Raw genomic sequence first — 144,179 nt, forward strand, 5'->3', positions numbered from 1 at the left:
ATGTGCGATGGGGACAGAGTGCACCGAGTGCTGATAGCTTCGTGTGCGCTGTGTTTTCGCCACTTCGCGTTGGATCGGGAGGCAGCACGAAGGTCAATTCGCTCGCTGCTGCTGCCGCCCTTCCTCAATACAGCGTCTCGACAGCGAGTTCATGTTTGTTCGAGCGCGCGCGACACCATGCTTGTTAATTTAGTTAGTAAGCGAATGTTTACAAGTTTGTACCGCCGATAAAACATCTTTTTTCGTATGGGCAGCCAGCGCTGAATCTTCGCGTGCCATCATCGGTGCGTAACACACAGACTAGCGAGCGGTGGACAGTCTCCAGTAGCACATGCAGCGATTTCGTGTCAGCAAATTCACCGATCATCTCGAGACACTTTTCAGTGCTTCTAACACGTCAGGGAGCCAACGCGCTAGGACGTAGCAGCGCATGCGCTTAACGCAACGCGCATGGCCACGGACAGAACTTGGGCCGGGCGCATCGGGCTATGCAAACGTTGACACAGGCACGCGTCTCTTATCGTTAAAAGTGTCGCGTCATCTTCGTAGCCTGCCTACCGGACGGTGTCAGCATATTTTAGTTACACACGAAAACTGTCGCAGCGCCTCCTGGCCAACGCTGGTTCCCCATAGTTGTCTACCGAATTATCGCCATCGACGCTTCACCTTTCGGGAGACACTGCGGCGTTTTTTGCGCAGTTCTCCGTGCGGCATTGCGCCTATTAAGGCCCGAGTAATGGCCGCTCAAGTGACGCTTTCTGCAGTTGCTGCCGACACTCAGGTGGCCCCGGGTCGGCTGGAAAACAACACGCCTCGCTGCCCCTCAAAATTGCAGAGCCGGTGGTTACTACGCCGTTGTCGGAACGGTTTGCCGACGCGTCCTTTCCAAGTCGTTGCCGACAACGGATCGCAATGGTTTTCCAATACATTTCGAACTTCCTACTTTTCCGACATGACCGACTTAGAAAACGTAACTTCGCAGCTCCCGGTGCGTGTGTGGTGGCCGTGTACCGCCGTTACAAGATCTTTGCAAAAATGTCGGCATGTCGCTGTAGTCCTCGCTTCCACCAAACTAGAACGCTTCGCTACCATATGTGGAATTCGCTCATGTCTCGCCGATAGTAAATTACATCGCAAGCTATCGTAGTTCCAAAACGGCAGATGGGAACCGGCTACGGCGAGGCATTTCGTTCTGCAAACGCTTGAATGTAAACTTGCAGCATGCGGGAAAGTGTTGGGAACAAAAAAATGAAAGAACTCCAAACACGATTTGCGGACCAAAGTGGCGCTGAACCGTAACTGCCGGCGGCCAGCTTCAGTATCGTTAATTCTTGCGTGTTTTGAAGGGAGAGTTCACTTATAAGGAATTGATACGACCACCTTTTCGCAGAACTATGGAGTTCGTTATAAACAGGTTCAACTGTACATCCACCATGCCATGCCCTCTTCGGAAAACTTCTCTAATGGTCATAAATCCATGTGATAACTCGCCTGTCAATATGACGGCACCAGGCCAAGGCCCTTGTTCATTCTTTCCAAAAGAGATTTTCGGGAAAAGCACCGATATCCCAGTTTTATTTTGTAACTAGACATATTCAAAACTGTACAAAGAAATGACTTTGTGCTGTCGAATTATACAGCGAGGACAGCCATGAAAAGTGCACATACACTAAGGCCATCCCGGTAAGCACTAGGGATGCCTTATTCATGGGTAAAAAAAATAAGGAGAAAGAAAATACCCAAAAGCCTCAAGGCCTGTATCACAAATTCTGAATGTGCACTACGCACAAGGGAAAACAGAGGGTCCCAATGTTACAGCCAGCAACGCTGGCACCATTTCGAAGTGAACTCTAGGCTGCCAAGCAAAAGGCTTGCCGAAAATTTTATAGTCAAACCTCCACGTAAACAGCAATGATATAATGAATTATCCAACATAGTGAAGTAAACCCAAAATACTTCTATTCAATATTAGCGTGTAACGAACACACTTGCAACAAATTTCAGATACAATGACGGTATTTCCACGACAGACGCAATTTCATTCACAACAGTATTCCACTGTTAATGGCCTTCAGCAACACAAGCACAAAATAACACAGCATCACCTGTAGAGACAATACGACCATGACTAACACGTTAACATCTGCCCTCCCGGTGTATATCATCACAAAATAAAAAGGAACCAGTGTGAAGACTATGATGCAGCAGCTGGGCTTTGTAAAACACAGGAGGTGCACCCACTGCCGCACTTCCAAGATCATGTGCACTGGATTTTGCAGCAGAAAAACTCGGTAACCTGCAATGCAAAAATGTGTGCAGCCAAAATAAACAGTAGCAGTCAACTGCGAGTGTCAGCTTGGCCTGCACACTTCAAAACAGCTTGTACAAAACTCGCTTCTCTTAAAGGGGCCCTGAAACACCTTTCGAACGTAGTAAGAAAATGTTGCCAATATGTTAAAGAAGCTCCTGTGAACATGCGAGCCAAATACTATTATTGCAAGCAGAGAATTTACAATCTTGGGTAAAAAAATTCACCGACGATTACAATACTACCTAACGCAAAATTTGAGTGCAGCTGTACACGAGTTTTCATTATGCGATATATTGGCTGGTGCATACAATGTCTCGTGCAGCGCATCGCAAACGGAGTGAAGTGTGGTGAGACTGCCTCACTAATCGTGATGTGAGGGCACGATTCACAGCAGCTGGGGCAAACAAGAGCTTCGCTCGTGCAGCGCTTTGTTTCCATACAAACGACGCGTGCTAACCTGGCGCCATCTCGTAGCCATCGTCACTGCAAAGCCCGTCGTGCGTGGCACGCTTTTCTTCTTACACTTTTGCCATAACTCCCTCCTCCACTTTCCCCCTCATGGTTCTGCTGTACCCTCCTCCTCTGCTTTGCTCTTCTTGCTCTCTTCACAACCTTCCATTTCTTTCAACTTTTCTTTCATTCGTGCTCCGCATTCGCTTTTTAATATTTTTCCTGTGCTCGTTCGCTCAATTACAAGGATACCGAGGGACGACCACGACGCTTGCCACAGGACCGGGTGCCTGTGAGCTGCCCTCTAAAGAAAAATTAATTCAATTCTGGGGTTTTACGTTCCAGAACCACGACTTGATTGTGAGGTACGCTGTTGAGGGACTCCGGATTAAGTTGGCCACCTGGGGTTCCTTAACGTGCGCCCAATTCACGGCACAAAGGTGTTCTTGCATTTCACCCCTACCAAAATGCAGCTGCTACAGCCAAGGTTCGATGACGCGCCCTCAGGCTGAGTAGTGCTACGCCATAGCTACTATGCCACCACGGTGCGCTTCATAATCTTGCTTCAAAAGCAGTGGAAAATCGCTTGCTCCCCCTTTCACAATGTCGTTACACAGCATCACGGCAAGAAGCGTAGCCCAGAACAGCTATTAGTTGATTTTGATATTGCGAGAAAAACTCAGTAGTTATTGCTCATTTGAGCTAAATAAATTTTTTAAAAATAATCTATGCAATCTCAAAAAGACAGAAAAAAAATTTATCTTTGCACTGCACGCAGCCTTCGAGACGAAAAGCATAGCACAGATGCTGCGGCTACCACGGAGTGCCACCACAAGCCGTCTCGCCACCAAGACGTTCAACCTTTGCTCAGGGCCTGAGGGTAATTACTCCTTTGCACTCCCTTGCCCGCTTCCTTGTGTAACTTCCAGCGCTTGTGGCAATGAGAGAGAATGCTGCTCATCGGTGCCATAACTATGTTTAACTTCACTTGCGCTTGAAGGATTTGAAAAATTGTTTTCTGGCGGGAGATTTGCAAGGCAACGTAATTTCATGGTGATGCTACTCTATATATTAGAGACGTTTTTCAGGGCCCCTTTTAACATGCATGTTGAACACACAATGAGAGACATGGGTGGCATCGCATAAAACAAGAAAAAGGCACACACGTAGCAACGGCTGTGCATTACCACAGCCCATCGTAATAGCATTGCCCTGCTCTCTTATATGCCGTGCTAAAATCCACGATACTCTACATGAAAACATTGCGTGAAGAGTTCCACAGCAGTCAGAATGCGCGACGTTCCAAGCAACGCTTAGACGCATAAATTGTCAAGTACAGTATTAAATCCATAATGCAAAATATAAAAACACCCACACAAGCTAGAATTGTCCAACTGTATACACGATTGTGAACTGTGCACTGACTACGTTATTACCGTATTTACTCGCATAATGATCGCGCTCGCGTAATGATGGCACCCCTGAATTTTGTCATCAAAATTTGATTTTTTTTATTTCCCGTGTGATGATCGCACCCCGAACTTGCCGCAGCGATTTGTCGTGTGCCAAGTCTAGGTAATAATGATCGCGCTTACCATCTGTCGAATGCTACGCGAACGACTCTTCAAGACAAACCAAGCGGTCTGCACACACCAAACATTCTTAAGCAGATGCCCCCATTTTATTCCTTTCATCACTTTCCGCACTTCCAGGACAAAAAAAAAAAAACTACAACCACACTTGCCTTTATTATGTGTAGGCTTTATACTGGTTGTGGTCAACAACAACAACAAATAATGCGCCTTTCGATTCTTCTCGTCTGCACTCGTGGGCACGCAACAAACCGCGAGCAGCAACGATAGCAAGCACGTTTACACTGATGGGTTAGAAGTGTACCCTATTCATACGCCGACGCTTGTAACACAGCTAAGATATTAGCCCACCCTTAGCGGAAACGTGCCGTATTAGGATAGTAGTGAAGACAAATTCCGCAGTTCCCGCAGCATGCCCGCCATGTGTTTCTACGTCACTGGCAGCTAAGCGCGCCTATCTGTTTCTGTCCCCTCAAATTGGACATGGCTGTTATTGCTGCAAACTTGCCGATATTAACGATATTATTCATTACAGATATGGAAGAAACTGTTTCAATGCACGTAATGTACTCACGAGAAGAAAAAAAGCGCATTCGGCGTGTTCGGCTTGCTCTGCCGGCCGCCATTTTCTTTTTTTTTTTTGGTGTCCTGCACTACATACAGCGACAGCCGCCTATTAACGCGACAGCGTTAAGGAGCTCGTGTCGCAGAAAAGCCGGTGCCGTCGGTGGCGTTGGCCGTGAGCGATAAATCCTAGCAGGCACTTCATGAATAAAAACAACTTGCAAGATTTGCTGGGTGGGAATCGAACCAGGGTCTCCAGAGTGTGAGATGGAGACGCTACCACTGAGCCACGAGTTCGATGCTTCAAAGCGGTACAAAAGCGCCTCTAGTGAATGCGGTGTTGCCTTAGAAACGAGCTGTTTCTAAGGCTCAGGTGTGCGTCGCTTGCTCAGGCGCACATTTCGTTGCCGCGCCAAACGCTGCGTTGCTCGACGCTCACCGCATCCGATGCGGGGCGCGTAGTCGCTGCGCCATAGCCCATTGTCTCACACCCCTTGGCGGGTCGACGGGAACGCTGTCGCGTTCCACTCTTGAAGGCGAAGCTTAAGCGTCCTCCAATTTTTTGTTGACCTGTTGTCATCCCGCAGCAAACGCAACATGGAAAAAAATATATCTACATTTTTTTTGTGAAAAATTTAACCCACGTAATGATCACACCCCTGAATTAGCGTCATATTTTTTTTTTACAGAAAAGCGTGATCATCATGCGAGTAAAATACGGTATCTATGGTTAATGTAACACATCACACACGATTCATCATCGAAACAATGGCCTGGTATATCAAGCATAAGACACGCATGCCTCTCTGGACATGCAAATGACGGGTGCCTTTTATCTGTGAGGAACTTACTTCAAGTAAATACCAACATCAAAACATGTCATGTTCCCTTAATCACAAAGAAGTAATTATCATAAGGGCAAAGCCAAATGGGGAAATTCATATTAGGCCAAAATAGAGGGACACATTAACAAAACAATAAATGCATGCCTTCACTCACAATTCTGCTTTGCCCATGACAGTAAGCTCAAGAATGGCAGTACAGTTCGGCAGCTAGCAAATGCTGGACATTTGGCATGTTGCGACGAGAAAGATTTTTCTGGTCCGTTATATTATTTCGCACTGTGACTTGTCAAATGAAGAACTGCACCATATGCGCGTCCATTTACGTATACATAGATTAAAATACCATCAGACTGCATTTACAAACTTCTCTGGCCTTGAATAGGCTCTCACAGGCCTAGCGAAACCAGACAGTCTCCCTTTCCAGAGGCTTTCACAGTGAAAAAACCACGTCACTGAGCTCTGATATAAGTTAGTAGAAGCCAGGAGCTTCACATATTGCAGGACAAAAAAAATGTTAGGTTGCCTCCATCAAGCAGACTGATTATATCTCAAGTTTCAAACAAGGCAAAGTAGGCTAAAAGTCCAAAAAAGGTCTTCCTCAGCTTGGCTGCAAGGAACTAATGTTGTATAGAACAAAATTTGATGTAAATGTGAATTTCATAACATTACAGCCTTGCTGCATATCCATACAGAAAGAGAAAAAGAGACATACAAAGAAAAACTAACAAATGCATGACTGTTGCCCAAATTACCCTGGAAAAATAACACAACTCGAAAGCCAGAAACAGTCACGGTGACGCCAAAGCAATAATTCAAGAAGAATGACCACAAGCTCAAGCAACATGCACCGAGAACCAACACTTTGAACTATGGCTCCTGGCGCAATATCCTGAGAAGTTCAATGAATGGATTCTCTTGCATAACAACATTAAGGCAAGCATCAATGGGTCATCCTTTCCGAGATATGAAAAAAAAAACTAGGCGCTGCCTCTTGTCAATGATTTGTCGCAGAGAAGGCGAGATTCGACGTCAGCATCACAGACCGTTCGTCGCACATTATAAGCCTCGTGCAACGCTGTATCACTGCACAGTGTACGCCAGGGGGCAGACCATGGCACTGAGCTTTCCCGAGCAGTGCACAGGCTAGCCGGTCCCACCACTGGACTGTTCCTTTCGTCACAAGTACTCCAACGCTTCGGTGCCAAAGTACCGATCGCCGAAATTGCCTGAAGAGAAAATAAATGGACAAAATTAAGTTGTTCGCAAGTTTTGTTCAGGGCAATAAAGAACCTGACACCTTTCCACTGCCCAATTAACCACTTCTGCCTACATATACAAATAAAAAAAAGTAAGAAAGTGGAAAACAACTTCCCACCTACAGTAATCGTACATACCAATCCAAATTTTTTTTTTTTAACTTGATCACTAACTTTGCAACTACGTGTTTAGAAAGCCGTTTTCACTGCATAGAAAACCACCTTGGACGTCGCACAGGCTCAGATGTGCAGTGCAAACCACTAAACGCAGCTTCGCCAGTGAGCAATGCGCTATAGCGTGGTGCATATAGAGACATATACGTAGGTCTCCTCGTTTGCTTCGATAGCAATGTCCAATTAAGACGTTGATGCCAAGAAATCGCCTATTGACAATCTTTCAGTTTTTTGTTTTTTTTTTCCACGAGTACTATTGGGAGCACCTTCTTCTAGACTATGCAACAATGAAGTGCTGTGTTTCACAGAGGACCCAGAGGCAATCATCACAGCACTGAGTAACCGCTATCTCATGCTCAAGGTATTCATACATTACAACACTACCGTTCCCTCCAGTGTGCCCACTGAGCAAGCTTTCAATGTGTCTGCTTTCCACCTTCACAAGAAAACGAGGGAAGACGAGAGAGGAAGGCAAGTGTTAGGGAAGCTAAACAACATATGAAGGGCTGCAGAGGAGAGACTGAAAGAGCCAGGCCAGCTTGTTTTATTTACTATATTTGTGCAATGTTAATAAGGCTTACGAGGAAAGTAACGTAAAAGTAATAATAAGAAGTAATGTAATCGGTTACTTTTTTTTTGTGAAGCTTACAAGTCTGCAGTGCACTGAGCCTGATGCGAGAAAAATGAAGTAAAACTTTCCCTCACATTTACAGCTTACCTGGCATGCTAGATAGTAGAGTTAAGGCAGCAGTGCTGCTTTTGCCAGAATACCGTAACTGCTCTACATTGAATTCCAGTTCCTCCTACACACACAGTGACTGCCTGCAGGAAGCTATGACATGGCCACACTGCATACCCTGTTCATGCCCCATAAAGTCGCTCATCCAACCAGTTATCCCGCCTGGGTCATTCCAATCATCATAACGTTAGCATACATATCCGCAATGAATTACACAGCAGGGCTTTTCAAATCCATCTTGTTGCTAGCTAACTTATTTTATAACCTATCTGTAGCATCGAAGTGCTCGCTGCTTACACCTACAACACCTGGTATCCCAACGCTACTCACATGTTACCCATGCTTCACTTCCTACCATTAGCTCCGTCACACACCGACTACAAGGTAACAAAATAAAAGAAGATGAACTCAAGACTCCTAGGCTGATATGCAACAAACAAAAGCCTGAACAAAAAGAGCACGAACTCACCGATGCCTGGCTCAATGTAGAACTTCTCGCTGACCACAGGGTCAACGGCTGTGGTGATGATGCGCACCTTGGGAAACGCATAGGCCACCGAGTGGACTCCGGACTCAGCCATAAGCAGAGACACGAGCATGATGTTTTCTTCGGGCACGTCATGATCGAGCAGCACCCGCACGGCCATGATGGATGCTGCACCGGTTGCCACTGTGGCATCCATCAGCAGGATTGTGTAGTCCTGCATGCAACAACTGAATCAACTAAAGCCCTGCACCCTTTAACCGCTTAATCGCTTTAATCGCTTTAACCGCAGCGTGCCCACCATGGGTTTCTATGTCACTGGCAGCTAGGCGCGCCCATCTCTGTTTCTGTCCCCTCAAAGTGATCATGGCTACGTTATTGCTGCAAACTTGCCGATAGCAATGATATTATTCATTACTGATACGGAAGAAACTGTTTCAATGCGCGTAATGTACTCACGAGAAGAAAAAAGATCATGTCCGGTGCATTCCACTTGCTCCGCCGGTTGCCATTTTTGTTTTGGCTGCCTATTTGTTGACCTGTTGTCATCCCGCAGCACACGTGTGATGAAAAAGTTTTCTTTTTGCGGGAAATTTAATCCACGTGATGATCGCACCCCTGAATTTGCATTGATTTTTTTTAGAAAAAAGTGCGATCGTTATGCGAGTAAATATGGTAGTAGCGCAATGCCAAAGCAACTATACCACCACAGCTTCCACATACACTTGTGGCACTCAAACATCCAGATCTCATGCATTAGGAAGTAGGAATGTGACGACGCACTTGCACATTCAGGTTACAGTCTGGTTAACTTTGGTTAGCAGCAGCAGCCCCTGGAATGATTAGGCAAGGGGTAGGCCTTTAGTCAAGAAAAACTTTGTTATCTTTGGCACGATAAGATGATGTGATAAGATCGCATTGTACTATTACACACAGCTGCTATTGTTGAGACAGGCTATGCAACATGACATCACCGCATCACTGCCACTGTATACAGAAGACAACCTCTCAAGAAAGCCAAGGCCATCTTGAACAATATACAGGGTGTCCCAGAAGTCTTTCCCCAATTTACAAACATGCAGAAGGCAGAAAATATGACACATAGACATATATCTTTTATGTTGAATTGCATGTGACATATCCAAGATTTGGTGTGTACATACATACAGCATTATGCAGCATTACAGCGCAGAATTACCAACACTTACCGAAATTACCGAAATGTTGACCAGCACATTGGTGGAATTGGAATATCGCCTGGATATCCTCCAGACAACTAAAGCAGCACACATCAAAATTTATTAATTGTGCATGTGTACACAAAAACTTGAATAAGTTACCTGCACTTCAACATAACAGATGCATGTCTATGTGTCATATTTTATGCCTTCTGCATGTTTGTAATTGGGGAAAGGCTTCTGGGACACCCTGAACATCCACTTACCAGAACAGCAGCCAAACTTTCTGCACAATTTCAATGTGACTCAATGTCACTCCTGCTGCACGCATTCTCGGGAACCGAAAAACCTGCCAGCTTACTACAATGGGAAGCAGTGCGACTGCTTACCTTTATGTCTTTGGGCAAGCGTAGATAGTAGAGCTCAGGCTCTCCCGTGCTCTGATTGGTCTGGATGAGAATCTTTCCCAGCCGGACATCCTTGAGGACGTCGCATAGAGCCTGCTCCATGGTCTCGCCTGCACGAAGAATGGACACACCGCAGATCTTGCCAGCTGCGCTGCGCTTTCCATTGTAGCTGATTCCCTGCAACGACGAGAAAATGAAAATGCCACCGGTGAAGAGAACGAAAATAGTGAAAGCTCTTTACTGCAAACACAGCATTAACAAACTTTTCAGGTATTCCCTGCTGACTTCTTCTGGTTTCAATGTAAAAATATTTCAGTACCACGAGCTTCGGAACACCCAACTTTTCAGAATAACAATCGTTATTCAGTTTCCGTGTCATGTTAGCAATACCTCAGTACTGTGAAGTAACATTCAGAAATCTGGGGTTTCTTAAATTTCCGAGCATCTTTCACGGCAGCCGAAACTGTAGGCTAGCAGATGACAAGGCGCAGAAAGTGGACGCCGAGCGCACGGGTTCGGAAAAGCTGAGACAGTGCTCAATAAAAAAAAACGACCAAGAATTTTTGTTTTATCTATTGTGGATGCAACGACGCACTGGCTTTTGTGAGCGCATGCTCTGCCCAGGCAAGTGTTGCCCAGCAACGGAGGCATGTCTCTTCCTTCTCTTGCCGTTCTTGCTGCACACGCCTGTTCCTTTCGTGCTTCTTTCTGCGGCTGTACTAGATACATGCGCGGAGAAATGTAACCACCTTACTGGCGGGGATGCCACACGGTCGCACTTTGCACTTTCCAGGTGGTGTCGTTTACACACGGGCGCACTTTGGAAAAGTTCAGGCGTCTGCCTCAAGTGAGACAGTTGCGGTTTCCATGGCAAGGTATGTGAAAAACAAACAAAAAAAACATTGCACTTTGGAGGCAACATGAAACTTCCTTTCTTCCGTAGTTTTCTCAGCGTCAGCGTCTGCTTTGTGCACGTCCCTCTTAATACTATATGGGGAAAAGGCGGGGAATATGGGAGATGGAAATTCAAGACGGTGAGCAAAACGTGAACAAGGTGAATGCAGTAGCCAACGTTTCGACAAGTGGACTTGTCTTCTTCAAGGCGACGTACGCTTTCCTCGCCACAGTATATATAGGTGGGGTTCTTCTAATGGGGAGAGGGTGCGAGGCGGGGGGTGCAGAAACGAGGGAAAGTGTTAGCGTGTCGAATTCAGAGTAAAGGAACGCTGTGCACAAAGTCAAGGCCAGGGCCACTCCCCCCCACCCCCACCCCCCCACCCCTGTCTGTCAACGCACGCGTGTTAGCCGGCGTGTCAAGGGCGTCTGACACGCCGGCGGAAAAAAAAGAAAGAAAAAAAGGAGGAATGGAAAGGGGGAAGGGGGGGGGAACGCCGAGAAATCAAACTAAGTGTTGTTGCCTACAGATTAAAGTTTAGCATAGCGAATAGATTCTAACGCTCCCTTTGAAACGTTTATGCCTATTAGTTGCAATGTCTTGAACTTATGGATAAGGTATGATTCTCTATATTTTCTTTCTCGTTCAGAACGGAAATTTGACTGTAAGATATAGAGTTTAAGTTCATCAAAGTTATGACCTGGTTGGTTGAAATGCTCGGCGACGGCTTTGGGAAGCTTTTTAGCTGTGTCCGCGCGATGTCCGTTTAATCTGACATTCATTGATTGTCCTGTTTCACCGATATATTGTTTCTTACAGAAGGAACATTCAAGCATATAAATCACATCCGAACTTGTACAAGTGAAGCTAGATTTGACTTCATGTGTATATAACTATTTGTGGTGCTTTTATTTTTATAGTCACTTTGAAGGTGCCTGCAGGTTTTGCACCTAGGTCGACAACATGCTTTTATACGGGGGAATGCTGTTGGCTGACTTTTGCGTGCACTAACATGTCTTTAAAGTTCCTGTTTCGGCGATAGGTAACCCTAGGTACATCCGGGAACACTTTTCGCAGACGCTCGTTACTTGATAATATTGGGTGGTATTTTCTTAGGATGTTTATGTTCGGGAGTGCATTAGAATATTTCGTTATAAAGGCCGGCGGTCTGTCAGATTCTAGTGTGGGCTGTCTCTTCAGCAATTCCGACTGTCTCTCCAATCTTGACACGGCATCATAGGCTCTATCGAGAGCAACTTGGGGATAGTTCCTTTCTGCTAGCGTTGTTTTAAGGTAATTTAAAATGGTGGTGGATATAATCGTGGTCTTCGCTGCAGATTCTTCTTATACGTTTCACTTGTCCAACAAAAATTCCTTGCTTGCAATGTCGCGGGTGATGATGAATACTATATGGTGCTTCGGTGGTGCGTGGCAACGGAATCTACGGAAAATAGCAAAAGTGCAGGCCGAAAGCCAATAGCGGCATTTTTATGGATAGCTCAAATGGTCAACTTATTAACTGATGGGTTCATGGGTGGAATGGTTAAATTTTGGCCTTTCACTATAGCCTTTCAGAATAACGAACAATTTTCAGCGGTCCCGCGTGATTCGAAATTTGACTGTATTCTTGCGATACATCAAAACAGCTCAGGGAGATGGTTTCCTTTCAAGACTGTTGTTATTACCAAACGGTATGTTGCAAACATGAAAAACATTTGCAGTTCAACACCTTCTGTGCCAGCATTATTCTCTATGTCCAGCCACTTCCTCGTGGGTGAGCCCTTCTCGCCCTCCTTTGTGCAAATCTAAAATTATGTGTGCTGGAACCCTGGATATGTGCCAATGAGTTTTAGATTGCTTCCATTCATATATCTTGTCATTACAATCATTCTGCCTCTCTTATTACAAATGTAAACACCTAGACTTATAATCTCTACATACCTGCTCAGTACACAACAGTTGCATTATTCGTACAAGCATTCTTTAGAAATCATGAATGCTTTGTATTACGTAGACGTCAAATACAGCTCAATCTGCCAAATTTTTTCACCAGGAAATTATAGAACTTTCCTTAATTTTTTCACACTGATTCATTGTGAACAGCTTTCCTTATTGCAACATCAGCAGTTCATTTGTTAATTTTCATGGTCAATTATTTTTTCATGTTGCCGGTAGACAAGGTCACAGGAACGGTCTATATGAAGCACAATATTTCTTGGAACAGAAGTCAAGCATACTTTTGTTACCCTCTGTGTGACGCTTCATTGCTGGCAGGACGCGGAAAGTAAATCACAGATGTGCCAGCGGCAAAGCATTTTTGTCGAGCTCCGTCCGCACAAAATAGTTCAATTGAGGCTCTAAATCTTTCCGACAATCGTCAGTATACTAAATGGAACCTCCGAACATGACTCGCTGGAGGTTTCCAAGTCTAATTATTTACTTGAGGTTGAAGAAACACTTAAAAACAGTACGAAGACACTATACCAGCAATGAAAATGCGGCCGCCATTGCTGCAGCTATCCCCTTCCATGCCACCACTTTTAAAACCCAGGGCAGGCAGACTATCCGCTTAGTTTCCGCTAAATGTGCGCTAAAAAAATTTCCTTTCTGGGAAGTTGGTGCAATTTAATAGTGCAGAAATTATACCAAGATGATGAAATGACTGTCCCTCATCTGTGCTACTCGGCAGATAAAACGAAATCCCTGGACAAGCGAGACTCATCACTGGCGCGGAGAGGGTTAAATGCAACCTTCAGATTCCGAAAGCAGCATCTCCATGTACAAAGTAACGATCCCCTCACGTTTTTTCCTGTAAAAACTGCTTTTCTTTGCCTTTTATTTTTCCTTCTAGCATCGGATGAGTCCGGTGCTAGTTAAGCGAAATGTCGCGAAAATGAAGGTATACTTTGAAAGCGATCGTTCAGGAATATGGCCCAAGTTTGTCAGCACAGGTTGCTGCGCTCGCATACACTTGACCTTGGTCGAGACATTTCATGGCTGTGATTTTCTAGCAGTGTCTTTTATGCTATTTTTCATACTTTTCATGCTTCATCAGTGGTCAGAGCAACACTCCGCACGCGTTATCAACAGGATCAGCCGGCCACGAGCAGTGGATGACAAGAGCACGAAAAAATTGAGCTGAAGGAGTCTCCACACAATCGCAGCTTGTATCCCAACTATTGTCATGGTGTCGCTACAGGTGGACGGAAGTACAGTCAATGCGCCCACCGAATTCTCATCAGCAACAACTAGACCGACAAGGCTTCGCTAGTTTTGGTTTCGCAGAACGCCAACGACATGGCTGACGGCCACGCCGGCTACGTCTCAAAACGAAAATATCGCTATTTCTGCTTGACTCAGTGGCCACATTAGCACGTGGTCGTGCAGTCGGAATCCAAATTATCGCAATGTGCACTGCAAGGTTTCCGACTTTTTGGCCATCCTTATACATCAGCTCTATGGGGCTAGTGACAATGCCGCGGTGGTGTCCGAATAATCAAGCATGTCCAAATTATCAGAGTCCAAATAATCGATCAGTCATTCACTAACTCCATAGAGAACAGAACCAGCCACCAGCACATCTGCACGGGTGGTACAGATGCGGCTACATATAGGACAATTCTAATGATGATAATGATGTCTCATGTGTATGCTATTCAGCATGACGGCAGCAGCAGCACCCAGCAAAAGCAGCCATGGTCAGCCAAGTCCAGGAGAGTTTCACCTAAGAAACTTCTGTTTAAATGTCAAAGGTGCCCTACACAGCATGAGCACAGCCCCATACCTGCCAACCTGTGAACATCAAAATTCGTAAGAATTCCGCAGTTTTTTCATCTTTTTTTATGAAGTTGAGCTGCGCACACACCTTTTCGTGGGATGCACGCGCACTTTATGAACAATAATCTACTTTTAGGCACAGCACATAAGCAGCAGCAAATACGGAAGAGGAAGTACTTACAAGGAACACATTGTTTTTAGATCACAATAACTGAGCAAACGTGCTGGAACAAACATCCCTTTGGTGTATGGAGTCTTGCACTAGCAAATTGTATAGGCAAGCCAAATTCGTAAGCTTTGCGAAAGGGTCGGGAGGGTCGCCAGCTATGCAGTTCACCTGGGGAGTCTCCACAGCAACGTCCTGGAAGGGAAGCTGTGCCACAGTGTACTCCATCAGGAGGCGCATGAGCCGCTTCGAGTAGAAGATGAACTCGTCACGCTGCGTGGCCCGGTTGCGGATGAAGGTGTGGATGCCCCGTAGCTGAGGCGTCTGAGGCAACAGGTGCAGCGAGGCAGGGAGAGGCTGACCAGTGTGCGATTCGGCCATCTTGGAGCGCAGCTTCAGGCCCCGCTGCGGTACCAAAACGAAGGCCCACAGGGAAGACACCACCGTTAGTTACCTGTCTCCAAACCAAGAAGCAGGATAGAATGCACCATTCGGACAACAGGTTCAAGCTGCACCTTTACCTGCGCGGCGAAGAAAACAGACAGGACACAAAGGAAGGACAGGAAGGACTCGAGACTTGTGTCACAAGTCAGCACTCCTATGGTTTTGTCCTTCCTTCTGTTCATGCTGTGGATAAAGATGAAATTGTGCTGACTCCCCCAACTAGCTATGGTCCTTAAGTTAAGAAACAAGATGATCCAAAGTAAAACACACCCAACCAAACCAAATGATCGGAAACTGTGCCAACGAGAAAAAAATGGGCAAGTTGGTTCAAATTCATTATTTATAGATAATGCACAGTTTAGCCATGCATTTGGTTAGATGATGACCCATGCTCGCTTGGTCTAAGAAGCGTGGTAAAGAGGAGAAACGTGGCAAGTAACATAACGTAAGTGTTGACCTTCAGATAAAGGTTTATTCCTGAAATGTTGAAAAATGTGTGCACTTACAGACGTACATTTACATAATAAATGTTTAGTTAAGAGCCCTCGTTTATGCTACTTACCGTAAAAACCCGCATATAATACGAACCCGAATATAATACGAGGTGAAATTTCTGGGACGAGAAATGAAAAAAAAAGTTTTACCCGCGTATAATACGAGTGAGAGAAACTCGGGGCAAACATTTATTTAAATCGGACTCAGCACTTCATTCACTGTCGTCCTCCGCTGCGCTTTCATCGGACAATTCCTTGTCTGACATATCCTCCCAGAGGTACTCGTCCTCGGTGCCATCGAGTGCGTTCGAGATCCCGCACTTCTTGAAAGCGCGACGCACAAGGTCTTCTGGAATGCTCGCCCATGTGTCCACGATCCACTTGCACAGCGTCGCTGGCGATGCCCGCTTCAGCCGCCCAGTCGGCGTCACTGCAGGCTCACCTGACCGCATCCACTCTGCATAGCACCGCTTCACTGCGTCATTGAAAGGCTTGTTGACGCAAACATCTAGAGGCTGCAGCAGAGACGTCATGCCACCCGGGATAATGACGAGTTCAGTAGTATAATCACGCAACAGCTTCTTCACCGAGTCAGCCAAATGGCCACGAAACGCGTCCAGCACGAGGATGGACGGGAACGACAACAGTGCACCGCGCCGCCTACACCAAACGAACTTTATCCAGTCGGGCACAAGACTCTCATTCATCCACCCTTTCTCATGGCATTTAACGATGACATTTTTCGGCAGCTCACCTTTCGGCATTGTCTTGCGCTTGAAGACGACATAGGGCGGGAGCTTGCAGCCGTCTGCTGTGCATGACAACATGACGGTAACACGCGTCTTCTCGTTCCCAGTGGACCGGACACAAACTTGTTTCGAGCCCTTTTCATGGCATGTCCAGATAAACTGGTGTTTGGTCAGCATTGCCGATTTGCCCTAGCTTAAAGTTCTTCAACTTGCGCAACGAAATAACGTGGCGCTGGAAAGCCACCAGTAACTCTTCAAACGATTCCGGCAGCTTTTGCGAATTTGAAGTTCTCCGGCGCAATGAAAATCCTGCACGGCACATATACCGATAAATCCAATGCTTGCTTGCTTTGAAGGTGGAGCTCATTAGGCCTTTTTCTCTCGCAAGCTCCCTAGCTTTTGCCTGCATGAGCTCCACGCTCACAGCAAGATGCGCGGCTTGCTGTTCTCGGACGAATTCCGTCAGTTTGAGTTCTATTTCCGGGAATGTCCCATTCTTCGGGCCGCGAAAGCTTCTTCGCGTCCCGCTGCACTCGAAAATTGCTTCTTTTTGCCGTCGCCATCCACGGATGCTTCCCTCGGTGCACGGTGTAAGAATAGGATAGGTGTGCGAACGGCGGCCGCTAAACATGGAGCGGCAGTGCCCAACACTGGTGCATGTTTTGTTCACTCTCCGACAGGTGGCGCGACATTGTTAGGGGCCTACATTGGTTATGTTAGCGCCGCTCGCTCCTATCCCAACGCGGCTCGGCATTTCTTTTTCTGGTGTCAGGCGTGCACATGTGAGTGTGATGGGCAAGAAATGTTTTGTTCCCCGCTGCAGAACGGGTTACAAAGGCTGTACGGAGAAACTGTCTCTCTTTTCTCCACCGAAAGACGAAGAACGCTTGAACCTTTGGCGTCGAGCTATCCCAAGGAAGGATCGAGTCCTTCAGCCGAATGATCACGTCTGCGAAAAGCACTTCGAGCCTCACCTTGTGTCCAAGACCTGGACAGCGCACTACAAAGGACACGTCTTGGTGAGTGCTCCGCGAAAGGCATCGCTGGCGAGCGATGCTGTTCCCACAAGATTTCCCGACTGCCCGGCTTACCTATCTAAAACAGTGAAAACAAGGAAGCGCCCGGCGGAAAGACAACCGTGGTCGCAGTCGAAAAGAAAATGCGCTTCATCAAAAGATTGTAACGAGCAAGAAGCCTCGTGTAGCAGTGACAGTGGTGGCGTTAATGGGAGCTCGTTTCAAGCGTTGCCGAGTGCACTGGAGCACGACATGGATGCGTTTGAAGAGCAGACATGTGATAATATGCCTCAATCTGCTGGACCTAGCTCATCCCTGGAATCTGCGTTCGCAAGCTTGTTCGGCGATTTACCACGGTCGTTTCTTCCGTCAAAATCATGGGGATACCACCTGCTCGACTTTGGAGAAGTAAAAAGCGTCGTCTTCTCCCAACTGGAGCGCACCAAAGTACCTGTAAGCCGTTTACTGTCAGATGCAGGCCTATCGCCAGTGAGCACCGCATCTTCGTTCGTAACCACTAAAATTGTTGAAATTCATGAAGATATGCTGGCAAACATAACCGTGATGGGCAGGTCAGTTTCAATGGCAGATGTGCACTTTGAAGGTACTTTAACAACTATGGATGACGTTAAGGCTTTCTTAGAGCACGTTGATAAGACAAAACTGTGCAGTGGTGGACCGAGCACTCTGGAGTACCCGCACGCTGAAACAAAATGCGCATATCTGGACAACAACCAGAGATGGCGGCACAAGAGATGCTCTATTGTTCTTGACCCTAGTGACTCGAACTTATTAGTATGTCACAAATGTTCTGGCCTTTCAAACGTCCTGCGAATGCACCAGAAAAGAACAGAAGAAAGAAAGCGCAGGCTTAGGCCTTCAGGTACGCGTCCGTTGACTTCATACCAGAGCAAGGACAAAGTTGCAGCACTGCGTCGGGCAAATTATGCTCTGAAAAGGTCGAAAAATCGTCTGCTCAACCGCTTTAAAAAAATGTCGGCGGAGCTTGCAGAAGCTCGTATCCACATGCAAAAAATGTCAGAAGAAGAACTGGGTGAGAAACTACGCAGAATAGATCTCCCTAGTGCTCAGCTGACTGTGGTAAAGGAGTGCGTAGCAGCAGCGAGGTTCACGAACAAAAAAAGCAGACGGTACACAGAGGATTGGCTTCTGATGTGCTTGCTGTTGCACATACGCAGCCCATCTGCATACTCGTTCCTGCGAGATAATGAGGTGCTCCCCCTTCCTTGCGTTACGACGGTGCGCAAGTACCTGAGCATGATAAGAGTCAGGTGTGGCTTTGACAAGAGGTTTTTCACGGCCTTTAAGAAGAAGATGACCACTAAAGACGATTTTCAACGCCACGGGATACTTGTTTTCGACGAAATGCGCGTCCGAAAGGAAATTCGAGTTCATTCGAAGACGATGACATACAGTGGCTTCACTGATTATGGAGACTCTTCAGAGGCCCCCGACGACCTTGCTGACCACGGGCTTGTATTTACCTTTCGGTCATTTGGCGACAAGTACTCTCAGCCGATAGCTGTGTTTGCAAGCAAGGGCCCCACAAAGGGAGCTGTACTCGCTCAGCTCGTCTTAAAAGCAATATTTTTGCTTGAAGATGCGGGAGCCTTAGTCGACGCAGTCGTCTGTGATGGCGCAAGTACGAACCGTGCGATGTGGAAGGAATTCGGCGTCACTGGAGCATTGCAACATACCCGGAACTACTTCATCCACCCCGTTGATGAAAAACGCAACGTATATGTGTTTTCTGACGCACCCCATCTTTTGAAATGCGTTCGGAACCGTTTGCTTTCACAGAAAGTGTTGTGCGTAAATGGCGATCGTGTTCACTGGGCACATTTTGACAGGCTGTTTATGGAGGATTCTAAACAGCCGGGAAATTTGCGTGTTTGCCCCAAATTGACTCTGTCCCACATCAACCCTTCAACGACCGAAAAAATGCGGGTGAAGTTGGCCACTCAATTGTTCAGCTTGAGTGTATCGAAAGGCTTGGAATTCTACTCGAAGAGAGGCACAAAAGGGCTCGAAAATGTCAAGGCAACAGTAGAATTCACACTAAGGTTTAATGATCTTTTTGATGCTCTTAACCGAAACCATCCAAAGGAAAGCATCACTGTTGGCAGCCGAGATTTGAGGGTCCTGGCCTCATCGTTGCATTGGTTAAATAAATGGGAAAAAGAAGTCGTATCAGGAAAAATCTCAAGAGCAAGTTTCCTAACCGAGCAAACCGCTGAGGGCCTTCGTGTGACTATTTTGTCCGCACTGGAACTATCAAGATACCTGCTAAAGGAGTGCGGTTTCAGATATGTTTTAACAGGAAAACTTAACCAAGACGTGTTGGAACGCTTTTTTGGCATTATCCGACAGGCTGGTGGCCAAAATGACCACCCATCTATGCCCACATTTCTGCAGCTTTACAACATGTTATCAGTTTACAGTTTGATTAAACCCCCTAAATTCGGAAACTGTCAAGTTGAAAATGAATCTCGGCAAGGTGCACCTGTACTCACGCTCAAAGATTTGAAACTTGCTTTTGACGACAGTGTCAAGTCAGAAGGACACCTTAAGCAACTCAAAGAGAAGCTAGATGGCCTAGTTGCTGCTGAAGAGGACGTTGACCATGTGTTCGACAACTTGCATGAAGCACCGGCAGCTGCAGATTGCATAATTTATTATTTAGCTGGTTTTATATGCCGCAAGTACTTGAAAAGCACAACGTGTGCAAAATGCCGTGAAGGGTTATTGGAAGAAAGCGCACTTCATCATCAGCCGGAAAGCAGCCTTGTTCTGTGTAAAACCAGGGGAGGTCTTTTGCACCCAAAGCGAAGTCTTTTTCAGTTGCTTCATGCAACGGAGATGGAATTCCACAAGCATGCGGCTCTCAGAAATGCCTATGAATTAACATTGGAAAACATGCTTGATAAGTACAAGTTTCAGTTCTCCTGTGCCGACCATAAAGAAGAAGTTATGGCTGGCGTGCTACACAGTTATGTAGCCATGAGAATGAGGCAGTTCTGCAAACAACAGAAATCTGAGGCAAAAAATAAGTCGAAGGAGCTGCGAAAGCTGTCGAAGCTTCAGTAGGTGAAAACTCTACGTTTAATGTGCTGAATTAAATGATGGGCGTCATGAACTTACCCGTGTGCGCGACATGTGTGCCAGTGTCCGGTTTGTTTATGGAACATTAACGCTTGTACGAATAATTCAGTTTATGGCATGTTCTCTGTACATGTCAAATAAATGTCAATCTGCTCAAAACTTTACTGCTTTTGCGTCCGTGGTTTTTAGATGACAGTCGTCCATATGATTGACTCACGCGGAGGAAATGCCGTCAAACCAAGGCTAGGCCATCCTGCACACTAACATCACAACAACCTCTACCAGAACATTCAACTTCAGTTATTAAAAAATGCGGCCTTCGAATAGCCACATTGGAAAGTTGTTTTGCAGTCCATTACAATTTAACTGCGAGCTTATATAGGTTACAGTACACGTAAAACTAGTTTTCGTGCGGACGTTTTGGCATTTCATCATGGTAAGGTCTGTGGTTGGGTCATGTATCGTAGCCACTAATATTTCACAAAGTTCGCTGCAGCGTCAAGGAGCCTGATCAGTATTGCCAACTACCGTTGCGCTGGACTCATTGTGCCATGCTCCTATACCGGCATGGATGAGCGCGTGCACTACATAGCTCCCGGAGAACGCTTAATGTCGTGAAACGTATGCTTCGTTCATCGCAAACAAGTTTCCGTCTCAAGCTCGAATAACATACGCATCTAGTTTACCGTAAGAAGCGAATTCGAACGTTTTATTGACGCTTTTCACATCCGCAATGACTCTCGTCCTGCTTCTCTGGTTCAAAACCAAGGCCCTTGTGTCTGTGGCGCCATCTGCCGAGGGCAAAGCGATACATGCACGACTTTTTTCCGCCGGGACGGCCTTCGTTCAGCCACCTATCCTATTCTTACACCGTGCCTCGGTGACGCCAAACTGCCTCCCCGCCCGCACTGTTGCCGATTTCCTCTTCCGCTAAAATCACATTTTGCTTGAAAGCTGCCGAGTACTGCTTCCGTGCTCCCGACATTGTGCTCCTTCACTAAAACGATGCACTTCGCGAAGCGCGGTTAACACGTGAACTGCCAAGGTCCGCACTCAACAAAGAAAGAAACGATGCCGTAGCCACGCTGCAATAGCGAAGGCAAGCCATAGCCAGGCAGCAATAACAAAGCCAGGTCGTAGCCATGCAGATATCACGAAGCCAAGCCGTAGCCACAGAGCAATAACGAAACCAAAACTTCGAGCCGAACTTTGCAATTTTTGTCCGGATCCGCATATAGTACGAGGCGGAAATTTGGGACGCTAATAACAGGAAAAAACCTCGTACTATATGCGAGTTTTTACGGTACCTCCGCCCTCCTCCTTACCACACTGTTTGTTACATTATCGTGAACTTGCTACTTCTATACCAGGCACTGCAGGCAATCAATTCAGACAATGCAAAGCAACGTGAAACAAACAAATATACTTCTCATGGACAAATCAGCGATTAGTAATATAATATTTCACACAAAGTTGACTTTTAACAAGGAAGCCTAATTATTTCAACATTTCGCTTACTTAAAGAAAAGGCGTGCTTGTTGAGTACAGCCTTTCATGATGAGCGGGCAAACTATGATTATCAAAGGGGACCTGAATCACTTTTTATCAAAGTGGAGAAAGGCACTTAAAGTGAAAATAGGCTACTTCAGAAATACTTCGTCACAAAAAAGTAGTTGCATGCATTCAGCAGAAGCAGAGTTATTGGCAATCAAACACGGCATCTGCTGTGCTTCTGTTCCTTCTTCAAATCCTTGCACTGCGAAGGCTATGGCAGAGTGGGGCATGCCCACAACTAAATGCCACTGAGACGCGCAGTTCAAATTTCACTTTGGATGTTAACGTGGATGCTACGACTTCCGATTTTGGTGCCTACAACGTGCTAAACTTAAGACAAATGTGGTCGTCCTCAGTGAGCCACAGTGCACTTAGCCAGTGGACTCATGGCGGCACTCCGTGGTGGGTGCAGTACCTACGCTACATAGCCAAACGCAGCTGTGAATAACAGCCGCATATGGGAATCTGCTTTATCACGGAATCAAGTGTCCAGAAGAGAATGAGGAGCAGGCTTCTGTTTGAAAAGAGAAATTTCTAGAGAAAGGTAACTTCGCACTCTACTTGCGAGCTCCACATGCCACGTACGACAACAAAACCTGGCCGAGATGTTCACAGCAGTGAATGCTGCCCACGGACTATGTTATATGTTACTATGTTATTGCACCATGCCCGAGGGGTGGTTCAGGGCCCCTTAGGCACCCATATCTCATTTTGGAGCGACTATAATTGCAGTGTCATGCCAGTCGCATGGAACTTTCATGGTACTATAGTGTAGGCACACTGGTACTTTCATTTTGCAGCAAAGGGTGAAGCATAATATAAATACAGGGGCTGGACCAAGTGCAAGGATATCCAAACATTGTAGCTGAATCCAGAGGTGCAATCAATGAAATTTGCCTTCCGCTATACATAGCGTGCAAGCAGTATTGAGAACAAACCATGACAAAATTAGCTTAGTAGTTCTTGGCACTTTGTTTACTGACCATACCAACAATGCTCGGCAGAAAAGATGGCCCAATAAATACACCTTCATGAGCACAACCGCAGCATTTTCTCCAGCATGCAGAGGAACAAATAACTTCAACTAAGTTCACAAAGCTACACATGCCTGCTCTGTGACTTGAGCACACATGCTAATGAAAAAAAAAGTTATAGACTCAGCTGATACATAATCTTGACAAGCTCACAAGTAAAAGGCTTGTCATTTTCACATTCTATAACTACTAACATGCACGCCCTCCTCCCCAAATCTATGTTTTTCTCTGGTGATTCATAACAAGACATAATAATATGCTCCAACTCTAAAGAAGACTGAAGTTTGTGAACATTACAAATTTATGTGAGACGAGTTGTACCTATCTTACTTTAGCCCTTGTCCCAACAGTCCAGCATCCCAGGAGCTCAGATCCAAGTGAATATTCTTTCTTACATTTAGCAAACTAAAATATGTTGTGAAAATTATGTCCTCATAAGAAGAGCAATGAAAAAAAGACATGCAACGCAATTGACCAAGCGAGGCATTCTAATACCAATCCTGAGGCAGCTACTTGCGAATAAGCTTGGTTAAAAAGCATGCAGCCATCAACACTGCAAATTAAACAGTCATGCCTCATGCCAAGCTACACTACAGTGCCAAGCAAAAAAAAGAACAAGAGGGAAAAAAAAAGAGACAGGAAATAATCACACCAGCGTTGGAAGTGCAAGAAAATTAATGGCAGCAGTCTCGTAACGCTGTGAATCTGATGACAGCCTCACCGAGACTAGCTGCGTGTGGACATGCTGAACGATCAGGTTGATGGCAATGTGGTTGTCGCCACCTACAAGACAAAATTTTAAGACGTTACTCCAAGGCTGTGTGAACAGCCAGAAAAAAAAAAAATACCTGCACAGAGGGAGGAATAAACGAAAACTTCCAGAATTCAAGTGGTCTCGACAACATGACTTCGGCAGTTGGCCTACAGTACATAAACGGCAGTACAACTGCACCGTTAAACCAGCAGCAACAAGTTTATTTTGAACACAAAGATAAAAGCCATTGCAGAGCCAATAATTTTGTGCATAACTTTGCCGATGAACACTGTCATCCATGACAAGCTATTCCTGCTAAATTATGCTCTTTAACCAAAAAGTTCAGTGAAAATCTAAAAAGTGGAGATTCACAAAAAAAAAACTAAGAAACTGCATCAGCCTAAATGTATTGTGTTGCTTTGTCCAGCACTCAAATGACATGAACTCATCCTTCTTTGAATCAACTGCAACCTTGAAAATGTTTGCAGAACACATTTGGTTAATCAACGTTCCAGTGCCATAAGGCTATATTAAGTTCCACAGCACTTTTTGTTGACCAACAGTTATGCTGTTACCTTCAAGCCTCCAGGTTAGCTCAGCTGGTGGAACGACTCCACTGAAATGACGGTGGTATTTGGTTTAACCCCGCAAGATGACATTTTTGGTGAACTGCAAACCCTTTCCTGTAAATCATAACTATTTGCACAACATTCAGACGGATGACATCTTACAACTTTCCTGTCCAAGAGTAGTACTCTTTCTGCACAAGATACCCGGTCTTGCGAATGCACCCATGAATTGAGCACAACCAAGGAGTTATGAGTTAGTATTACGTGTTCTCACAAAGTCAAGGCACAAGACAGCAGCAGAGAAGCAATAACACAGCACAGTTCAACCACGATATAAAGAACTTCAATATAACAAAATTCTCAATATAACAAAGTATTTACCTTTCTATAACGTCTTGTCAACAGAACACCATGTATTTAGAACCTCAATATAACGAAGTGCGTTTATTAGGGTTGTGCAAATAGTGTATTTTGAGTTCGAAGCGACCAGTGATTCTGGCTGAATATTTTCAAATCGAATAGCGAATAGTTGCCGTTCAAAAATCTTGAGCCACAAAGTTGGCCACAAAGCGACATGCAAGATAATTATTGGATACATGCAATTAATCACCCCACAAAGCCCAACGTATCATTTTTGATATGCTGAATTTGATGCCCAAAAAATCTTATTTAGTGCTGTAGACACAACGTGCAGCCCCTACTAGCCTTTCTGGTGTTCTGGAGGGAGTGTTCAGCTGTAAATAGTTCAGCGAATGTGTTACTAATTAAGTAATTGACGTACTAATTGATTTTCACTCAATTATAATTGCACTGTTTTCTTCATACCAACATACTCTCCATAACCAAAATACGTGTGAGCACGTTTTAATTTTCTTTGATGTGGAATGGTATTCAAGCTTTGTGGGAAGGTTAAGTGGATTAGTTTGTGCAAATGAGACCACAATTATTTCAAGTACAACTTATTTATTGAAACACCGGGCGTTTTTTTTTAGAAGGAAGCTTGAGAAATACTTTCAAATTGGATTTTTCAAGCTGTCGTTAAGAGTAAATTTTGCAGACCAACCAAGCTTCCGTTATTTTGACAATGGTGATGTCATTCACTTATCTTATGGCTTTCTTTAGGAATATTATAGTTTAGATGTTTTGAAACGACGTTGAGTTTTCTCGCAAATAAGAGTTTAAGAAATTCTGAAGTATTTGAGAAATCTTTAAAGAGCCCCTGAAACGGTTCGAACAAATTTTGTAGACGCGTAGGGTACAGCTTAAGTAGAACATTCGCACCGCAATTTAAGTGAAGCGTTACGTATTAATGAAGCTACAAGCGATTAGAAGTTACCCTCCTCCCCAGCCATGCTTTTCCTCCTCAACTCGTTCGCCGAGCGAGCGGGGCTAAGCTCCGCCTTCACTGGTCCTGCGTCACGATGCGACGTCACATCCTCCACTTCCGGTTGTTTTGGAGCCCGCCCCCGCCCGCGCGAAACCTCTCCGCTAGCCGCTTGGCTATCGACCCCAAGCGAGAGCTATCGAAGCAGCGTGCGTTGCGAGCATTCTGTCGTAGCACCGAACATGTTTGGTATTCCGTTAACCACAGGCAAGCTGGTCATTTCGGCAAATGACTGGAGGCATAAACTCAAGCTGATGAAGGAACTTTGGCGTAGACGTACGTGAGCGGCCTCATCGGTCTGCACGGTCCAGACACTTGTTGGCGCAGCGCTTAACCAGCCAAACAAAGCGCTAATATTGCTCTAACCAAGTGTAAAACATTTTAAACATTTATAAAAACAACTTGTTGATTACACTCCTGCGAAAAATACGCACCAGCAGCAAAGAAGAATACGCTTTGTTGCTGCTACTGTGTATGGTTGAACTCTATGCCACCAGGTGGCTGCACCATGCAGACAATTCACATTTGCCCTTCTGCTCATCTCGGCTCGTCCCGTTACGGCACAGTCAAGCGGCCAGACCCTGTCCCCTTGCGCTTACGTTTGCCCTAATACGGGACTCGCGAAACGCTATTGCGTTAGTAATCTTCCGGTGTAAAGTGACGGCCACAAACGCGCAAATCCTGGCGCCAATCGGATAGCGGCAGTTTGATGCGCAGCAGACAGTTCGCTCATACGCTGCCTTGCAGAGGGACACGATGTCGCAGCTTGACATATTGCCAGTCGCTACGTTTGCAGTCCACAAGGCAATAAAGTCGAATCATAGTGCTCGCGAAAAGACTGAGACAAACTCTGACCACGGAGCTCTCGTCAAAATGGAGTACGTTGTAACACAAGCAGACGACATTTGCTGTGTGCCGGAAGTGCTTAAGTGTACTGAAAAATTGTTCTTGTGCATTCTCTTTATGCTACTTTCTTTTTATAAAAACAAATTAACTAACATTCCAACTATTACGCAGATCATTTGTTTACCATAAAGCTGGAAAAATTATCGATCACGCGCCCTGGTCAGCCAATCGGATAGCTCGCCCCACTGACGTCATATGGGTGATTGCGGTCATATGGGTAGGGGCGGCTTTAAATTCCGCCGAGCAGTGCGCTGCGATCGGCAGCGATGTGCATTTTTAAAACCTTATAATAAATTCCACGCTTTACGCAGAGCACTTAGATGTGTCAATTAGTGATCAGAAGGACCTACTCTAACGACTCAGTACGTTTGTAGAAAATCGTCAAAAGCGTTTCAGGGTCCCTTTAAAGGTATTTATTTTTATCCGAAACTTGCTTTCTCTAACTTAGTGCCTGGACGCAGCAGTGGCGAGAAAATAGTCTGGGCAACCTGGGCGCAAAGAATGGCACAGATTACGCCGGCACATACCGGCATATAGAGAGCTCATTGCTCGGTTTCTTTTGCCCATTGTTTAACAAAATTGATGAAATGACTGCAATTAATGTATTCGCAAGCTCCCACCATAATATCTATACAGTTCTGCCGAACGTGTGAGTTTCTTAATTTAGAAATCGTGCCTTATTGATTACAGTCAACATCAGATTTTTTGGACTCCCTAGTGGCCGCGAAAACGTCGGAAAAATCTGGCAGTTCGAAAAAACAAATGCATGCCTTTTACTGCCCCCAAGGGCGCAAATCGTCACAGGCACGTCCTAAATAGCTCTGAAGGCCTGCCTGTACATTTATTAGGTGTATTGGTGCTCTTACTGTGACAGGAGACGGCTGGTGCACACACGAATTGAGGAATACATACTGTGTTCGCGACAACCGCCTCTTCCCACGCTTGGTATGCTTCACGGCAATACTCTGCACATGCTTCACTGCGTAACACTATTGAGGCGAAGCTGACTTTCGGGAACTGGCATTTGCTATGCATTGTGCTTCCCGAGTTGTGAACCGCTGGCGAGGATTATAAAGGCGTATTCAGCGCCATTGATAAGTGCGGCGAATTATTTTAATGAAGAACACGACCCTGAACAGCAAGAAGCTTGGTAGTGAACTTTGAAGTAGCTAGGCTGTGGTGGCTACGGCTGCCAGCGGATCTGCATGCGAGAGCACCCGTTCGAAGCGGCGAGATACTCAAAATAGCGGCGTTGGTGGCGGCTTTGGTTAATGCCGTTTCGGACCTGTGGTCACAGCAAGATGTCTGGAAAATCTGACGGCGAAGGGTTCTTGCGTTCGAAATTTCAGATGTTCTTATACATTGACTCTATGGGGTAGGTGGTGGTGACATGAAGACATTCGAATTATCAGGCATGTCCCAAAGATCGGAAAATCGGTCGTTCACTGTACACTGGTGATGCCTCCAGCCGACGACAAGGCATTAAAGACTATTCGTTACGATTCCTCTGTTACTCGAGCCAGCATTAACGCGACTGTTGTTCCCTTTCAGTGAAATCGCAGCAAATTTTCCGTGATAGAAGCACAAATTCCCTGAATTTTCCCTGAGTATTTCCAGAATATTCAAAATCGCTGAGAATTCCTGATTTTTGTAGTTGGTAGTTACCCTGTGACATCGAACTTTGGTATTTCAGCACAGCAGCCCAATGCTCGAACTGTTAAGGCCACAATCCCAAACATGCTTCCCTCGTGCACTCTTCCAAACTCGAGTCACTCTTTCAAATGCCTGGCGCATAAGTTGTGCACGAGCTTCTCACATTCTTCCCTCGTGACAGCTAGTACTTTGAGACACTGTGTTAGACTGTACTGCCTACCCAATCAGCCCATATTTTTTTTCAGAGGAACGTGGCACTTTGAATGCGGGTGAAGTCCACATATAATTAAAAAGAAAAACAAAAAACAAAATGACACTGCCAAAAAAGGGTAGCAAAGTAAGGTTGTTCATGCTTTTCTCTGTCTTTACCTTCTCTGTATGGTGAATCATAAATCTGTCTAAACTCCCCTAGTACTCAGTTCTTCTACAGTAATATAACGAAGTAGCAGACGAATTTCGCAGTTTCAAAACAAGATGTCCAGAGAGGTTTGCCCTCTTCCTGAAAATGCGACAACTCTTCCTAAAACGGTTACTCTCTGCAGCAGCCGCCAAAAGGCAAAACAAGTTCATGCTAATGCTGCTGCAGCAGCAGCTTGCATCCTCATAAACGAAAGCAACTTCACTTTTTTTTTTTCTTAAAGACCAGCCAATCAACTGAGCTAAGTGTTACATTGAACAACGTAAACTCCAAAAATGCAATCTCAGTGAAATTCGAGTAAGGGCAAAATCTTTTTTCGAACATCTTAAGTGAGATGTGCACGGTCCCTGCACGATATCTCTTGTGGCGCCTTCTATGTAGGAGAAGGCTGGGAACCCCCAGTCTAAGACAAGCAAACTCTACTGAGCAAAGATCCTCTTTGAAGACAGCTGCAGTTGCATGCTTATTTGAACAGCAAACATAAGTAAGCACTGCGATGAACAAATACAAACCTCTGGGCACGATGAGGTCAGCGTGAACCATGGACGGGGCTATGTAATGGTCAAAGGCTGGCTTCACAAAACGCTCGTACTGGGCCAGACAGCCCTCGAGGTCGCGGCCACGGTCAGTGATGTCACGTTGTAACCGTCGCGCGAGCCGGATGTCACTGTCCGTGTCTATAAATATTTTCATGTCCATCATCTGGAATGGCAAAAAGAAAAGAGAAAAAGGTCTCAAACAGATAAGAGTGGTCACACCACCCTTCCCATTGCTGCAAATCAAGTAGCAGTAAAACAGCATCACTTTGTGAAGCCCCTTTGTAAAATGGGAGATATTATTATCCGAGAGTTAAAATTGGCTGCCAAATTGCTCACAATTTATCCAATAGGTGGTGTACAAGACACAGAAGCCATGATGTCGCTTCCAGCGCCTGTAGCACACAAAAACATGGTCTTCGAGATCAGTTTCTGGTACAGTGAGGGAGCTGTCACTGGGGTGTGTGATGGGAGCATCACCTATGCTAACAAGCTTTTTCTTGAATTAGCCACACATGGCAATACAGTTGACTTTTGTTCATTCGACCCTTACGGGACCAACAAAACTGACCCAACTATCTGGCGGGTCTAATTAAACAAGACGCAGAAAAAAATGCCAAGACCATTGCCCCCGATTCATTTGGCAGTACATATGTGCCCAATTCTAACTTGCACCCGAATCAAACGCGTGCATGATTTTTGTGTGTCCAAAGTAGAAAGCCAACATAGAAATTACATAAACACTCCTTTGAGCACAAAAAAAAATGGGCAAGGATCTACAAGTGCTCCATGATGGCGGCCGCTGAAGTCAGATTCATCACACAATTTTTAAAAAGCTTTGCCACTATACAGCCATGTTACGCGGTAAAGCATATTGAAGCCGCAAATGTGCTTTTGGTTTCGTATTCGATTGCACTGCACAGGCAATTTTCAATAAAACAATTTGGAGCAAAAATAATTTTCATCCCCGTGGACATAACATACACATAAAACTATGGAACTTCCGTAGTGCGACAGGCTACATTAAAGGAACCATTTGCACTCCCTTAAAAGTTCTGCATAATACAAACAAACAGCCTAATTGTTTCTAATGATCCATTCACGCTTGATAATGCACGAGGAGATGACAGATAGTTGCTAAGCTTGTGAATGCCATGTAACATCAATTCTGAAAACGGCTGCTCATTACTTGAAAACTATTAGATATTCGGTTTGCTGCTGGCAATACACATTCGATTCGGTCTCAAGAATGTTTATTTGCGTACCCCTAACAAGAACAACAACAACAGGAGTGCTATGTGAATGTTTCATTTTTCTGCACTTGTGTACAGTATCCGCAGTGATCTCAGTTGCAGAAGTCATCGAACAAGCAACAGCGGCCATTTCCACCATCACTGCTACGGCGCAGCTTTAAACTTCAGCTGGTTGCTGTGAGCCTCACTAGTCGCCACCGTGTGGATATTCAGGATGCCAAAATGCAACTATAGCCGTCATCGTATAGTGATTTATGAACAGCGAGCATCACTGCACTTTCATGAATCAACGAAGCCATGACAGCAGGCTTTTGCACCCTTGGGTATTCATCCGGACGGCATTCTCAAGAGGCATACCAGTTTGAAAACAAAACCTACACCAAGCCTCTTTTCGCGGTGACCTGCACTTCGTGCCTGGGCCGAGTGCCTAGAAAACTGCTCGTTCACTCTCGATTTTTTGCATGAAGCCTCTAAAACAACTTTCCATCGCGATACAACGCCCCAGATTCATTGTACCTTCAAGAAAACGCATTGTATGTGACAAATCAAAACTGCGGTACTACCGCTGTTCGTCGATGCTTACAAAGCTCCATGCATGCGACTAACGAGAACTGTGGTTGCTATATTTGCACTGGATTCTCACTTTGACCATGCGAACTGAAATTGTGCAAGTCGGGACACAGATGTAATGTCCTATGAAAATGAAGGACAAACATGACCAACAACTTGAAGGTCAGGAGTTCATTTGTTTCGTGTACTGTTTTCTACCCATTCACCTCGGCACACAATAAGCTTTCATTCGATAGGGCATTGTGCATGTTTTCCCTCGCTCGAGTTCTGTGCATCGCTTGACTCTCGCACTGCTTCGATGAACTTCGGTGAGCTGTCTTCCCTTTTAACTGAATAAACGGCAATGAAGAATGATCCATCTAGACGCTTATATTAACCTCTCAAAACACATTTTCTTTTTGTTCAGTACAAATCTTCAAATACAATTTCCATGAACATAGCACTGTATTCTCTAAAGCTTTTAGTTTTTACTCAGTCTGAACGAAAACTTAGGAGGCAAATGTTTCACACACCAATGCTAGCAAGATGCTTTTTAATCTATACGCAAAAGACATTTTACATCTGAAATCCCTAAAGTGCGAGAAAAATCTAAGTGTCTTCCCATAATAGAGCAGTATCTTCACATAAAAAAAATAGACAAGTATAGTCATATGCTAAAACAGGAATTTTTTTATTATTATTATTTTTTGTCAAAGATAGCATTGCCCACATGTAATTTCAAAGGGACTTACATGCTAAAGAATAACACCATGCTTTAGGGGGAAGGGGCCTTGAACTAGCTATAGTAAAGACATGAGAGAGAGATGTAAGAAATGCTCCTGCTGCGTACTAACAGTAGCACTCGGTCTGCAATGTCGTCGCCTAATGTTTGCCACTGTTTAGCATATGCATTCAATCCTTTGTTCATTTTGTTGAGCTCACGGTTGAAGAACCTTAGGTTTTTGCCGGTGTTACCATGGATTCGTGGCTTCACCTACAGCAGTGAAAAGCAATGGGAGGGCACCACAGAACAAAGGTGACCACAGCAGCTATGCATGTACATAGCTATGCTACAGAGAGAGCAGTTTCATTCTGTCATGCTGTAGCCAAGATGGCGGATGGCCCTTTGCGGCAACTCGGTAGGATGGTGCTTGACATTTCTGATGACTTCAGGTTTGTCTATCACTATAATTGACAAGCGCTGGACAATAACCAATGTGCACTACCATCTATTGCCAAGAACTGCAATAGAAGCAAGTTGACCGATATACTCGTCATCAATTAGCAGTGCAAAGTTTGCTTTTTTTTCCGACAACTACACTAGCCATTGGCAATAAGGGTACAAATTCCAATGATGACTATACCAGACAGCGGTAGAGAAAAAGCTCAATATGGTAGCCACAAGTTCACTTACATTGAGCAGTTCCTTGTTGGTAAAGCAGAGGATACCCTCGAAGATGATGACGTTTGCACCATACATAAACTTGAAGCGCTTCTCACGTGCATGCGCCACAAAGTTGTAGATGGGGACCTCAACGCGTTTGCCTTCCTTGAGCTTCTTGAGCGTCTCAATGAGCAGGTCAAAATCAAATGCATCTGGGTGGTCAAAGTTGAACTGGTTTTCATCGGCTTGCCGGTGCTGCTCTGCATCCAGCACCTGTGAACGCATGGGAAAGCAACTCCGCTAAGTTTAGTGCGACGAGTTAGTAAACCACAGTGCAGTAAACTTCGCTGATGCCTACACACTAAGCATAAAAAAATTCTGGCAGAACCCACTACATGATGAATGTTCACGTTAAAGCGATTAGCATCGAAACAAAGTAACAATGTAATGTAAAAAATGTAATGTAACACAATGTATTGCCACTGCAGAGACATGTTGTGCATGAGGCATGTATGGAGCAGGGTTATGCTCTCACGCTTCCCTCTGGACAAGCTGCACCATTCAGTAGCAGCACCGCTACAAAGTGCATGTGTCGGCTGTGTGAATATATATTCGGGCAACATTTTTTTGTCATTGAACAGACAATGACAAGATGTTTTGTCATTGTAGAGCTGCACACATCCAGCAGCACGAGCCCAGTGGCCCAACTTAGCAGGGAAACTGTTAGAGACAGACCGACAGACAAACAGATACACGCCGGAAAGAAAGCATGTGAAGCACCTTCAGAATCTAGTCACATTGAAACGGGAACAGTGAAAGGGGCTAAACAGATATTGAAGAAGAAAATAATTTGAGCTGCATTAGTAATGTACCCTTCTACAATACGAGGAAAGGCACTGTAACGTGAAAAGAGGCTGAGTAGGCCAGAAAAGAAAAAAATGCGCATGGAGACACCACCTTGAAGTTACCACACCAGCTTGTGACATGAATTTTAAGTGTCTGGTGGGGCCTTGGTGGGGCCTAACCTTTTGATCAATAAGGATTGACTACATTGTATGCTAATGGGAACAAAAAACTGATCTTAGAAACTTTTGGGAATTTTACTTATCTGCAATGCCCCAAATACGAGATGCTTTGAAATCTATGACATCGCACTGATAAAATGGCACTGGGGTTTCCGCACAAAACTTAAACGGACACAAATTCAGCCTTATTTATACTTTCTACAGGGACTGACAAATGTATTTTTAGATACCCAGTTTTTATGCCGCAATGAGAAGCTTATCTCTGGAAGTGTTTACACCTGCAACGGTTATTCCCAAACACACATGAAAATTTTGTGAGCAGAATGGGACCAAATTACTTAGGAATAATTGGCTTCAAATAATTAAGCTTTGGGGTTTTACATGCCAAAATCAGGATGTGATTATGAGGCACACTGTAGTGGGGGAACTCTAGATTAATTCTTGCCATTTTGGGTGCCTTAAAGTGCACCCCAATGAAAGGTACACAGGCGATCTTGCATCTTGCCTCCACCGAAATGTGGCTGCTGCAGCGAGGATGTGATCCTGCAGCCTCACGCTTAGCACAGCAATGCCATAGCAACTAAGCCACCAGGGCAGGCAGCACTGGTTTCAGTAAGAAGGTTCATAAAGTCATATCACAATGCTGCGACGTGTAGAATGAATCATACCTTGTAGAATGAATCCATGCTGAGCAATGTGACCCAAGGCACGTTGAGCGCCTCGATTATCTTCTTGGCCACCGTCGTCTTGCCCGAAGCGCTTCCACCGCAGATGCCAATGACGAAAGGCTCTATGAGCTGGCCCTGAACATTGTACCAGGGGGGTCGTCCTGCTGTGTAGATGGTACGCTGGCGGGTGAGCAGCAGGGAGTCGTCCTTCGCAGACCCAGACCATAGCCTCTCCCGACGCATGCGACGGGGAGACATGCATGGTGTCTGGGTTTCGGACAGGAGGTCGCTGGCACTTCCCACATCGTCGAAGCTACCACTGTGCGAAAAAAATGGGAAAAACAAAAACTGTATATATAACGCGGTTTTCCTGACAACAATAGCATGGTACTGTAAGGAGCCTGCGCCAAAAGCTGACCTAGTTACCTGGCTTCACTCCAAGAGATGTGATCAAATGTTTTCCTGCGGAAAGTTGTGTCACATACAAGAAGTTAGCAGAAGCTGATATTCGCTAGGCAATCTCATTTTCGAGGAAGGTCAGAGTGCGATGTCAAAAAGAGACTTCCTCTGGCTACAGTTTGCGTTGAAAAGAATGTTTGGAATCATTTATATACACATATTTTATCACTGATCACACACAGTTTTGACAAGGAAGAAAGTAAACCCAGCCGAAGAAAAGCTGGGCAGATTGCGTTCAAATAATGTCAAGCTTGAAAGCGTCTGTGCTGCCTACAGCAACATTCTTGCTACATTGAGAACTAATCAACTAATATCCATACCAAACAGGGCAGATGCCATGTAGTGCAACGTAATGGTACTACTAGACCGTTTTTTTTTTTTACATGGACATAAAAGAGAAACATAGGAGTAATACAGCTCACTTATTTCATGAGAAACACTACTCACCAACCCTCCAAATGCTGAAATGAAAGAATTAGCATACTTACTGCAGAAAGCTGCAAACAAAGAAGCAACAGTAAACGTCTAGCAAAAACCAAACTTCCACGACCGCTAACGACACCGAAGACGCACGAAATGTAGTGATGCCGGAATCTAAAGAACCTCACTCTCACCTCTCAACATCAACCGGTAGTTCGGCCCTGCGCGAGCAAAGATAATTTGAATAAAATCAACTATAATCACTACAGCACTTGGATGAGAATCGTTGGCAGTTATCACACAAGAACAAGCTCCCCTGGATCTACGGCCCGCCCTTATCGGTACCGAGGGCACCATAAAGACGGTATGTAGGCAAGACCGCCTCTCACGCGACATGATGACAGCAATACATCGAACATGACGCGTGCCCCTAAGTGCAAAGCCAGGCAACAGGCTTCAGCTGACCCGGAAGGAGGCCACGATTGCACCAGTGAACGTGGCCACGAAGCCAAGGCCGATCGCATCGCTGCCCTGTGTATCTGTTTCGATAGCGCGTTCCCGTGCGAGCAAAGGGCTGGCGCGGCACGCAACCTCGCTTACAGAGCGACTTCCTTTGACGCAACACCACGCTCTCTGCGCTGACAGTGACAATGGAACACGCGTACAGTGCGCCTGAAAAAAAGCCAGCCATCCGCGCCGACGCCTGCGAGCATCCACTCACCTGTCCGAACTGGCTGAGCTCGGTGGGTTGCGCTCGCTCGTCATGGCAAGGTCACAGCCGCCAAAACATACGCTTACCGTTCAGACGCACGCGGTTGCCGAACAGGAAAAAAAAAGCTTTCGCAGCTCGTTGTGCGCCCCTTTTCCGGGGCTACTGTGCGTGAGTTGCGCGAAGCTGCCGCTACGCCGGCCCCGTATGTGACTGGCTGCTGCTGTTGTGATCTGCACGTTTCGCGACTGCAGTCGCGGCTAAAAATACGCGCCCGGTGCGCCGCCAGCCCTTCTCTAGAAAGCCCACGTGCAACAGCGGAGAGAAAAAGGCGACGAACTCGCACAAACTGTTTAGCAGTGCCGTAACAGCTAAACGCTATGCTCTCGTAGGGAAGGCATTCAACGCCACACCAGCGATTCGCAAGACGGCTGAGCGCCAGCCCTTTACAACAGCGGGAGAAATCGATAACTTGCTCCCCCACGAACCGAAGTTGCACTTGTGCGCGGCAGGCCAGAAATGCCAGCGGTCTTTGACCGCTCACCGCAACGCGTACGCGTCCGTGAAGTACGAGCGTACCGCTTGCTTATAGCAGCGAAATCCAGCATAATAATGCCGCGCAGAACACCACAACTCACTCTAAACAAGTCCGAATGCACGCCTTCACCAAACGCCGGGAAACATAACCACATGTTGGGCGTCAAATCACTGGTCAAAATATGGAAGTTTCAAAACCGCTCCCGAACTTACTTCTCTTTAGGGCCGGCAGGTTTTTCCAGCGGTTTGAGGGTGTCCGCGGGGACAATCTTTTCCGGTGGGCCGCGAGGCAGCGTTTTGTTGTGGTCGCCGCCGTTCACTAGCCGCTGTTCCTCTTCGGCTTTGTTTTCGAGTTCTATCGGGGCCATTGCCTTCGCCGAGGCTTGACCTCGCTATGCAGCCGCTGTCCGGTCTCTAAGTGCTCTCGACATCTACAACGCGCGCCCCCAAAAACGCGCACTGCAGCAAAAAACTGGAAACCCCACGTGCTCAGTACCGGCTCGGCGCCTCCGTCACCGCTCAGGCACAGTCGCTCTCCGATGGCAGCGCGCCAGCCCGCGCGCGAAAACAAAAACAAAACCGGACCCGACAATAGAGGCCGGTGTCGCGTTGGTTGACCCGTACCCGCGATATTACGAATCGCGTATCAGCGCGGCGCACGTCCAAATGTAACGAAGTGTTTTGATCACAGCGCGAACTCAACGTCAGTGAAACAAGAGCACACGCTCAGCCACAGAACGCTAATTACACAACGGAAAGACCCGAAGCAGCACGTCATATCGCACGTGACGAAGCGATGGTGCTGCGCACGAGCGGGAGCGATCTGCTCCGTGCGTTCATGCGTTTCATTTGTGGCTTTGTGAAGTGTTGCGCGTTTCCATCGAATCCCCGTTCTCCTTCTGGCAGCAAGCGAGGGAACTACTTGAAGAAAGTGTTCATATCAGCGACTATGCCGCGCGAATATTAGTCAATAAATGAACTCATCACATACAATTCGGCTTAGAATTCGAAATGTCTTTATTATTTTCGAACGCGCGTGTGTGTGTGTTCCCTGAACAGGTCAATATGTTTCGTCTATGGTTCAGATATTTATTTTGCTCGTACATAGGACTCGAGGTGAACGATTTGTAGTCATTTTGCACTGCTTTCGTTGCCTCAAATTTCGCCGGTTTTTGAGGTTGGTTGACGGTCGGACTCGGCAAGGAAAACGTTTGTTCGTTCGCTCGTTCCTTCGATCGGGCTACTAATTTACATAGAGGATCATCGTGTACGGTTTCTACATAATTATTTTAAGCAAAGTGTTCGGGTGTTTATTTATTTATTTAACCAATTAATGCACACGTGCATTGCACTGGCCATACGAAGTTTTGACAAGACGAAGAAAAACTGCAGATTGCCAGTTTAAATCAATGTTCTTAGATTTTTTTTATTATTATTATTTGTAATCTAAAGACGTTGGTTTAAACGATACCAAGCTTGGAAGCATCTCTGTGCTGGCTAGGCAACATATATTAATTATTACTCCACTGAGAACCAATCAATAATTATACACACCGAATTTTCAAAAGCCATTTTCCTTATGTGGAAATAACGATAATACAGCTCATTTATTTAAAAAATTCTAAGCGAAATTTTTTAAAGGCCCTTTTGCCTGTTTAACGTGGTTGGCGGTCGGACTTGCTGATTCATTGCTGTACAAAGACATAACAAAGGCGCCGAGGGAAAGGGCGTATGGGAGGGGCAGGGAGGGAGGAAGTACTGGCACGCATGCGCTGTCGCGCAAGGGTTGCGGATGGAGGGGGGAGGGTCTGCATGCTCAAGAGGCACCCATTAAATTACTTGACATTCTCATTCAAATACGTTGCTCCTTCTTACTTGTTTTCTCTCACTAAAGGTCGTGGGTTCGAGTGTCCTAATTAAAGCTACCTTAACTGTGCCTTAATCGACTTTGCCCTAATTAGCACCAAAGGTTGTGGTTTCAAGTGCCAACTTGGCATGTGGAAGAGGATGACGACGAACGGGCGAGCAGTGTCGCGAGCACTCCCGATTTTCTGTACTTCACTTTGCGAGCTTGAAACATAGAGATCTAAGGCTTTCGCCTTAATATGTACTGAATTCAAGAGAACCGCTCCAATGTAGGCCTAGTGTGGCATATTTGCTGAAAGGCATAACTGCCGCAAGGACGACAGACACAAAAGGAAAACGCATCGACTACGACACAAGCAACACTTCTGCTCCGGTGGTGGCTGCATAGGGCACGGCTCAGCGTGACTGCGCAGACCCTATCTTGAAAGCGATCTGCGATGGGTACATAGTCTAAGTGCACCGAGGGCTGATAGCTTCGTGTGCGCTGTGTTCTCACCGCTTATTGCATTGAAGCAACAGGCAGCACAGTCAAGTCACTCGCTGCTGCTGCCGCTATTCCTCGCGCCAGCATTTTGACAGCGAGTATACGCGGTCATCAAGTGATGTGTTTATGTTTGCTTGTGCGCATGTGACACCATGCTTGTCAATTTAGTTAGTAATTAGTGAATATTTACATGTCTATATGGTCGATAAAGCTTACTAACCTTACTTTGTATAGCTGCCTAATAATTTGCTATCACAATCGATGCTTTGCTTTTCGAGCACAACTGCGACATTTTTTATTATAAATGGTATTTTAGATATGAATATCTGAAATACTCTTGGCACTAATGCACAATTACCTATTTGGTGGGACCATCAGTCAGGAGCCATTTCGTGCATTTAGACGCCGTGCAGAAAAAGCGCTCGGGTAAAGGAACACAGTAATTTTTTTGTTTATTCAGAGAATTTACTCACTCCTGCAGCTCTCAACTGTACTTGAGCACTCTGCGGTAATGTTCGGTGCATTCTCCTGAGCATCCATGGAGAACAGGATTAGCGCTACAGATATAGGGTCCTCATAGTCGCTAAATGTTTTCTAAAGTGCTCTCATTCGAGGACAGTTGCTGACCGTCTGAAGGCGAATTATATTCATCCACAGCACTAAAATAACCTTCTGATTCACTGACGTTACGTGAATTTCGTCCATAAAATGCACATACAGGAAATGCCACCATTCTATTGACACCTCAGGCCAGAAATCATGCGAAAGTCCCTTAAAGCATGAATAAATGGAGGAGAGAAACATGCTGCCCTCGTCTGAACATATTGAAATGTGCAATCATTAATTTAAAAAAATTTCTCAATAGCTGCCACTACTAGCATAAATAACCAAAACATAACGGGAAACGCAAGTACACGCGCTAATCAGACGCCAGCCGCATTTCGCATGGAACATTTTGCATGGAACATGGAGCATTTTAATTGTCAATGGACCTTTCCAGAAATGTGCGTGCACCGTCAGCAGCGACCGTCACTCCGACTTCCCATACTGTGTTGCGGTCACTGCCGACAATGAGTGCGCATTTCTGGAAAGGTCCATTGCAGTGCATTATAATTAGTCAAGGTCAATAATACAATTTCATTTGAAGTGCAAGTCTTCAAACGAGCACAAAATGAAATTAATACTTTCACGACCTCCTTTTATGTGGTTCTTCCTCTCTTTTTCTTGGGGGGTATGGATGGGGCCCTGATGAAACCCTCAGAATCAGGGTTTAAAGTCTCCCTCCAGTGGAGGAAGGGCCCTCATAGGGTGGTGACCAGTATAGCGCACTCACACACACTCATATATCAGTGAAGAATTGAATCCGGATTTGAAACAGATCAAAAGATTGAAGCACGCAGGAAAAATACTGTATAAGGATTTGCCTGAAGTTTCGGATGGGAACATTTCACAGGCCACAGTAGTTGCGTTTGGGACGTTCGCTTTTTGGTTACTTTATTAGTGCTGAAAAAGCAGTGTAGTGAAGCCAACTTTCTCTAGAATTAAGGAAATTTTAAATGCGCAAGTATTTTTGTGCCTACCCAACGAAAAATTTGTCCGTAATTTAAGACAATGAATGGCTCATGCCCTGTAAGCAATGGCTCATACCCCCGTAAGCAAGCAAAAAATGCAGTGAATCATGCCCACATAAGGCAGAGGCTACAAGCGCTCAGCAAAGGGAAGCAAGCATTGCATACATTCATTTAAATTGCCCATGCAACACACAGAACAGCACATGTTTCAGTAAAGAACAAGCTCAGAACAAACATCTGAACCATCACTAAAGCATTACATAGCCCCCTTAGCAAACATAGTGGTGGTTTTGTAACAGCTTTGCTAAATTAACATTATACCTTAACCCTTTAAGGTGCTGTGTACGCAATTGTGTATGCCAAGAAAGTGCGTCAACAGCAAAATAATTCATGGAAGCAATGATAATTAAAATGTGTCACATGCATCTTGAAACTGTTCTAATTGGAATCATATAGAAAGTTTGAATAACGGGCCCAAATGTTTTAGTAAAACGAGTAATAAGATAGACGGTAGTGTGTAGTTGCTCGGTGCAAGTATGTCGTTGTATGTAGTTTGTTCACTCCTTTCATGGTTTCTCACATTGTGTTGCGCCAGGCATAAATTTAAGCACCAATCCAAGCAGCATAGGTGCTTTTCAAGCCTACTAGACATGAATGGTTGACGTTCTCATATGTAATGTTCCTGCAGTGAGTTTTTGCATGGAGTTCTTATTCTGTAAACTCCATGAAATTTACTAAAGAATTGAAAATTGCTAATCTATTCTGCAGCTGTATGCTATTTATGATTTTGAATATACAAGAAATGCAAATATAATAAGTTTTCAATCAGCAAAACTCATTGACACCTGAAAGGGTTAATTACACCAACGGTCCTGGGTTCGACTCCCACCAAAGGTTGAAGGTTCAAGTGCCTTAACTCTATCTTAATTAAATGTGGTTAACTTCAACTCATTAATACCGACAGTAGCGAGTTTGAGTGCCATAATCTATCTCTCTGTCCTAATTAAACCTGCCTAAAAGCGAATGATCGATGAGGGTTGATAAGAGTTTATACTGGTTGGATCTAGTTCCATAACATTAATAATGGCACAAGGCAGCATGGAGATGAGCAAGTGGTACAATGCTTGAATCACGTGAATTTTTTAGTGGATGTTCTGTAAATAAGTACATTATTCTTATGGCGTTTCAGGCATTTAGTTAATGTGTCGATTCAATGAAGTACTTTAAAAAAATTGGCAATTTGCAAACACTTTTTTCAAAAATAACTTGGGAGGTAAAGGGTTAAAGATATATGAACCCAAAGCAAGCAAGTCTAGCTGCAACATAGAACAGTTACCTTGCTTCGTTGACAACCTCAAGCACTATGTCATTATATTTTATGGCTTCACACCTACTTACATAATGCATAACTACATGAATAATGCACAACTACATGAATGAAAATTAACTGGTAACCTAAAGAAATCAAGGTGAACATACACTAATTCACGACCAGGTAGATTTAGGCTCATGTATGAAACATTATGCGGTGTCAAGGATCTTGGGTGTACTGTCATGTGCAGAGCCTCGGGGAAATGGATGCAGTTATGCAACAATACCTGCCTTCCTGTTTTTGCGCATGCTACATCAACTGATCAATCACGATTACATCATTAGTAAAAAAATCAGAACGTTAGAATTGCCTCGCACAAGGCATGGCTAGTAATAAAATCACCTCCAATGCCTGTTGAATGGTTGCGGCAACACTACAATTGACCTGCCTCGCCCCCCTCTCCCTCCGCTTGAAATATGGAGGAGGTGTTGGGCCACTCCTGCCCCCCCCCCCCCCCCCCCGACTTTAAGTACTGCCCAATATGTAGGAAAACATGTCAATATGCATTTGCACACCGAAGCTGTTGTGGTCGAAGTGCTCTGGGGAACGAAAGCAGTGCGTCTGAAACTGTTTTGCTTGCCTTTAATTCTGTGGCAAATTAACATATGCAGGCCTCTCCCATAAGGCCAAAACAATGCACATTAATACGGTGCAATCTAAGTGTATTTGTGTGCAGCAGTATGTGTGCATGTACACATGCATGAACATAGATACAAGATGACTCCTTCAACACATCTTCGGGTGTCTTAAGTGAGCCCCCTGAAATTCAACAAAAATATTGCACTCAGATGATCTCAAATATACAACTAGCATGTAAACTTATGAAGTATTACTAAAGGCTTGGCTCAAGTAATGCCCCTGTGTCCTTCATAAGGGCAAGTCGACTCATAGGACAGCATGCAAAAAGTATTTCTTGTCCGTCCCGTACCAGAAAAGTCTTACCCCAACAGACAAACCTCGAAAACACATTCATGATATCCAAAATTCGTTATAAACATTAAGTGGTGATATAAATTTAAGAAAGAAATCATGATCTCGTCTATGCGAAAGAAACGCAAGCGTGATGTTTTAGACAGGCCAGCGAGGGACATCTCGCAAATACTAATAACCCGTAGGGGGCTTATTGTGCCAATATGTAGCACGGGTGCAACAAGAAATAACACATGTGCTCTTTACACCATTGCTAACATACAACCGTGCAATTAGTGTGAGCATTATCACGTGGGACTGGAACATTGGCTTACTGGCTGTGATCCAAAGAAGCCAAACAGCTTGTCAAAATGTGCATGAGCGTCCAGAATACATGCCATTTCAAATTGCTCCTACATAGTACAGTTGCCAACCAATTCATCTTTTGGACACGTGGCACCAAACTCGCCACTATATATATATATATATATATATATATATATATAAACAATCATCAGTCTATCCCATACGTGTTCTGGCTGTGGTGGCCGCATTTCGATGGGGGCAAAATGCAAGAACCCCATGATTCGTTGATTCATTAATTCCTCTACGTGTGATCTTGTACTCGAGCGCCGATAAAGTCTACTGGTATCGACATACTGACAGCGTGAGCTCCCGGCGACGGCTTGTCGCCAGTCACTCCGCCTGCTATCAGCGAATTTTCCTCACAGCCCGTGCGTAGGTCGCTAGGCTTAACCTGCATCAATCTGTTGGAAGTCGGCAACCAAGGTTGTGGTTCAGTGCCGAGTCGACATGCATGGCGGCCAATTTGTCCATGGCCGCCATAATGTCCGAAAAATGGAACAGCGTCCAAAAATTCGCACGGCTATGAAGTTCGGATAAGCATGCAGGTCCAAATTATCAGGCATCTGAAAACCTTTTGGAAACATTTTTGCTGCCAGAAACATATCTTGGCCCATATGCAACAAAAGAAGTTGCAGGATGATACTCCGCAGAAATAAAGCATGACAAGCAAAAGTTTAGATTAGCTTCGCTGTAGTCAATAATTAATTACCTGTGTGTTCATTAAATCAAGGTTAAACTGCTAAGGATTGTTGGATATAATGAAACAAGAAACTTGGCTGGCCATGCTTTATTTTAACAAGTCTTTAAATGCTAAACGAAGCCAAAGTTGCAACATTCCAGTGGCAGTGAAGCAAACATTTGTTTGATGGAAGCTTGAAATATTTATTCCCGTAATAAACATATCAAATACTAAGTAAGAGCAACTTGAAACATTCTCGACATTCTGGACACACGTATGCGTCTTGGCCAATGGCTTGGCTGGCACATGGCCGGCAAGCCAAGTTGTCAATCCCACAGTTGCAAATTAACCTTCTCAGTGCAGCAGGAAATTTTCCAGAAACTTTCCAGAAATGCGGTCTGCAGGCAATTATGTTTTGAATGCAAGCGTTAAGGCAGCCCGTAAGAACTACGCACAATGCCACTACCATTGACAAACGACACCATCTAGTTTAAAAAATTGCAACTAGAAGCAAGCAGATGGGTATGCGATGCCACTGGTTCACACTGCAAGGTATGTTTCCTCAAGCACTGTACTCGCCATCCGGCTATACTTTCGGTACAAATTTCAATGACTAGTGCACTTGTCGGCAGTAGAGAAAGGGTTAACAACGGTTCCAAGTGCATGCTTTTGCCATTTGGTGTTGTTCACATGCCACGTATTGGCATGGCAAACTGCCATTAGGCCATCAAAATCAACATGAGACCCTTTACTGACCCGTCAAAGACATCATCCGTATGTTTCTTTCACATGAACCCGATCACAATTCTGTTTTTCTTTTTTTTTTGACAATATCAGCATATTGTCATGTTGTTGTGAAGCTTGTGTGGGCGTACTTTTGCCCAGAAAAATAAGTAACACACAAAGCACAGCGATAGCAGCAAGCACGGTTATCAGTCGTCAAACTCTGGTCTGTAGGTTACATGCGTTGACTGTTTACACATGACGCACCATACATTCCAGTGCACTTCACTGGTGCTCACATACATTGCAGAGAGTGCACCACTGTTCACGTCCTGCACGCAATCCAATTGTGGTTAGCTGGTGAAAAAGATAGTTTCACTGTAGATGTCCGGATTGTGGCGCATCGTACTGCTCGCTAGCGCATACGCTCTGGCAATGCTCCGCGTTAAGCGGCACCGTGTTCACTAAAGAAGACTGGGTGGACGCCCTGCGAAGCGACGACCACCAGATCCAGCTCCGGGCCGTCCAGAGGGCTCACGAAAGGGCGGAGGCTGACGAGCTTCCCGTCCCAACGTGGGTGCGGCCCGCGACCCCTGCCGACCAATAAACCAAGAATGGGTGGGGAGGGGTTCCTCAGGACCCAATAAAGTTATTTCCTCCTCCTCACTGTAGAATCAGCAACAACATTCACAAATGTTCCCGATATGTGTAGTCATATCTTGCATCAAGCGATAACCTTGTAACAGTGCCGAGCTGGTGAAAAATGGTCACCGGGATACGATAAACAAGGTACACCCGTCAATACATGCTCACGATGAATGTCAGGAGTATAATGAAGGTACAGTAAACTTCCGTCATCTCAAAGCTGTAAAAAAGGGAAAAAATTTTGAGATAAGCGGAGTTTCAAGACAACCGAAATCGTGAAAATAGAAGCCTGCGATTAATACGCTGTGGCCACATTGATGGCATGACTGACATCACCCTAAATGAGAGGGAAAGAAAAGAAAGACCTCGGCTCCCCGCTGCTGTGCGAGGCCACAACAAAGTGGGAGTGAGCAGAGGAGCAAGGAAGCGCGAGTAGTGATGGACAAAACGGGGCGAATGAAAACCAGGGAGTGCGGCCTCAGCTAGCAAGCTGCCAACGGGTGAAAAGTGAGGGCAAGGAATGCTGCCATGCCGCACTGCTGCCTTTTCTCCATCATTTTTGAAGACAAGGTTTTGAGATGTGCCGATCTGATACAATCAAGAGGTGAAAAACGCGAGGGTCGACACCACGGCCAGAAAAAAAAAATTCGCTTAACTGATATTTCGAGATATTATCACAGTTTGAGTTAATGAGGGTTTCCTGTGTTTTTTGTTTCAGTTGGAAAAGGTTCGCTTATACTTTTATTCTGTACCCACATGGAGCACAAATAGAAAAACACAAAACGCAGGATAAAGCCTGAATCTATTTCATTTATTTTTCCTCTATGGCCACAGCCTGCTTTTTATACAAGCTCTTGTGCAGACAAAAAGAAGCAACAATGTTTCTCACCGCATCAAGCACGCACACACACAACAAACACACTCACACACGCTGGAATGTCTCTGCTTTCTCTGGGCAAAAAATAAATTAATGACTCCGAGAAAAATACACTATGGTACGACAGTCAGCACGGCTAGAAATATGGTGTGGCCATGATTCTTTCGATGTCCTGTCCCCCGCCCAAACTGCTTCAGGACGGCATAGATTCACAAAGAAAAATGACAAAATAAAAAAAAAGGTAGCCACAACAATAAGTCCTAACATATGTTCCTTGCGTTGCATAGAGAACATCATTCCTTTTCAGCGCTGACCCCAACGGTGACATTTCAAAAGGCTCATCCGTTTCTTTTTTTTTTTTTTCATTTTCATTGTTGCCGCATTGCTTGATTCGGTCGCCAGCTCGTCACCCCTGTGCACTAAAGCACATTAACATGTAAAAGTGAGGTGAGAGGCTAAATCACTATAAAAGAGCTTTCGGGCATGCCTAAAATGCAAAAGGAAGAAGATGAAACAAACAAGATCTGTATGTCTTTTAGAAAACATCGCCATCTTCTCATCATGCACAAATTGCCTTTTGGACATTATATAACCGACCATCACCGGAGGAAGGTGTGGTGAAGAAAGGGCCTCTTTCTTTATTCTTCTCTAAGGACCAACACTGCTTCCCACCTATTGCACACTCACGCTTTCACTGAAAGCTCAACTCAACTACCAGTCCAACATCTTGAGCACATGCATGCTGTGGACTGCCGGGACGTGAGGTTTCCAACGTAATATAAACTGCTTTATGCACTACTGCCAGTCTGGCATCCTTGAACATTCTCACCAGTAGCACATTAATTTCACCAGTTCACTCCTTCGAGTGGGTCTTCTGTGCATCGACAGTGACCAAAAAGAAAGAACAACAGCACAGAGGGCATTGAAAAAAGAAAACATGTCTGTGTAAGCAACAACGGCGACTAGTGGTGCGAGATGTTGAAGGCGGTTCCGACACGTAGGAAGAACTTCCGTAGCACTGCCCGTATTGCGGGCTTCACCTCCATGCAGGTCAGCTCGCACAGGTACGGATAGTAGACCGAGGCGTGGGCTCGAAACTGCAAACAAATAAAGAGAAGGGATGCGAACGATTAGGTGAGTCGAATTACCGGAAGTCTACGGCAGTGTTCCCACTTAATAGCTGTGTGAAAGCTTCTTATCGTGCGCTAGTCCTGGCGAAGCAGACGGTAAATGCTCCGCTAAAACTGTCTCTTTATCGAGACTGTGGCCCCAGCAGACACTTCTAGGATGCCATTCTAATAGTTGCTATGCAAAACTCTCGGTGCCACGATCGTGCGGCTCGGAATGAACGCTCCGCGAGCTAGTGGGCTCACCCGCTCGTCGTCGAGCCGCTGGACACGCGTGAGGAAGAGCAGGAGCAGGGAGTCCCAGGACTCCCGGTGGCTCTCGGTGGCCAGCGCCAGGTAATACTCGAGCGCCTCTCGGCAGACGCCGATGAGACGGTCCTGCACTGTGTGCCACGCCTCCTGGCGACCCTCGTCTCGGTACATGCGAAAGAGGATGCGCAGCACGCAGGCCAGGCTCTGTGCCTCCTGCACGCGCGACGTTGTGAGAGCACCAAACAGTGTGAAAAAAATGCAGTAGATACAATGCACACGTTTGAATCTATGTAAGCGAAGCTTTCAAGCAGCAGCAAATAAATTCTATAAAGCTGTTCCATCTTCTGCAATGCGTTTTGCAGCATAGCAATTACGTGCGTGCCCGGAGGAAGCAAAACCGCCCACCAAGCGACCCAGTGTGATCCTTGCAACCACGGATTACACTGTCTCTGGGATAGGCCCGGTTAACTATTGCACTACCTCTAAGACTGCCCCACCTTACTCAGCAAGAAGCTGAACGAGCAGATGTGCCAAAACTAAACAAAAAGGTGGAGAAAGCTTTGCTTTATACGCCATTTCTATGCTTATGATTAGACATATGACACACACAGGGTTCAGATAAAGAGACACAAACTGGTGCAGACGGCAAGTATGAGCTGCTAACGCAATTATGCACGCTTACGCATTTCGGAAGCACACAAAACACAAAATAGGCTTTAGACAAACTTCAGAGACAAGTGCAAACACTAAGTACAACTTGATGTCACAATTAAATGTTGCAAACACAGCCACCATTACTGGACAACCAGACCTACGTCACGTCAAGCAAAACATGTAGTAGAGTTACCACAATTGGCAGGTAGCAGGTAGTGACATGCAAGCCAGTTACGACGTCATACAAACATGAACAGGGAACTCATAGGTTGTTGTCTTTTCAAGCCACAAGACAACAGCAGCTTGTAGACTGTAAAATGCAGAGTTGTTGGTGACACTACCAGACTGTGTTTGTGACACAGATGTGCACACACGCACACGCACGCACGCGCGCACACACACACACACACACACACACACACACATGCACAAAGAGATCTCGCACCCCCACAATAAAAGAAGCTGTTGTGACCTACCTGAGTGAGCAGGTTGGGCTTGACGTTGCCCCGGAAGCCCGCACGCCACAGCAGGTTGCGCTGTTCGCTATCAGAGTTGAAGGCCTTGGCGAATCGGTGCGACTCAAGCAGGCAGTCCACCAGCTGGAGCAGTTGACCTGATGTCAGAAAGCTGTACATGCCTTGCTCCTCCTGCTGTTGCTGCTGATCGAGCGAAAGGGAGCGGGAAAACCGCTCAGTCAGATAGCCCATGCCACCTGGTGCCGATGGCTGCTGCTGCTGCTGCTGTTGCTGCGATGGCACCACTTCTGCCTGCAAGGTCCACAAATTCCCTGTACAATGTCTGAAGCTGCAAGAGTCTACGGACACCAACATTCATCCTCCTCAAACTGTACCCGTGAACTTTTCCTTCCTGTGCAGGCAAAGCTGCAGGGGTGGGGCTACTGCAGATTTATTACTGCACCGATTAGAACCGGGAAAGCTGTCACACTTTTTCGCTCCTGCAACCTCACACAGGCGCGTTTACTTTCACAGAAGCCGCCCCAAATAAATGGGCATAAACTTCGCAGGTATTGTTTTTTTCGTAAATTTCGACAACTTTAGTTGCTGTTGCAATAAGTCTCTGATGTGAGCCGAGTGGTGGGTAAGCAGGTGACAAATTGTCACATATGCGGAATTTTATGAATAATCTATTCCTATACAGATGTTCACTCAGAGAGGATTCCTTCTTTCCTTTCACAATTTTTCAAGGCACCGTGAGCTTCTTGGACAGTACTAGGCTACTATACGACTGAACGACTGCAACTGCGAGAGGGAACAGCTCAATAGGCAGGTCCTGTTATGCCATGCTGCTGCTTTCAGTCTGTTGAGCCCCGCCCAATGCTTGTTAATGAAATGTAATTTTGAATGCCTGAACTGTAAGCCCCAAGGGCAATGCAGGGTTATTCCTGAATAAAGAAAGGAAGGAAGCAAGATCACGCATGGCACCAGAAAAGAAGTCGAAACCCTGAACCAGCACATTTCATGGAACCTTTCCTGCGCTGAATGGTCCCAAAAATGCGTAAAATCCATGATAGTACTATGACATCCCCGCTTTGTGGATTGGGAGTGAGATTAGACATGGAAAGTTCTGGTCTAATTTTATTAGCCGAAAAGCAATCCTTTCCTTAAAAAAAAAAAAGAACATGCAGAGAGAGCTCTGAAAGGGTAACTTATGAGACTCGCTGTCATATGCTAACTTTTTTTTTTTTTGCATTTAGTACAAGTTGCAACATGTGAGCCCTGATCAAAGTGGTCTCCACACCCAGCTTATGGTAGTAATTTGCGACACACTCAAGAAAAAGCTGTGGAGAGGGTCTTGCTGTTCCAGCAGCGCACGCTAACCCTTTTGTTTTGTCTTGTGCTTTCTTTGGATGTCGGTGGGCTTATATCGCGAAGTGATAATGCCCGATCCCGACGAGAGCCCATGCCGTGCCGTGATGAAGCACGCCATGCTAAGCATGGGAAGTTGGGCTACCTTGCAAGGCGAGTGAATGGGCTACTTGGAAGGCTACGGGCGCACCGCACAGAACTAAAGGTGATGGATAACGCAGGAGTTGACGTGCGTCGTGGGAATGGCAAAAGCTTCCCTGGATTTTTCTTGGCCATTTTGCCCGTTTGCACCACTAGCTAAGCCCAAAGAGCGTTCTGGCCCCTGCTTTTGCATTGCAACTCATAATGAACATGATACTGTATTACATTTAATGATGCTTGCACCCCTTCCCCTCTTGGCCATCAAAGATTATATCTTTTTTTTTTTTCCCCTTGCGTAATTAATCATTGCACCCTCTAAAATTGTAGCAGCGACTGCCGTCCACTTGTACTGGCCGGTGATGACGGTGACTCCACATTCACCTAGCATCTGCAAATAAAGCGCCTTTGCAGTTTCTCCAGAAGGAATAATTGTTGGGCTAGTTGGTCTGACATCTTGACTGGAAAACCAAGCATGAATAATTTACACAAGGACACACAGAACAGGTGAGGACAAACGCTTGCAGCTCCTGCTTCTGTAAAACCTGTGCTCTCATTACAAAGGTAAGTGCCGTTTGCAAATAGTATTTTGTTTGAGGTTACAGTGGATGGCATTAGAACCCTGATTTACAGCTACTCCGTTTTTCATGTGCACCTAGACCGTTCTCTTAGAAAATTTTCTCCGTGTAATTATCGCACCCCCGAACTTCGTATCAATTTTCTGTGAAAAAAAGACAGTGTGAGCATTATGTAAGTAAACAAGGTAGTACCTTTAACTCTTTTTGCACGCTGGATGTTGCTGATATCTATAGAAGACGGCAAGACAGAAATGAGTAGTTACCTGTGCGGCTGCGAGGTTCTCTGCGTCCTCTTTCCGACTCGTAGCCGGGAAGAACACAATGTTGTCGATTGTCTGAATGAGCTCCAGCTGAACCACGCACTTGATCTTCAGGGAGTTGAACAGCACCTCGTCCTCTGCACATGGACGCATAAGGGTTTTAGTTGTTCACAGAATCTGTCAAACTAATGACGCTCATTACTAGCGACCCGATGTTTCAGCACTAAAAAACACGGTTTCAGGCACCCATAACAGACGCTATATCTGTAATTTAAGCATACATTGCCACCTAATATTCTCCTTTAGGCGTGTACAGGCTCAATTATTAAGGAGTTCTGCTGTACATCCGATTTTATGAACACAGCCCACTGAATCCCTGTTTTATGAAAGTCATTTTATTTTCTCGATAAAACGGAAGGAGGCAAGTTGCATGGTTTACAAATGATTTCGCTGAACTCAAGAGTGACTAGACATTATAAGAGAAGTTATGAAAGCAGTGACTAACAAGCACCATCTCAAGATGTTTTGGTTTTATGTTATGCTTTTTTCCCTAGTTTGTATACAGTAAAGGAAACACTCAACATGAACCAAAGTCAGCAGCACACAGTTTTACTTTGGAATGTTTAATGATCAATGCCCTCTGGAATTGGAGAATGTTACATGGTGAGAACGCTTTACAGCTCTTTCAAAACCAAAAGCCCAAATTTTTGTTCAGAACAGATTGAAGTTTCGAACTATTCAATCACTAACAAATCCACTGAGGATAGTGGGGACCCACATTCCCGGTCACAGTTACGACCGAGCATTCAAGATTCTCAATAATGTCGGATACAAATGTGAAGCCAGCACACAAGTATACAGTAAGTCGCTTTCAAATGTATCACTGCGTAGAGAATTATGAGCCCGTCTTACAGTGAAGCTTTCATCCACTGCAAAACTGTCAATAACCGTCTTTAGACTGAGAATGTAATTCCGGTACTAATCAGCTGCCTTCAGCCAAGTTCTCCAGCAGGTTTAACATTATAAACAAAATAAGACTACAGTACAAAACACGCAACAAGGTCCTGAAATTCCAATACACGTATAGGCATCAACATCGAAACAGGCTTTTACAGGCACAATTAAAGGTGCCAGTAAAATGTTTAAACACCCATAATTCATGCTTATACATCAAATAGGCATAATAAGGATGCAAGGAAAGAAAGTAGGTATTTTAATTAAAGCTAGGATCTCTAATTGTTACCACCAGTGCGAAGTGCAACTTCACACTTATGCAAGACTAAAGATTTAGATTTCTCAAAACTATGCAGATTTGAGAAGGCACTCCTTCTATATTGAATGAGGTCTTGTATATGTGTGCAATCCCTGCATACATACATACAATCTATGCACACATATACAATCCATAAATATGCAAGCAATCTATGCAACATTGTTGTTCTCCTGAGTAAAAATGTCATGCAGCTCCAACGCAAATGTTGGAATCTATTTGATGCTGCTAATTAAGTGCTGTGAAACTAAGTGCAATGCGCACAATTGTGTTTATTTTCATTCCACGCAATGTGTAATCTCATGCAATGTTTGCTTATGTACTGCACAGTTCACAACTTTTAATTTTATGCAGTGTTGATATTCTCTTTAGCACAACAAAAACCTTGCCACCTGCAAACATATTTCCTGCCTATGTGCCGTAATGTCATTCTAACACTGGGATGCCTGTGTAACCGATCTGAGAAGCCTGTCAACAAGCTCTAATTTTAAGCAGTAAAAGCCAGCCAACAGAAAGTGACAACAACGATAATGACACCTAGATTCCAACAAGACAGACGTTCACAGGAAGGGATGAAGTGATCAACACTGGTCACACAAAGAAAGCCTTGGGTCGAAGACAGATTTTAGACAAGGTTAGGTTCGACTTCTCTTCATGAGAGCAACGACTTCTGTACCCACATGGAAATGACAGCTTCAAGTAATTACAGAGTAATACACAGCAAGCAGCTGCCATTTCCACCACAAAAATCCTCTGCGATCATGCCCAATCAAGGCCAATCATCTGAGATTACGCGGCGTCATGCGCAACCACGTGCAATAATGGGCAGAGTGCTAAAAGCGCGGCGCTCGTGTATGCTTCAATGTAAACTTGCTGCTGGCGCTCTGCCTTCCTGTATGCTTTCGCTAAAACTAAAGGCAAAAAGCTGGGCTACTAGCTGGATTGAGGAGTATAACATATTTAAAGCAACAACAAAAAGGGGAAAGCATGTAACATGAAACGCCCACCCAGTCTTCAAGCTGTGTGCTTTCCTTCTTTCAGTGCTGTAAATATGTCGATCTTTCGCTAAATCTTTTCCTTTTTCTGCATTTCCATGCTTACAAGGAGCCTAAAGGAACAAAAGATGCCTGTAAAAATATTTTACTAGCACCACATGCCTGTAGCCTACTGTCTTCCCGGCCTGTGAACTCTAGGCAGCTTTGGCTTGTTACAAAGGTAGTGCGACATTGATTACTCTCACACAGAGGACTTATAAACCTTTTGATGAACCCCTAACAGTTATTTGCTGTAAAGTTCAAAAGTTCTGAGTTGAGCAAAATATAGTAACTACAATACACTAGTGTAGGGACCAGACTTTTTTTTTTATGTTGATAAGGGGGCTGGCCATATTGGCACAACTATTCTAGTGTGCATAAACACCCTGGTCTTTTTGCACCATAAGAAGGGGTACTATTGTTTTCACAATGTATTTATTTCTTCACGCCTGCACACTATAGACCTAATGTTAATCTATTCCTTGACACAGTCACTTTCTCCACTGCTCAGGCTTGGTTCGGCAGCACACTTGCGCAGACAGTCGTCCTCCGTGACGTGTCTGGTGAGAGATATCCTAGCAACTTTAAAGCCTTTCGCAACAATCATCGAAAACACTGAATGCCACGGGCTCATGTCAAAGAGTAGATAACCATTCCTTCTTTTCGTCTTTCGTTTTTTTAAATTTTGGGCTGACAAGTTGAGCATGCAACTTTTACACGAGCGCGGCCCTTAAACAAGCATATACGGTAATGCAAAGTCAGCACTCTTGGGCAACCAAAACTGTTACACAGCACACAATTATAGCTGCGGGAACCACACCAGAGCGGGCACTTCCCAGCTATGAGGAGGAACAAAAAACTCACTTGATCTTGTGTCCGTATCATCGTGACCACTCACTGCTTCTTGATTTCCACTACCATCCTTGTTGGGCTTCCATGTGAGCAAACTGGGCAAAAGTGAAGAAATGAAGCACATTACTTCACACAACTTCATCACGTGATATGCATAAGGCCCTTCGTTTTCAAATAAAACCCGATAATTCCTGATTTGGGCACCCCGAACAAGCTTTATATTGGGTTAAACTCTATTTTTACCCAAGTTCCGCCCTTTTTGTAAAGGCTAAGAAAAAACTGCAGGCATCCAAAGGGTGCATCTCATACCTGCGGAACCACTCGGCGTTTGAAACAAACGAAGGTATCTTGTTCTACTTGGAGCTGTGTCCTTGGAGCGTACGCATGCACTTTTGAAGCTTGCATAGTTCGCAGCCTCAGTACCTAAGACATTCTCCCGAAAGATGGCCGTGAGTGAAAAACTCTGGACTGAGGCCCTGAACGTGAAGACCCCCAGGTTAACAAGAAAACAGCACAAGGCAAGGAGGCCCTTGTGATGGTGCGCAGGTATTGTACAGGGATGATCACTGACCCAAATAAGAAGACTTATGACAAAATCCACAAGCCATTCGCTTCAGCCCAAAGTAAACAAAGGATTGCCAAGCACGACTCCATATTTGTTGCCTTCGTAGGCTTTCATTAAAAAAAAAGTGCAATTAGAATCTGCCAACAAAGATACGTATACTGAAGTTGACACATGACTTGCAAGCAGCTGTCTTTGTCATTATTTGTTTCTGTGAGTGATTTTGCCTGGGTCGATCGTTCGTGAAAGTTGCCAGGAAAATCCTTCACACCTCTTAAATGAGGCTGTGGGTTGCAAAACTGATACTGCAGCAAAACAGACAGCTTTAGAATGGTGTTCACAGGCAAAGATAAATGCCTTACGTACAAATAGAAATAGTGCTCGCCTCACTGCATGTGCTATGCAGGTTACCGGGTTTCTGTGGCTTATGCACACTGTGTTAACATACTACATCACTTGGCAAATTTAATGGGAGCTAAGAAATAGTGTTCTCAAAATTTGGTGTCACCCAAAGTTTTCATTCCAGCGTGAATTGCTGAGATGGCTGCACACTTGCTATCACAATGGTGAATTAGGCTCATCTTCCTTTCAACACGCCTCAATCGCAAGCTATGAGTGCTTAGAGCACCAAATTTCTACGATTTTCAGTGATTCTGGCATTCACAGATTTGACGAGATGCATCAGCACAGAAATGACACAATGCGTGCTAATGAATTGCATTGTCTTGGATTAGGATTAGGCCCTGACCAACGCAGCATTGTTCCACGAATTGCGGTGTTCGGGCACTGCGCAGACCGACGTTGGGGAGTGCACAGAGACGAAGTACACGACCACGTCAGCCGGGGCAGCCTGTCTGCAGCGCATTCAGTGCTCCTTTTGCACCGAAAACAAAGTGAGCTGTTCTCTACATCGGATAGTAGATATTCGATTCAAAAATCAAATTATTTGAATGTTTACTGTGTGATTCAATGATTGTCGAGCATTTACACGCCTATCAAAACATTTTCCAGACCTTCATATACTAGAACTGACCCGCAATGAGTGCAGGCATACTGATTTGGTGTTCCGTTTAACAAGAGTAGACTGCACTGTATATTCAGACTACTCTGTGCCCGTTACCGATAGCTTGCGACATTCTGATCATGCAATACTACGGACCTCCCGCGCATAAGTAGCCCTTTATTTTCTTGCCCAACATTTGCAAGCATTAAATATTCTGATAAATTTTCTGATATTCAATTCGATATTCGGATTCTTTTTTCTTGCTTCGATTCGATATTCGAATAGAAAGCTACTGGTCAGCATTTGAGCACCATTAGCAGAAATGTATGATCCACACATCTTAGCATGGCAAAGAATCTTGCACTGCGCCGGCAATCTCGGAGGCCATGCCCTCTGCCAAGTCCTACAGCCTGCTCAGAAAATGACACTGCAGGAGCACCTTGCGCTGGAAGAAAAAAACAAGATGCGAAAACGCCGCATGCGAGCATGCTCACGTTGCAGGCAGGGTGGTTCTGAAGATGTCCAGCATGCACTGGCAGGTCTTGTCCCACGTCTCCGTGTTGAACTTCGTTCCATTTGAGATCACCAGGTTCTCCAGACAGTTGGTGCCCGACCGTGCCAGCTGCTTGTTGTCTGCGGTTGAATGAATGTATTTGGAGGCCCTATTTGACAGCACAATGGCTTTAGGGCTTTAAAATTCGAGTATATCAAATTCTCTCACATCACCTCCCCTGCACAACAATTATGCCATGCTGCAGAAGCCAGTTTATTGTAGTTACAGAGTACTCAATGTTAATGTTTGAAAAATACTGCAGTAGAAACCCAAAAGTATTAAACTTTGGTCAGAAATACAAAAATGTTTTTTTTTTCTAGCTTAGGATGTTTATTGTTTTTTAAGTTATTCACAGACACTGCTCTGTATGATCTCTGCCATGAACAAAGCAATTCAAGTGAATTCATGAAATATTAATGTGATGACAGCAGATCTCTGGTCCGCCTGATATTGTTTCTGCAGGTTTTCTATCGTTTCTGCTGTTTTTGTCGTGTGAACAAGAGAATTGCGGCCACAATGCAATAGCAAGGCCCTTGCTGCATCGTTGCGTGCCGGAGCATGCACAGCAAACACAGTGCGCTGTCATTCAAGTTTCCAAACGGCCTACAAAATGTAAGGCACGAACACTCAATGTAAGACAAAAGGACTGGCAGCCTTTGGGCTCTTCAGTGTAGTGCAGCGAACACTTGTGGGGACGCCCAACTCTCTCACTTCCATGATGTTTTTCCCGCATGGCTCTTGTGTCTCCTGGAATACGGCTTATTTGCATAGCATATGGGATAGCGGAAGTCGATGTAGTTGACACTAGTACGAGAGATGGCACGAGTGTTCGGATGCTAGTGCCACTTGACAGTGTCAATAATCGGTTGTAGGAGGAACTAGCTTCTTTCTTTCAGGCTGCTGGTTGCTGCTGCGTGTGGACTGACGAAACACTAGTCGGTTCTTATTGGGTGTCAAATGGTGTGAGTTCAGTTCGTGTTCTTGTGGATGCACTCCGTGTGACCGCCTCGTGGAAGGCTTTTTGATCTCTCGATCCTACCTGATTCTGTACAAATTAATATGTGGCCACCACAGCCCACAGTTGAACTCATTAACTCATCCTCAGCAGCAATATGCCATAGCAACTGCACCATTACGACAGGTCACACGTAGATTAATCCAACCTGTGGCAAATACTGGCAAGTATGGAAAAGGTAATATACAGTTAAACTTCAATATAGCTAACTTCAATAGAATCACTGAATTGCAAGTGGCTGCTTGCGGACACACCTCTCAAATATTGTGACCAAGAGCTACCGCCAAGGAGCTGCGTCAATGTCCTGCATAAAGTCCAAGTGTGATAAGAACCTATCACGCCCTGTGTGCTGTATGCGTTGAGTGCAAGTGAAAGCTGCAAGGGTGAGCTAAGAAGGATGCTAGCTTGATGAGCGCCGTGATTCCGCGCAAGCGAAGGGAAAGATGGGAGAGGAGCGAGCTTGGGTTAATGTGATCAAGAGCACGCAAGGGGGCATGGTGGTGGTGGACGAAGTGGGGGCAGGTTGGCACATGTCTCCTTTCCTAGCACAGGTGAGCACACACGCAGGCTGCGCACCCGGTTTTTGATGTAATCTGCCATGTGTTCAAAGAATGGGCGTGATGAGATGGCATGACATCATGTACGCTGTCTTCCCACGCATATAGTACTGAAGTTTGTGTATGTTTTGGAGATGCTTTGAAGCGAGAGACAGACGAAGCATTCGCTCCCTGCTGCGGGCACTTCCCACGATAGCGTCATCCCACTGCAGGCGACACCACAGCCACAGAGTCACATTGGACGCGAAATTGTGGCTGGCTTCACTTCATACCACTGATGTGAAGATATCGTTGACACGGCATGAAACCATATCTTTTGTCCCCTGCTCAAATTCAACAAAATGAATTTTTTTTTTCATTCAAATTTGCTTTTTCTGATTGCGCGATAATTTGTAAAATCTTGTGGCCCCTTCCGTGCAAAAAAATTTCTCGGCAACTGCACTAATTTGCATAAAAATCAAATTTCAATATAAAGAAATTTCAATATAATGACTCAAATTTTACCGGCTTTGTCATATTCAGGTTTAACTGTACCTTCCAGTTTGTTTCATGCTTGAATTTCATGCTGGCACGGTACCACACGCATCAGACAAATCTGCTAGCAGGATTCAGGGTATGTGAAGAAAAAAAAAAACACGCAGCACCAACTATGATAGGCCAAAAGCAACACATATATAAGTTTTAGACTGCCAAGGACATTGGCACGACTCGTCTTCAACGACAATGTTGAGAGTGCCTTCTAACTCACCTTGCTGAACACACCAGTGCAGCTGAACAAAGAGTTCATCGAGCAGGAGGTTTCCCAGGACGTCGTAGTACTGGGTGAACACGTCCACGATGGCGTACAGGGCGTGGTTGCAGGTGGTGGTCATCCACTCCGCCTTCTGCACACAGAGAAGTGTGCGCACTGCACTTGTGGTGCTTCCGAAAATGAAGTGGGCACGCCTCTTAACAAGCCACAGCTATTTAAGGTTGCATTAAGCTTCTTTAATTATGCAAAAGTCATAGTATTGCTACTTTTAAATATTTTGACTCATTGAAAGACTCCTGTAATCTTATATTTATGCAGAATGTAGATACAATACTGACTTGCTTGCAGTACTTAGTTCATGCTGATGACATTACTCTAAGGACGAGAACTGCAGCCACAAAAATTAATTTTTAGACGAATGACAGATTGCATGTAACTTCGGAACTTTGTTTCCAACAACCCCCAACAATTTGTTTGGAGTTCTTCAACTGAAGAAGCTGTTGCCAACAGCTCAACAGTGCCTGAAGGCTCCTCATGACAGCAATGCAGTCAGTGCGCAGGCAAAGAAACAATACATATTTCCATAAATAGCTGACAGATTACAGATTAAAGATTGCTAATTACACAGTTATAAAGAAACGAAATAAAGAAAGAAAAACGAAAAGAAGAAACTTAAAGAAGCATTATTGCTTTACCAACCGCAGCACAGTCCCTGCGTTCATAACGCAGACCTGTCATTTCTCTTGCATGCTGCCACAGCTGCGTCCCTAGCTCTAAGGCACAACAAAACACTTTGCAACTGTTGTACATAAAACACCGCAAAACCAACACTGCCGAAAAATAAAAGTGTCCTAGTCTAGTGATGTCACCTCATTGTGCCGCTCGGGCAGCTTCATGTTGTCGAAGATGCGGAAGATGATCTGGAACAGGTCCTGCCACCAGTGCGGCCGGAACGACAATCCGTACGTCTTGACCACCTCAAACATGACCGTCAAGGCCCGGGTCCTGATGTCCAGCTTACACCTGCCATCGTGCAGAACAATAATGAAACCCCAATGTACAGTCAGCAACTGTGCACCTACAGTTGTTAGGACAAAGTCACGCCACTGCAGGCCATGGGCCAGCCAAGCCAAGCTGCTGGCTAAAATGCGCATGCATGTCTAGATGTGCTGTTTCAAGTTGCCCTTGCCGAGTACAGCCGAGTGCCTCTGCAACAAAGGCTTCTAAATTGAAATGACCCGTATAACGGTCATAACGGTAAAGGAATAATTCTGTCCCGGTCCTATTGGGAGTGATGCAGTGCACAACCTTTACGACGAAATCACCTGCATAACGAATGATTTCGGAGGCTCCAAGCACTCACTTTAATATATAGGCATTCAATTGTATATAACATTTTCCCTACCAGAATGCATATGTTGAGCTGTGAGCAGACAAACATTCATTTCGCTCCAACAGATATTGCCTCAAATATTGCATGTTTGTCTTCGTTCATGAAAAAGAAGTAATGCAGTAAAATAAAACATTACTGAAAATAAAGCATGGCCAAGCAAATTTTACATTTACATTGTAATATCCAATACACGCGACCACATTTTATTCGACTCTTGCAGGACTGCAAGATTTGGTCGAATATTCGAAAGGTTCAATGAACAAATGTCGGCAAAATGAATGAATTTAAATCTTCATTTTATTGCTTGAAGTAGTCTGTAATGTCTTTCTGCGAGTTGCTCTTGAAGAGCGACTCAACCGCATGCGTCAAAAAGCGACAAAATGTTTAAACGCTGCCTAAGCATTGGACTGGAAAGTAAAGTTCCAAAAGTTCTGAAAAAAAAAGTAGGACTAAAATAAAACAGCTTCATGCCTAGAGAAGGAATAGTGCCATTTGCTGAACTTCTTGCACTTTTCAGCTTTTAGTAACCGCTGTACACATGAGGGGGCGCTGGTGGGGAGTCTAATTAACCGAAGTGGCATGCATTTGCATTCGAACTAGAAGAGTTTCCCATCTGAAGCCAATGCATGATTTCTTGCCAAGACTTTCTGGTGCATTCGAATCAAGTAAAATGTTGAATTAACAGAGGTCAAACAAAAGGACGTCAACTGTGATTTTTCATATCGAGGCTTGACTGTCCGTCAATTTAATGACACAAACTATTCCATCAGCAGGGAAAGTGCACGGTACCTGTTGACAATACAGGAGAGCTCGAACAGGATGGGGAACCAGCCGCGCACCCAGACACGGTCCTCCTCGGGCACCGTCTGGTCCTCCATGTTGTGGTCGCGGAAGGTTCGTGGCTGCTCCGCCACGTACTTGGCACAGTGCCGGATCAGCCGTATAGACTCCATCGATGTGTCCGGGAAGTACGCGTTGCATGCAAACTCGGACAGGCATTTCACTGCATCCTGCGTGGTGTGATAAGGGCAGGTAACTTGCTTTTTTAACCTCCTTCCCTTTAAGCTACCTCTCAAAAGGCCTTCCTTAAGACATGACCTAGCATGGTGTTTCTTGTGCTAAAGAAAACACCACTTAAAGCCAGTTGACTAACAAGTTTGTTGAAGACAGAAACTGGCTTGTTGCAACAAACTGAGTTTTATCATTAGCAAAGTAACTATATCGCCGTGGCTCTGGCAAAAGCAACATTCTACACCAATGGATTCAATTTCAGCCATGCAGGACAGACCAAAGTTAACTTTCATTAGAAAAACAACTGAAAAAGCTGCTACTTCATTGATATGAACATGAGCCCCACATCAATACAATACATTGAAACATCAAATAATTTTTGCATGAAAGTTGAAAAAGGATACCGTACCCAAAGATTTCTTCATTAAGCAAGCTTATTTCTACTACATTGTGAAGTTACATGTGTATGGGGCTTGTCATTTCATATGCATCGCTACTGCAATTTCCTGTCATGTCCTGTCGCAGCGTTAGCTCCTTTTATGAGTAACTCTGCTGAAAGCATGTCTATGCTAAACAGTTTAGACACTCTTGTCTGGTTCGTGCAGATCCAATGCAGTTTTGAAAAGCTGCACTTATGTCACGATGAACTGATTTCTGAGGTTCCTCTACGTCAATCTTGAAAGGGATTTGTCACAATTCATTTCATGGCAGAAAAACCTTAAACAGATGACAAGCAAGCCAAGAGCAGCGCTCACCTGAAAGGAGTCGACGAGAGACTGAAAGTGCTGCTCATATGTCTGTGTGACAATGCGGCCGGTCGTTTGGAAGGCGAGCTCCACAATGCCTTCATCCCTGTCTGAAGCCGCCAAGTGGAACACGCTGAAGATGTTTTTCCAGCCAGACTTGATGTTTGCCGCCTGCAAGGTGAAAAGCCAGCAAGAGTCAGACACAGAAACTACGGAGTCATGTAGCCTGACTCTCAGGGACAAAAAACAACTGATGAAAGATAGCCATGCGCTGTCCAACTTTGCAATCTTGGTACTAAGCTCTTTTCAGTAGATGTACAGTGCAATCGACTTTTAAAAGGCCAACTCCAACTAAAATTTGCGCCATGTAAAAAAAAACTAGTTTCAGGTAGAGTACATGTAAGTGCAGCCTCTGTGCACAAGATTTTATGTTTGAAATACAAGTGGGCGTGTCACAGAAGGATCACAATAGCAGACGTTTTTGATACCAAAACTGGAAAGAAAGAATGAAAAAAAAGAAGCGCTGCCATTAGCATTCGCCAGAGGTGACACATGACTAAGATTGAAGTGCGGTTCTTTGGCATGAGAAAAAATTGGCCGTTGCTCATGCCTGCTCGTAGCACAGTGAAAAATCTGAAAGGTGACACGCTGGGACCTCTGTCATAGCCACCAAGTGCCAGGTACACGTGTCGTCCGCTTAGGTACTGCTTGAAGGCTGCCAGTAAGAAAGTGAGACAACTGCCAGTCCTGCAGCTTTGCCAAGATTGCTTTAGATACACCACTCACTTGTTACAAATTAAGCCAAAGTGAAATTTCGTTGCAGTTGGCCTTTACAAGCAATGTGCACGCAAATATAACTCTGTGGCAAGCCAGCAAGCACTTTGCTATGCAGCGGCTGTTCAGGAGCATGCAATAATGCATGTGCTCTATACGCTGTGCATTTAATTAACACTGACTAGCTCAGCATCTATGGAAGCCGTACCGCCCTATGTGCTGTCTTCACTATAACACGTTTCTTTTACCAATGAATCTCACTGAAGACAGCAAAGCAATCAGCTTTAGCAATGCAACAAAAACAAATTCTAACTAGTTTCCTAAAAGAGACCTTCAACAATCCATATTTCCACGGATATAAGCTAGCTGCTTATAATTTAAGATTATAACCAGCTTAAGATTTTAGTGCTCTATTCTGCAGAAAGAGCCTTGACAGAGCAGCCAAACAAGTGCGCATAGATTAAAAACTACCAGGAACAAACTTTTCACAGTCTGTACGCTCGTTCTCAAAGGTCAATTGTTGGGCCGGCTTTTTGAGCGAAACAGCAGACAACTCGAAGTTTCGAGTTGTCAATGATTGAAGCTTAATGTAGCCCTTTGTAGCTTTGTGATACAGTCAGGTCGATGGCAACTTTGCCCTCCATAACTCTACCATCTGCCCAAGTTTGTGCACAAACTAAAAAGACAAAAGAAACTCACCTGCGAGTTGACCATCTGCGCAACGCACCGGACAACCATGTCGCGGATGGTGGGCGACCGGTTCCGCTTGACAATGTGCTCGAAGGGCCGCAGGAAATCCTTTTGAAAGCGGAAGTTGGGGAACTCGCCCTTCTCAATGAACTTCATCGACAGCTGGCGCAGCGAGTCCAGGGCGAAGAAGGCAACGTCCTCAGATGGCGAGCACCCGACGCGGTTGAAGTGCTCACCCAGAACCTCCCAGATGCGCGACCACTGGAGACGGATGCGGCCCATGTTGTAGTACGAGATCTCGACAATCTTCTGGAGGCTGAACATGCGCGGGTGAGACGGGTTGGCCAGCTCTTCCAGGGAAACCTGTTTTTTTGCAAACAAAAACAGATGACATAATGTGTAGTGAGAACAGGAAAGGTTTGAATCGCCTATATTGCCGGACTCAATTGCGAGGCTAAAACCACCTGCAGCTACAACACACCTCCACCATCATCGTTCACACTGCGGGAGTCTCAATAAAATCCTTACTTGATTGAATGACTTATTGATAGAAAACTAGAAAGACAGAGCGTGACAACAAACTGAGGTCTATGCAAACAAACTGAGGTCTATGCAATGAGAGATGTAAAGAAAATTCCCAGGTGTCCTTAGCTACTGCCTAACAGACGCGAAGCTGAAAGCCTTGTAAATCCTACTGTAATTAACCTTAATATTCCTTAATCCATCATAATTCCCCCTAATCCATCTTAATCCTCCACAATCGACCTTAATCAACCTTAATTCACCCTAATCCTCCTTAATCCCTCTTAACTGACCTTGATCTACCTTAAGCCAATCACTAATCAATCATTAATTAACTTTGCTAATCAGTAATCATCTCTTATACATGGTTGGACATGCTTTGTTCACTTCTGGCCTTCCTTGGGTTATGTGACATTTTCTGTACCTCACAATACGACGTTGAAAAATAGAGATCGAAGGCTTTCGCCTTAAAAATTAGTGGTATATACTGCAGGGATGGAAAGCAAGTGACAGAACAGAGAATGAGCATAGTGTGACGATACTCTGACTGAAATTGGTCAGAATGTCGTGTATGTTCCTTGTATCCTGAGCAGGATACAAGGAAGATATACAATGTATAGAACAAATTACTAGTGGTTCATTTAATGCAATAAGCACGATGCTAAGGGAGATGCTATCAGGATAGCAAAGAAGCAGACAGAATGATGAGGTTAAGAAATCTGCACATATACAGGTCCTTTACAGGAAGCATTGAAGAGTTGGCATCTTGGGCTGTCGGCAAAGGAGTTCGATGAGTGCAATGGCCAATGCACTTATACCTACCAACCTATGAACTTAAGAATTAGAAAAAAAAATGCAGACACGACACCATAACGGGTGGAGGAACAGCATGCATTTTTTCAAACTTCTGCTATACATACGCACATTACTAACAATGATGCAGCTATATACACAGCATACGAGCGGCACAAACTTGGAAGAGCAGAGACGGACAAGCAACACAATTTTTAAATTTAAAGTGGCAGCTGTTATGGGCTCACTCCCATGGTCAAAACGTTTTGATGTCTGCAAATGCAGTCGCTGGAATACCAAAATCATCTGCAAGAAAATTTTGAAGAAGGAAAAAAAATTCTCTTTGTGTTGCTAAGGTTCCTTCAATAAAGGCACCATTTCTTTTTTCGTTGATCTCGCGTAACATTTGTGTTTGTTTGTTTTTTCTTCTTCTTTTTTTTACATGCCTGGAAAGTCAACCCTCACGCTACATTTGAGTAATTACGGTAGGCAGGATTGTGTGAGAACTGTAGATGAAGTCCCTTATGTTCATTTCACACTTAAAGAAAACAAACAGCAGGGCGGTCAAAGGGCCTGACACTCTCACCTGACAAAGCGCGCGGACAAAGTCGACAATGGCATTTCCATCCAGCCGAGTGGAGCCTGTGAAGATGCGGTCGACGGCCACAACCACGCTCTGGGAGCTGGTCTCCCCCATGGATTCCTGAAGCATCGCCATCTGCTTTTGGTCCATGGGCAGTCCGGGACGCGTCACTGTGCAATTTGTGAGGAAGGAGGGTCAATGCATTATAAGAGAAAGGCTCGTAACCCTGTATACCCTGCCCACCAGTTCTACTTATATCGCTGTTTTCCAATGTTATCAATGAAGCCTTTACAACATTTGGGGGGAACCGAGTAGAACACGTACTGCAGGATTGCAAGTTTTCTCTTGTCAGCAAGTAAGAAAATGACCGTCGCATGATAAAATGTGTGCTATTCTAGTGTACCTAGTATCTATAGTTATGTTTAAAAATGACAATGTTTTATCTAGCCAAACACTAGAGCACAAGAGAAAACATCACAATGCATCAGTGACTAGCTGTAGGCCTGGAGACGAGTACTGGTTGCCGCCTCAACTTTGAGAATACCACCAGCGCATATCCTTCCCAAAAAGAGAAAAAGGAGGAAAAAGCTTCCTATTGATAATTAACTTTTTGATTTGCACAACAATGCATGTGCACAGTCTGGCTGATAACACAAGTAACCATGGGAAGAGACTCTTGGATGTTCCACCAGTTCCACCTCGTGCGTTAAATTAAACCCCTACGAACTGTGCAACTAAGTGCAGCCAAAACTTAGCACAGTGGACTGTACATAGGATAAACCGTAGTACAGAAAATGTCATGCATATTTAAAGGCGTGCCTGTGGATCTCTGGAGTGTTCCGAGGACACCCAAGGTTCCACAAATTGCCAGTTCACCTTTACAGATTATGTGTACAAAAAATGCTAACTGTATTCCAGAAATGACAATACTTCTCTAGAGCAGTTATCGCAGACACTTCTGGACTCTTCCCGAGAACCACCAAGGTTCCATCAACGGCACTTAGAGAAAAATTGGCGTAAGGCTACCCACACTCCATAGGGTCGAGCACGCTGTCCTGGAGGGCCCCGTGGGCCCCAGCCGAAGCCTGAGCTGATCCAGAGCCGGAGCCGCCGAGGTAGCGCGGCTTGACACCCGTGCCAATGAGCTGGGCCAGCTCCAGCTGGGAGATGCACCGCAATATGTCCAGCCACGACTTGCCCAGGTAGTTTCCATCCATGTGTGCCACCGTGATGAGCGTCTTGATGGTGTCGATATTCTTGCTCTTCATCTCCGTGATGGGCGAGTTTGCCGTGAGAAGGGTGAAACGGGCCAGCGCTTGCACGTATGCATTGCGCTCCAGCTGCAATGTGGAGTAAAGACAAGCATTCTGCATAATCTACCAATAAGCCTGTGCACTGAAAATGTTGCTACAAAAACGGCCGGTCTAACAGCTCAAGAGGTTAAAGGTTAGCAGCCAGTGAAATAAAAGGCCGGATACAAAGGCAGACACTAGAAACAGAGGAATGTAAAGTGTGCGAAAACGCTCAACTATTTACCTCCCCCCCCCCCCGCCCCCCCACCACCCACGTCTGTATTCTCCACATGACTCTCGCTTCTCTTGAAGTTTGTCTTCCCCACACGAAATGCATGCAATGGTGGTAGTCGGTGTTGCAGAAGTGCAGCAATGACGAGATGGCACGAACCTTCTGATGCTAGCACCACGCAACGGCACGACAAACTCAGCTGCAAGAGGAGCTTGTGGACTCCCCTTTTATGGCTTTAAAACAATAATCGATGAAATCGTCGCACATGCTGCATGTATAACCCCTTTACTCCCTACTCCATAGCAAGATGGCGGCAAAAAAGGTATGCAGTGAGGATGCCAGCTGCCATTTTCTCCAAGATGTGCCCTTGCAGCAAAATTTGTTGTTCGTTTCACACAATTACATAGGATATATGTATCGACAACAGCCACAGCGGGGCCAGAGGTTACTCACAGTCATGTGAAAGATGCAAGCAATACGGATGGCACAGCGGATGCCATCCAAACACAGCGCTGCTATCTCCGGGTCATCGCAGTCCTGCAGGCCAACACTGAATGCAGCCAAAAACGGTGTCCAAGCCAGCTGAAAAAAAAAAAGGAAAAATAAGGACATCTTCAGTTGAGAACCATGACCCAAAGCCGTATGCCAACATTCACTACTGCTGTCACTGTTATTTCTTTTTTCGACACTTTTGTACAAAACATTCTTCACCGCTGAACATGGCTGTTATTAAAGCTCAACTGCAAGAAAACCTCACTTGAGTTCAATTAGTCGAAAACAGATAGCAGATGTCAACAAAGTGGCTGTTCCTTCGCCAAAAGTCGCTGCTATTGCTGTTGACAATGGTCATGGTTGGTTCCACCATAATATGTTAAGTAACGTAGTCGGCAAATAAAATATGTACAAAAGATTAATGAAAGTAATGCACCTCAACTAGTTTTGTACCTGGGACTTTTCTGAATACTGATACTTCAATCAACTGTGTCTCTAGGACACTGATGAAGTGTAAGTGCACAGTGTATCATGAGACCGTCATTATGGCACATGAGACAGACGCAAACCATGAACATGGTACAAGAAGTCAAGCAACCGCCACAGCACAAAGCATAAAAATACATGGCAGGAATGTGCAGGAACCAGAAGACATGGCTTTTCAAAGCAGACTGTTCGCGCCTTAATGCAAGCGTTTTCCACAGTCACTAATTTGAGACACTGCGTGTGCCTTACTGCGTGTAATAGCACACTAAATACAACTGCCACTACTGTGCACTCTGTTCCGCGACTTCTGCAGCTTTCCTCTCAAGCTATTCGAGCAATGAACATCAACTAACACCTGGCCAATTCAATTCAAATGTTTCAATTTCACGCCTTATTTACAGCTTCTGCTATGAACAGCAGTATTTTCTTTCTTATGCTCTCTCAAATGTGTCCTTGCTTCCCTGCTTAGTGAGTGGGAATCAATTCTCAACACTCCACAAAAACTAGTGCGGTATTAGTGCATGACAGCTTTAAAGTTCCAAGTCCCACCAACGAAGTCCAGAACATGCACACGCACAAAACAAGCAATGCATAACTTTCGTTGACCCGTCTGTGACTATCATTTAAATCAGAAAATTGACTTGAGTGATCAAGAAAAAAGGAGCACGACAGTTACACTCCGTCTCAAGATGAACTAGCAGTGGAGTGAAAGCTATGCGAAGGATGCAAAGGCCCCACCACATGGTGCATGTGAAACGAATAGTACATAACAGAATGTATACTCCCTCTCAGAAGTAATTTGCAGCACTGTAGAAGCTGCAGGACTCATAAGCCAATGGGAAAGCCAAATGCCCCTCAAGATATGCTCATATGCACCCTGTCACCTGCTCAGCAGCTGCTGAATCTACAGTATATGATATGCATTCGCAAAGGTCCTAAGATATCACATATCACTGCAACATATCACGTGCCATGCAAAAGCAAAACTCTACAACCCTGCCATTAATCAAACAGTTATGCTTGCAACTATATTATGCTGTGCAAAGATATTGCCAGCGTATGCCTAGTACCTTCGACAGCACTGCACACAACTTGTAAAATAAAGCACAGTTCTGTGCTTCGATGTAGATTATATTGCAGATATACATGGGCTTAGTATTGCTAAGCACTACATAAATGTTTGTATGTTTTCCAATGTGCTAAATAACAGCCTTTAGTATGTTCCATTCTTGTATAAAGTGACAGTGGTTTGGCACCGTAACGGATTCATATGTTGCGGACTGACACCAATTGACACACACATTGGCTCATCTAAGGCTTACATGCCTTGTAGAGGACATGCCCAGTTAGCTAACTATGCTTGGGAAAGGGGAAGAACAGATAAGAAGGGAAGATAAAAGAAAAGAATAAGGAGGCCCATAGCTTTCGCTGCACTGCAAAGTGATCATGAGACAGTGTATAGGCAAGTGATAAGAAACATACCTTGAACATGGGCCGGACATGCTCGAGGTGCTTTGCGCAGGTGAAGGAGGCCTGTACATGGCTCACGCTTTCCATGAGCGCCTTGGCAGTGCGTGCCATCTGCTCCATTTCCATGTTGTACAGCAGACGACGCTTCTTTTCACTTGACACGTCTGTGTCACATAAAAGGAGGCAGCAGAGATTATTACTATCAAGTTTATGTCACATCCCACCCAAGCATCGCTAACATTTCTAGAACCTCAAAACAAAGAGGCAAGCTTAAGTCCACAAACACAAAGACATAAAACAATAAACTCCATAACCATCGAGGCTTTACCCTCCAGTAATTCAAACACCTGCCTTTCTGCTTTCCTAGTTCTACGTTTGGTCATAACTTTTGTTGTTTTTTTTTGTTTATTACTGTGCTCTCTATTCTACATTCTTGGAATAAATTCAATTGCAAAGTAGCAGTGTATGTGTGTGAGAATGTGCCCATATTAATGTGATGTGCATATCCTGTGACAGCAATATAATCTACAGCCTTCCCTATCCTCTTCATGTCCTTGCAACAGCAGTGCAGTGAAGATAACTACAATTCTAAATTTGAACACAAGCAGCTATGAGCTACTGCACAATGCTGTCCTGTTCCCATGAAAACTTTAAAGGGATACTAAACAAAAGCCATAAGACAGTTTAGGCTCATAGATCATTCTTTATTTATTCCATTCAAAATTGTTTACAAGAAAATATTTTATTTTTAATGCAGGAAAAAGAAAGTTAAGCATCTCTTTTTGAACTTTCCTTTTCAAACTGCAGTGATGATCACATTGGTCTGAAATCACTGTTTTCAGATAGCTTTCGCACATCTCGGTCTTTCTGGTACATAACAATTTTACAAATAGAGTCTTTCTTTTTTCTTTTTCTTACTTTTCTGTTATCTTATCAATATCAACATCACAGAGAAATGGTACGTCAATGTCAACATGGCAGTGTCCCTTGTCTTTTGTTCTTGCTTCCTTTGTGGCTCATCGAGCATTCTTCATTGCAAGAATGATTTGTTACCAATGATCCATTAACCTGACAAGGTGAGCTCAACAGAATGTTTCAGCTTGTCTGCATACTTATCACACTTTACGAATTAGAAAAAGCCGAAGACATGGACGGCACCAACAGCACTGGTAGGGACATGTTGTAGCCATTTGTGCAGCTATAAAGTGTGGGAAACATTATTTTATTTAGTGCTGTTTTCATAAAAGTAAAAGAAAGAAAGCCACAGCACATTCATGGCTACGCTGTTGCCAATGGCTTCGTGCCAGTAGTGGAGTAACACATAATAGCCTGCCACTGGAACAATACCCCTGCATGCTCTTGGTGGAGCTTAATGTCCCAAGATGGCATAACCAGCATGGCTGCTAACGTCTACATTTCCAGTAGCCCAGTATTCCACAAGTAATATTATGCATCTGGATCAGCTAAAACTGTAATGCAGTAGAACCTCGTTCATACATTTTGGAAAAGAATGTGAGAAAAAAAAAAAAAACTCGCTACCCGAGAAAATGTACGATCCGAATGAACTAAAAGGATTTGAAAGATTCAACAATTGTTGACATCTACGTAACGCGAAGAATCGTGCAGATCATTGTGGCATGAGAATTTTCACGTGACGGCAAGTGAGAAATTTCCCACGTGCCGAAGTCTGGACGCTTTCTGGAGCTGTAGGCTAAGCTTGTGGTGTACGCTACTGAAATGCGTGATCAGTACCTGCAAGTGAAGTGCGACATGGTCATGAAACAAGCCCGGACCTTCGCCTTTTAAGGCCCTGCTCCGCCGTGAATACAACGAGCGGCCGGCGGCAGAAGACAGCGAAATTACGCCAACCGGACCTGCCAAAAGAGCCTCCCTGACGGCTGCGTGTGGTTGGGTGCATTCGGCATGGGCTGCTGTTCCACAAGATGTCATGGTGCGGTCGTTTGCCAAATGTGAAATTTCGCTGTACGACGACGCGCTGTGACACCGCAGCAACGATGACGATGGCAGCACTAGTGAAGAATAGTCCAGTGACCATGTCAGCTGCTAATAAATTTCCGTTATCGAATGCGCCCTCGAGTATGCTATTTTTATTTTTTTTTCCTGTCACGTGATATGGGGGAGTCTACTTACAATAGCGTAAATACGGTATATACTGTTCTCGATCGCATGCATACTTTTGTTTACGTGAGGTGCAGTGGCTGGAAAACATATCATACGATGGCGGTTTGGCAACGTACTGAACATTGGTGCCGAAAAATAGTGTTTTTAGGGCATGCACGAACCACTAAAAAATGAGCATAACTCTATAAGGTCATTTTTTGTGTTCCCAATTGCGAACATTGGCACTGGGAAATCGTAAGTAACGAGAATGTATCAACGAAGTTCTACTCTATTTCTCCTTGATGTTCCTTTCAAGCTTGAAGAGCTTTGAATATACTGTGAATAATGCAAAAATAGCCCTCTTCAAGAGGCTTCTTACTTTGCTTTCCGGTCACACGACTTGCAGTGGTCTTTACTTTGATCTCATTGCCAGCGATCTCATCGTAGATCGCCGACAGCTCTTCCTCGGGAATGTCCTTGCTGTCGTTGATACCGCGATTCATTTTGATGTAGTCTTCCTTGGTCATCTTTGTCTTGACCTGACAGACGAATTTAAAAATTAAGTTCATGAACTCGAAGAGTTCTTTACATATGAAACATAGAACAAAATATCACTGTCACAAGTCTATATGGTACAACCTGTGCCATGATTTTTAGAGTTCAAGCAATAACAATGCTTTTAAATCTGGCAGGCTTTGGCAATGCAAAAGTAAACAAAGGTATGTAGACTACCAGTGTTGAGCATTACATATATGCAGTAGAGCCGCACTAAGGCGCTTCCCACTTCATGTATTTTTCTGGATGCTATGTTGTGCTTGCATGAGCCCATAACAACACCCACAGATTCCTGGATATTTGGTTTACACCTGCCCAGATCTTCATGTTCTGCGGTACCATCACAAACATATCAGCAAGATTGTACAAGTGATACCTCAAGACCTTCAATCTCAGCCCTGTGGAGTTGTCTCTGGGTGCTTATAATTCAATCATAAGAGCATCACTGTACTTAATGAAGAGTTTAATGCAATTAATACAGTAATGCCTTAACCGAGTTAACACTGTGTGCATTAAGCATCTCGGTTTCAACATGGCACACATGTTGCCTTCGTCTAAAAAAAAACGACTATTAATGCAGAAAAAAGAAATGTTAATTCAAACAAAATGATGGAATGATGACAGTACAGATAAAGCCCACGCTTTCCAATGTCTTTTTGACAATTTTACAGTAAACTGCAATGTAGTCATTTGCTGCCTCACATGTACTCAGAGTATTCGCGCTACCCTCACGAACAGCTTTAAATCTGTAGAAAAAACTGTTAAAGCAAATAAATAATAACAAGAAAACCTAAGGCCATGAAATGCAGTATGCATGAGCAGGCTTACAAAAAAAAAATCAGTGAAATCGGGGAACAAGATGACGCAAGTAACCACACATACTTCTAACATGCAACAAATAGTGCTTCACTCTAGAAACTGTGACACGTTTTCATTCCTGTGTGGTCGCTAGCCTTTCTTTCATCAAGGTCAAGTGGTTTTGTGCCTGTTTGATTCCATTAGTTTTGTTTGAGTGTAGCTTAGGCTGCAGTGATTAGTGACATTAATATTGGCACATTTCAGTTCCTTTCCACTAAAAAAAAAATCATTGGAAATGGCATTTCTGCTCCTGTGTTCCTATTCCCTTTCTTTTCACTAGTCTAGCGGCATTTCTTTTTAGCAGATGTGCTTACCTGTGGGCTGTGCAGGTCGGTGGTAAGCATGATAATGGAATATGCCAGCACATAGGCCGTGTCTGCACTTGCAAACAGCCGGTTGCTGCAATATTAAACAAAAAATGACTCATTAGAGGTGAAAAATTCACACAATAGAACAAACATAAGACACCGGTATGCATACATACTATCATGACCAAAAGATAACCGCGCAAAAGATTACTATCATGGCCAAAAGATTTGAAACTGAGACATCAAAAACTGAAGGTCAGTTTAGATCTACTGATGCAGTTGATTAGTAGTAATTTCATAGAGTCGTAAATTCTAGCTTGTGCAGTAGAACCTCATTTATACATTTTGGAAGAAACCGTGAGAAAAAACATACTAGCTGAGAAAAAATGCAATCCGAAGCAACAAAAAAATTTTGCAGACTCAAGTACTGTTGACATCTACAAATGCGAAGCGAAGCGTCGCGCGCATCGTTGCAGCACGCGACACCGACACGCATCGTGTTGGTGGTGATCTGGCAGCTCAAGATGCATTTTCTCGTTTTCCTATTGCATGGTCTCTTAAGAGGGCGATGGAAAACAGAAACGTAATTAAGCTGGTGGCCCACACTGGATGCCACCAAAACGAAATGTGATGCCCACATCACGCCGCCTGCAGCGGGGAGCAGCGGGGATCACCTACTAAAGGCGTTCAGTACGCTACCAATGGCACTACGCATCACGCGCTGTGAAAAAGATAGGTAAAGATGCTTACTGCAATAGGATTGGCGCCGATAGTTGTGAATGTTGCGTGCGACAACCCTGGAGAACATTTTCTGGTACCAAAATGAGAAACTGAGTGCGCACCGGCGTTTTCACATGAGACGGCCGAGCGAGTATTGCGGTGAAGCTGCTGCGGCGGGCAGCTATATACTGTTGTCAATCGTGTGCGCATTTTCTTGTTAACATGAGATCCAGCAGCCAGAAAATGTATCACATGATGGCAATTTGGCAACGTACTGAACATTGGTGCCAAAAAATTGTGTATTCCGGAAATGCATAAACCGGTAAAAAATGAGCGTAACTCTGTAGCATCATATTTTTGTGCATGTTCTTGATTGCGAACTTTCACGCCGGGAGAACGTACATAACAGGAATGTACCAACAAGGTTCTGCTGTCATCATCATCATGGTGGTGATGATATCTGAAGGCATGTACCAACGAGGTTCTGCTGTCATCACCATCATGGTGATGATGATATCTGAAGGCAAACTGCGCTTCTATGTAGAATCTATACCAAAATTGCAGCATTATCTGTATTTGAATTTTAAATGTATCAAAAACTGCTTTTGTTGCTCTGCCTTCCAGCACACCATTGTCAAAATATATTTTCGAAGCTTTCATATGCAGGTTTATGGAACTTCAGCACATGACACTTTGTAATTTTGGTGCTTGTCCTGTTAACGTATGTAATGTTCGTCTGTGTTTTCTTTTAACACTATATTCATTGTAACAGTAAAGAATGAAAAGTGGGAAAAAGACTTTATCGGGAGCTATGCGCCTGCAAATGTAACATTTTAAAAGCCATCCCTATAGACTCAAATGAGCAGTGCCTTTGGTTGATCTTCGAGCTGATGATATTGTTTACACATGCACAGAAACTATACAATTATTTGATGAACTTTCAAAGGGGCATCTTGATAAAGGAACTGTATTGATAAATTACTTTTCTACAATACTAAAAGATGCACTGTTACCATAAGAGGCTTTGCAAGCCAAGCCTCTTAGCTCGGTGCAACATTTAATGGTGTCTGCTTAAGCCTTAAGCCTGATTAACTTTTTATCGGTGAAGATGGACTAAGTTGTATTTCAAAACAGCCAAAGAGTGAACTTATAGTATCAACAAGCATAGCTAAGCCACAACAGCCAGATATGAAAAAAGAAAACACTTTGAAATTCATGACAATCACACTAACATACTGGCACTGGGATTTTAGCGCAAAATTCAAGAAACAGAAAACTTCATCTTCTCATTGTCTCGTCTAACAATCAACCTATTACCACAAGGAAAACGAAATTAAAGTGCTGAAAGAATACATTTTATTCACTAAGCTGATTTAGCGTTTCACTTTAGTATCCTTTTAACAGCTACTTACCACAACAAATGACCACACTGTACAGACATCCTATAGTTTATTACTTGCAAGTGTCCCTAGTCTCGTACAGGCACAAGCGCAAGGAAGACAGAAGCCAAGCTTACTTGGGGTTGGTCTCGCAGTACCGGGCAGCAAACTTTTCCATGAGACGATCAATTTTCTGTGCCTCCCCGGGCAACCAGAACCCTTCAAGGAAGCAGCGTAGCGCAGACACAAAGTCTTTGCCAGCAAAGTCCATTTGGTCTACGTAGGCGCACATCACTTCCTTGTTCATTCTGAAAAACGCCGAGCGCAAGGCTTATGCAAAGGCTGCACGTCACAGCGCTAGCACGCCATGCCCGCGTAAGGCCAAAACATATATCCCGTGTGCACATAAACACCGTCCAATTATGTCTTTATGTGTACAACCTGCTCCTGCCTATTATTTGCAGCCATAGGTACACCGCATCATACAAAAATGAGAAAATAAAATTGTGACGTTTTGTGCAATGCCCACAAATTCAAGCAGCGATGCGTGATCACGTGCTTCCTTTGAACTGCTTTATGCTCAGTACACATCTTTGAGAATTTTAATTATCATAATAATAACAATAATACAGAGCCATGACAACTTAAGGACTGTCATAATGCTTTATAAGAAGCCTCTGCATGGGCTTTTTGGATTGGCTAATATCAGGTAAATAATCAAAACAATAAAAAAGGCCATAAGCTAGGAAACCCAGTTTAGATGTTTAGAGTTTAGATGCAGTTTTATACATTTTTTCTATACATTGCACACGCGGTCAAGAGAGCTTATTAACTATGTCTTGTGGCACGTATATAGAAATTCTGCCTTCAAGCAGGGATTCACAGCAATGCTTTCTGTAATGCCATGAAGCTGTGCCTACGGTAATGGTCGCAACTCCTCACTACTATGAAGCCTCACCTAAAGAAAAGATTGTATGTAAGTCACAGGTAAATCGCTCTAATTGCTTGCACTAATCAAGCACTCCAATCTTGACGCAGATTATATCTGTGAAAGCATGGCAAATGGTTTCCATGCTTCATTTTTTACGCAGCCGTCACCAAAATCAGGAACTGAATAAGTTGCCAAGGAGGGAGACATTATTAAATGTGGGTTCAATAAGCAACCAAATTTGCAATTTGCAGAGAAGTGATTGAGTGCACTTTACATTGCCAGACCAATACAAACGAGGAGTTTTCTTTCCCCAACTCTATGAAATTAAGAAAGAAGTATACCTACTTTTCATTTTCTCCAAGGAAGTCTCCAATTTGTTTCTGGTAGAAGAAAATAAAAGAAGAAAGAAAAAAATTAAGTGATGCAGTCGTAGATGAGTTATTATAACATTGGAAAAGAGCGCAATCAAGCTCACACCGAAGAAAAAAAAGGAAAGAAAGGCAACATAGCACCTAAACAAGCTGGAACAAACACCCATAATGCGGTTTGACCCAGGCACAGAGCAAAAGTACCTAATTGTTCTGGACCACTCTGCATTTCCTGTTGTTCATTAAAGTAAAATTGCTGGAAAGCTGGCAAGCGGATTGGTTACAATGCCAAACCCCGTTCACAGCTCTCTGCGTTTTGTTGACACAACCACAAGAAAGAAGACACAATGCGCTGCTGGACTAGGAGGTGCATTTATTTGAACACACAATTCCTGCCACCTGAATAACTATGCACCAGTAGGGTATCCAAGCCACCCCAACACGTGTCTAACAAGGAACAATAAACACCCTCCCCAAATCCCCCCCCCCAAAAAAAAAGAAAGCCTGATCCTGTTTGTCAAGATACTAAAATTCCTATTCAGTCACCGATACTGACAGAGCACTTATACACCTGTCAGTTCTAAACTACAGAATATGTAAAAATGTTTCTAATCCCGATGAAAGGTTTCAATCTGTGCATTGCTGCATCCCTTCACCCCTGCTTCACAGAGATGAGGGTTGCAGCTGTACTGTCAAATAATTTTTTTTTTTCAATAAACTGCAGTTGTTAATCCAGTGAAGCTTGTTAATGTATGTCCCTGTCTTTTCATTTGTGTTGGTTTTACCCTAGTTGTACTTGAACACCAGCCTGCAACTGTCCACACAACTGTATGCTCGCACTTGACATCAAGATTTCAAGTGTGCAACTACTGTAATCATTCGACATGCATTTATAATGAGCACCGGCAGCAGCCTATTTTGTCCACTGCAGGACTGAGGCCTCTTCCTATTGTATCTTGCAACTTCCACGCTGCATCAGCTGAAAGCATCTTGTGTGTTGCTAATCTCCTAATCTCAGTATTTTGACTAATCCTCTACTGCCCCCCAACTGTATTTTCCCTTGGCATCCATTCTGTTACCTTCGCAAGATCGCCAGTAACCTTCTCTGTGCACCACATAACCTGTCCGACTCTCCTTCTCTCACTTAATCTCAACTATACTAGGTTTTGCACTTAGCAGGTAATGCTGTGTAAGCTTTGCAGCTAGTGCAGTCATAGCAGTCTCACTCAGTGCGTTTTGCATAGCATTTGTTTTTGATCTGCGAGGATCTTTACGGAATAATTACTTCATGTGTCATAACCAAAATCTTGTAGGCGTAAGATTACATCAAACCACATATTCTTTCTGCACCTTTGTGCTTTCAGTATGCAACATACAACAATGTTTTGGTTGCAGAAACATGTCGCATTGCTTGCTCAGTGGTAAAAAGGTTCAGATTTGCTATGCCTTCCATGAAATAATTATGCAATAACTATACTTTTGTTTTCATACACGACCAACATTATTTTTGGTGGTTTTTGGAATGCGAGTAGTAAGAGACGTCTCTCTAGCCTTCGTAACATTACCTGCTACCTGCAAAATGAAGTATGGATTATTAGTTACCCCCATTCGCTTTATGACACATGCTGCCATCATCCTATTTCTCGTCTCTTATCATCCCGCCGATAGTTTTTTCTTTCTTCCCATGCGTGCTCTTTTGCTTCCTTTCAAATCGACTCGTTGATCTCAAAGTTCCAGTCCTATAACTTATTACTGGTAGAATGCAATTTAACGCTATCTCACCTTGTCAAGACGCTCGTCTGAGTGGAAGAACTCAGCGATGTCCCACGGTCGGGGCCCCACTAGCCCATGCTCCTGCAGAAACTGGAGCCCCCGCTTGGGCTTGCGGTTGAAGAGGTCGATGCCCTGCTCCATGATTTCTTTCTGCTGCTTCAGCACCTCCAGCTGTTCCGGAATATTGCAGCTGCTCGCCGCAGAGTTGAGCGAGTTGCACGAGCCTCCATGGCTCACCAGTGACCGGTCTTCCTCCTGAAAATTTCAGCATCCTTCATGGAGCAGGCTTCCACAATTTCACACCAAACTCTGCTGGTCACTTCAGTAAAAGAGCTGCCCTAGTACGATAATCAAATCTCAATGTCACAAGTTATCAATACAGTAAAAGCTCGTTAATTCGAACCGCAAGGGGACGCCATCTCAGTTCGAATTAAACGAAGTTCGAACTAACGAAAGCAATGAAGAAAAACAGGACACCGCGACCAGGAAGCAGCAGGGCATGGCGCCAGTTCAATTTAATGTTTGAAAAAATCCGTAGAGCCTTGTAGGACCTCGGAGCGCCAACTTTCACATGTTTCAAAGTTAACAGCCTTCATCTCCCCTGACACCGCATGAAACACAAGGTCGTACCTTTCACGGAAGGTCGGGGTAGTTTGCCAGCCGCATCCTCTTCCTTTCCCTGGCAACTTCTGCCTCTAAGGCGTCTTCAATCGCCCTCTTATTTTTTATATAAGTGGACAGCGTGCTCTTCGGTATCCCATGCTTCTTGGCGATTTCTTGTTTCGACAAGACTCCGGCGTCCACTTTCCGTAAGATGTCGCATTTATCCTTCAGTGTTTTGGCGCAGTATTTACCGCGGGCGCACGCCATTCTGAAACCGCACGTCAGCACGGCGAAGCACACCACCGAGGCCTAACTTTTCAAGCGATCCGCACAACAAAGGTCGTAAGCACGCCGAAAACCAGAAAACTCGAGGCTGCCGAAAGCGGCCGAGACCACCGCGAGTTCAGGACAAAGACGTTGACGAAGGCTCCTCCTATTCGTTCAATTCTCGAGCGCTAGCGGCGCTGCGATGTACTGGATTCGCTGTATTTTTTGTGCTGGTTGCGCCATCCATCGGTTAACAACTGCAGCTATACGACAAGATTCTTGGGCCTCTGAGATCGGCGGCTCAAAACCGGAAACCGCAGTTCCCGGAGGTAGAGAGAGGGCGTAGCTGTTGCCACAGCTGTCACCCCTTGCCCTCCAGCCTCTGCGCCGGGTGCTGGCACCGGTTTTACCCGCTTTTTCCTTCTCTCCCCATTTTGGAGGCAACTCAGCCGCTGCAGCCTCGCGACAAGGCCTGCTCTGGCCATGTGCCAGGCGGCACGCCGCCCAGGCGCGGCGGCGCGTAGTTCGAATTAACGGGCTTTTTTATACATGGACTTCTATGGAGCTTGGCCGGACCAAATCGTACAGTTCGAATTATCCCGAAATTCGAATTACTGAAGTTCGAATTAACAAGCTTTTACTGTAATAGTGAAGTGAATGTAAAATTTGGTTGGCAATGCGTTATCTTAATATATATATATATATATATATATATATGAAAGAGAAGAAAGGGAATCAAGGGGCCCGATTTTTATCAATCAAATCATAAGAAGCTAACAAGCAATGACACCAAAGACAACATAGGGGAAATTGCTTGCACTTACTAATTGAATTAGAGAAATGATAATGGAAATGAAAGTGGACGAAGAAACAACTGGCCACAGGTGGGATACAAACCTACGTCTCCGCACTATGCTTGCGAATAAATATTTCCCTACTGGCTCACTGCGTACAAACACACGACGAGCGAGCACTTTGTTATCTTCCGAAGGCCCATACTTGTCACGCGCGTTTCAGAGAACCTGAACTGTAAGACAGCATGTGGCCAGCATGTCGTCAGCCAAGCTAGCGCACGACGCACTCAGCTGCAGCACCTCCAGTGTCAAACAGGACATATCCTATTCCCGGGCCAGCCATGCTACACTATAGAGCATTAAGCAGCAGAAGCTTGATGTGGTCGAGTTGGTTTTGCATACTTGAAGAAAAGAGCGCTACGAAGACGCGGACTAAAAGAGGAACATGTACGACGGACAAGGCACTACTTGTGAAGACAGGAAAGAGCCCAATGTAGAAGAAATCTGAAGCAGCAGAAGCTTGATGTGGGCGAGTTGGTTTTGCATACTTGAAGAAAAGAGCACTACGAAGATGCAGACTAAAAGAGGAACATGTACGACGGCCAAGGTGCTACTTCTGAAGACAGGAAAGAGCCCAATGTAGAAGAAATCTGAAGCAGCAGAAGCTTGATGTGGGCGAGTTGGTTTTGCATACTTGAAGAAAAGAGCACTATGAAGACGCAGACTAAAAGAAGAACATGTACGACGGACAAGGCGCTACTTGTGAAGACAGGAAAGAGCCCAATGTAGAAGAAATCTGAAGCAGCAGAAGCTTGATGTGGGCGAGTTGGTTTTGCATACTTGAAGAAAAGAGCACTATGAAGACGCAGACTAAAAGAGGAACATGTACGACGGACAAGGCGCTACTTGTGAAGACAGGAAAGAGCCCAATGTAGAAGAAATCTGAAGCAGCAGAAGCTTGATGTGGGCAAGTTGGTTTTGCATACTTGAAGAAAAGAGCACTACGAAGATGCAGACTAAAAGAGGAACATGTACGACGGACAAGGCGCTACTTTTGAAGACAGGAAAGAGCCCAATGTAGAAGAAATCTGAAGCAGCAGAAGCTTGATGTGGGCGAGTTGGTTTTGCATACTTGAAGAAAAGAGCGCTACGAAGACGCGGACTAAAAGAGGAACATGTACGACGGACCAGGCGCTACTTGTGAAGACAGGAAAGAGCCCAATGTAGAAGAAATATGAAGCAGCAGAAGCTTGATGTGGGCGAGTTGGTTTTGCATACTTGAAGAAAAGAGCACTACGAAGACGCAGACTAAAAGAGGAACATGTACGACGGACAAGGCGCTACTTCTGAAGACAGGAAAGAGCCCAATGTAGAAGAAATCTGAAGCAGCAGAAGCTTGATGTGGGCGAGTTGGTTTTGCATACTTGAAGAAAAGAGCACTACGAAGATGCAGACTAAAAGAGGAACATGTACGACGGACAAGGCGCTACTTCTGAAGACAGGAAAGAGCCCAATGTAGAAGAAATCTGAAGCAGCAGAAGCTTGATGTGGGCGAGTTGGTTTTGCATACTTGAAGAAAAGAGCACTATGAAGACGTGGACTAAAAGAGGAACATGTACGATGGACAAGGCGCCCTGTCCGTCGTACATGTTTTTCTTTCAGTCCGCGTCTTTGTAGCGCTCTTTTCTTCAAGTAGAGCATTACATTTTTGCCAATGTAGGGTAACTGCACTGCATGTTGTTCTGCCCCAATAAAGCGCCGAGTGCATCGCTGTGGCTTCAGAACGGTGCTAACACGAGCTCTATAAGAAGTGCATTCAATGCGAATAAATGATCATTCTTCTTGGCACCACGTGCCTGTTTGGATAGCGCTGTGTCTGTTGCATTTGACATAAACGCCTTCTCGGACACCTACATCTCGGCGGCGCACGAATCGTACGTCGGTTCGGCCGCATGTCTCAGCCACAATAGAACTGGCGGCGAGGATGGGATCGCCGCAGCAGCATCTCGGCACGACGGCTGGTGAAGCACGGCGTACAACAGTGGCAACATGGACCAGCTAAGGACAAGAACAAGGTGAAGGATGGAGTGGTCGCTGGAAGAGATAAGTGAACTGCTTCTTCATAACGGCTACACCTGATACCTCAAGGCCTTAGGGAAGCATGTCAGAATTCGATCCAAAGGCAGACAGCATAAAGTCGTACATTGAAAGGTTAGAAAATTTTATCAACATCGATGATGTACTGGCAGAGAAAACGTTGAAGCTGTTCCTTAACGTGGTGGGTGGTCGAACGTACGAGTACTTTAAGAAAATTCTGGTTCCTAACAAACCCACGACAAAACTTTCGACCAAGTGCGGGAGTTGTTAGAAGACCACTTAAGTCCAGAATACTCAGTCATCACTGAATGTTGCAAGTTTAATAAATGAATTCAGCAAGAAGGCGAAAGCGTGAAAGACTTGTGACAGAGCACAAGTATTCGGCAAGGAATTGCGAGCTTAAAGCATTCCTAAATGATGCCCTCAGAAATCGTCTTGTAGCAGGCTTACATGACTAAGAGGCGCAAAGGGTTCTTTTTGCGACGGAACACTTAACTTTTGAAGGCGAATATAAAATCGCACTCGAGAAAGAGCTGGCGGACCGCCAAACCAAAGAGCTGTCATAGAAGAGGCGAGGTACACTGAAGCGAACGCAGCGCGTGGAAGCATGAAGAGAAAATACCATGCGCCTGGCGCTAAGAAAGACTGCTCAGCAAAGAAAAAGAGCTTTTGTTACCATTGCAGAAAAGGCAATGATCTTGAGAAATGCTGGTACCAAAATGTGAAATGTCGAGCATGTGGAAGGACTGGATAATTGCAAGTGGTGTGTCAAGCGAATGACCCGGTAAACTGTGTAGAAAATTCTGACGAAGAGTCTGAGGAAGCCCAGATTTACTATGCTGTATTATGCGCATCGGAAGAAAAGCATGGCTATGAGGTTTCGGTAAACATTGAAGGGACACCCATCCCAATGCTCTTGGACACTGGCGCAGCAGTTAGTCTCATGCCAGAAAGCGTTTACAAGGACCATTTCATGCAAATCAAATGGAAACCTGCAAGGGTAAAAGTACCTCAGGGGCCTCCAACGTGCTACCGGTGCCAGCTGCGGTGTTGGCATTGGTTGCAGTTGAGCCCGTAGCGTTACCGGTCAGGTTGGTGTACAAGTCCTTGCTCCACTCGAGCATGCACTTGAGGATGGAGACGAGGCACTCGAGCCCCTTGATGCGCATTGACTTCTCCTGATGAACGGTGGCACCGAGCTCAAGGGCCTGGCGCCCCTGTGCAATCTTGGACAGGTCGTTGACCAGCCGCTCGAAGATGTTGGCTGCGTTCAGGTCGCAGTCGTAGTTGACGTAGATGTCCACCACGCTCTGGGCGTCGGCGCAGATTCGTGTCAGCACCTGCCGAAGAAGCAAAACCAGGCGTGTCAGTCTGGTACTTAGAGCACCAAAGTTCTAGTAAAGTGGTACTTTACTCTAAGGTGCCACTGCAGCACCAGTCAAGTGGCATTCACACAAAGGAGTCCTCTTGAGCCAGATAAATTAAATGCATTTACCTGAATGACTTTCCACTTGTGGCCGAAAGAGGAGCTGGATGTCTCTAGGATGTTGAGGAAGATCTCCTTGAAGAACACCTCGATCTGCATCTTGAGGTGGGTCTTGAAGTTCTGCAGCAGCGCAAGGAAGATGGTCACCGAGATCTCAAACACCTCGGGCACGGATGACACGCCATTCTTGGACAGGGCAACACACAGGTACTGCTTGATGGCGTTGACAAACATGTCGTTGGTGCGGAACACAGGACCCGCATTCTGCAGGATCAGCAGCAGCAGCTGCAGCGAGAGAACCTTCGAGCGAAGTTCATGGGACCTGTGAAACCAGAATGGAAACATGATATTTGGCTGATCCACACTTTAAAGGGGACACTAAAGAGAAAAATGATTTCTTCAGGATCAGTAGATTGCCTCTCTACTACACCAAAAACACCACGATACCACCACTCCTACCACGATAAGACGCTTGGTAAGCCAGAAAAAGCGCAAGAACGAAAGATGGGTGGCGACGTCCCCTTCAAGTTCCCGCACCTGGTTGCTGTGATGTCACGAATTTCGATGGCATCTTCTAGAGCCTACTTAATTATATAGTGGTAGAGATTGACTACACTGTGTTCTAAAGGAACCAAATATTCAACATGGCAAGTTTCGGGAATCTTTACTCAGCCAACGCGGCCCAAATGCGAAAACATACTTTGGAATCCCTGACAGCACACTGACGTACAGGCGTTGGGGTTTAGGCGCGAAATTTAAATACTGATATTTCAACCTGCATTTTCTCGTCTAATACTCAAGCTATTATTTTGAAATGACTGCCTGCAGTGTTCTCAAACAATGCTTTATTAATCTAAACTGATTTGTTGTTTCGCTTTAGTGTCCCTTTAAGAGGCCATGCTGCATTATCAGTCAACTCAAATCAAACCAAATTAATAGGGCTTAATGTACAAAAGGAGCACATGGCATACAAGAGAAAACGTAGTGTAGGACTCCTATTAATTTGGCCACCCAGTGCTTTTTTAACGTGAACATAAATGTAAGCACACAAGCACTTGTGCATTCTACCCCTGTTGGGATGAAGTCGCCATCGCCAGGAATCAAACCTACAACCTCCTTCTAAGCAGCAAAATGCTATAGCTACTAAGCCACCCTTCTAAATCAGCACTAGTAAGACCAGTGTAAAAGGACGACAGTTAACACACATTGTGGGATAGTACGAACTTTCAGGCCAAGCCTAACTTTGTATAATGTTCAAAGTTTCACACTGTAGGCACTGCCATCAACTGCCCTTCCAAAGGAATGTTGTACCATCGCGAGTGAACAGTCACGGCATCACTTGAGCTGGGTGCAGCTGTGACCACGGCTGCCTTCACAATGACCTCCACATCTTTTCCTGCAACACTGCACAGCGTAGAAATCCATGACCTTCGACCTTTGAATACCGCACCCATATATTTTCTTTACATAAAAAACCAAAGCAGCGTGACCAGTTCAAAGTTACAGCCTGCCCACAATTTTATTAAGTCCATGTCACTTCTCGCGCTGTTCAGTGACATTAAGCACTTGCACTAACTCTCCAACAGTCGTCAGAATTGCCGACATCCTGTCCGCTGCTGATCAAAGCAATCGCACTACAACTGTCGTTATGACAACGCTATGCCTACAAGCATGCACATTCCAGTGCTCCAGAATCCAGAACTGCTGCAGGAAGTGCGCCTGGGTGCAGCGTGTACCCCACCAGGGCTAAGGATAACTTGTGACCAGGGCTAGGGATAACCTGTGACCGTTCTTTATGAGGATGCAAGTTTTTTGTTAAGTTTAGCACTGGTGCTTGTATGTTGTGGAGTTTAATTTCATTAAATGTTGTGCCATTCTGCGTGTCACTTTCGCCTGCTCTGAGGGGCTGCTGACAAACACCCCCATGAAGCAAGTGGCTTCATACTCCAAGCACGCTGTCTCTCAATGATAATCAGTGGAGGCTGTCCTTGCGATGATCATTGCCACACCCAGTTGTAACACGGTACAAAATGTTTGGCAGTCGTACCTGGGATCAGGTTGCCCCTCAGGCAAAGGCTTCATCGAGAGTTTGCAGAGCGAGCGGAAGACCAGGAAAGCGTCTTTCTGCACCACGTGTGCAAAGTGGGCCTGCACCGCGGCACCCCCACCATCGTAGCTAGCAGCTACGCTCTCCTGAGATCCCGCCCTTGGGAGCGTGGAGGACACCGTCGACGACGATGTCGGTGCATCACCAGAACCTGCGACTACCCTGTTCAGGATTTCCTGAAGCACTGTAGCCACCACTTCTTCTGAGGACTCCTGCAAACAAAAAAGATTAATGAATAAACCAATTCAAATGAGTTTTTTTATGTCACTACTGCTGCAAAGATGTGCTGGTAGTAGTAGTACCATATGAACTGGATTATACTGTATTTACTCAAATCTAACGAGCACTTCTTTTCCGATAAAACAGGTCCAAAAATTGTGTGTGTGTTAGAATCGAGTACGGCCCTAAATCTGCATTGCCATACCGCCATCGGCATTCTAAATGGCTGCCTCGCACGAGCTTCGAGTGCAACATCCGTCTTCCCGTTTTCCACATTCGCTCCATCAGCATGGAAATGCCAACTGCAAAGACATGTCGTGTTCATGACGATGCCGCAATTAAAAGGAAAGTGATCACGTATGCGGAGGTGGACGGAAATCGGGCCGCATCACGAGCGTTCGGAATTCCCGAAACTTGCGCGTGGGACAGGCGCAAACAGGAGAAGCTTTCTGCTCTGGCGGCTGCTACGTATGGTGCAGCCGCGTGGTCCCTATCTTGAAAGCGATCTGCGATGGAGACAGAGTCTATGCATCTAGGTGCACCGCACTGTGTTCCAATTGCTTAGTACGCCCTGAAGCGAGAGGCTGCACAACGGTCAATTTGCTTGCTCCTGCTACCGCACTTCCCCACTCCAGCGTTTTGATAAAAGAGTTTCTGTGGTTATTGCGTGAGATGTGTTCATGTTTGCTTGTGCCCGCGTGAAACCATGCTTATTAGTTTAGTTAGCAAGAGAATGTTTAAAAGTTTATACGGCCGATAAAACTACTATCCTTATTTCATGTATAGCTGTCTACTAATTTGCTGTCGTAATCGACGCTTCGCCTTTTGGGCGAAACTTCGACTTTCTTTATTTGTTGCAACTTTGGTGCATTGGGAGTAAATCTATTTTTCCAAATGAGATGTTGTTGTAAGAAATAATCAGTTGCGCGGTACTGTAAAGGACTTTTCTTTCTTTAGATTGTGGCAAACGGGTGCACATTACAATAAAGCCACAATGTCGATGGCGAAGAAAGCGGCAGTAATCAAACTCGTCGAAGGTGGCCGAACACAGGCAGACGTCGCAAAAGAGTTTAAAATTTCCAAACAGACTCTTTCGGACTATACAAGAAAAACAAGCAAAAGATTTTGGAGGCGGCGGAAAAGTCTACTGGGTGTCGTCAGAAAAATGTAAGCCACGGCACCTATCCAAAGTTCGAGGAGGCCCTCCTTGTATGGCTGAAGTCAACAGTGGCCAGCAAGGTTCCCATCTCCGGTGCCCTCCTATGGCGCTTCAAATGAACATTGAAGGATTTAAGGTCAGCAGTGGCTGGCTAAGAAACTTCAAAAAGCGTGCTGATCTCAGTTTTAAGAAACTGTGCGGCGAAAGTGCAGCTGTTGACCTGAGCATCGTTCCGGACTACTGCTGTGAAAAGCTGCAGTCGCTCTTACGGGAGTACTCGCCGGATGACATTTTCAGTTGTGACAAGACCTGACTTTTTTTCAAGCTTATGCCAGAGAAGACTTGCCTTTGCTGGTGACCCTTGCCATGGTGGAAAACACAGTAAGAAACAAGTTGCTGTTTTGGTCGGCAGCAATATGTCAGGGACAGAAAAACTGCCGATGCTCATCATCGGCAAGTCGAAACCTCCGAGGTGCTTTAAAGGCGCAAAGTCCCTGCCTGTCTTGTACAAGGCGAACAAGAAGGCATGGATAAGAAAACAGTTTTTTGAAAGCTATGAGAAAAAACTAGATCGTAAATTTGATCTAGAAGCCCACAAAGTTTTGTTGTTCGTCGACAACTGCCCTGCACATGGGCACATCAACAACTTGAAGTCTGTTCAAGTCGAGTTCTTGCCACCGAACACAACAAGTATCCTACAGCCGATGGACCAAAGCGTGATACGCAACCTGAAGGTGAACTATAGGGTCACGCTTGCTTTCGCGTGTGGTGTTGGGCCTCGACAGTGAAAAAGCCAACTCTGTCGATTTGCTTGGAGCACTTAGCATGCTCGCTGATGCGTGGAAGTCGGTGGCACCCTCAACGCTGTGCAACTGCTTCCGCCACACCGGATTTGTGTTGAATGTCGACTCGGCTTTCTTGGACAAGGATAGTGTCGTCGAGCAGCTGTCTGGCAGTGAGCACCTCATCGACGACCTTCACACTGCAGGCTTCGAAATTTCCTCGACCATCTCGTTTTCAGAGTTTACGGACATGGACAGTGAGTTGGAACTGTGCGCCGGGCTCACGGATGAAGAAATCATTCGCCAAGTGCTTGCAGAGTCTGAGAGCGAGAGCGATGCCGACTCGCCTGCAGCAGCGCAGCCGACGCAAGCTGAGCTGATGCAAGCGGTCGCAACTCTTTTGTCCGCTTTCAGCGACACGAAGACTCTAGCCGAAATTCAGGCGGACCTGCTTGCACGCAAGCGAAGCATGGTTCAGAAGCCATTAATCACTTTTTCCAGCTTCTAACTCAAAAGCAAGCAATTAATTGAGTTTTTTCGGGGCAAATTTGTTTTTTCGAACTGCCTGATTTTTCGGACATTTTCACGGAGGTCCCTTGAGGGGCCGAAAAATTGGTCGTCGACTGTATAGGCTCTATCGTCTAATTGAATGTTTGGGCACAGCTCTCTGGCTGCATCGCTTGGGTTTGGCGAGTTGCACTCATTACGAGGCCAAGGGCTCCCAGTAACTGGCTTGACGCCAATAAATGAGAAGACTGCCACGTCAGGCCCGTCGACTTACTCCATGACTCCGATCATCGGCTACACTGCTCGTGTCGTCCTCCTCGGCTGCGCTGTCCTCGGTCACAGATGATGTTGCAGGAGGCGGGGTCTGCGAGGGCTCTACAATGGAAGGTGGCGTCACCGAGCTGCACCGGGTAAAAGAAAGAATAGGTGAAAGGCAAGCGAATAAACTTGCTCTTATGCTCCCTCATTCTCATCACAAGTCACCAGATGATAAAGTAACAAAAAGACAATAGTTAAGAGAGACATAGGACCGACTCGCATGTGCCTTCGTGTCTGCTTTGTATCTTTTAGTTGTCAATTTCTTTTTGTAACTTCAGCACTGTACCCATGGAACTGTGACAACAAATCCCCTTTCAATCCTTAAGTTTCATTTGACATAGAGAAAAAAAATTCATGAAAGGTAAAAATTGTCATCCACCCGAGTGTAGCAGGAAGCTACAAAGAAAACTAAGTCGGGTTTCTCAGAAAGAAAGCTTCCCAGTTAAAGAAAAATTAACTCTGGTTCGGTATCACGAACCAAGACCATATAACAGCTTGTCCTTGATTGCTTTTCTGTTTAACTAGAGAAAGAAGATCACTGAAAATGCTCTATTACCTTCAAAAGTATAGTACCCGGTACACAGTATGTTTACACAGCACCAAAGCCTACCAGTAGTTATACTGGTTCTCAGCTTTGTTTTTGTTTTTAAGTAAACTGAATTTGTTATATTAAAGGGCTTCCATACTTGGAATTTTCCGTCTGGTCTTTGATATCCTGCGGCAGACCGATCTTGTCCGAGCGTCGTGAATCCGTGTCAGCAGGGCCCAGCTCGGTCTGAGCAGAGATGGCAGCCGGCAGTGTCGTCGTGTTAGGCACGCCGCCGCTGCCAACAAGGGGGACAGAGCTGCCGTTGGCAGCGGAGCACGCCTCCATGCGCGCAAAGATGACGTTGAGCATCTGGGTGAGCGTGGCTATGGCAGTGGTCTGATTGACAAGGTTGCGTGACGCGAGGTAGATATTGTAACACGTGCGCACGGGCTGCAGCACGCTGCCCTCGTGCACCTCGCACCACTGGCTCGTGACGACCGTCAGCAGCGCCTTGATTATCTGCAGCTGCACACCATCGTCTGTCGTCGGGCCCTGTGGAAGCAACACTGTTTTAGGTCTCGCAGTAATGTCTACTGTCGGGCCAGTTGGCACGTGACTGGAAGGGGTTGGAGGCTTAAATATAAGACATGGACTAAGAACAGATACGGACCAATGGACACGACACAAAAAGTGCCCACTGTACAAGGAAGATACTTTAATAATGTCTGCTGCCAAGCTAGGAGCAAGACTACAGATAGCATGCTTTGCAACGGTACCACTGACTAAAGGTAGTGAAAATGTGATGTAACTTCAAAGGCCAAGGGCAAAGTTTATGACTGTGTAAAAGGCCTGGTTTCAGCTAGTACAGATCTCCTACTGTGACACGAAAAGCAAAAACAGCTTTACTAGATTTAAACGCTCATTTTCTGCTTGAGCGATGCAGTTCTGTGCTGAAAGCAGCGTATCCATGTAGACAAGCAAAGTAACCGAATCCTCATGTTTTGCTATGATGAAAACCGCTTATCCTTGCCTAAACATAGAGATGATGTATTATCATGTGGAGGATCGGCATTTGTCCTAGATTTTCACATAATCTCACAGTTTCTGAAATGCACATGTGTGCTTTTCATCGTCTGCAGCAGCACAACCGTCTAGATTAAGTTAGTGTCACTTTTTTAAGAAGCTGACGGCAACAACAATGTTAAACTGCTTCCACGCAGTACCAAACATGTATAACTTCACATCAAGGATGAATATTTCATGCAATGGCTTTCAAGTTAACTTTTAAAAGAATTGAAGCCAATGTGCACGAGCGAGAGAAATTTATTTCCAGGAAGGCTGAGTTATTCCAAACTTTCCTATTCCAATTCTGCAACCAGCCCTCTGCAATTGGTCAAAAACTTTTTTGGACCACCCCGACTATGCCAGGCTGTTAGGCAACGTCACGAAAACCGCGACAGGTTCCAATTTGACATGACGTGCACGCACTGATTATGCACAAATCGACCGAACAAAAGAAAAATAATTATTTCTGATTCGACGCCGTTTCGACATTAACCTTCCGCTATTGGTAAAAAGGTTTCAGGCTGCACCCACTTCACCTGTCTGTCACTGGACGTCACAAAAGCATGAAAACTCATTGCATCAAAGTGAGATGTGCACGTTAAAGATGCATTAATATGCCGAACAAAACTGGATTTTTTTCCGGAACAGCCGGAGACTGCCCTGTTCCGAAAGGAATGGAAGATGGCTGCCGCCGATCACTCAGGCACTGGCTACTCGCACCTGCCGGAGACCATAGGTTTATTTGCGTATAACAAACTTTTTCGTGGCCGCATAACGTTACCAAGCCCTTTCGGCACGTTTATGGCATCACTCTGCCGCCTCTTCTTTGCTGAGGATCCATTCTAGCAGCATCTTTAACTGCCTGTTGCATGCCACCACGATTTTAGACAAGCCACCGCAAGCTGAGCAAGGGTAAGCGGACCAATCGCAGACGCCAACACCGCCCTCTTCATCTGGTTATCTATTTTCAGTGCACTTTCCCAGCCCCATCAAAACTCTCTCCACTTGAGCATGCTCCTTGACTCTTGTCAGCCAATTAGATAACAAAAACTGCTCAATGCAGGCAATGTTATTCATTTTAAAAGCAAACAAAAGTGACCTATAAACGAGGAGAGCGTTTGATGGGGCTGTTCAGACAATGCTGCAGGTAACCGCCCGATGCTTGCGTTGGCGGTTACATAAATTTGATGTCAGGAGATTGGAATAAAAACATATTGGAATAGTTTTGTGACACCAATAGGTTTGTGACACCAATGAGATCTACGAGCCTTACTTTTAAAGGTTTTCCTTTTCCTATCGCCACCAATGCTCCGCCAATCTGAAGAAACTACGACATTTTGTTTTTCTCAGGACGAATATCTGCATATTTAAATACTTTTTTAGTGTGGACGAGCATCCAATGATGGCTGTGGGCACTAAGTGTGGACAGTCATCGCATCCCAGATTTATTGTGTGTCGCGATCTGCATCACACGTTCTGGTGCTTATAACCGCGCTATTACGGCCAAACTTTTTACAACGTTTATAAGTGCTTACTGACAGGATACTATCTACCAGGAATGTTCTGGAAATTAATGAAATTACTTTTACTGGTGAAACTTTAAAACTCCAAATTAACAAAATTTGTGATTCAACAAAGTCTCACTCTGCAAGCACAACATTATATCGAGGTTTGACTGTACTATTAGTGTGACAGGGCGAGTTACAGTTTCAGAACTGAAAGCAAGATATACGGTTGAAAGTCTGCAGTGCTATCTTGAACATGAAGAGTGCAAACAAATATTGTGAATTCGTTACGCACGTGAGCACCAACCTTGCACAAAAGAAGCTGCAATATTAAAAGCTGAGCGTAATAGAGCCAATTTTTTTCACCAGAGTAATATCAGAACACTCAATACCGTTTTCAAAACAAAACGATTCTTGGCGATTTTCATGTCCTTCTCTTAAATAAAACTTAGGACAAACGAAACGCATCTTTCTGTCCCTCTAAGTTTTGTTGAAGTTGAGTCTGGTGTACTCAGTTTCATCTATGTTTAGGGGGGCACAGTTTCAGCTAGTAAACTGTCTGCTTCTGACTATGGTTCTTTCTTTGAAATCATGCGTGTGTCGTATGTTAACCCATTACAAGATGCAACTAAACCAGCAGCCTACCTGGAAACACCCGCAGATGGTCTCGACGATGCGGTCAATGAGCAGCTTCCCGGGCTCCATGGGGTCCGGCAGGTTACCCGTGAGGTGTCCGTAGGCGATGAGCTTCTGGATGCAGTCTAGCGCTGTCATGACAATGCGCGGTGACTTGGACTGGCAAGCCAGTTCAAAAGGCAGCAGGTACTTCTCTGCTTCCAGCCCCGCCTGGCCCTTGGGCAGTGGAAGCGCCGACGACGTTTCCTGGTCACTGAGGATTTGCAAAAAGAAGTATCACAAAGTGGGCCCTGATTGGCTGACAACTATTTTGGATGTGAAAACACTAGAATGAGATCAAGGGCTAAAGAGTGAAAGTTGAAGTAGGTAATCCCATCTTTCGACAGGGTTATCACTCGGAAAACAAGACATGTAAAAGTAAAGCAGGATTGGCTAGGGATAGCAGAGTGGCAGGCTTGCTTTTCACTGTGCATTTATTGAGTGCACTATTAAAAGATCCTTCACAGATCTATTTCAATCTGAGCAATTGATATGAGGGACATTCTGGAAGTAAGTTTCATCATTTATTTTCACACAGAAACATTATTGAAAAAAAAATTTAAAAAAAACACGCACCATGGCATCACGAAATATACACTTTGCATTATTTTCTCCATATAGTCGCTACCAAAATGGAGACACCTGTCATAGCATAGAATCAGTTTGAAGAAACAACTCTGGTAAAACTCGGTGCCCCGCGACGCAAGGAATTGTCGCAATGCCTGCTCCAGCTCTGCATTGTTTTAGAAGTGACGTCCCGAGAGTGTGGCTTTCAATGCAGGAAACATGTGCCCATTCATACCGGATAACAGCACACACTTCCATTGCCGACCGCATTATCAGCACACGTCTGTCTGCCATCGTGATTTACACTCAAACCTCAGGCACACCGATCTGCTGCTACTCGCTCGTCTTTAGCACTCTGTGCATGCGTCATTCCTCCTCTGCCGATGCTCGTTCCAGCACTGAACTAGCAACGGGCATGGATTTTTATGACGAGTGTTCATTTCCCCTGGCGTGTCATGTTCTCTTAAAAAAAAAATGACGAAACTTACTTTCAAAACGTCCCTCATACATCAAAGACAGCTTCGCTGTCTTTGATGTATGAGGGTGTGGGCAAGTTCTCACACTCTCCGGAAATACTAGGGGTCCATTTGCTAGACTACGGCCTTGCATTCAAGTGCAGATGTGTAAACTGCTAGGTGACCTCTGACACCAAGCCGGTATGATGTGATGTGAGAAACAAAAATTACGAATTACTGGTTGAAAAAAAAAATCAATAAGTCATGTAAATGTAACATACATACATGAATATATTCCCAATAACACACCTATACTATATATATATATATATATATATATATATATATATATATATATATATATATATATATATATATATATATATATATATATGTATGTATATATCTGTCTATTCAATTCAAATATATGCAAGGTAACATTTGTTTTATAATAATTAATCACTACATTCCAAACAAATTCACGGCTCAGACACTCACTGCTTTACTTTTAGATTTAATACTGATCGCGCTGTCGCATGCTAGCGTTTTGCCAAATGAACAAAGCTGTGAATGTCCCTTAACAACTTCACTGTAATATCTCCAGCATACAGGTAGAAACGTCCAAAATGGCCCGTTCATAAAGGATCAGAGAGAGGTTGTGCAATGATTTTAAAATTCATAAACAAAATCAAACCTAAAAGGGTTGCTTTTGCTCGACCTATGCTGACCAAAGCACTACAGCATGAAAGCTTTATTAGACGCACAATTTATGAAAAGGTCTAATGTGTTCTTGAATAATCGCATGGGCACTAACATGTCACATTGTTGGTAGGGGTCTGCGAATAGCAATTTTTAAGACCGAATCAAATACCAATCAAATAGTGCCAGAAGTGAATTGAACTGAACACTTTTCGAACAGTTTCTGAATAATGAATAGCCGTTCTCACAATAATATAAAGAGATGTTCACGTCTCAGTATTTTTAAAGTTAGCAAGTTTCTCTCATTACATAGAATGTTATGAAGCGTTCTTTATTAAAAGCACAAATGGAGAATTAGGAACAAACAAGTAACTTCTTTACATGCATAGGGATCATCGTAGAATGCAAATAATCACTTTACAGTCTGTAAAGTAGAGCTACCTAAGTCACGCAGCCTGCTCCACTATGCAAGGTCTTATGTTTTATGCCCTTACTACGCCTGCAGGGGTGAAAATTTACTGTACTTTTGCTCCAATATTACGTTATATGGGCACAGTTGAAGCTTTGAAATATTCAAAATACATTAGAAAAATAGTCGCATTCATGAATAGTGGCTGTTCAATTAGAAGGCCGAATAACTATTCGATTTGCTATTCAAAAGTGTTGAATATTTGCACACCCCTAATTGTGGATTTTGCTCCATCTCAGGTCACATGTTTACGCCTCCTCAGTCATGTGTTTTTAATATGTATGCAGAAAACTTCAGTGGTGTTGCACAACAAAGTCAACCATCTACCCTGCTGACATTATGCAAGTGTTACACAATGCATTTGTTGAATGCAATTGACTTCTCTGTGCAAGAGCCAATGGGTGTAAAGAAATTCAATCCCGTTTGGGCTTGACCGTGACCGAAAATACACCGTGTAGCGCTCGTATTAGTTATGTCGGGTTGCACAGAAACAACTGAACCTATGAAGCGCCAACTACACGGCAAGATTTTACAGTGAGATAACGCACCTGAAGCAAAAAAATCATTAATCCACAGTTTATTTTAGAAAAGTTGCTACCTCTAAAAACTCAAACCCATTGTGAAGGGATACAAGTGGCATTAATGTTTTATAAAGTTCATGAAAGCGTTTGTTTGTTCCAAGGCCATGCATGTTGTTAAAATGGGGTTTACGGTAAGAAGTTGCTCGCATTGATTACACAATGATTTTTCTTCAGTTTCCAATAAAAATTTACGAGTAAGATGTGGGTACCCAATTGAAATGTGGCATAAAATCACTTCCATGACCCTAGCACAGCCCTAAGCAAACTTTAATCACCACAATTAAGATGCGAAACTTTCATCAATGTGCATGGTAGCTTCCAAACTGAAGGAGGTTGTATGCGGGTTAGTGTGGACTCAAAACATGCTCATAACTGTAAAGATAACAACATTCTAAACATTTGTTCCTATGTTCAACATACCACTGCATTCAATTAGAAATCTGCTCGGCTTAGTTTTACAGACACACTGTGCATTCAACCATGCAGGAATTACTGAAAGTCTAAGAAGCACACTGAAAATGTAAACACAGCTTGTAAAAATACAAGTGCTGTTGTCAATGCCAGATCCCATACCTTGGTGCTTGGTTCTTGATTTCATTCTTGATCTCTTCTGCAGAAAAAAATAAGAGTAGGTAAATTACACTATGCCGCACATTTCAAAAAAGCATAATGCAGGAATTAGAATAGCCTTAATTAGAAAGCAGCACTAGTCAAGTCTAATGAATGACGCAGGTTAAGAGGAATGTTTACTTCAGGAAGCTCACATACGAAATAGATGAAAATGGAGAAATTGCATTTCTTGGTAACCACAGCACAAATTTTGATGAGGTTTGTTGCATATAAAAGTTAAAATCAAATATTGAGTGTAACGAGTAACACTTTTTATTTACGCTATCAATCTTTAACAATTTTTTTAATCCCAGAATTTGAAAAATAAATAAATAAATAAATAAAACTGAACAGTCAAGTGAAACACTCTGTAACTTGGCACTAAAAGACAGTTACACACTATTCAAGAATGCACCTTTTGAGACATCTTAAATTGATATGCCACTCTGAAATATATAATTAATTAGGGTATAGGACTTTTGTAATACTCTCGCGAGCATTGGAGCAATCAAAGCAATTGTAGCTGTATGTCAAATTTGTCCACATGAGATGCTCCAAAGACCAGTTTACAGAGTTTACAGAGCTGTCAAATCGTTTTTGGTGTGGATTTACGGATATGTAAGCTTTGCGACACAGTCTTGCCAATATTCTTTAAAATTTTGGAACCCTAAATTCCTACAGAGGTTGGAATTCAGCATTCTCTCTTAAATGCAACAAATTTTATTGAAATCAGTCCAGCTGTCATCTCTGCGTTTTATATATATTGGAATAGAGGTCACAGTTGGCCCCAACGTAAAGTTTCCCATCAAGTTTTCATGTGTTTTGTGCTACACTTCCTAGGCAAGACGTTAGGTCGGCTTGCAATATCACGGCAGAATGAAATGCGCACTGCTTTTTATAACAAGAGTCATGTTATAATGTGTGGTTATTACAACAAATTTTGCAAATTAAAACTTCCTTTTTAGCAAACAAATGATGAAAGTAAGCTTGCTGCAAAAACAAATTCCATGTTAAACATGGTGTTCTTGTAGTAATTAATCAACAGCCCCACAGTAAACTTGAATAAGTATGTTAGAGCAGCAAAGTAACTGGCTAAATGTTGCAACTGAATTAAAACTTCAATAAAGTACTTGTCCTTTTCTGAAACATCACCACATCTTCTGTACCATTCTTATCGTTTTATTTTGTACTGTAGTAAACAGAACAGCAAATCTCTCAGGCTAGCACTTGGCATGTTATTTATATATTCCCAAGTTTAGTGTTGGTTTTATATTTATATTATGGTTTTATTTTATATTTATATATTCCGAAGTTTTGTGTTGGTGTCGTCATTTTCACTGACGATACCAACACAAAAACTAGCCGAAACACCACTAGGAGTAAGTAGAACCAAGCTGGTTCCGGACTAGAGGATACATTATTATTTTTAAACCTGAAGGACCTATTTCTTCTTTATGATTTCGTCTTCAGTGGCTAACAAGTAGCCTCTGTAGACATATACAGCTATTTTATTATAGCCGAAGTGGTGCATGCAAACTGAAACTACTTATTATAATCAAAACTTCCTTTTGTCAGCACAACGGAATAGTGTTTCAATCTTGTGGTTGCTACCAACAGCAACGTTACTTTTCCCTCTTTCTTTTTCTGTGTAGTCGACACTATGCAATACACATATCAAAGCGCATTACGCAACATACCGCAAAAAGCAAGCACAGATTGCGCAATACCGCAGAAGTTCGCAGTCTAGTTCGCAATGACTTGAAGTTATCTGCAATTATTATCAAGCGCAACACTATGGCAAAGGAATCCAACGCGCGCCACGCAGGCAAAGCCACCCAGCGAAGTGGAAAAAGGCCGCCGCGGTTGTTTGCAGAGGGCATTTCGACCGCGCCGACGGTCACGAGCGAATGACAGTTAAGGATCAACACAGCTGCCCCGCGGCGCAAGGCTCAACTAGTACAGAGCTTTTGATAACAACGCAGATCGCGTTCGAGCTGAAAGAGGGCTAGGAGCGAGGAATCGGAAACAAAACTGTCAAGGTGAAACGAACGGTCTTTGCAGACCGACACGCGTAAACACCCCACGTGTGCGATTGAAAAGGCCGACCGTGAAGACGGAAAGTAACTACAATCAATGACAAGAAACTCGAGCGAGCGCTGCTATGAGGGACGGCGACGACAGTCACTTGTGGCGACAATGCGAGGACCTTGTGAGCGAATAAAAATAAACGTCAATACTAAGGCACGGCTCCAGATGGTTCCGGCGCGTCGAACAAAAATAACGAAAACAAAAAAACGGGCACGGGCCCCGCTCCGGATTGCGGCGTATGTCTCGTACGAGATCGGGTTGTGCGCGTTCAATCGGGCCGCACTACGACACTGCATAACGCAGAACACGCTCAGATCGTCGCTCATCTTTGCCGGAGGCCCCAAAAATAAGGACCTCCACGCCAATGGGGCGCTCAATGAACGATAAACCCTGACGAGATCGAAACACCTGCGCTCGTTTCAAGTCCGTTTCTCCACTGGACAGACCCAAACCCACACACTGAACTCTCACACTGGGACAGTAGTACAGGCAGTGAATGCCGTCTGGACAAAAGAGTAAACGAAGCTACGTCGAAACAGGCAAAAAAAAAAAAAAGCCATGGAACTACGAAGCGGGTAAAGAAAAAAATGTACACTTACCGAGTGTAAGCTCACAGGCTTTCCTCAGTTGCGAGTGATAGGATCGCTTGATTTCCCGATCGTTTAGTATCTTCTCCAGAGCACGAGTGATGAACATTTCGCCTGTGTTCGGACCTGTGCGCATTCTCTCTTGTTACCTGATTGACATCGTTCGCACACTGACAACGGTAGAATCGCCGCGCTGCAAACGAGATTCCAAAATTGGCCTAGCACAGACACTCGGCCAAACACCAGCCGCACGACGCCATGCTGAAACCGAAAGGTGACGTCAAAGTCAGCCGCCGACGTGCGAGTCGCCGTTTAGTACACACCATACCACGTCGTCCGTAAAAAGGAGGCACGTCTGATAAATTATTTACGCTTCGACCGGAACGTTATCTTTTTGTCTGTCAACATCCCGTTGCAGCTTAAGCTGCGGTACTCGTCTTGCTTGTCTCAGCGCATAGCTGACGGCCTCTTCTGTTGCGTTGTCGTAGCGGCCGGAACCAACGGAATGTACCAATCCCGATGAAACCGCTATGGAAGTCACAGGATTGGGCGCCTAATTGCTTTGTTCCGCTAATTATGCGCCTAAGCCATACAATAAAAAAGAAATATCAGCACTTAATTACACTTGCGTCAGTGCTAAGCAACGCCCAGATTACTGATGATGATAGCAAACGCAAGGAAGCTTACCGCCTGCGGCGCCCATATCGAAAACTCGGCACACCAGTTAACACATACAAAACAAATTTTGGTTTTGTCAGCATTCACAGAAGAATGGAAACGGTGACAACAAATAAAACTTGTGGCATTTTTTTTTTATTTTCGCCAAGGAGAAACAAAACAAACATTGTGCTGTATTTGCAAGCTGTGCTGCCATACTCCTATATTGCGTTGTGTTTCTGCCTTTTAAGAAAAAGAAATTGTGGTCTACACTGGACTAGGCCTGGCATAGTGCTTGCTACAATGGTTTTGCGTCCACAATTTTGAACCAGTATCCACACTCGCAACGCTTTGGGTCCCCTCGATGAAGCCACATCCAGTTGATGTGGGTCTGATCCTCTTCACCTGAAAAGACAAAATAGATGGGAGGCCTGTTAAAATAGTGCAGAGTAAAATTTACCTCGCAAGAGCATTAGCTGGCCCAACAATTTTTTTTTCTTTAAAGAACAGTAGCTGTTGGGAGTTTGATGTCCCAAATTTACACATGGGTTGAGCATTTATTAAAGCTGCCTTTAGAACATATAAAACATGCACCTTGAGTGAAACATTAGTAAAGAGAAAAAAAGGAAAGCATTCTGCATATTGGTGTCTTTCAAATTAATAATGCCTGATTTAAGAGTGTACTTGCCATAATGGACAAATGAAAGCAAAGATGAAAACTTTACACTGGGTCACATTTCGCATCACGTCTTGCCCATTGCGAAGATTATATAGCAGCTATCACTCATGACAATGACGATTACAACAGAAATGCGTCAATTAAGCAAGCATTGATGAATGTCACTGTCATTCACTAGAAGGAAGGAGCTTCTAATAATGATTGTTTGGTATGGTCCCCTCAATTATCAGTTGCAGTCTAGCATTTATGGGACCTCATTGTGGCCTGCTCCGACTTTGCACCGGTAACATTTACCATGAATTTAATTACATAAAACCTTTTTTTTTTCTTTACACATGAATAGTCTTCACATGTCATTTACTGACATTTATCATTTAACATTTACTCCAGTTCACTACACAAATTTCCCAACAAACAATTAATGGTTCATCACTGAAAGATTGTCCTACAGAAGTGTTCACGAGAGAGCACTCACAAATGCAACCAATCATTCGCTTCTCTAAGTGGGATGGGATCAGGTTTGGGTTGTCCTTGGTGCCTGGGCCCCTCTTGAAGACTTTCATGTCGAATGGATCCTGCACAAAAAAGTGACAAATGCTGCTCTTCAGGTCGAGGCATGCATCTTGCATATTTCAAGCATGAAAAAGTCTCACTCTCAAAGCATGTCAAAACTAAAGTTCACGTCTGGTCCCTGCCAACATTAAATCTTTTCTCGGATGAACCAACAAATCAATTTCCCACATGTTTCGAAGCAACATTTAACTTCATCCTACATTGCTGTTCAAGATGACTGTGGTAGCAAAGAGCAGTCTAACAATGATTCACAAGCTCTCCACAACTACATTAAATCCAAAAGTCGCTGCAAGTATCAGCCAACACAAGAAATGTATGCCAAGTACAAAATACAAAGCTTACACTGCATCACAAAATAAAACATTTGGTATTGGTACTAGTTCTCAAAAATTCAACTCCACTTTTTCAGGAGAGGTAAAACAGTGTTGGCATTTTTTGCCTGAGCTATTGAAGTTGATTGTTTAGATAATGGAAGGTGACAATATGCATGTGTGCATTTGTGGAGCACAACTTACTTTAGAATTAACTTAGATCCACGTTTGTAGCTCAGACATTCCCTTTATTCAACATTCTGCAGTAGCGTGACTTACAGTGACCGGCCCTACCACGTGTTCTACTTTATTCTTTTACGCATGTCCTGTTGCTCTTTCTTTCCTCCCCTCCTTCCTATTTCTGTGTTTCTGTCACCTCCTTACTGAAGAGAAGGCAAGCATTGTGCCCCTTCCAGTGGTAGTTGCCAGCCTACTCCTTGCTTTTCGTTTCCAGTCAAACTTATATATGTTCTCAAAACAAATAATAATAATAATAATAATTATTATTATTATTTCAATGTGAATCAGGTAACCAACAAAATATCATGAATCGACATAGAAAAACAATACAAATTTATTTTGACATTGCAGCTGGAGACCGACCTATTCTTGATAAAGGCTAGCCCTGGCCATAATATTGCGTCATATAACCTGTGTTTACCTGTGCTTACCAATGTGGACTTACCCAAATACCAATACTGTTGTCAGGAACACTTATCATTCAAATATATACATAAGTATTGCATTTTTGTCAGGCTGCATAGAAACCATTAAAGTTGCCTAAAACATCACCCACATAATGAACACAGGCAGGGGAAAGTGTGTCCCTGCCTATGACATGCAACCCCAGGGGCCAGGAATTTATTGCTAGCTTAAACATTGCTAAGAAAGAGATGGTTTACGGTAGGTGTACGTTAATGTGGGAATGTCATGAAATTTCTCGAGGTGTTTAAATTACAATGCCCTCCATCTGAAAGATTACTTTACTCTTCGTACAAGACCCTATTTAAGGTAAATATTTGGCAGATATCTACATGGCTGGGGACAACTGAATTAGTGAGGAAAACTCCAACCAAAATTGATTTTAAAAACCTGACGTTTTGGAGCCCAACTGGCTTCTTCAGAGGTGAGACGGTGCGAGGCATAGCAGAGCTTATATGTGTTTTTGGTGCTTTGACAGGCACGCAGACGCTTTTCGCAGACCTTGAGCGCTGCAAACTTTTTGATCACCAGATTAGCCCCAATGGCACGGTCGTCTTGGAGAGAGAAAACAACCACTGGCAGTGGTTCCTTTTGGAATCCTGGCACGTCCAGAAGACGCCGGATAACCCCGATCTTTCGTCAGGAACACTTCCCGCCGTTTATGCTCAAGCTCTACAAAATGCGTTGACATGCCTGTGAAAGCGCCAAGAACGCATGTAAACACTGATATGCCTCATGCCATCTCACCTCTGGAGGAGGAGCCGGATGGGCTCCGAAACGGCGAGTCTTTAAAATAAACTTTGGTTGGAATTTTCCCTTGCTTTAAGACCCTACACGTGGAGGTGGCCACAATACTCGCAAAGTCCTCTAACATTCACACGGGCCTCAATGGCAATTGTCTCGCAGATCTACAGCATTAAACCCCAGCATGTTGCATGTATCAAGAACCTGAAAGGATAGTTCGGACTGCTACGAAAAATTTACAAATGAACTTTCAAGGGTCCTGGTCAACCTATCTCTGATTAAGTGAAACTCCAAATGCACATGGCGACTATCAGCACAGGTATTTGCTTTATATGCTTTTTACCTGCAGCACCTATTTTCCTCACCTCTGGAGCCTTTATTCGTCTGGATCAAACTTGAGAAATTTTTTGACACATTCATGTTTAGATGACAGTGAACAGCACGGACGACCAGAAATATTGAACACATGCACTGACTACCAAATGGTTTCATTCAAAATAGTGTAGAATATGTAAAATCGACTTATCAGGGAAGAAAAAAAAAAAACGTCCATGGCTTGTAAAGCTTTTTCATGGCTTCAGTGTGTTAGTCGTGCTTGTAGTGCAAGTAGTGCAAGATAATCGCATGGAAGATTACTAAGAGCTAGCCCTAACTCCCACTGATTATTCACTGGTATAGACCGCCTATCCATGTAGGTCATACACTAAACAAACAGCACATGTGTGAAACAGGGTTATCACAACGAAAGTGTCTACAAGCACATGTCACGGAAATCTATTATAAAGGTCGGTACAATCACTTCCACTATTTTATACCAGAAATGCTTCCAATATCAGTTGTGCATTTGCAGTTCTACTCTTACCAACAATTGTTATCTCATTAAGTCGGCAATCACTTGGTCTCAGTACTGTCACATGTGATTATTTTTATTTTATATTACTTCATGTTACAAGGCACATGGAGGCTGTGAATTGTGAAAAGGCTTTTTCTTATGTTGCTTTCCTATCTGATATCTCAATGTTATATATTCTGCACTATTCTGAATGAAACTACCAGTTGATAGCACAGCTGTCAACTTTTTCTTGTCCTGTTGTCTGAACCACCATGAAATTCACAAACCAACTAATTAACTTTCAAACTCTTGCATTCAAGAACTGCCTACAGGTGCAAGTGTCTCAAGGGAAGCAGTTTAGTAGTGTGATTTGCTGGGCCAATTCGTGCATGGTGAACGTATAAGAGGTTCCAGCAAGTACGGATGTGAGCACAAATAAAAGGAACGGACAGGACAACACTGGACTTACATCTGTTGTATGTCCAGCATTGTCCTGTCCGTTCCATTTACTTGTGCTCGTGTCCATACTTGCTGGAACCCCTCATACATTCGTCTCAAGGGAAGCACCTCTTTCGAGTTTCACTTGCAGCTGCAAGTTTTGTAATAAGCGTCTACTAGAGTGGAGAAAAGGGGTGGATCTACTAACACCTGTAACAGTCTTGCTCAAGACAAACACCTCGGGCTGCTTTGTGTATAGATCCTTTTTTTTTCATTCTCATTCCTCGTCAAGCCAATTGGCTGATCCCAGCAGCATCCGAGCCAATGACGAGGGAAAGAATGATAATTGAAATTAATTGTTACAAAATGCAACCCCAGAGCTACTCTGCAACAGAAAGATCAGTGCTCAACATTCACGGGCAAATCCTCTTTCAAGCAGTGGTTGAGCCGAGTGACATTTTGCTCCAGCGATCTGTCGACAACCGGTACATTCAGCCTAACACAGCCAATGGCTGGGATAATCTAACAATTCTATCCAATGCTATTCCCTCCCAAGCGACAAGGGGATCGGCGAGCCATGAAAGGTGGATAACGAAAAAAGGAATAGTATTTAGTGAAATGAATCCTTACATCATACCAGCCCTGAAGAACTATAGAACGGTTGGTTGGTAGTCCACGGGGATTGGGTTGTAGACTACCTCCCATGCAGATCGAAATGTTGGTTTATCTTTCTGATCAATGCTTTACTGAGTGACAGACTAATTGTTGCGGCGATCAGCGCCTCCATAAACACAGTGAAGCACTCTAACGCACATCATTTCCGGCTGCCATGGCTAAGAGTTCCTGCTTCTCACGTCCGGTGGCATACTCCATGTCCGTGTACAAACCTGAAAAAAAAAAAAGAAGATAGGTCAGAGGCACGTGAAGATCGGAAGTGCTTGCAAGTACTACGTTCGTGAAGCGTTCAGAGTGTGGGGAAATCGTCGGCCCCGATTTTATCTGGTACTTACTCTGTTTACGCCCCTCCACACAAAACACGTGCTGCTGTCGGTGAATAATTACAATTGATGTAATCGGACCACAGTCATTCATCGACCATAAAGAGCTACGCAGTCGTTCGAGAAGCGTGCTCACGGAATCAACTGCCACTAGTTCGGGACTCGAAATACCGAAACCGCTACGACTGAGACCCGGTCGAGAGTCGGCAGATATAAGGCGTGCGCATGTGTCGGTCAATTTCAAACGTTTAGCCGACAGTGATGCAGAGGCGAAAGTAATAGGCAGCGTCTGCAGACACATCGGGATTTGTCGACCAGTTTCGATGCGATTCGAAAAGGCCGGCAAAGTGATTTAGCAAAGGGTTCAAAGCCGGCGTGTTTCGGTGCTACCCGAAATCCGCCCCAGCACGTAACTGACACGCGAGCTACAAACGCGAGCGCCCAACACTTCCACATCAATTCGCCGTAGAAAAATTAGATCTGCGGGTTACAGGCGCTTGATATTTTAGTTTAAACGCTGCAGTTTACGATGTGTGTGGCTAGGCTTAGTCCGTGCGTCCGCTGCACGGACTGTGTGGGCAAGCTGGAAACGAAAGTGAACTGCGTGGGCGAAACAGTAGCAGGACTTACGTGGCTTTTCCTCCGATTTGAACCGCACAGCATTGACGCACACGGTCTGTCGTACAGTTCGCAGGAGTGACCTTCCTAAAACCACTGCTGCTGCCATCCTTGCCTTCGTGAAGTTCACCGTGTGCGATGCTTGAAGGAGAACGCAGGACCGCAGAAATTGCGCAATAATAATTTATGTGTTTACCACAGAACGTGCATTATAATAATTTGTTTATTATTAAGTATGATAAAGTACTCCTTATAATTTTGTTTGCTAAACTTTTGTTATTATAAACAAAGTTATACTGCGAACCTGTGGCTCTGGTAATGGCGGCCGCCTCTAGTTCTTGATTTGCAGATAGCTGTTGCAGACATTCGCATAAATCGACGGAAAAAAATCGATCCTTTTCTGGTCACTTCGAACGGATAAACGCAATCATGGACAACCACATGGCACAGAAGACCTGGGAGATGAGCAACAACGTGGAGACCGTGCAGAGCGTGGACGATTTGTACAAGTACAACAAAAAACAGCAACAGGACATCCTCACAGCCAAGCCGTGGGACAAAGAGTATTGAAATTTATGTCATTGCTTTGCGCTTGTTGCCACCGGCGCATCGCGATTCACTTTCTGCGACTACGTAACATATGTCCTCCCAAATCTGTCGAAATAGTTAAGGTCGCTGTGGCACTTCCCTGAAAAATTATGTAAGCAGGTTTAGCTTGGTCCGAGCACTTCACACTGATTGAGCAAGACCGGTTAAAGCGACTGGCTATCGCAGCATTTCAGCCCAGGATAACATTGCGCAAGAGACTAACATGTTTACACGTGTCAGATGTATGTCCTGTTGGATGGCTTGAAACTCTGGTGCTATCTGCGTGCAATTTAATACGCGCGTACTCGTACTTTTCGGCTAACTAATCGTTGCCATCCGTATTCCGCAGCCCTCACTACTTCAAAGACATGAAGGTGTCCGCGCTGGCCCTGTTGAAGATGGTGATGCACGCACGTTCTGGTGGAACGCTGGAGGTCATGGGCCTCCTCCTTGGAAAAGTGAGTAGCCTTGAGAGAGCGCTCGGATAAGGTAACGATTCTGTTCCAATGTCATTCCTTTTCGCCGGTGGAACAGTGTCGCAGTGCCGGCCGTGCCCACGTAATGCTCGGGATCAGCCGGCCGTGAACGGTGGATGATCAAAAAAAGGAAGGGAATCAAGCGAGATGAATTCTTGCAGTATACCGGCAAAACCTGCAGCACCTTTTTTTTTTTTTTGCTTACAGGGTGTTGCGTCTTCATCTGTACAAACCCTCACGCGCACACTCGAGACGGTACATTCGAGAAAGTCACTTTTTTACCCGCCCTTCGTCGGCGAGAGGGCAGCTCACCTGCACCGAGCAACCGCCTTCTCCGTTCTGAACGACGAGGATGGTTTCTTGGTGCAAGTTACGTCTGGCCTCTTGTTGAATGCAGACGACTAGGTCGAAGTTCGCTTTATCCAGGAAATAGGGAGTGCTGTCTGCTTGCTGTCGAGCGATGAATCGGCACATTCAAATGTAATGCAAAGGTGTCCACCCAGCCAGAAAAACCATGGGAGAAACTTATGCCTTCCAGATGCACTGTGGTTTGAAGCTGATGCGAGTATTGACTGGTCGGTCGTAGAGGTAAGGAAGAGACAGTGTTAGCGGAAAAATAAAGAAGCTGGGAAGAGGTGGGACCATCACAAACATGGGGGACATTACAAAATAAAGCAGAGATAGGCAATATGCTATATTACAATGCATATTGTAAAGCACTGGCTAGGTGTCTATTTATTGCTGCCCTGATTCAAAGGGGATGACACTAGCAGTCATGATCATTAGCAAATGTCATCAGCCATCACTCTAAACCTGCTTGCTCTTGCAATGTGGCATGTTGCGTTTATAACTCGCTACATTTGCCATATGTGCAGGCTCCATGCAAAGCTTACATAATGTAACAAATCTGAAGCAGCCTATAAATGAGGCAGCATTTGCGAGACCAGTGCAAGTTATTGGGCAAGATGCTAACTGTTGCACACGGTTTCTCAGTTGTCAGATCACCTGTGCGACAGCAAAGAAAATGATGTTTCATTTGAGATTGCATTACAACCTGTATTTTCTATGCAATTTTAATGTGCGATGTAGCTTGTTTTTCATTATGAGTCACTGATTATTCTAGACAAGTCAGTGGCATGACAGTGTGCATTATAAGGAGGTGGTTGTGCATTCCCTGACCAGTGACACCATTCCTTACATTTACACTTTTTTTTAATGTTCAGGAAATTCGTTCTCATTAATGGTCCTGCATTTATTATCTTGTAACATCAGCCTTTCAGTTTAACCCGACTTAACTTTTTCCTTTAGTGTCCTTCCAAACTTTTCTGGCTCAGTCGTATTGTCGAGCTGTTATGGCAACGATAAAGTAAACATAAGATAGTCAAACTTGCTGCTCGGCTAGTTGGTTCATGACCGGTGGCTTGTCTTACTTTTGTGGTTTTAGCGCATCTGTTTCACACCAGTTGTTAAATGTTAAGATATTGGGGACATAAATATAGCACTAGATTCAGTGCATTCAGTGTTTCACTGAGGTGGCCAACTACACTGTTTTGTGCATAAGAATTGTGTGTGTTAGGATTTCCTTGAGTGAGCCCTTTGGCTTTTTCTTTGTTTGTTTTCATCCTAGGCCTCCACCAGTGATGATACTGACATTACTGATTGCCCTATCAGTCATTAGAGCCTAGGAAGGGCAAGGTGATGTGCTGTAATCAGCTTGGGATACCTAGAATCAATAACAATCACACTGCATACAGCTCCACTTTTATATATTTGAATGCTGCTACAGATTTCGATAATGGAATTGCACTGGGATCATGTCGTACCAACCATTGTCATAAGGTGTCCATTTCATGTCGTATAAGCCAACTTTCACTATTTCATTACTCAGGTAATGATTGGAACCATTTGTCCAACTTGATTGTCTCTATTACAAACCTGGATTTCTGTAAAAAATGTGCATGAAGAATATTCTGTGTCCTCATCTTTTTGTTTGTGGCATTTTTTTATTACGTTGTCTTCTGCAACACCCTATTGGCCCTGAAGGTATTTAAATAGACACACCCAGTTGTCTGTATTGAAGGAGTTTTGAACAACTTTTTACGGTCTGTTTCTACCAGGTGGACGCCAATACAATGATAGTGATGGACTCGTTTGCGCTGCCTGTCGAAGGAACCGAGACCAGGGTGAATGCCCAGGCTCAGGCGTACGAGTACATGGCCGATTACACGGAGAATGCCAAGACTGTTGGCCGCTTAGAGAACGTAGTGGGCTGGTACCACTCACACCCAGGATACGGCTGCTGGCTGTCAGGCATTGACGTCAGCACACAGATGCTCAACCAGCAGTTTCAGGAGCCATTCGTTGCCATTGTGGTGAGCGCGTCTACTTTTTGGGTTGTTTTAATTAAAGCAAATGGCTTTCTTTTTCTCTCTTTCGCCTGTTTTCGTGGTCAGTGGTCGGAGCTGGATTTTCACCACCAACAAAATGGTGTGTACAGATGCAACATAGCTGCAAGGTCTGTTTTTCATGGAATGCAGCAGCTTTTTGAAACACACAGGCTTTCCACCTATACTACCTCTACAGAGGGGCTGATTAACGGCTCTGTTCTCTATAGAATTACGCAATGAACCAACAAACACTACTTAAATATCATCACTGCAAAAAATAAACACTTTCAAGTGCTTAGCTTTCTAGAATTGTTTGGCTGTTCACTTACATGCACAATCATCATCGGTGGCGTCTGCACAACGTTTCTGCTTGGACTTCGTGAGCATAGTTCTGCAGGGACTCTAGGGGTATGGACTCCTAGAGTCGTCTAGAATGTTCAAGGGGTCCTGTAGGTTCTATAAACACAGTACTGATAAACCTCAACTGTTCAAGGGATCAGTGAAATGTCTGACAAGGAATTTGGGATCACTAATCTGATTAAAGCCTAGTATTCCTGAATCATGCAGACTTGACTAATGTCAGTGTCAAATTGGGCACCTTCGATTGCGATTAAGCCTGATTGAGATTGAATTTCTCTATTGCAATTGGCTCCTTTGCATAAGCTGCAGAGGGGAGCCAATAGTGACAGAAAAACTTGATCCTGATTAGGCTCTATCATGATTAAATGTGCCCCCGTGTGACTGAAGTATAAAAGGATCAGGATTGACACATTGCATGACTTTGCACCTTGATTGGCTTCAACAAAACCTGCTGTTGTCATCCTCATTTCTAGTGTTTAAACGTTGCTTGTATTTCATTGATGGATGCGACGGGTTATAATGTACTCCTGTAGCTATACACACTTTATGTTGAGCAGTGGTGATCACTGACTGTAAAAGTGGCATGTGTGACATTTCACATGCATGAAAAGGTTCATCTGATGTGTTCTTGTGCACTTGCCAGAAATGCCTTCATTGGTCACAGTAGGGAGACCGGTGGCTACCCTCCAAACATCACTTTCAGATGTTCCTGGAGTCAGATTTGCATGAACGCTTGGGCTGCATGTTTTATGAGTTGGAGCTCGGGAAATTTGTTTTGGTCCTGTTATTGGGTGCTGCTTATTGTAGTGTGGATCTGCTATATGTTCCATTCCTGTCTGTGTCTCACTTATTCTGCAGATTGACCCTGTGAGGACCATCTCAGCTGGAAAAGTGAATTTGGGTGCCTTTAGGACTTATCCGAAGGTATTGCATTTTTCTTATTTTTCTTTTCCTGTTGTGTTTTGCTTGGATGTCTTAGTGATGTACTTAATGTTTAATCATGTTTCCTACTTTTTCATTAATTTTATTCAGCTGTAACAAGACATGGTTCAGTGGGGCAGTACTTTATCAAAAACACGAGTTCTTCACAGAACAAGTGTCTTAAGTCTAATTGTTCAAACAGGATTTAATGTTCTGTCGCCTGTCTCATTTCCTGTACTGCATATGTCTTGCCCTCATCTGTTACACAACCCCCTTTAAACTTGCTCTGGGAAATTGGTTCCTGCACAAACCACTGGGTGCAAGATGCCTTGGAAATGCCCAAGGCATGCATCACATCTCAATTTCTACCGTCTTTTGGCAAAAGGAAAGGGTGGTTTAAATTTGGTGCTGTAGTTATATGTGATGTGCTTCATAATACTGTTCCATGCTAGTTCATCCATCGAGCTTCGGAGCCTTTTCTGGCGTTATGTTACTTGAAGCAATTGAACCGCAATGTATTCTAAATTATAAAGAAAGCGTTCAGCCTGATAATACAGAAAACCACCAGAAGGTGTAATGGACACGAGTGCTCTTAGTCAGTATTCCCAAATACGGCAGCAATGCATTCAAACAGGGCTAACTGCCATTCTTATTTTCCTTTCATTTATTTATTCATTCATGTTTGACCACAATAGGGTGCTGCTAGATACAGCATTCATTTTGCACTTTATTTTTATATGCATGTCACTGTAAGCAGCCTTCTTTTCTTTTGGCGAAAAGCAGGCATTACAGTTACGTAAATGCAGCACCGTGTTCTTTAGTTTCCCTGCTCGCCTTCCAGCATTTGTGGACACATTCTGTATTCCTTCCACAGGGTTACAAGCCCCCAGATGAGGGTCCGGCAGAGTACCAGACCATCCCGCTCAACAAGATTGAAGACTTTGGGGTCCACTGCAAGCAGTACTACTCTCTTGAGGTGTCCTACTTCAAGTCTTCACTTGACCGCCGGCTCCTGGACTCGCTTTGGAACAAGTACTGGGTCAACACGCTCAGTTCGTCCAGTCTACTCACAGTGAGTTCATTGGCCTCGGTACTAGCATGTGTCTACGTGTATCGTATTGGAGCGATAGCTCTCTTAGCTTTGGCCACAGAGTATATCATTAAGTGGGCGCAATGCAGTCCGCTGTTAGTGAAAGGGAACACGCCAGTGCGCAGCTTTCACTTTGCTAGTGCTCCTCTTCCAAGTGCTTGCACAGGGGGGGCACAGAAAGGTGCCAGTGCCACCAAACACAAGTCATCTGCTGCAAAGTCAGGCACTTCTGTAATCACCAGAAGGCAAATTCATGTGTGTTCTATACTCAATGTATATATACATATGTTCCTGGGGGGGGGGGGGGGGGGGGGGGCTTGAGTTTTCGGAAAAACATTTTTTGTTATTAATCCTAGACACGTCAAATTTTCAGTAAACATTTAATCTTGCGTGCTCATTGCAAATGTGCAATTAAATTTCTTCTAAGTCAACCCCAAAAGAAAGTTACCTTTTTTTGTGTTATAAACTTGGAAGGCGAGTTGCGAGAAATGTTCTGCAGCAAAAAAAGCTAAAATTGAGCAGGTATTTTTCTGATTGTACAAAAAGTGCAACTTGGCATTTTAATATTTGTAACTGTATTTTAGATCAAGTTATGAAATTGTAGAGTTGCACAATTGCAAGTGGTGAATTCTACAAGATTTCAGAATGTTGCCATGTCCTAAAACACTATATCATAGTAGTCTCTCTGGCATTCAGTAAAAAAAAAAAATGACAAGAGAATTGAATGAGTAGCAGGGAGACAGTGCCTGCTAAAATGTCTGACTTGCAAAAATTATTATAGGGAAAAACGGCAAAAAAAAACTGAACTAAAAAGAGTGTGGAAATATACATTTCACGCCACAAAACAAAGTAGCCTTCTTCTGAAGCAGCATTGAAGGCTCATTTTTGGTATGAAAGTGAGGCAGAAAGATACTCTTTCATATGAGATCACTCGCTCTTTCATCGAACGCACGCTGTCGCCTGTAGACGCTGATGCGTCCAGTGAAAGTGATGAAAGTGATGCGGCGTGAAAGTGAGTGTACTTTATCCCTGAAAGCGATCGACCGAGAATATGGCCACCTCACGCAAATATTTGTCAGTAGAGACATGTGGCCGGGCCATTTCAAATGGGTGGTCAACAAATGAGATGGTGGCTATGACACTGTATTGCTTCCAGAGCTAGGTTGTTGGCAGTGCCCATGCAAGCGTAATGCAGTGGTATATTATGCAATTTAAGTGCAATGCAAAGGCATTTGCGCACTTTTGGGAGTCTGCTAGCCTTGCACAAGTAGGTAGTCTGCAGGGTAATGTTCTGTCAAATTTTGTTAATGCGGCATTGCAGTTCAGCACATTATGTATTTTGTTGTCAAGTAATACGAAATGCATTGAATCCTATGCGCATTTGCCGAGAATGTGAAAATGTGTTGTTGTCACGAGAATTCGGTTGTTGCAGAATTTCGTTATCGCGGTTTTTGTGTGTATTCGGCATGAAGTCAACTAAATGTAAGTTTGCTGTTTGGCTAGTTGGTGCACGGTGCTAACATCAACAACACTGCAAGAAATGGGACAAAAAAGAGAGTCAAACACAACACTGGCTGGGTTTATCTCTCTTTCCTGTCCCGTTTCTTGCACTTTCTCTCTTACTAAAATGTGGTTCTACTCTGACGGCTCACTTCTGTACATTCCACCACGCAGAATGCCGACTACACGACAGGCCAAGTGTTTGACCTGTCGGACAAGCTGGAGCAGTCCGAGTCGCAGCTCGGTCGAGGTGGCTTTGTCCTAGGCCTGGACCCACACGAGAAACGAACTGAGGACAAGCTGGCAAAGGCGACGCGAGACAGCTGCAAGACGACCATCGAGGTCATCCATGGCCTCATGTCCCAAGTGATCAAGGACAGGCTCTTCAACCAAGTGAACTGCATCACTCCAGAGCAGCAGTGAAACTCAACCTGTGAGCCCCGCGAGAAAGTTGTGCTGACGTTTTCTCGGCGGCTTGAGCATTTGATTTGCTCTGACTGCCTCAGCTCTGTGCAGTGGTGCATCAGAAAATCAATGCAGTGAGTGCACTCCGTACAGTGACTGTTCTGTCGCCTTGACATTGCCTCAATAAATTGCTTCTATCTGCAAACATCTGTTGTGGGTCATTTCGTGCTTACAAGAGTCGGAGCATTGTCTTCAAAAGGCAGTAAGTGGACGCATGAAATCAGCAAGAAGCAGACTTAGTATTATCAGGGAAAAGATTTATGCTGTCAAATATAAACTGGGCCAGTGTAATCAGCAACTTTGATGATGAATTGAAAGCACAGGAATTCCATACTGAACTGTAAAGTACCCATAACAGCAATTTGGCCACTGCTAGACATAATTGCAGAAAAGGAATGAAAGACCTGTGTGTAGTTACAGGTGAAGGTAGATGGGCTCCGCTGGATATTTAAAAAAAATTGCATAAGGAGAATATGAAATAACAGTTCATCTTGTAAAAGATAGAGAGGTTGTACTCAAACAGTTTGTGACTCTATGTGTGATGCCTCATGACTTCAAATGTACCAGACTTGTAAGAATGCCAATATAATATTAGTACATAAATAAAGAGACAATAATGAACACAATTATGGGCCCACTAGGTTTGGTTTTGGTAATAAGTTACAAAACATTCACAAGGTCATTTTGAATAGAAGGGTGCAAAACTTGATGTCAAACAACCGAGGGAACATAATGGCTTGAGAAATGCATATTTTTCAATGGATCACGCCTGTGTTGTAAATCGGGTAACTGAGAAGCTAGTAGAATATGACCAGTTCCTCTATATGACCTTCATATATTACTAAGAAATGTTTGATCCAGTGGAAATACCAGCAGTTAGGAAGGGCATTGTGCAGTCTAGGAGTATAGGAAGGATATTTGATTATTCTGAAGATCCTGCATCTACTGCAACTGGTTTAAAAAAAGGTGGATAATAACATTATTCAAGAAGAGAGTATCTCCAGTGCACTACATGCTTGGAAGAAGCATGTGCTCAAACTGTGGGAACTAGGTGGGAGGAATGAGCTGTGTGGATCAACAGGAAATATCATGCAATGTAATCTTTGCATGTGATATTGCACGTCCCCATCAGTAATTCTGGAGAGGATTCACAGCAAATGACTGACTACCTTAACTGGCAAAGTCTTGTAAAAATTTAGCCTCTATAAGCTACGCAAGAGCAATGCCAAGTACTTGCAGGGGGACTCCGAAAATGTATTTTTAAAAAATTTATTGCAGCATATATGGAATGAATTCCCATGTCATGAATGGCAGCTTGTTGTTGTGCTTGAAAAGACTGCACTCAGTGCATTCTGTCGGTGCTAACCTGCTGGCCTGAAATTGGAGAGTAACAGAAAGGGCAAGCTTATGCGACCTTGTGGAATTGCTGCCCACTTTCCAACAAAGCTGTTTATTTTGATCAGTTTCATTCACAATTTAACTTGCCTTTTTTATTTATTTATTTCAATACCTTAAAGGCTCTAGCGGGCATTAGGTAATAGGGAATTTCAGGTTAGTACATAAATCTCGTTTATAAATAATATAAATCGGAGACAAGAATGCTAACAACAAACAAAAGAAAGAAACGGCAAGTTAACCTAAACCAAGGTGTCCAGAATATCATAGCTAAAAAAGAAAGAAAGGTAAGGAAGAACAACAAATTACATTGATGATGAGTACAGAACATTTTGTTAAGTAGCCATTAAAACACTGATTATAAATAGATTGGAAAGAACACTACATACATATCGCGTACGAAGCCCGTGTATGAAACGAAGACGGGCAGGTACATATTAGCAATGTTTTCCATTTTGTGAATAGCCGAGCAGCGCTCACTGAAATACTGAAGGATGCGATATCTCGGCGATGTTGGACGGAATGGAGTTCCATTCGTTAATACACAATGCTAAAAGTGAATTTAGTACTTTTCTGTCGGAGTGAAAATCGGCGATACTTTGTGCGCATGATCGAGACGGGTTGAAGTACGAGGGGCTGGAAAATGTGCGACTGGGCGAACGTTGTGTTACTCAAGTAAAGTGTGTGCAAAAAAATCACCGCCCAAGCACTGCGTACAGATGGTTAACCAGTGCAGCTGAAACGTAAAGCCCCGGTGTTTATCACTGGCTTAATCCCGACGGCTCATTAAATGAAGGCTTGGTAGGCTGCCGGATCCTCGGTACGCAGTTGCTGCTTGCGCTCGGCTGCACTAGCCTGCTCTTGTGCCCGGGCTGCAGCATCGGCACGGCGTAGACGAGCTCGTTCCCGGTTCTACTCGCGACGGTGCTGATCGAAAGTTGCCTGCTCCTCAGAGTACGTACGGCGCGTGGCCTGCCCATTTCGGAGCCGGAGAGAAACCGTTGCACGGGCTCGGCTGCGACGGAAAGCAACGACGTCACTAGTGGCGCAGCCAATCATGCGCCTCTCTTTCTCTTTCTTTTTTCGCGCATGCGCATCAGGTTGCGCCGGAAGAGTTTTCGGCGTACAGGCGACGGACGGACGGACGGACGAATCGGCTAGTCATGTACAGCGTCGCTGTAAAATGATAGTCGAGTATGTCGCTTGCGCATGACAGGCGTACGTAGCTATATAGACTAAGCGCTGCTTTTAGTGATGAAACGCTTATGAAACGTGAATAGGATGACGTGACAAGCCGCGCGGCTTTGTAACTCTGTAATATTTCGAGCATGTTAGTAAGACCTATCAGGTGAGGATGCCATATATGATAGAAGCACATTCTAGCGCGGGCCGAATCAATTAATTGAAATCGTGCCGTCTTGTATCTCTATTAGCGAAATGCAAGCGTCGTTTAAGGAGGCTGTGCTTATTCTTGAAAGCCTTATTAGCAATATAATCGATATGAACTGCCCAGCTTAAATCGGTAGTATGAAGCCCAGGTACTTAAATAATGTGACTTTTTTTCGATTACTGTGTCATCTGTGTCAACTTTAAGAGGTTGACCGCATATGACTAAACCGTTTGCAACATTTCCCACATGTAACACTTTCAAGCACTTGTTTAAAGAAATTTTAGCGAAGGCCAATATTTCCCTCCACCGCCCATTTTGCTTGCACATCAGTTGTAACCTTTTGCATATTTCCAGCAAATTTTCATCTCTGTGGCAGTTGTTCTCACACAACAGCAGGCTGAATTCTCTGCTGTAATTCAACCGCACAATTTGAAGTTTGCCCGCGCACATCACCCATAACCTACCCCTTAATTATTTCCCTCGAAATAAAAGCAGCAGCTCATTTATTTCACCTGAGCATACCACAGGTGCTCTGTGTAACCCACAAATATAGGAAAAAATCAGGGTTGAGTAATTATTTTAGAAATCACTTAAATAAGCAGAAATCGTTTAATCTTTCCTCACACATCACCCTGTTTTCCACTGAATGTGAACTTGGTGTCACGTAAGGTTATCCTAGGTCAGTGGTAAAACACTTATTAATGCCCGACTCACGTTGTATTTGCCGAGAGAATTTTAGCAAAGGATACAACTTATGCATGCTCATTCACCGTAACATTCCCCCCTTTTCACCAGACTTGATCTTGTACTGCAGGTTATATTCTTCGCCTTTTGTAAAACACACAACTCCCCAGAGAAATTGAATACGTAATTTACTGTAAAGGTCGTCCCATAAACTATGGACTTCGCTTACACATCACCCCACAACCTAGCTGCCCCTTATTTTCACCAAACACCAACAAGGGGCCCCGTTTAGTTCATCGATGACACCAGGGAAACGTACTACGGACTTCATGTAATGCATGACTATAGAGATCGAGAAAACGATGGGTCAGTATAAATTGTATTCAAAGCTCATAATTGGGCCAGAAATGTTAAAGTTTCACTACGTATTACACTTAACACGTGCCCTGTTTTCACCAAATCTAAATTCGGTGTGACGTAGAGTTCTTTCGGGACATCTTGAAACGTAGCTGATAACGGCGGTATAACGTTTTCGAGCACGTGCTTGAGGAATCTTTTGGAAAGGCTCTTGAAACTCAAGTGCGCGTCACGCCATCTGGTGGTTTGAACCGTGCGTACAATCGTACGCCTTCTGCTATTCTACCTTGCACAACATTCCCAGGATAAACTCCTTTGTGAGCTCATAGCCGGCTAGTCACTATAAACGCTGAATGAATGATTTGCCTTCACTTTCACGCATAGGTTCGTGCGATGAAACAGCAATATATTCATTTACCTTTATAAATCTATAGCTGCGGCTCAATGACAGTTTTTCTTTTCTCCGAAGAGCCTGGTAACTAACGCAAGATTTTGTCATTGCCAAACTTAGGCAGACGTTAAATTTACTTTCGACCATGCCAAACAGCTCGGCGATGACCCTTCGTAGAAGTTTCGTTTTCGGTAAGTCTGCGTAATGTTCCATTGCATTGAAACAGAACCGGTAAATACAATTATGCATAAATAATCGAAGATGATTGTCAAAGTAAGCAAATAGCTTTCTGAATCCGCTGGAGCATAAGTCGTTGGTGCAACATTTATTTATATTCACCCGTGATCCCGGCGCCCTCACGCTGCTGGCAAGCCTCGTTTCGTTGGCGCAAAACGTTTATTCTCGATCATTAATCGGCCATCATTTGGCGGCCTCCCTTTGACGCTCGACCCACGCGTCACTTTTTCAACTTCTGAGCCCTTTTCTGTTTTGTCATCGCAGCTGGCAGCACACTGCAGGGCTGCCACTTCGTTGACCCGCAACGTTCACCAACCTCTGGCGTGACGTCATCGCCTCTCTGACCAACCAGCGAGGTCCGCACACATCAGCAGCTTTTCCTTTCCACCGCCAACGTACCTTGTGCTAAAATTCTGGATGATTAGCGCTTAGACGAATTCCACAGAGAAGAACGACACATACATCTTCTGTACTTGTTTGTACTTCTGTACTTGTATATGTACTTTGTTCTCCTTATGCACAATAAAGATTGTATGGTATTGTATTGTATTGTATTGTATTGTATTGTATTGTATTGTATTGTATTGTATTGTATTCGTGGTTACAATTTTATCGCACACACCTCTAGCAACTCGAACATGCTTCCATAATTGCAATAAACGATGCCACACCGCACTGAAAAGAACAACCACACCGTCATTAAACAGCACATCGAGGAACTGAGTGGGCATTTAGAAAAATTATTTAATGCATCCTTCTACATGACCACATATCCAGACGCATTTAAAATAGCGCAAGTCACACCAATATACAAGTCCGGTAGTAAGGATGACATCCAGAACTACCGACCAATATCAATACTTAGTGCTCTTAACACAGTATTTGAGAAGTTATTGATGAAACGTTTTACCCATTTTCTAGATAAGTATAACGTACTAGTAGATAACCAGCATGGTTTTAGGAAAAACAGATCTACTTCCACGGCTGTACAATGTTTAAGTGAATTTATTAACAAAGGATTAAATAAGAAAGAGTATGTAGTTGGCATTTTTGTTGATATTAAAAAGGCGTTTGACACTGTGAACCATGATATACTACTATCAAAACTACATCGGTATGGATTCAGAGGTCAAGCGAAGCAGTTTCTCGAAAACTATCTTTCTGGTCGCAAGCAATGTGTTGAAATCGACAAATCCGTATCAAGTGTTCATTCCATCCTTTGTGGCGTGCCTCAGGGCTCGGTATTGGGACCATTACTCTTTTCCTTGTACATAAATGATCTGCCAGATGCTTTGAATTATGCCCAAACTATTATGTATGCTGATGACACAGCCCTTCTCTTCTCTAGTCATGACCCTAATATGCTCGAAAGGCACGCTAATAGTGATCTTTCTCAGATGTGCCAGTGGTTTTTACAAAATAAATTAACAATACACACCTCAAAGACTAAATACATTGTGTTCTCTAGTCCATATAAAAATTCATATAGCTTAAATGAGTTACGAATAGGCGCAAACCCCCTCGAACGAGTCGATCAACAGGTATATCTTGGTATAACCCTTGATTCAGCTTTCAATTTTAATCCTCACATAATTCGAGTAAGCAGTAAATTGAGACGGGCTTGCTTTATCCTAATAAAAGCTAGAAAGTTCTTCCCGCTTCGCACATTAAAAATTTTGTATTATTGCCTTTTTCAAAACAATATGACCTACTGCGTGGAGTCCTGGGGACTTACGTATAACACGTACATAAATCAAATAGTAATTTTACAAAAAAGAGCACTTCGAATCATAACACATAGTAAACACACAGATAGATCCGCTACGCTATTTCGTCACTTAGACATTACACCTTTCTTTGCTATGCGGGATTTCAAACTAGCTTGTGTGGTTATACATATACTAAACCATAACATCCCACTATCATCATCTGTTTTTGTATATCCATCCCGTCCAACTAGAAATTTTTTCAGTTGTCGATTTAACCTTCCAGCTGTTAATAATGTGTATGGTAAAAGAACTATCGCCTATGCCACTGCTAAAATTTGGAACCAGCTGCCTGCTAACTTAAAAGTAGGTCAATTCTCAATCGCCGATATAAAAAAATTTTTCCGAAGCCAGCAATATTCGACTCCTCTATAAGTCTGTGTTTTCTCTTTGATGCATTCTTCCTTTTATTTTTTATTATTATTTTTTTCTTTTTTGTTTTTTATGTTGTCCTCCGAACTATTGTATAATTTCTTGAGCATTTCGCCTGCCTTTGTGTATAACTGTCGTATAACTGCTGTTACGTGAATCCTGTGTAAAATACTGAGTTGTCTCGCTATAATTATTTTTTCGCACTTCCTGCATGGGCCCAAGTCTAGCCGAGAAGGCTAAGGGCCCAGATGATTCACATGTATTTTTGATTAGCCGTTTGAATAAACTGATTTTCTGATTCTGATTCTGAAGTTTTAGAGTGAACTTATCGTTGTCGGAATGACCCTCGTCGATGTCATTGAAGCGTTGCCATTTTCTAGAGTGGGATGCAATTACCAAGCACGTGTTTGTTCAACACAGATAGTCAGGTGAGTGCAACGTGATCGTTGCTCCTTATGCACTGAAGTAGCTTCAGGCAGTGTGAGCACAACGCACATGCACTCTCCAAGTAGCAGCTGTCTCCGACGTAGTCAAAAGCTTTCTACGGCAAGAAGTACCAGTTCGACGCCATTACGCACATCTTCGATGCCCCAGCTCACGCGAAGGGCTCACATTTTTTGCACTTGCGTAGGTTGGTCTCTGTAAGGTTGCTGATGCTTCACCACAAGAGCACCTTTTATACGGCGGTGCACCCTTTACAGAAAAGGCGCGGAGAGTCGATTCGAGGTGCTTGCTTAAAAATGGTTCGGGGATTTTCTTGTCTCGTCAGCAGTCGGTCTCACTCTTTCCGTCATGATTACTCCTTAGTTTTCTTAACGAAGCGAGTACTTGTAGCTGCTCTTTGCATAACTTGTGTCGGTTGTTGTTGCCTGTGTTCACTTAGCTTAGTTCCCAAATTTAGAAGCACCTCGTCAAATAGGGTACATACGTTGTTACGGTTCAGTATGTGCGGCGATGAATGGAACGGATGCCAAGCGCCTGAAACTCGACGTGCCTAAACGTCACGCTCGTCAGCATGACAAGACTTGTCCGTCGGGTGTGTGCGACGGGATTATGCACCAGTGCAAATCCTACTGCCCTTTGTCCTACGTTCACTCCCTCTACGCTAGGGAGTCGTTTCGCTCCGAATTCCTGTGTGTGGCTTTACCAGTGTGTTGACCCTAAGTGACCTACACCCCTCGACTCTACATCAGCTAGTGAGTGGTTTTTCTCCGTATTCCTCTGTGTGGGCTGACCAGTGTGCTGACAAGGCCCTCTACCAGGGAGCAAGCGAGAATGAGGTTGCCCGAATGGTGTAAGGCATAAGAAGGCCAGCCAGACGCCACGGCCACATCTTCGCTGCCTTTGCGTGCAGGAGCATGAACGCCAAACTTTTCTGTACTTTTTGTCTTGAAGCGCACCGCTTAACAGTAACGATGTATTTTACATCATCTCGTCTTCCCTGCCGCACGCTCTCCGATGGTCAACCTGGTTCGAGCTCCGAGCAGACGCTGTCGAAGGTCGCAGAAACCCCGTCCCCATACCAAGCGGTGGCAACTGTAACAATGTACATGGCATAGTGTCATGGAGATTTCACAGAAATAACTGACTCACAGACCTGACCTTACCTGACTCGAATAAAATAAAATAAAATCGAATCGACTCACTCACTCACTCACTCACTCACTCACTCACTCACTCACTCACTCACTCACTCACTCACTCACTCACTCACTCACTCACTCACTCACTCACTCACTCACTCACTCACTCACTCACTCACTCACTCACTCACTCACTCACTCACTCACTCACTCACTCACTCACTCACTCACTCACTCACTCACTCACTCACTCACTCACTCACTCACTCACTCACTCACTCACTCACTCACTCACTCACTCACTCACTCACTCACTCACTCACCACTGCGGTAGAAATTGCGGGCTACCGTCGCCACTTCCATAAGGCAATGATGTCGTCCATGGTAGCGTAACCATTCCTGGAATTAGTTACGAGAACTTGTGCACCGACGTGTTTCTGCACTCTGCGCGTCCACGCTGCAGACTATTTCTCAACAAATTACTTTTCCCGGCAGCCTCTCAAGGCCAACTGTTTTGAAGAGGAAGCTTTAGCTCGGGCCCAACTCCGACGCCGCCAATTCAAATACGTATAAAAGGCAAAAAACGTTTTTCTGAAATAACCTCTGGAGAGATTTTAATGAAATTTGTTGAATTCGAGAAGGAACATTAAATTCTAGTGACTGTTTGAAGCGGAATTTCGATATAGGCCCTGAATTTTGTTACAAGAATTTTCAAATATTCGAAAGTTTGAAAAAAATAGAATCACAAAGTTTACAAATTCATAGCTCTGCATCAAGAACAGATATCGCGGTTCTGTAAACGCCAACCATTAGACCACTGAAAGCAGACAAATTTGTTACGTCATTTTATATCTTACGTAAATTTGTTACGTTTTGTACAAGGGTTCTGCAAAATCTGCATTTCCATATTATTAAGTTTTTTTTTAGATTCATGTGTAACATATCAATTTTGTCCGCTTTAGATGTACTATTATATGCAATTTACAGAATTGTATTATCGTTCTTCGTTACTAAGTAATATAGTTGTAAACATTATAGCTGTGTTTTTCGAAAATTTTCAATTCTTGCCCATTTTTAACACAAAATTGAAAATCTAAATCAAAACTTCGAAACCAACAGTCACTAGATTTTAAGGTTGTCTTTCAAATTCAACAATCCTCGTCAAATTTGGTGCAGTGGTTGCCGAGAAAAACGAATTCTCCTTTTACATGTATTTAGATAGGAGCACCCGAGCTAAAGCTTCCTCTTAAATATGTGAAAAAGATGCTGGTGGTGGTCACACACCGTACTGCGGCTGTTGCTCTGCTCCAACGTGAGGAACAAGAAAAAAGCGAATAACCTCACACTGACATACAGAAAACAACTGAATATGACCTCAGCCAGCAGCTTATAGACCTTCAAAACGCGGGCTATAAAAATATGTGATGATTGCAGCAAAGAAACACACAGGTTGTGGTTAGTGAGACAAAAAAAAAAGTAAATCGAAAGCAACGGAGAAGTCGATGAAGCACTAAGCGCACATAAGGTCACGAAACAAGTGTTTTTTCGTATTAGCTTCGTCTATATGCATAATATGGTGCTACAAAAAAAAAAGTGGGGGGAGAAGGAATGGTGATACTTTTGAAATCTCTGTACGTGATTTCGCGTCTGAATACCACTCCGTCTGTATCCATAGGAACGGGCAGAAGGGGAACCAGTAGTTGCTTTGAGTTGGCACTGTTCGAGTTCTACAGGACTCGATCTTAGCCCACGTGATAATTCCAGGAAAATTGCTGTGCAATCAGCGGTCTATGACGTTTAGCTACACAAACACACATACATGTCAGGTGTCACTTTACAAGAGAGAGAGATAGAGAGCCAGATAAAGGCGTTATTGGTCTGTCGCTTTACAAGTTATTTATCTCACTATACATTTTGAACCTTCGCTCCCTGTTTTGTCAGTGAGGCGCACTGCGACCAGGTGGCGTTAGATGTTCACGCCTCTTGCGAGAACTGCGGAGACGCATCTTCTTACAGAGCCTGAGTACACGCACAAACGCATGCACCTGGTGTATGCAGCGTATCGCTTCCTTTCCCTTACATTTATTAGCGTAACTTATTCGACGCGTCAATTCCGTGCTAAGTTCTCAAGGCTATGTAGCCATGTTAGTACTGTCCCTTCGCCGTATATGGGAGTTTGGAGCGACCTCTGTGCTATCTGTCCTATCTGCACAGAAACTTTACTCGGGGTGGCTAGCGACCATTCGTCAGTGCAAACAAACGCGAGCATATCATCTTCCATCGCACGGCGGTAAAATCAAGACACCAATTTTTCACAGATCGAAAAGTCAGATGTGCGACCCCAATCGCATGTATTTTAATATGGAAAGCGAAATTATCTATCTATCTATCTATCTATCTATCTATCTATCTATCTATCTATCTATCTATCTATCTATCTATCTATCTATCTATCTATCTATCTATCTATCTATCTATCTATCTATCTATCTATCTATCTATCTATCTATCTATCTATCTATCTATCTATCTATCTATCTATCTATCTATCTATCTATCTATCTATCTATCTATCTATCTATCTATCTATCTATCTATCTATCTATCTATCTATCTATCTATCTATCTATCTATCTATCTATCTATCTATCTATCTATCTATCTATCTATCTATCTATCTATCTATCTATCTATCTATCTATCTATCTATCTATCTATCTATCTATCTATGCGATACACAAAAAATTGGCAATGAAACCAGAGAGAGCAAAGAAGAAAAAATTGTTATGTTGGCATTGATACGTGAAAAGTAATAAGATAACGGGAAGCGAAAGTGGTGGGGGCGGGGGACGACGAAAGGATAACTCGTAGCAGGTGGGAGGCGAACTTACTTCTTCCGGCGCATTGCGCGTACGGGCTTTTAATTACCAATTAAGCTACCGCAGCTCCATCATAGCGTCCATTTTTCTTTGTGTTTGTGTATGCATGTGTACTAAATTAATTAGCTCTGGCAGCCGTAGTCGGGCCATGATCGAGCGGCACTGGCTAACACTTTCCAGGGCTAAGCACACGCACGCACGCACGCACGCACGCACGCAGTATATGCGAACTGCGCTTCGTCAATAAACATTGTTGGAAGTGGTGCGGCATACTGGGTTCGCATTTAATTTTTCTCGTGTTGTCGATAACCGCGCTAGCTGCGCCTACCTTCTCTCGCTTTCACCGAGCTGCTGTTCTGCCCGAGGCGTATTTACGTTCATCCTTCAGGGAAAAGAGAATAGCCCTCGATAAACAGGCGCGATATCTTATTACGCAAAGACAAAAAAAAAACTAATCGAACAGGTGAGTTTCCCTTGTACCTGACTCCTCAGGGCCGAACCTCAGTGGGCTTGTGGTGAACTTAAGCCGCTGCGCGTGCCTTCTAAAAGATTCCGTGTGGTCGCTGGGCGCAGACAGTTTCCGTTCTTCCCAAAGCTATATATCTATATATATATATAGTCAACACCTGTAATTGTGCTCAAAGGGAAGCGCTAAAGTGGTTCGGAAGGACTGAACGACGCTCATTTGCAACCGATGTTTACTAAAGAAAAAGAAAAAAAAGAGAAACAGTTCACCAGTGGCATTAATGCGCACGCGCTGAGACCATATATATATATATATATATATATATATATATATATATATATATATATATATATATATATATATATATATATATATATATATAACAAAAGAAAGATTCAAAAGAAGAAAGAACGAAAGAAAAAGAAGGAGGTAAGGGGGATTAGAAAAATGAAAAGGCGAGTACGAAAACATTGTTCTGTCGTTCCTAACTTGCTGACGCCAGCGGCAGCATGGTCGCCAAGAGCAACGTTTGAAAAAAAAAATGCTATCAGCGCGCGCGCGTAATTGTGCTTGTGGTGGACTGCATTTCTTTTTCTTTCTTTCTTTTTTTTTTCTCAAAGAACCTGAGTTGCAAGTTAGCGCATTTCCTGTTCATGCTTCATGCTGCCCTTTCCGTACCCTTTTAGCATTCCCGGTTGCACTGCATGTCGCAGAAACTAGCGCAGCAAATTACTATTCAGACACGGATCAAAAATAGCGGCCACGGTATCGTGTTTCAATGTCAAGAGCACAGTACATCGCGTTTGGACGTTAGCGTCGCAAACGGGCTCAGAAAATAATGTACCCGAAAAAAAATGCAAATTTATGCGTATCTCGCCGTTACCGAGCTACACCTACACTAATTGTCCGAAAGAAAAGAGCCAAACCGTGTTGACATCTCGACGAATGAAAGAAAAAAAAACAATTTTATGCTGACGTCACAGGTCAATTGCGAACGCGCAGCCATGCAGCCTTCTCTCGGCGCTTCCGTTTGATGTTGAAAGCATCGATCAATTATTTCTTTTGTGCTCGTTCACTTAACAAGGTCTTTGTTCTCCCGCATGGGCATTCCTCGTCTGCTGCTGACCTTTTGGTGGTCGCGCTTCCCAGTGGCCGACAATGAAGGCACGTGGCAGCTTTTAGTGTCGCCGAAGGAACAAATGGCGCTCATTGTTGTTGGCGCGTTGAAACGCCAGCAACAAGAACAACAAAATGCGCCGATTGTCTTGTTTTTTTTTTTCAGTCTCATTCTTCGCTTGATGCATTAAGGTGACGCCGTGCCGAGGCCCCATGGAGCACTAACGTTGGCTCTCTTATCAGTGGCAATATTTGGGCCCGTACGTTCATGGAAGCGTTGCGTGCAGATCTCGAACATTTTTTAATCGCGTTCAACAAGCGTTGCGACACCTGTTTAATTAACGAAAGCCAGGGAAATTATAGTAGGGTGCGGAGAACCAGTTAGACCCAGTTATGTGCCAACAACATAAAATAAAACACTGCGGAAAAAAAGGAAGTAGAGATAAAATAATAACAGCCATTGACACGAGCGCGTAAATTCACGTGAATTCACGTGGCAGACGTGATCGAGCACTTCATGCAGAAAAAAAAAATATTACATATATACATGTATATATACTGGATGTTTTATTTTACGGATAACAGAATTTTTCAAAATCGTCTGTGGCATATGTCGCTAACCTACTCATCGAGCTGGATTACTCGAGGAGGTGGATACTGCTTGCACTGGAAATAAATACGCAAAATTTATTAATTAACAATACCTTAGCAATCAATGTTATAGCTAATGAGTTATAACTAATCAGGCAGTGATTTCGCAAGGCACATCCACTCCAAATGAGTTTGGAAACTAGTACCAGTTTTGAGATGACCGCAGTCAAACTTGTGGCGAAAATGCACTGTTGTTCCACTTTTTTCACGAAAGGCTTTTTTGATGCATTGAAGTTGAAAAGTTACTGGAACAACAATGCATTTCGTCGTAAATTATGGGAACGCATACCTGGAAACAGGTGTCCTCCTCAAAAATAGTTCCATGCACATACGAATTTCGAGTCATCGGCCACAATGTGTAAATTGCAATTTCTTCCGCAAGGTAATTAGTTTAGAACAGTGTACATTCAAATTGGCATAATCACAAAAGTCCATATATATATATATATATATATATATATATATATATATATATATATATATATATATACACACGCGCGCGCACACACATGCACACGTGATTATCCCAATTAGAGCGCATTGACTGCGACAACAACAAGGTCTCTCAATGGACTATCATATTTAATTATAGCAATAATACTTTATTATTGAACATTGCTTGCGCACAAATGGGGATCTGCCAATGAAATGGTTTTATCTTGCGGGGCGGTGCCTGGAGGTAGAATCAGTTCAATCTCCACAGCGCACAACAATACGCAATTTGCACATAATTATGCATCACACTGTAATCATTGTTAAACATACAGAAACAGGGCACGGGTGTGGTGGGGAAGCGCGAAGGTGAAGAGAAAGAGGGAGGTGATTGACCTAGCCCTCGCCTGGAAAGGCGTGTTCAAGAGCTAATTAGGCGCCGGGTCTGCGTTGATAATAATGATGATAATTCACGCAAATGATTTACGTGGCGTTTTAGTTGCTATACACTGTTTGCATGATGAGTTACAAATGACGTGACGGTATCTTTCTGAAACGGTTGATCTATATTTTTTACGTGTGTTCAACTAAGTGTAGTATATGCTCTCACTAAAATACCCGCTGGAGCAGTTCGAATGAAACTTGTTGCACTTCTTAATGGGAAAAAAGCTGAATTCTACCGTCTGCAATAAGCGCAATGTTGATTGAGAGCGTCACCGTTTGTTTGTTTTTTACAATAGTCGCCGGAAATGTGTGAGCTAAAAAAATTGAAGCACGATGCTACAAATCCGCAATTCTCCATCAAAAAGCAAGTGTTGCAGCACTGCAAACTCCTTCGTTAGAGCAAATGAGACAAACAAATCTGATAGATGTACTCACAACTTGCGCGATCGATTTATAGTATTTACGAGGGTTTTCTATAAGTCCCATTAAGAATGGGTGCTATACTTCAAAGCGGTGTATAAAGCATAATCTTTGTCCGTTTTATTTATTTATTTATTTATTTATTTATTTATTTATTTATTTATTTACAATACAGCCAGTCTCTTACGAGACTAAAGCAGGAGGGCATTAGCACTATTGTGCAATGAACACTACGTAACTATAATTTGACAGGAGGCAGAAAAAGCGGTTGCTATTCTGAAACAAAAGATAACAACGCTAGTTAGATACAAACAGGAGAGCGGACCAATTTATGCAACACAAAAGATACACACACAGTCAACTCCATGGCTCTGTGCTGCGAAAGAGAATACTGAAAAGGAGAAAAAAACTATGACTAGTTACTAAACATAGCTTCAATTTCCGAGGTGAAATTGGCCAATGATTTGTGTGTTAGTAATGGAGGGTTCTAAGTGAGTCCGTTCACTTATTGTGAGGAAAAAAAATAAAAGTTTGAAGCTATCGTTTTTGTAAGCGTATTCTTTTAGAGTGTATGCATGTTTGTTTCTTAGTGTTCGTGATTCTGGAAGAAGGATGTACTCGGATGCATCGATCCGGCTATGCTTATGCAGGAGTTGTTGCAGAAACCTCAGGCGTGCCAGTTTTACGCTTGTCTCGAGCGTATAGGCGGTGCGGAAGATGATAAGAGGTTAGTGGGTGAGTCCGTTCGCTTGAACTAGTTATGAATAAACCTAACGAAATTCCTTTGTATCCGTTTTATTTCGGCTAAATTAGGGACAGCGTGCGGAAAGCATACAGTGTTGGCATACTGTAAGACTGGTCGCACGAATGTTGTGTTGGTTAAGAGCTTAGCCTGTGTTGGTGAGAATGGTAGGCGCCTTCGTAGCAGAAACAGCTTACGCAAAGCAGCTGCTGTGACGTTGGTAATATGCATATCCCATCTGAGATCGGACCTCAAGGTGACACCGAGACATTTCAGTTGCGTAAGTTAATTATGTAAGCAAATTCGTAGGGTTCCTTTTTTTGTTATCGTCATACAAACTGATTTTTGATATGTTGATAGACATTTGACACTGCTCGCAACAGAAATCTATCTTATCTAGTGAAAGATTTAGTTAGTGAAAGATTTATATTTAGTCACGATTATTATTTTCCCTGTAGATGATGCAATCATCTGCGAAAAGTTTAATTTTGCTGTCTATGTCGGCCGTGGTGTCATCTATAAGAACAAGGAATAATAATGGCCCCAGGATGGATCCTTGGAGGACATCTGAGTTAACTGAAGCTGTCCTTGATGATGCACCTACGGAAACCACAAAGTGTGTTTTGTCGCATAGAAGGCCTTTCAGCCAATTCATAATTTCTTTATCCTCAATAGTGTTTTGTAGTTTCGAAATCAGTTTGTTATGGCTCACCCCATCAAACGCCTTCGTCTGTTTAGACGTTATAGGTCTAAATAGCTGCAGTCCACAGAATAGTGATATGTTGCTTATTGCTGAGTTAAAGGGCTTTAAACTTCAGCTTCTGCCTTTTGCTTGGAAATTTCTAACATTTGTAAAGAAAAGTGAAGCTTACGCCTAAATAATAACAAAAAACTGATTCGCGAAGTCTGTAGACTGTGACTTTTTTTACAGTGAAGCTGTATACGTCTATCCTCCAAGGAAATTTTCGTGCCATTGTTGTAAGCAAGAACCTCCCCATACGTGGTCCTATCCCGAAGATAGTTCAACGCCGGGCCGACCCGCGGCGGAGGTGCAGTTCGCCATTAAGGGGCCCACGTACACAGCTTCGCTGGTCACCCTTCTTCACAGAGTGGAAGGGCCCTGAGTTTTTTAAAATGTTTTATGTGTTTTGAATGCAACAAACCTAATCAAATTTGGTGCAGTGGTTGGTGAGCAGAATAATTTCTCTTTCCTGTATATTTAGATAGGAGTTCTATATGCAAATGTAAAACGTCGGAGTTAGTGGCACATACCCGCATTGGGGGATTGGCAACGAACGCAGTATTTCAGAAGAAACTAAGAAAGAAGAATTGTAGAAGAACTCAAACAAAATTTGAGGATAGGTAGGTTAGAATCAAAAGAGGTAGTGGAGATTATTTTATAAAGAAATGCAGGAATAAATGAAAACAAACAACAAAACAAATCAAGCTCTCGAAGGCAGGTCAAGTTCACACAAGTCGATTCTTATCACTGGCTGGTGTGTTACAAACGTGAAAATTCAATTTTTTCTTTAGGTATCCCGGTTAGATGCCAGAAGCAGGACCTCCATGTACTTGGACAAATTGATCATGTCTTCGCGTTTGATACGGTTAAGACGGCTTTTGTTCGCATAAGCAGGGAGATGTATATGCAAAATTGTGCAATAGGTTGCCACGTTGGCGCTGCGTTCTAGGTTTTCATGTTTTCATGGTAGACATTAGCCACTGCTCGCACCAGTGAGCCATCTTATCTAGTGAAAGATTTAGTGCCGAGTGATCCTCACGATTATTAATTTCCCTGTAGATGATGCAATCGTCTGCGAAAAGTTCAATTTTGCTGTCTATGTCGGCCGTGGTGTCGTTTATAAGAACAGGGAATAACAATGGCCCCAGGACGTTTTACATTTGCATAATTGAACTCCTATCTAAATATACAGGAAAGAGAAATTATTCTGCTCACCAACCACTGCACCAAATTTGATTAGGTTTGTTGCATTTATAACACATAAAACATTTTAAAAAACTCTGTGCCCTTCCGTTCTGTGAAGAAGGATGACCAGCGAAGCTGTGTACGTGGGCCCCTTTAATGGCCAACTGCACCTCCGCCGCGGGTCGGCCCGGCGTTGCACTTTTTTTCTTTTTCTTTCTTCTTTTCCTTTTTTTTCTTTTTTAACCACGGACCTCCAGGTGTCTTTTATTCTTCCTGCACCACGACATGCATAACGAAACGGTAGTTAACATGACCAGCCGCTATTTTCAGTGTCGGTTTTTCCGAGTGGCATTCAAAACGAACTTCCTTTTCGTCATCTGTGAAAGACGCAACGGCGCATGCCAAATTAGTGCCAATTTTCTCGAAATCTGGTGGCGAGAAGTAACTAAACGGCTTCCACAAACTTCCGCAGCTGTCTGAATTCAAATTCGGTATAAATATATTTTTTTCGTGATCTTTTCCAAAATAACTTTGAAAAAATAATTGAAGCCGATGCGCAATTTAGTGTGCAGTCGGCCACAAAAGTTTACGGAACACGGGATTTGTGAGAAAGCCTAATTCCCGCAAAGCCAATAGGCACATGACCTCGACTTCAAAATTTCGATTTGTAAGAGGCCTTTGCGAACTACCGAATTATTCATCAAATAAGAAGCGCCAGAGAGTAACATAGCAAAAATTACTATTTGCAGTGGGGCGCGCGTCCTGTAATCTTTTGTGGTCGACTGTACGAGGAGTCTCAACAAATAGAAAGGGTGATGAGTCGACCGGCCGACGATAGCGTAATGAAAAAGCACGGACATAAGTAGCAAACCCAGTTTCAAGCTCTTAAATGCTGTCTAAGAAAGAGAGAGGGAGAGAGAGAAAGAAGAAAGATTTTACAAAAACCATCGACGACGATCGTCAATCTAAGCAAATAGGCGAACAGCTTCTAAAAAGCTTTTCACTTTATTAAAAGAAGGATGCGCTTCAAGGCCTACATTGAGGATATTAAGGTGGTGCTCATTGTTTCGCTGCGTGATTCCGTAGAGAAAAGAGCCGTTAACCGGTACATCTGTTTGCAGCGCAACACCGGTGGCTGTGCGTATAAGACATTCAGTCATAAGCTCCTTGTCTCCATCGGCGCCAGCGACGGCGCGCAGAGAGCGACTGTCATCCTTCTTTCCCATCGCAACCTCCCTTTGTGGGCAAAAGGGGGCGGTAGGTCAGGAGCGTGTTCCTTTGAGGCGCCCAAAACTTTGAGGCGCCCAAAACAACGCCCCCTGGTGGTGTTGTCCCAAAGTTGTCGAGCGACAGCATGCGCCCCATGCATCGGCGTCTACGTATCGACGGTGAAACTCCGGCCTCCAACCACCACGAAAACGGACGAAACAGCCAGAGAAAGTGCTTTAAAATATTCAGATCGAGTGCCCGTGTTGGAACCGATGTTTTAACGTTTGCTATAAGACTGTTAATCTTTCTGCACCACGTATCTTCTTGTCTTTCTTTTTTTGTTTGTTTTTTTAGCCACGAACCATCAGGTGCATTTTATTCTTCCCGCACTATGACATGCGTAAGGACAGGGTAGTTCATATGATCAGCCGATATTCTCAGTGTCGGTGTCTCCGAGTGGCGAATTCGGATGAGGCCGCAGTCCCTCTGGAAATCTGACAAAGAATATTTCACATACACAAAAGCAGACAATTAAAGAAAATGTTGGATAAGCGCTCGAATTCAAATAAACACCATCGCGTCTGCTTCGGGCAGCCATCCGTACCACACATTTCAAAGCGATTAACAAGAATACACCATATTCCTGCTCTCCAAGGACGAAGAAAATGGCAGTGAGCAATAAAAGAAAGACCGATGTACCGGCCACTACCTATTAACGTCATCCCGCCGTCCCGGTCGGACGCGACTATATGGGTACTTGACACCCCCGCCATTATACGACACCCCCCCCCCCCCAAGCACCAACGCGTGTACAATGCGACGTGCCTGACAGCGTTGTCACCGCACCGACGTGTGTTTACAGCCGCTTCATCTCGTCGCAGCCGTTGCCGTCCTCTTCGCCAAATCGTGGCCGCTGTACTCTCTCCGACCGGTGTATACGACTCTCAAAACAACAATGTGAAATCTTTCTTTCTTTCTTTCTTTCTTTCTTTCTTTCTTTCTTTCTTTCTTTCTTTCTTTCTTTCTTTCTTTCTTTCTTTCTTTCTTTCTTTCTTTCTTTCTTTCTTTCTTTCTTTCTTTTCACGCTGAGAAATAGAAGACTGGCGCATAGGTTCAGGTCGACGGTGGCTGAGGGAGAGAGCGTCGGACGTGCTTTAGCCGAGGATCGGTCCGCGGCAACGCCCCCTGGCGCTCTTTCCGAGCGAACCGATTAAACTAAAAGGGATTGAGCAAAGGACAGCTTTTCTATCCGTTTTTTTTCCCCGAACGTGCAAGTGATGAGGGATGACCGTACGGCCTGCTACACAGTACGGTGGTGCAGACACGCGGACCGTGATTCGGAACACATGAGGCCGCCTCCCCCCTCCTCCCCCACACACGCCACCGCAGCGCTTCCCCCTCTCTCCCCCCAAGTCGTCGATGTGCTACACGAAATGCTGCATACGCGGGCAGCCCCACCCTCGCCGTGCAGAAAGGGGAGGTTGGGGGAAGGTGGGGGAGGGGGAGGGGGTGGGATAGGCTGGCTATTTCGACATACAGTGCGCAAAGTGCGCATTGAGCACGTAGGCAAGCACGGCTGTACCGCGTCGTAACAGAGATTTAGGTTGCCGAGGCTATTAGAGCAGGCAGCGTCGCGAGCTGAGGGGGGGAAGGGGGTCGGTTATCTGGGTTAATTTTGACGGAGCGCACGCTTCTTCTTATCCATTAAGTTATTGCGTGTGACCGAGTCTCGACACGCGACGCGCTTTCTCGCTGCAGCCACCTGCTGTGTTCCCCTGCAGCTGTTCCCTATATTTACTCCCGCCTCCCCTCCCTTTCCCTACGCTCTCGCCATTTCGTACAGCACTCCACCCGCAAACCCGCAATGCCGGCGATGAAAATGTGCGGCTCGGTGCAATTGGACCCGAAAGCCGGATCAATTTGCACTCCCTGAAGTAGGGTTAGCTGTGAGGACTTGACATAAAAATTGTAACAGCGCAAACACACGCAACCACAAAGTACCAAGGACGAGACACAAGCGCTTGTGTCTCGTCCTTGGTACTTTGTGGTTGCATGTGTTTGCGCTGTTACAATTTTTATGTCAAGTATGCACCAACTCGCCCAGAAAGAAGTGTTAATGAAGCTGTGAGGACGTCGGTGTGAAATTAAGGTCGTTAAGGACTCATGTTGTGCGAAAAGTCTTCCAGAGCTTGGCAACTATTTAAAGTTTGTGAGCAACCGCGATTTCACTGAGGTACCTAAAAGACTTTGGTCGTTCCATTGACTGCGTTTATTAGTTTCGGTTATACCTCATGTACAACAACAAGAAAAAAAAAGAGGGGGGGGGGTAACAGATTTCTCGTAGGGTAACGCCATAATGGGAACTGAACATACCATGTCGAAGCGGCACAATATGTGCCTGAGTGCCCTTGGAAATGACTAAGAAGTCACATTGATCTATTTTAGGCTCTTTTGAGAGGCGAGTGTAGCCTTCTTGGTTTACTTCAGCTTTAGCGCGTTTTAATTTCCCGCATATATTTGTTCCCTTTCTAAACTTGCGTTACTTTTAAATTAGAAGTGCACGAACACAAACATCCCGAGAAATACTGACTTGTAATGTAGGATCGAATATCACAAATGTTTGTACTTATACAAGCAGAAAAAAATAAACACAGATAAAGAAGGTGATGCAAAAAATAAGCTGACTAATCTTTTTTCCATGTACGCAACCCTATTTGGGAACCACGTTTGAATGAGCGGCTCGCAAAAGAGCAAGAAGTGAGAATTTCCCACACTTCATGATGTGCTTCATGGCGGAAGGAAAAAAAAGAAGGCTAGGGGAGCTCGTCGCCCAGTGGTAAAAGACTAAAGAATATAGCCCCATGAAAAAATTACCGACGATTACGTTACTTCCTAATGCGAAATTTGAGCGCAGCAAATAAGCTGTTTCACCTTTTCGATAGATTGAGGCAAAGAAATCGAGCAACACATGTATGCGCTATCACAGAATTTTTTTTTTATTTTTCACACGTTTTCGTTTAACAAAGACTCCACTAACAGTTCTTGACAGTCATGAAGGAAGCTTTGTGGTCGGAGAAATAGACTGATATATGTTCGACTTGGTACACCAATGCTTGATTCTCAAAGACGAGATCTATACAAGTGCCTCGCAGTGGCGAACGGCAGCGGCAATTTCGGCTCGGGCGGTGCACATATACAGATCCGCCGCCACCGATCTGGCTCTCTGATTGCCACCGCACAGGGCGAACGGCAGCGGCAATTTCGGCTCGGGCGGTGCACATATACAGATCCGCCGCCACCGATCTGGCTCTGATTGCCGCCGCACAGGGGTTGCATTGGAGGAGGAGCGAAGAAAGGAATTAAGTTCGAGCCGGCGCTTTGACAACCGGAGACTCGCAGGAAGAGGGGGGAGGGGGCGGCGTGTACACCCAGCGGCAAACGATGGGGGCAGAAGCGCGCGCAGCAAGCGGACAACACGATAAAGGGAGGAGGGAAGAGATAGCAGCGACTGACTGATGCCGCTGACGCCGATAGTGAGTCAACCCCAGCTGCGGAGTTGGTTTCAGGGACAACGCCGCCGATGCCGACACAAACAATATGATACCCTCGCTTCCGCAGCGCTAAGAACCAGGTCTAGCCGTGGGAAAGTGGTCACGTATTCGTCGACGTGCCGGGGCCTACGTGAAATAACCGGCGCGTCGGCAACTGAAGAGCACCCTATCCGCCACACAAGAACAGGGGGGGGGGGACCCTTTCCTCCTCTTTCTGCATGGCGGCGACGGTGTTCTATGCAGTCACGTTATCTTGACTCTCTAGCGGCGTCAGCGTCATCCAGCGGTATCAGTCGGTCGCTGCTAGCGCTGGGGGGATGAAAGGGGGGCGGAGCTGGTTACGAGGCCGACGACAACGCCGACGACGACGCGAAACCCAGGAACGGACTCCAAAGAGCTGCGCTCTAAAACAGGACTTCATCACGTGATATGCAAGCGGTAATTTCTAGCCGTCGACCCTGCGGAGAGTATAGCTAGCATATGGGGGAGAACGGAGCGGAAAGAATGTCGTGACGACCAATCATGCAACCAGGGTGAGGGGGGATCTACTTCCCAAGAGTAAACAGTCAGGAGGAAAAGATGGGCAGCGTCAGAAGAGACGGTTTCGCCGAGGATAGCTTCCATTCCAAGAAACATGCACCCCGTCCACTACAGCGGGTAAGTATGAGCGAAAAATGCGCCATTTCTTCCGACACGAATTTCACGGATGCGGCCTAGTTCCCAAGACGGTGCGCATCTGAAGATTGCCGCGGCAATCTGCCGAAGATTGTCGCAGCAACAGAGCTGCGCACAGACACTATACCGGTGCCGAAGAGGCGGCCATCGATCGCGTCGACCATTGGCACGAACCGTTACAGAGATCAGGTCGTTGTACCCGCCGACTCGCAAGCGGCTTGCAGAAGTTACGCTAACATTAGAATCTCACATGCAGCGCTCTCTGTCCTACCAATGTGTACCCTGGCGAAAACAGCCGCGGTCATCTGGCCCTCCGGTCACGTATCTCTCGCTGGGAATATGAAGGCCCACGCATCGGCTCAAGCGCACGTCGTCCGTCGAGCCTTTCAGCGAGACGATCGTGACGGGGAAGGACCCGTCCCCAAACAGTTACACGTCGTTCTGCAACACTTCAGACGTCAATGACCGAAATTCGCCTCCGCCCCACGCATCACTCACGCGCGACGAGGCAGTGTAGCGGGAGGCAATTGCAAGCACATTTTCACATTACGCGCAATGTCACGGAATGTATCCCACCCAATATCCACACACGTGTCCCGATTGCACCATCTGGGAAACACTATACCGTACATTGTTAATGCGACATTAACAATGTAACATTAACAATTTTGTTAATTGGGCATGCCAATTAACAAAATCGATACCTCTTAACACACGCCCGACCGCACAATAGTGGGAAGCATTGGTGCCCAGCGTCGACTCCTGGGTCTAGCTCAATCTGGGCAAGAGAGGACGCCGATAGGCTACGGCTTGTGGAGTACTGGACTGTGGTCCTGACCGAAGCCTCCCGGCATGGACCGTCAGGGTGCACTTTTGTACCATATAAGTTTTTTTTTTTCATCTCTCTCTTCCATCTAGTCTTTTTTTCTTTCCTCCACGGTATGCTTACGGCCTGCGTGACAAGCGGCCGGTGGATCTTACGCACGGCGATCTTTTAATGCGAAGCATTTGTGTTCAATTCCATTTTATTTTATGTGTCGCTTTTCAATAAACACCTTTGGGGCCAACTTTGGTCAATGAGCATCACAATAACAAACGACGATACCCGCCGTGGTTGCTCAGTGGCTATGGTGTTAGGCTGCTGAGCACGAGGTCGCGGGATCGAATCCCGGCCACGGCGGCCGCATTTCGATGGGGGCGAAATGCGAAAACACCCGTGTACTTAGATTTAGGTGCACGTTAAAGAACCCCAGGTGGTCAAAATTTCCGGAGTCCTCCACTACGGCGTGCCTCATAATCAGAAAGTGGTTTTGGCACGTAAAACCCCATAATTTATTATATATATAACAAACGACATTTACGTAGTGACATTATTTAAGTAATGCTTCGTAGGTGTCAACTAGAGTCGACTGCCTTTTAGTTGTTGCACTGGTCGAGACCTCTGGTGTTGTCTTTCTGCTTCTTCCATTGACACTGAAAGGTAGATCCTCTTCTGTTACTTCTGTGATGCACTTTTAACGCGATATCGTTAAGGGCCCCGTGTCGCAAGGAATCCGGCGTCGGCGTCCCGTGAGCGAAAATTGCCGTATATATTGAGGTAGGTGTATATGCCACGCCTTGCTATGTCATGTTGATACACAATTCTATCGCTAAAGTTGCTCATACCTAGTGTTATATTGTTGACTAAGTTGTTTCTCGGAATTCTGAGAATGACTGGCCACAAACAAATGTCATGAAACAAAACACCCACAGCGCATTCATTTTATCTGAAATCTCCTCAGATTAAAATTCTAAAAGTGCGGAACAAGAACAGAAGCCTAAAAATTACGTTTTTTTTTTTGGCGTGGCTGTGCATTATCTCCGAGATCGGCCCACGCAAGAAGCCGCGTTCTTACCAGAAAGTTCGCCTTCGTGCATAGCGTTCGCCGCCAGAGCTTCCCGGTGAACGTTGCGGTTACATAAGCTGCAATTGCTGGGAAGCGTGAGAAGCAGTCAGGGGCCTTTGAATGCTATCGCGTTCCACTCTTGAAGGCGTCCTCCAAATTTTTTTTGGTATATGTATGCGGAAAGCGTAGGCTTGTTCACGCAATCGTAAGAAGAAAAAAATATATACTTATTACGTTTATACGCCGTGCTAGTAAACGCAGAATAAAATAGATATGTCACCAAAGAAATGATTCTGGAGCAATTTCTAGAGATATATTTAGACAAAAACCTCCAATGGCGCTTGGGTTACAATGAGCGTTGCACGAGATAGTATACGTGACTTAGCCATTGTCGTATTTTTTATTATCATTCAATATCGTTTTAAACAGTTGCTAGCATAAATTTATACACAGGAATAGTTGTTTAAACTAGATGAAGCCGGGTCGTCGAGTTTCTTCACCGCTGGCCTATGCGATACTCATGGCGTACCTGACCGTATCCCGAGGCATTCTCCTACGGCCAGTGTGATACTGCAAAAGTTCTGTTTGCATTGCGGGCAGGCCCCCATAATCGCATTAATGGCGTGTTTGCTCGGCTATACCTGAACGTTCGATGAAACTGGATATCATTTTCTAGAATTAAACATATAGACTCGAAACCAAAATATCCTGTTTCTTCGCATTTTGTTGGATATTCGCTCACCACGCCAGTTCAAACGCTTTACTTGGGTTTTAGTAGCAGCTTAAGGAAAACGCACACGCACACAAAAAAGGAAGGAAAACACAAGGTGAGCGGTGTTTCATAACTGAAAGTTTACTTTGATAATAACGCGGAGCATACAAAATAAGGAAGGTAAAACAAAATGACAAAAAAAGCGGTACATCCCTCATATAGCAACAGTGATGGGGCACTAAAACCTAAAAAACACTGGCAGACTCAAAGACGAAGGCGAAAACGTTGTTACATGACAAATCACCCAAATTTTAATTCATTAACTGCAATATTCGAAGTCTGCGTAAGCGACCTTTTGAACTTTCTTTCTTTGCTTAACCATAATTTGTCTTTAATATGCCTGTCTGAAACCTCGCTGACACCAGTGGATGATAATCTATTTGGTCTGCCAGGATATGTCAGTGAATATAGTTACCGTGGGGTTCAGCGAAGTGGTGGATCTGCCGCTTTTGTGAATTCGTCGATTGCGTACACTCGCCGTCATGATCTTTCGTTCCGCAATTTATTGTGCGAGTCTGTCTGGCTGGAGTTCAACCGGAATATGTTGTCCCTCAATAACCGGAATACAATCCTGGTATCCGTTTACCGTTCCCAATTATCGTCGTATTCAGACTTTTGTTCCCAGCTAGAAGAAATACTCAGCGTCTTAACCAATTAAAACAAGAACATCACCATTTGTGGTGACATTAACACAAACATACTTAATCCCAACTGTCAATCATCCTCTGATTATACCAACTGCTTATTTAGCTACAGTTTCTCTCCCTTGATCGACGTTCCAACCAGGTGCGACACTTCTGGTTCTTGCACACTGATTGACCATATATTTTCCTCATCATCTTCTGATCATAGCACTGGAGTAATATATTAATACATTACTGACCACTATCCTCTGTTCTTTTTTCTGGGTGTCGCAAAACGTACGCAGTCTCACTAATATTCCAAAAGTTCTTTCAATGAATCTTTATTTATACAGAAGGTACAAGGCAGCTGTTGGAACAGCGTTTTTCAGAACTGTCCTGAGAGGGCGCATACGATATTTTTATCAACAACAACAAATTATCTTAATTAGTGCATAACTCAAGTGTCCTTTAAGCATAGATTCTCGTCTCCCAGACATCCATGGATTACAAATGCGTTGCTGCGCTCTATAACAAAGAATAATAATGTTCCCAAAAAGGTGAAATTGCAGATTTTCAACAGAGCTGTGCGAACTCAATTTAAGAATTATAGCAATATCCTTTATTGTTTATTGTATGTTTAAACGCGCAAAACGGGACTATTATGAAAGTCGGATAATTCAGAACGGAACGAATACCAGGCGTAAATTGGAAGCTTATTAAAGAATTTTTTAATATTACAGTCTAACACAGGCTTTAAAAAATGATTTACAACATTGAGGATTGCACAAACGAGGCTGACATATCAAATGCTTTCAGTGATAATTTTGCCGCTTCCCAGAATACGCTATCGCGTAGTGTTCTAGGCCATCTCCCACGTAGCCATCAGTCATTTTTCCTTCGACTGGGTTCTTCCGAAGAAGTTTTAAAGGTAATTTCTTCTCTTAAAGTTAGTGGACCTGGCCTAGATTCTATCCAGCCTTCTGGAATAAAACTGGTTGCGGCAGACATATCATTTGTTTTTGCAGATATCGTTAACAAAATTTTTAGCACAGGCATATTTCCTGATTTGCTGAAACGTGGTAAATTAATCCCTGTGTTCAAAAAGGGTTCTCATGAAAACATAAATAACTACCGCCCGATTTGCATTTTGCCGTTTTTTAGTAAGGCCATTGAAAAACTTTTTTACACTCGTCCAATGTACTATCTAAATAAATTTAACCTTCTTTCTCCATTCCAGTTTGGTATTAGGCAGGGTTATTCGACGGAATTGGCATTAATTAACTTCATGGATAACATTAAACGAGTTATTGACGAAGGGTTTGTTGCAGGAGCCATATTCATCGATCTAACAAAAACATTTGACACTCTAGATCATTCTATTTTTCTGTATAAGCTCGAATCTTTCGGTATTACTGGCCCACCTTTAAATCTTATTTGTAGCTTCTTTTCCAACAGGCCTTTGTATCTTAATGGCCAGTTCTCTTCTACTAAATCAATTACCTGTGGCATTCCCCAAGGCTCTATATTAGGTTCATTGTTCTTATTATTTACAAATGATCTGCCTATTGTACTTACCACTTGTAACTGTTTGCTATATGCTGATGACACGACCATTTATTCATCGCAGAAATCGCTTACCGCGCTTCAACACACACTTAACACTGATCTTAACAATGTGTAATCATGACACAAATAATAAACTTCAAAGCAATCTTTTAAAAGCAACGTTTGTACTACTTCATAACCCACAAACAGCGACTTCTTCTTCCATAACTGTCTCGTTAAATACTTATGTTATACCGACATCTGATACTGTTAAATTCCTAGGTGTTACTCTCAACAAACACCATAAGTTCGATATCCATGCCAACTTTCTAATAGAAAATGTTTCATTTGGCATCCTCATTATCATTAAAACACGTGCATTCTTTCAACCTCATGTTATTAGCTCGTTGTATCATGCTTATATTAGTAGTCATTTATCACACTGTTTATCTGCATGCGGTAATACATACGCCATTCATCTCAAACCACTTAAACGTCTTCAAAATCAGGCAATAAAATTAATTACTTTTAGCTCATTCCGTTGCCATTCTTGACCTATCTATCAAGACTTTAATGTTTTACCCATTCAACAGCTGTTCTATCACAAATTGTCACTCATTAGATTTCGTCTCTTCTGTCATCAAATATCATTAGACAGCCTTCCTTTTGATAACCTCATGAACAAAAATAATACTAGGTTTTCAGAACGCGACAATCTTCTCTTACCTAAAATCAGATCCAACTATGAAAAATTTCCAGTTCGCTTTTATGGTATTTCACTTTGGAATCGCATCCCTGTTAATATTAAGTCATCTCTTTCATTGCAGCTTTTTAAACACAGTATGAAAAGAATACTGTTAGCAGAACCATCTTTTCATTTGTCAAAAATACATTTTCATAATTAGTACATTTTCTTTACGATACTTTTATTATTGTATCGTTAGGCTTCATATTTCTGTAAAATATTTTGTATTTTTATTTGTTAGTAATATTACTAGATATTCCTGCTTATGATTGTTTATCGTGATATTATTGTACAGCACTAGCTGTTTTTAATACATATCTAATTGTTTTCTATTTATTATAACTTGTCCACTACGAATTGTATTTCTTGACGCGTTTTTCTCTCTTTTTTTTCTTTCTCTTTCCTTTCTTTTGTTTTGTTTGTTTGTTCACCCTCTACTTGCTACTCTAATACTCTTATGTACACACTAATGATAGGAGGTCCCCTTGGCAGTTTCTCACTCTTGGACCTCCTGATGCTGAATGTAATATATAAACCCGTTTCTTGTACATGCAATAACAAACAATAAACTTGAACTTGAACTAGTTGACGCCTACGTAAGTCGAGTTACTTATGATTTTTAGAGAGCGGTTATACGAATGATGCCGATAATGCGCAGCGAGAGGTTGTGTAGAGATTACGTGCTGCAGGTGGTTTATATTTACAATAAGTAAGGCAAGACATTTGCAGTGGCAAGATATAAAATTGAAAGCAAGCTGAAACCCAGTGGTAGATACCCAGTAACCCCAGCGCACAAACCCGGTCGCCCTAGTGGCATATAGTTTTAGGTTGCGCTATCAACGGAATCGGCACAGCTTGACAAATAGATATACCGCCCGCCCGCCCACTCGTCAGCCCGCTCTTCAGCCCGCTTGCCCACCCGCCAGAGTTTGGCTGCGTCAAAAAAAAAAAGAAGAAGAAGAAGACAGCAGATTTCAGCTATTCCTTCTGCTCCAACTCATTTACTGCGAAAGAAGAATTTTTTCCACAGTGAAAACCACCATCTTATTTTCCGCTGCCACCCACTTGAGACTTGAGCACAAGACTGAATAGTCGCGGAGAAGATCCGGTCAACCTTACGCAGCACAGCGATTTGTTCGCGGTGCTGACGGTTTTCGCACTTTTCTCCGAGGCACATCCTAGAGCAGCTGCCTGGATATTAAGTTCGTTTCAAGAGTCGTTCTGTCATCTGTGGGGTGATGTGCTGACTTAGGAACACACAGAAGTGACCACGTACCGACTTATATAGAACTCAAATGGTTACTCCCATTTTGTCTGACTCGTGATCAGACTGCCGATTGGACTAGCTTCAACGAATCTGTAGAAAGCTCTTGTCAGACCTTGTCCGCTCACGTATGGCGGCAACTGTGCTTACAGGATAGCGACACGCATCCATTGTTACGATAATAATTCAAATAATAATTTAACGGATAGGAGCTCTTTATACTCAGCACTGGTACAACCTCGCCCATTTTCCGTTCTTGTGGTACCTTCTTTTTTTTTGCGTTGTCCACAACATACCTTTCACATAATTTTGCAATAAGCTTCCAGCTGTCACACTGCGTCCACATGGTCTTTTAGTGTTGCGTCCTGTCGTTCTCTACAACGAATATAGTTAATTTGCCCGATTTTTCATTCTTGTACAGTTTAAGTGCATCTTCTTAATTTTTCTGACGCGTAGTTTGCAGTGCAGCATTCATGGCATAAAATTAGCCTCACTGCCTGTGCGGACCGATATTTTCTCAAGTAACATATAGGCGATGCAGTGCGACAGAAGAACTGGACACGCTAAGGGCAACAGCGAGGTAAAAAAAAATGATAAAGAGACTTATGAGTGCTCACGTGTGCAAATGCGAAAGCATTATACTGATTGTAGACCTCGGAACGTCATGAACGCACTCATGAAAGCACCCACTAGGCCGACCTTTAGTCAGCCGGAACCATGGAGCTACCGTGACGTCACAATGGCTCGCTATCTTCATAATTTTCCGACATTCTTCTTCAAATTACACACAAACACGTTAGACGTGAAGACTTATCTGGATAAAAAGGGAATTTTTGTACCTTGGGGGACTCACTGTTTCACTTGTCGGAAGCCAGAAACGATCGAGCATGTGTTTCTGAATTGTTGTGAAGCATTCTTCTTCTGGAATATCTTACAAACGTACCCTCAAGAAAGACCTACCCGTGGACGCTTTCAGCTTAATATTTTCGCCACTTGAAAATAAGGATGGTATTCCATTCGGCCTCATTATGCTCTCGAGCCTCCATAGCACTTGGCGCTCTAGGATGGCAGTTCGGAATGCTGACATAGACGCGAAGCTGATATGGCTATGTTTCAAGCGGAGCATCACCAGAATTATAGCTGTATGCGTACCACTTTCAAACCCCAGAGCCTGAATGACTCCCCAGGGTTGAAGCGTTGTTAAACATGCGCGAATATTAACGGGTTCGCACGATAAGGCCGGTACTTAGGAACTGGCTCCCCGAATGTTTTTATTCGGTGCTTGTGCTGTTCAACGTGGCAATAAAGAAAAAAAAAAGAAAAGCCACTGTGACGTCGGGGAAGTGTGTTCGTCCTGCAAGCCGGAGGCCCCGGTTCGACTCCCACCCAGACTTTAATGAACCAAATTTTGTTTTCAAATCCATTAATTTACTTCGTTTACAGGAACCTCCCTGAGGAATCTGACGTCAATCCGGGCATTTTCGACTTGTTTTCACTCTTTGTGTCGTCTGAGAAAAAAAGCTAATCCCATAACTTACGAAATAACGCACTGACGACGACGTTTTTTTTTGTCTGCGCTCCCATTATTAGTTCACGTAGCAAAACTCATTAGGAACTCCGAGCAGAACACTGTGCAAAAAACTCAGTGCGTCAACCTACGAGTCACGTTAGAATAGGTGGCATAGCCGTTAGCACAGCACACAATCTTCATTCTAGTAGGCCCTCCATATATAGCGCGAGTGCGCTATTGATTTAATTGAATTTCTCAAAGTAAAATGGGTAGAAAACTCGCAAAATACCACTTGCGCACAACCTGTATGCATGACAGCATCGGATTGCAATTCTAATATGCGGAAGACATAATTGTGTTACGTGGAAACTCAAACACAAAGCCTTCCAACTGCCGTTTGTTTTTGTGCGAGCAAAACCGCGCGGGCGGACACGGAAAAATCCCGACCAACTAGAGGCTAACAGCTTCGCTTTAAAGTGACACCCTATAAATGTGAACGACAGCCACAATATATATAATGTGTTTCTCCCAAAAGAGCGAAAACAGATTCCCGGCACTCAATTTCTTATTATGGCTTCTCAAGAATCAAGGTATTTCCCCCACGGATATAGCAGGTTATCTCTTAAAAGGTCCTTCCATTGTATTACACAAGCACATGCCTAAACAAAAAATATAAATGTGCACAGTAAGTCGCATAAGAAAGCAAGATTCTTGCTACAGGAAATGCAGAAAGGTCAGTTCGAG

The 144,179-nt window shown here is 44.1% G+C and overlaps 4 protein-coding genes across 13 annotated transcripts; 1 reads left to right on the forward strand and 3 right to left on the reverse strand.

Annotated features, from left to right (window-relative positions):
• Positions 1-1,545: 1,545 nt before the first annotated feature.
• On the reverse strand, positions 1,546-37,303 carry l(2)k01209 (lethal (2) k01209). Of its 9 annotated transcripts, XM_065439495.1 has the most exons (11): positions 35,952-36,179; positions 35,425-35,451; positions 34,778-34,813; positions 34,352-34,670; positions 32,689-32,931; positions 29,449-29,638; positions 23,974-24,035; positions 15,010-15,243; positions 9,983-10,177; positions 8,401-8,632; positions 1,546-6,988 (listed from the first exon to the last, which is right to left on the reverse strand). In XM_065439495.1, the coding sequence occupies exons 1-11, from the start codon at positions 35,993-35,995 to the stop codon at positions 6,939-6,941; spliced, it is 1,632 nt and encodes a 543-aa protein (XP_065295567.1). In that variant the 5' UTR covers positions 35,996-36,179; the 3' UTR covers positions 1,546-6,938. The 9 variants fall into 9 exon arrangements, with proteins under 9 accessions (XP_065295567.1, XP_065295570.1, XP_065295568.1 ...); XM_065439498.2 differs by lacking the exon at positions 34,778-34,813; XM_065439496.2 differs by lacking the exons at positions 35,425-35,451; positions 35,952-36,179 and adding an exon at positions 35,696-35,894.
• An 8,578-nt stretch (positions 37,304-45,881) lies between these two features.
• Positions 45,882-98,700, reverse strand: Sec71 (ADP ribosylation factor guanine nucleotide exchange factor Sec71). 2 transcript variants are annotated; one of them, XM_065439505.1, is made up of 28 exons: positions 98,077-98,700; positions 95,354-95,390; positions 91,980-92,223; positions 88,922-89,316; positions 88,192-88,318; positions 85,191-85,462; positions 83,153-83,465; positions 82,668-82,997; positions 77,906-78,151; positions 76,101-76,135; positions 74,962-75,132; positions 72,732-72,816; positions 71,384-71,543; positions 68,896-69,047; positions 66,889-67,017; positions 65,942-66,251; positions 64,915-65,081; positions 63,024-63,377; positions 61,560-61,721; positions 60,583-60,803; positions 59,270-59,423; positions 58,398-58,530; positions 56,019-56,157; positions 53,972-54,054; positions 50,807-50,940; positions 48,478-48,768; positions 47,342-47,560; positions 45,882-47,065 (listed from the first exon to the last, which is right to left on the reverse strand). In XM_065439505.1, exons 1-28 carry the CDS (start codon positions 98,198-98,200, stop codon positions 46,931-46,933), a joined length of 5,322 nt encoding a protein of 1,773 aa, XP_065295577.1. In that variant the 5' UTR covers positions 98,201-98,700; the 3' UTR covers positions 45,882-46,930. The 2 variants fall into 2 exon arrangements, with proteins under 2 accessions (XP_065295577.1, XP_065295576.1); XM_065439504.1 differs by having other exon boundaries at positions 58,398-58,533.
• Positions 98,701-98,855: 155 nt separating this feature from the next.
• LOC135907778 (cytochrome c oxidase subunit 5B, mitochondrial-like) lies at positions 98,856-104,785 on the reverse strand. Its single transcript, XM_065439507.1, has 4 exons — positions 104,629-104,785; positions 103,814-103,887; positions 99,876-99,975; positions 98,856-99,126 (listed from the first exon to the last, which is right to left on the reverse strand). The coding sequence occupies exons 1-4, from the start codon at positions 104,723-104,725 to the stop codon at positions 99,020-99,022; spliced, it is 378 nt and encodes a 125-aa protein (XP_065295579.1). The 5' UTR covers positions 104,726-104,785; the 3' UTR covers positions 98,856-99,019.
• A 139-nt stretch (positions 104,786-104,924) lies between these two features.
• CSN5 (COP9 signalosome subunit 5) lies at positions 104,925-112,548 on the forward strand. Its single transcript, XM_065439506.1, has 6 exons — positions 104,925-105,179; positions 105,554-105,662; positions 107,798-108,052; positions 109,286-109,351; positions 110,223-110,420; positions 112,113-112,548. Exons 1-6 carry the CDS (start codon positions 105,046-105,048, stop codon positions 112,359-112,361), a joined length of 1,011 nt encoding a protein of 336 aa, XP_065295578.1. The 5' UTR covers positions 104,925-105,045; the 3' UTR covers positions 112,362-112,548.
• The last annotated feature ends 31,631 nt before the right edge of the window (positions 112,549-144,179 follow it).

Source organism: Dermacentor albipictus, chromosome 6 (assembly GCF_038994185.2).
Source record: "Dermacentor albipictus isolate Rhodes 1998 colony chromosome 6, USDA_Dalb.pri_finalv2, whole genome shotgun sequence".
In the NCBI taxonomy this organism is placed as follows: Eukaryota; Metazoa; Arthropoda; class Arachnida; order Ixodida; family Ixodidae; genus Dermacentor; species Dermacentor albipictus.

Excerpts from the sequence above, each read along its gene's own strand:
- Sec71 (XM_065439504.1), bottom strand. The coding sequence starts at position 98,200 with ATGCGCACAGGTCCGAACACAGGCGAAATGTTCATCACTCGTGCTCTG. Across the intron at positions 85,463-88,191 it reads CCGATGATCGGAGTCATGGA|GAGTCCTCAGAAGAAGTGGT; the intron begins GTAAGTCGACGG and ends TTTTGTTTGCAG. Across the intron at positions 78,152-82,667 it reads GCACGTTGGAGGCCCCTGAG|GAGGAAGACCGGTCACTGGT; the intron begins GTACTTTTACCC and ends TGAAATTTTCAG.
- LOC135907778 (XM_065439507.1), bottom strand. The coding sequence starts at position 104,725 with ATGGCAGCAGCAGTGGTTTTAGGAAGGTCACTCCTGCGAACTGTACGA. Across the intron at positions 103,888-104,628 it reads CAAATCGGAGGAAAAGCCAC|GTTTGTACACGGACATGGAG; the intron begins GTAAGTCCTGCT and ends TTTTTTTTTCAG. Across the intron at positions 99,127-99,875 it reads GCGAATGATTGGTTGCATTT|GTGAAGAGGATCAGACCCAC; the intron begins GTGAGTGCTCTC and ends TTGTCTTTTCAG.
- CSN5 (XM_065439506.1), top strand. The coding sequence starts at position 105,046 with ATGGACAACCACATGGCACAGAAGACCTGGGAGATGAGCAACAACGTG. Across the intron at positions 105,180-105,553 it reads GCCAAGCCGTGGGACAAAGA|CCCTCACTACTTCAAAGACA; the intron begins GTATTGAAATTT and ends CGTATTCCGCAG. Across the intron at positions 109,352-110,222 it reads CCTTTAGGACTTATCCGAAG|GGTTACAAGCCCCCAGATGA; the intron begins GTATTGCATTTT and ends TTCCTTCCACAG.